The sequence below is a fragment of the Lissotriton helveticus genome, chromosome 9 (assembly GCF_964261635.1).
Source record: "Lissotriton helveticus chromosome 9, aLisHel1.1, whole genome shotgun sequence".
In the NCBI taxonomy this organism is placed as follows: domain Eukaryota; kingdom Metazoa; phylum Chordata; class Amphibia; order Caudata; family Salamandridae; genus Lissotriton; species Lissotriton helveticus.
This window is the reverse complement of record NC_136070.1, coordinates 684,140,862-684,285,040: the sequence shown is the minus strand read 5'-3', so window position 1 is coordinate 684,285,040 and position 144,179 is coordinate 684,140,862. Positions and strand designations below refer to the sequence as shown.

The window sequence follows — 144,179 nt, the reverse complement described above, 5'->3', positions numbered from 1 at the left end:
CAGCAATGTATGCACCAACTTTGTTGAAAAACTCCAGCTAATTTTGAAGTAAGTTTGAACTGTGTACTGCATTTACCAGGATGCAATGGTGCAAACTGTGCTGGGACTGTGAGGCAGTGTGCTCCTAACCCCCTTTCTGTTTAAAAGGCTCACTTGAGCCAGCAAGCTGACGAGTTTTGGAGATGCACCTGTGTGACTGTGAGAGGTACAGTGACCTAAGAGGAACTTGGCAGCATTTCCAGCAACCCCAGACGATTTTTGTTTTGCTCTCTAATACTGCTGCTCTCTACTGAAGACGGGCTCAACACAGAAACACATGTCTAGAGATATACAGCAATGTATGCACCAACGTTGTTGAAAAACTCCAGCTAATTTTGAAGTAAGTTTGAACTGTGTACTGCATTTACCAGGATGGAATGGGGCAAACTGTGCTGGGACTGTGAAGCTGTGTGCTCCCAACCCCCTTTCTGTTTAAAAGGCTCCCTTGAGCCAGCAAGCTGACGAGCTTTGGAGATGCACCTGTGTGCCTGTGAGAGGTACTGTGACCTAAGAGGAACTTGGCAGCATTTCCAGCAACCCCAGATGATTTTTTTTGCTCTCCAATACTGCTGCTCTCTACTGAAGACTGGCTCAACACAGAAACACGTGTCTAGAGATATACAGCAATGTATGCACCAACTTTGTTGAAAAACTCCAGCTAATTTTGAAGTAAGTTTGAACTGTGTACTGCATTTACCAGGATGCAATGGGGCAAACTGTGCTGGGACTGTGAGGCAGTGTGCTCCCAACCCCCTTTCTGTTTAAAAGCCTATCTTGAGCCAGCAAGCTGACGAGCTTAGGAGATGCACCTGTGTGCCTGTGAGTGGTACTGTGACCTAAGAGGAAGTTGGCAGCATTTCCAGCAACCCCAGAGGATTTATTTTGCTCTCTAATACTGCTGCTCTCTACTGAAGACGGGCTCCACCCAGAAACACGTGTCTAGAGATATACTGCAATGTCTACATCAACTATGGTGAAAAACTCCAGCTAATTTTGAAGTAAGTTTGAACTGTGTACTGCATTTACCAGGATGCATTGGGGCAAACTGTGCTGGGACTGTGAGGCAGTGTGCTCCCAACCCCCTTTCTGTTTAAAAGGCTCCCTTGAGCCAGCAAGCTGACGAGCTTTGGAGATGCACCTGTGTGCCTGTGAGAGGTACTGTGACCTAAGAGGAACTTGGCAGCATTTCCAGCAACCCCAGATGATTTTTTTTTGCTCTCCAATACCACTGCTCTCTACTGAGGACGGGCTCCACCCAGAATCACGTGTCTAGAGATATACAGCAATGTCTGCACCAACTTTGGTGAAAAACTCCAGCTAATTTTGAAGTATGTTTGTACTGTGTACTGCATTTACCAGGATGCAATGGGGCAAACTGTGCTGGGACTGTGAGGCAGTGTGCTCCCAACCCCCTTTCTGTTTAAAAGGCTATCTTGAGCCAGCAAGCTGACGACCTTTGGAGATGCACCTGTGTGCCTGTGAGTGGTACTGTGACCTAAGAGGAAGTTGGCAGCATTTCCAGCAACCCCAGAGGATTTTTTTTTGCTCTCTAATACTGCTGCACTCTACTGAAGACGGGCTCCACCCAGAAACACGTTTCTAGAGATATACAGCAATGTCCACATCAACTTTGGTGAAAAACTCCAGCTAATTTTGAAGTAAGTTTGAACTGTGTACTGCATTTACCAGGATGGAATGGGGCAAACTGTGCTGGGACTGTGAGGCAGTGTGCTCCCAACCCCCTTTCTGTTTAAAAGGCTCCATTGAGCCAGCATGCTGACGAGCTTTGGAGATGCACCTGTGTGCCTGTGAGAGGTACTGTGACCTAAGAGGAACTTGGCAGCATTTCCAACAACCCCAGATGATTTTGTTTTGCTCTCCAATACCACTGCTCTCTACTGAGGACGGGCTCCACCCAGAATCACGTGTCTAGAGATATACAGCAATGTCTGCACCAACTTTGGTGAAAAACTCCAGCTAATTTTTTAGTATGTTTGTACTGTGTACTGCATTTACCAGGATGCAATGGGGCAAACTGTGCTGGGACTATGAGGCAGTGTGCTCTCATCCCCCTTTCTGTTTAAAAGGCTCCCTTGCGCCAGCAAGCTGGCGAGCTTTGGAGATGCACCTGTTTGCCTGTGAGAGGTACTGTGACCTAAAGGGAACTTGGCAGCATTTCCAGCAACCCCAGATGATTTTCTTTTGCTCTCTAATACTGCTGCTCTCTACTGAAGATGTGTTCAACCCAGAAGCACGTGTCTAGAGATATACAGTAATGTCTGCACCAACTTTGGTGAAAAACTCCAGCTAATTTTGAAGTAAGTTTGAACTGTGTACTGCATTTACCAGGATGCAATGGGGCAAACTGTGCTGGGACTGTGAGGCAGTGTGCTCCCAACCCCCTTTCTGTTTAAAAGGCTCCCTTGGTACAGCAAGCTGACGAGCTTTGGAGATGCACCTGTGTGCCTGTGAGTGGTACTTGACCTAAGAGGAAGTTGGCAGCATTTCAAGCAACCCCAGATGATTTGTTTTCTCTCTAATACTGCTGCTCTCTACTGAAGACGGGCTCCACGAAGAAAGATGTGTCTGGAGATATACAGCAATGTCTGCACCAACTTTGGTGAAAAACTCCAGCTAATTTTGAAGTAAGTTTGTACTGTGTACTGCATTTACCAGGATGCAATGGGGCAAACTGTGCTGGGACTGTGAGGCAGTGTGCTCCCAACCCCCTTTCTGTTTAAAAGGCTCCCTTGAGCCAGCAAGCTGACGAGTTTTGGAGATGCACCTGTGTGACTGTGAGAGGTACAGTGACCTAAGAGGAACTTGGCAGCATTTCCAGCAACCCCAGACGATTTTTGTTTTGCTCTCTAATACTGCTGCTCTCTACTGAAGACGGGCTAAACACAGAAACACGTGTCTAGAGATATACAGCAATGTATGCACCAACTTTGTTGAAAAACTCCAGCTAATTTTGAAGTAAGTTTGAACTGTGTACTGCATTTACCAGGATGCAATGGGGCAAACTGTGCTGGGACTGTGAGGCAGTGTGCTCCCAACCCCCTTTCTGTTTAAAAGGCTATCTTGAGCCAGCAAGCTGACGAGCTTTGGAGATGCACCTGTGGGCCTGTGAGTGGTACTGTGACCTAAGAGGAAGTTGGCAGCATTTCCAGCAACCCCAGAGGATTTTTTTTGCTCTCTAATACTGCTGCTCTCTACTGAAGACGGGCTCCACCCATAAACACATGTCTAGAGATATACAGCAATGTCTACATCAACTTTGGTGAAAAACTCCAGCTAATTTTTTTTCAGAACAAGATTTTATTGTGCTGCTGAAGAGTTACATAAAACATACAGCGTCCCGAGCCCGGGGAGGCTGCAAGCATGAAGGCAAAAATCACATTGTGAGACAATTCAAACAGCCATTTAAACACAAAAGCTAACCCTAAAGCCCTCCCCCCAGCACCCCCCTAGTCTCCCACCCGAAGTCCCCCTACCCCACCCCCTGCACAGCGTCGAATCAGTCAATACGTAGAATATAACAAAGTAGATGAAGTGTGAATCCCTCCTCACACGGGTTCAATGTCCAAATGTCTTTCCCCCGGTTCATCACGTGCTGGCGGCTCCAGCCAGAGCCCCCTGTACTCAGCCCACCTCTTCCAAATGTTGTAATGTTTCCTGGGGCAACCCCTGGCCTCAAATATCGGGCGTTCCAGGCCCATAGAATAGTCCAGCCCCTTCTTCCACACACCCAACAGGGGGGCTTTGGGGTCTTTCCAGGCACGGGCCACGTCCCTCTTGGCCACCACAAGACCCAACAACAATAAGTGGCGTTTGTAAACATTTCCTCCCACCTGTTCCAGGACATGAAGGAGGCCTAATTTTGGTGTGCGAGGAAGGTCCCAGCCCAGCACCTCTGATAAACAATTCCACACACCCGTCCAAAACTTCCGCAGACCATCACACGCCCAGACAGTATGTAGGAACGTACCTGTCTCTTTAACACCCCTCAAACAGACGGGAGACGCAATCAAGCCCGCCTTCCATAGCCTTTCCCTAGTGTAGTATGCTCTGTGCAAGTATTTAAACTGTATAAATCGTAGCCGTACTGCAATGGCCGCTCCTCTGGGAGCCTCAAGTGCCTCCCTCCAGTCTTCCTCCTCAAATGCCCCCAGATCACATTCCCACTTGGTCCGCAGAGAGTCTAGGGGGGTCGAGCAATGTGTAACTAACGTTTGATATAGAGACGAGATTTTTTTGGACTCCAATTCTCCCATGAAGACCTTCGCCTCCAGGGGGCTGAACTCGGGCAGCGAGTCCAGACCTCGTAAGGTAGGGGCAATAGCGTGACGAAACTGCAGATATTTAAAAAATTGGGTCTGAGGCATGTCATATTCTTCGCGTAGTTCCTGGAATGACTTAAGAGTCGTGCCCCTGACCACATGACCCACGGCCGAGATGCCGATCGCATCCCAGCCCCGGAAGCCCTGCAGGGACAGCAACTCCGGCAACTGCCCGTTCCGCCACAACGGGGTCTCCCTCGTCAACCTGTTCCACCACCCCTTTCTACGGAGCGCGCCGCGCCATATGCGAAATACGGTTTGCGTGGCTGCAGGGAGCCCCCTCCTTTTAACCGCCGAATACAGTATCGTATGCAGCGTGTCGGGATCCATCAGGAAGCGCTCTAGGGCGTAGGTAGGGTCACTCCGCTCCCCATACCACCATTCATTTAGCACCAAGAGGTGGGAAGCCTGATAGTAGGACAGAACATCCGACGTTGCTAGCCCGCCGCAATACGTGGACAAAAAGCATGTGCGGAGCGCCACTCTCGCCGCCCCCCCCCGCCCAGAGGAAAGTACTAAGTGCCGAATTCACCAGCCTGAACCACCACGCTGGTATAGGGTACGGGTGGTTTTGTAACTGATATAGAAGGCGCGGAAGGGCCACCATCTTAAAAATGGCCGAGCGGCCATAGACGTTCAGGGGCATGCGGGACCACGTAGTCATGTCAGATCGGATACGCTCCCATACCGGCACGACATTGCGCGCCCAGGAGACTCCCGGAATGTCCGTCAGAAATATCCCCAGGTACTTAAGTCCGCCCATCGCTTCCTGTAGCGCCCCGGCCCAGGGCCCTAAGTCTCGGCGCTCCCCAAGCACCCACAGCTGTGATTTGCGCAAGTTCAGGTGGAGGCCCGACACCTCTCCGAAGATACGCATGATGTCAAGGACTCGTGGTCCAGAGCTGTTCAGGTCTGTGACAAAAAAGAGGACGTCATCGGCGTACAGTGCAAGTCTGTCGGAGGGTCCCCCGGTCCACTCAATGCCCCGCATCTGTGCGTCTATTCGGACCCACGCCGCCATGGGCTCCATGGCCAGGGCAAATAGATATGGTGAGAGGGGGCAACCCTGTCTGGTGCCTCTACCGATGGGGAATGGAGCCGACACTGCCCCAGCCACTCTCACCGACGCCGTGAGATCTGTGTACAACAGTTGAATATAGGATAGGAAGCGGGGCCCCAGATTCAACCGGGACAGAAGTGCACGGAGGTAAACCCAGCTCACTGAGTCGAAGGCCCTGTCTATGTCGGCCAGTAAAAGGGCCGCTGGTTTCCCCGCTGTTCGGACCGCCTCTAGCACTACCTGCGCACGCCGAATATTGTGGCGCGTCGCCCTGTGAGGCATAAATCCGGCCTGATCCGGGTGCACGAGCGCCGTGATGTATGGGAGGAGGCGATTGGCTAACGCCTTTGCTAGAATTTTTGCTTTGGTGTTTAGTAGCGATATCGGTCGATAGGATTCGGGTCGGTTTGGAGGCCTTCCTGGTTTGCAGAAGACCACTATTTCAGCATGCTGCCAGTCCCTCAGAAGTCGGCCACAATCTCTGGCTTCTTCCAATGCTCTACCATAGTAGGAACCCAGTTGGAGGTGAAATTTCTTTAAAAATTCACAGGGGAATCTGTTGGGCCCAGGGGCCTTGCCCGTGTTCAGTTCTCCGAGGGCCGTACCCAGCTCCTCCGCTGATAAGGGGAGGTCCAGTACATCTCGCTCCTCGTCCGAGAGCGATCGTGGCGGGAGATCAGCCAGGAACTTATCCACGTCACTCGGCGAAAGGAGTTCCCGAGGGGCGTACTGGGTCTCATAATACCGCGCAAACGTGGCCGCCAGGGCCGACGGGGCTGTCATGGGCTCATCCGTCTCGTCTCGCAGACAAGGCAGAGACTGCGCGTGAAAAGTGCTTTGACATAGTCTATAGAGCATCGAGCTGGATTTATCGCCCCACTGGTATATCCGACTCTGAGTCGCCAACCACAACTGTCGAGCCTCGTCTAACTGCAAGGAGGCATAAGACTGTTGCATCAGTAGAAGGCGTCTCACTTCTTCCTCACTCCCGCCAGCACTGCATCTATGTTCTTGGTCCCTAACATGCTCAGCCGCCAGAACCAAGTCTTCCCTACGCTTCCTGCGGTCAGCCGCACACCAAGCAATATCCACACCGTGCAGCGTGGGCTTCAGGGCCTCCCAAAGGGTCACGGCATCCATATCAGGGTGGTCATTATCGCTCCAATAATGAGCAATTGCCTCTCTCATATGAGACTGATAGGGTTCTCGCTGTAGGTGCCACGTGGAAAGACGCCACCTGAATGGCTGCCTTCTCCTGTCTAGGTAGAGGTCCAGTACAACAGGAGAGTGATCCGATAGACCCCGTGGTAAGATTCGTGTGGTATCGACCCTCCCGACCCAGGCCTGGAGAACAAACAGGTAATCGATCCTAGAAAAGGACTTGTGCACTGGTGAGACGTAGGTGTATTCGCGGCGTTGAGCATGTTGATGGCGCCACGTGTCTACCCACCCCATGCCTCTTACCATACCATCTAGTTTAGTAGGTGTGTCCGATACCACCTCCCCCCCTAACCTGTGTCGGTCCACTCGAACATTCATCACATCATTCCAGTCCCCGCCAATGACTGCCATAACATTCGGGATCTCAGCCCATACTCCAAACAACTTTTCTATAAGGGCACATTGCAGCGGGGGTGGAGCATATACACTCCCAAAGACGATTTGTTCCGTTCCTATCTTGCCCTGGATAAACACATATCTTCCCTGCGGGTCAGCCCACTGAGTTTCATGGGTGTAGGACAGCCTGCGATGCACTAGTATAGCCACCCCCCGGGAACCTCTCACAAATCCCGCATGGAATACTTGGTGATAGCCATATCTCTGAAGGCTAAGGGTCTTGGAGCCCAAGAGGTGGGTCTCCTGTAATAGCAACACATTGGCCTTGTCCCTCTTCCCTTGGCGTAGGACTGCCCCTCTTTTGATTCTATCCAGCATCCCCCGCACATTCCAGCTCACAACACGCAGCAAAGCCCTCTGCAGGCTCATTTCGGGAGTTTCAGCCGCCATCTAGGGATAAGAAGTCAGGTAATCCATGCGGTAAAGGCCACACACATCCATCTCGTATTGACAGGATCCAGGAAAGCACTGTGCAGTAAAACACGTCCCCCCTCCCCACCCCCCCTCGGAGCACCCACCCAACTGCCCCGCATACCCACAATCCCCCAACAACATTCCCCCCCCTCCCCCATCTTCTATGCTGCCCACAACTGTCCCCCCACCCCCCCACCCCATACCTCAGTAACATTGAAGTACCTGTCGCAGTATAGATAGTCACTAGCCCCCAACGGGAGGCCAATGTCCCACTATGCCAATGGATCCCAACCAACTGTCCACCCAATCCCAACTAACCCTTAACCCAACTAGCTACTCTACTGTTCAGGGTTGATGTCCGCCCACTCACGGGCATCCCCTAACCTGCGTTGCATTCTCATATTGTTGGCGTGAGTCATGTAGTGTGTCGCCAGGCCACTCGGTCAAGTGGCGCGTTCGGCAGGATCCAGAGAGCGTTGCAGCCGTCCAGGGAGACACACAGTGGAGCTAGGGCAACATGTATCTTCATGGCCCCGGCGCCGGAGCCTCGTCTGCAGTGTTGCCCCCCGACGCCCCTTCTTTGGGCGGGCGGTTCCTCTGTGAGCGTGCCCTCCAGTTACTCCTGCTGCGGGACCTCCTGGGGGTCCTCGGGGGTCCGGTCACGGAGGAGGAGTCAGAGTCTCTTCTCGGGGGGGTATGAACCTTGACTCTCACTGTCTCATCAGTCCATTCAAATACCTCCTCCGGGGTGTTGAAGAACTGTGTCTTAGACTGGAATACCACTCGCAGGCGGGCCGGGTAGAGCAAAGCATATTGAATTTTTAGTTCTCTCAACCGTGCCTTCGCCGCAGTAAAGGATTGGTGCTGTTGCTGCACCAATTTAGTATAATCGGGGAAAATCAATATTTTGTGGTTGTCGTACATTACCGGCTCCTTATCCCTCGCCTGCCTCAATATGGTGTCGCGGTCATGATAATTAAGGAGTTTGGCAATGACCGGACGGGGGCGAGCTCCAGTCGGAGGCTTCGGGAGAAGAGCGCGATGAGCCCGCTCAATAACGAAACACCTCGACAAAGAGTCCGGAGGGAGCCACCCCTCTAGCCACTGAGTGAGGAATGCCTCCATATTGCCCTTCTCACAGTCCTCCGGAAAGCCCACGAATCGCAGATTATTCCTTCGCGCCCGTCCTTCAGCGTCTTCGACCCGGCGCGCCAGTCCCTTCTGTATCCCCTCCATAGCTGCTACTTTCCTCTTTAGGACTACTACATCGTCATCCACATCTGTGATTCTGGCTTCAGTTTCCATTATGCGGGACACTGCGTTGCGTAAATCCTGACGGAGCAGCGTGACATCGGCCCCAACTGCCCCAATTTTTGCGTCTAGTGTATCTCTTGACTGTGTTATGGCCGCTAAGAGAGCCGCGTTGTCCGGGGTAGTCACCGGTCCCGGTGGGCCTCCAGACGCTCCGGCCCCACCACTCGGTCCCGTAAATTTATCTATGGGGCCTTGTTTCGTGGTGCCCCCGCTATTGCCGCCCCGCGTCATCGTGGATAAGAGTCCGTGGCACAATGTCCCAACAACTGTGTGCGTCTGCCCACCTTCGGTGTAGAGCCTCCGGAAGGCGGTGTAGCTCCCAGGCGTGTAGCACCTCCCCAGGTCACCAAGTACAGCGGCGGGGCACAGTGCGCAGCAGTGGCAAGACGCTCCGGGCGAAATGTGTCCCAACAAGGGGCCCCCGCAACGGGGTCAACCAGGCCCACTCACACACACACCCTCCGGTCCTCGGCGTAGACGGACAACTGTCCTCGTCCAATACAGCAAAGGATAGATCTGGGCGCAGGGGGTATATCACGCGAGCCCCACGGGCTCGCCCTCAAGTGTCCCTTGCAGCAGTCAGGCACGTAGTGGCCAGCGATGGAAGGGGGAGGGGGTCTCTCAAGCTGAGCGGCGCCACAGACAGAGGGGGGGGGGGTTGATCTGAGCCCTTCAGGCCCCAAGGCTCCGGGCCCCACCCGCGGTCCGAGCTGACCGCCGAGCGGGAGCCCCTCGTCGTCAAAGGAGACCCCCCCTCTGCACAGCCGCCCTGTTCCCAGCAGCCGCTTACCCCGATACTTTGGCGATCCAACAGGCGGGCCAGCCCCAGGGCCTCTCCGCTGTCCTCGGTGTCCCTATGAGCCGCCGGGGGCCGAGCCAGGATCAGCAGCACCTCCAGTCGGGCCCCCACTGGACTCGGGGACTCGGCGCGTGGCGCAGATCACACTGCGACAGGGTCCGCTCCGCTGCAGCGCACACCCGCAGATCCGCCGCCGGATGACTCCCTCCACTGCCGGGGATTAAATGCAGGGCCGGGGAATCCGCGCCCCAGGGTGCACCCGCCTCAGGCTCGGTCGGGCCACTGCCCGGTCACGGTAGCCGGTCTAGGTCTCGGGGTTGCCCCCAGCACCGCCGTACTTCCGGCTGGACCTCTCAGAACTCGAGGTCCCGGCTCCAGCGCGCGAAGAAGGCCTCACCGCTCCGGGCTGTGTGTCGCCGGTATTGTAGCTCGGTGCTCGCCCAAATTGCGACCGGAGCTCACTCCCATGTAGTGGCCAAGGAGGGTTTGAGCTGGGAGTCCGCAGGTCAGGGCGATGCAGGAGAAAAGTGAAGGATTTTGAGACGGCGGGACGGAGCTCACTCAAGCCACGTCCGCCATGCTAGCCGCCTCGGCCACGCCCCCAACTCCAGCTAATTTTGAAGTAAGTTTGAACTGTGTACTGCATTTACCAGGATGGAATGGGGCAAACTGTGCTGGGACTGTGAGGCAGTGTGCTCCAAACCCCCTTTCTGTTTAAAAGGCTCCCTTGAGCCAGCAAGCTGACGAGCTTTGGAGATGCACCTGTGTGCCTGTGAGAGGTACTGTGACCTAAGAGGAACCTGGCAGCATTTCCAGCAACCCCAGATGATTTTTTTTTGCTCTCCAATACCACTGCTCGTTACTGAGGACGGGCTCCACCCAGAATCACGTGTCTAGAGATATACAGCAATATCTGCACCAACTTTGGTGAAAAACTCCAGCTAATTTTGAAGTATGTTTGTACTGTGTACTGCATTTACCAGGATGCAATGGGGCAAACTGTGCTGGGACTATGAGGCAGTGTGCTCCCATCCCCCTTTCTGTTTAAAAGGCTCCCTTGCGCCAGCAAGCTGGCGAGCTATGGAGATGCACCTGTTTGCTGTTTGCCTGTGAGAGGTACTGTGACCTAAAGGGAACTTGGCAGCATTTCCAGCAACCCCAGATGATTTTATTTTGCTCTCTAATACTGCTGCTCTCTACTGAAGATGTGCTCAACCCAGAAACACGTGTCTAGAGATATACAGCAATGTCTGCACCAACTTTGGTGAAAAACTCCAGCTAATTTTGAAGTAAGTTTGAACTGTGTACTGCATTTACCAGGATGCAATGGGGCAAACTGTGCTGGGACTGTGAGGCAGTGTGCTCCCAACCCCCTTTCTGTTTAAAAGGCTCCCTTGGTACAGCAAGCTGACGAGCTTTGGAGATGCACCTGTGCGCCTGTGAGTGGTACTTGACCTAAGAGGAAGTTGGCAGCATTTCAAGCAACCCCAGATGATTTGTTTTCTCTCTAATACTGCTGCTCTCTACTGAAGACGGGCTCCACGAAGAAAGACGTGTCTGGAGATATACAGCAATGTCTGCACCAACTTTGGTGAAAAACTCCAGCTAATTTTGAAGTAAGTTTGTACTGTGTACTGCATTTACCAGGATGCAATGGGGCAAACTGTGCTGGGACTGTGAGGCAGTGTGCTCCCAACCCCCTTTCTGTTTAAAAGGCTCCCTTGAGCCAGCAAGCTGACGAGTTTTGGAGTTGCACCTGTGTGACTGTGAGAGGTACAGTGACCTAAGAGGAACTTGGCAGCATTTCCAGCAACCCCAGACGATTTTTGTTTTGCTCTCTAATACTGCTGCTCTCTACTGAAGACGGGCTCAACACAGAAGCACGTTCTAGAGATATACAGCAATGTATGCACCTACTTTGTTGAAAAACTCCAGCTAATTTTGAAGTAAGTTTGAACTGTGTACTGCATTAACCAGGATGCAATGGGGCAAACTGTGCTGGGACTGTGAGGCAGTGTGCTCCCAACCCCCTTTCTGTTTGAAAGGCTATATGGAGCCAGCAAGCTGACGAGCGTTTGCGATGCACCTGTGTGACTGTGAGTGGTACTGTGACCTAAGAGGAACTTGGCAGCATTTCCAGCAACCCCAGATGATTTTTTTTGCTCTGTAATACTCCTGCTCTCTACTGAAGACGAGCTCCACCCAGAAACATGTGTCTAGAGATATACAGCAATGTCTGCACCAACTTTGGTGAAAAACTCCAGCTAATTTTGAAGTAAGTTTGAACTGTGTACTGCATTTACCAGGATGGAATGGGGCAAACTGTGCTGGGACTGTGAGGCAGTGTGCTCCCAACCCCCTTTCTGAAGGTGCGTATCTAGCCTGGGGTATTTCGGACCACTCGCCTTTTCTGGTCTGGCTGGGAGGGATGCCGCGACCACAGACAGGGGGCTGAAGACTGACACAATGGGACCTACAAATCCACACGATCTTACAGGGCCGCCGGGCCGATACAAAGGTTTACTTTGCCGAAAATCTAGGCTCCGTGCAGTCAGGGGTGACCTTATGGGAAGCCTACAAAACGGTCCTTCGAGATAAGGCACAGAATAACGTATCCTGGGAGAAACGAAAAGCCCAGGAGGAGTTGTGCGCACTGGACACTAAAAATGTATTCCTTGAACCACAGCAATTGATTTACAGAGAACCGCAGCAACAGTATAGGGACCTGGCCACCAATGAGGCAAAGGCACAGGCACTTGCAACCCTGCACAGGTTATACGACGTCGGGGGCAAATCTGGGAAGCTCCTGGCTTGGCTGAGTCGCAAAGAGAGAGACGCACGATGGGTAGAGGAGTGACTTATAGGCAGGGACGATTGCAGAGGGGAGACCCCCAGATAGCCCAGGAGTTTGCCTCCTATTTCCCGGATTTTTATGCGGCTCGGGACCTGGGAGATACTGGCAACATAGCGGCCTACCTGGCTGAGATCCACACCCCAGTCTTAACTGAGGAAGACAAAGAAACCCTTGAGGCCGATATCACGGCCTTGGAAATAAGGGAAGCGATAACTATGCTCCGGCCAGGGAAGGCTCCTGGCCCAAATGGGCTTCCAGCGGAATTCTTTAAGAAAGGAGCTGACCTTTTAATTCCCCACCTAATGAAGATGTATGGAGACGCAGCCCAAGACGGTGAGCGCCCGCCAGACTTGAGAATGGCCACAATTGTACTGATGTATAAACAGGGCCGGCCTCCAGAAACCTGTGAGTCGTATAGACCGATCTCTCCTCAATGTGGAGGCCAAGCTGCTGGCTACGGTTCTGGCCCTCCTCTTATGCCAGGTGATCTCCGGATTGGTGCACCAGGACCAGACGGGGTTCCTACCGGATAGGGCGACAAGGCAAAACCTCAGACGGACCCATAAGTGGCTTATGGAGGTGCATCACAGGAAAGACCCACATATGTTCCTCTCCCTAGATGCCGAGAAGGCGTTTGATGCGGTCCACTGGCCCTTTTTGAAAGCGACATTGATCAAGTTCGGTGTCGGCCCCAATTTTCGAAGATGGGTAGGTCTATTGTACCCAGATCCTAGGGATCCAGAAAAATAGGAGTCAAGAGGGAAAATACCGGGCTAGGTCGCCCTCCGCTCAATTCAAGTACTACAACAAAGACCTAGTCCTCTGGGCAACATTTCTTCAAGACCATTAAACACACATGGATTGTCGGGAGAATCATTCCAAATACACCTCTAATTATAGAGATTGTTGCTGTGTCACAGTCTGTTGCCATGATAAAAAATAGCCATACTCTGATTAATATATTACACAGCAACACAGGACGTACATTCACTAGAGGGACAACAAAAAATTGTGAAGAAGCTGGAAGTCACCTCACGGGCGCACCACCAATGGGACCCCTGGTTGGTACTCACCAGGATGGCCCTGTTCTCATCATTGGTGACTACCAGCTTAACGTAAACGTGTCCGACACCCAAAGTAACAGTGAATGGTGCAGTGTACATACAACTTATATGTGAACAGGACTAACAACATTCAACATATACCACGAACAATACTGTGCATACAAGATACAAAAAACCCTTTTATTCGCACTTTTCTTGTTGAAAACAGTATACACTTATACGTAAAAAAGAGAGTAGCAAATACTACCTATCGACTCGCACTCTACTTACAGCCGACATGTTTCATTGCCTTGGTTTATATCAGGCAATTTCTTCAGGGCAACCACTATTAAACTGCCACTGCCACTGTGTTTTTTTTGTGCTGTAAATCAAAGAAAGGGAGAAACTGCGTTTCAGAGGCCATTACATATTGCCTACTGTTCACCCCCTGAGTATTATAAGGTGATGGATAATAGTTACCTAATTGGCCGGTTTGTCTTTCATACCTTGGAAGAGAAACCTCTATCCCAAAAACGAACTACAACTCCCAACAGGTGAGTATGTTCGTATCTCCCTTCAAACTTTTGATCTAGGGCAAAGATAAAAACGTCCCAGGAGACAGCAGATTAAAAGCCGGTTAATCTAATCTCACCATAGTCGTCTTGTAACACCCCATCGAGTCCAGGTCATTTGCTGTTTTTTACCCGTGGAGAATACTCGGTCGGCGTCTTCTCAGCACCGGAGCGCCGAGCGAGTGATTCCTCAGTTCATTTATTTCCTGGACGTCAGCGCCCGTCTGCTCTCATTGGTCGATCCGGTCACATGGCCTGTATTAGTTCGGATCGGAGTTTCTTCACAGAACTTTATTCTTTTCTCTTTTATTTTTTACAGAAGCAAACTATTTCTACGTGCTTAACCATATAGCGCCACCTCCACTTTAACAATTGCGAGCCTCGCATGTTTTGTCGGGGACGATAGTTTCGGGTGCCATCTTGAGATGGGCTCGTTACAATGTAAATAAATATCGGTCCACTCAAACCCTGCGTACATTTCGATGTTCATTTTATTAAAGGGGGTTACCTAGTTCCTTTTCTTAAATGTTCACCCATTGCCCCCTATGAATGGTCGAGGGACGCCCTCACGTTTTTTCTTCCCATAACAACACTGCAACAACAATGCACGTCACTCTTAGCGGCCATATTGAGACTGGTACACTCAGTATTGTATGGCTAATGGACCATCTGTTTATTACTATTATTGTGGGTGCACCCTCGATAGCTACTGGGACCGGTAGGTCTGCGACGCCCCCACCTTAGATTTCTATTTAGGCTAGTTTTACATTTAGTTTTATCACTAAGAATTCAGCACCCTCAAGACGGCTTGAATTCACAATTCAACCTCACCAGGAAGTTTAAGAGGCATTCAATCTATGTTCATCTGCTGTTGTCTATTTGGGTGAGATATATTGCTAAAAAGTAGCAGGTCCAGGACAATTGCATATGAGGTATCATTGTCTCAAGTCAAATTACTACACTCCGTTTTTCATTAAGAGGCCGTGTATTGAGTATACTGAGCCAAGGAACATAGGGCATATTTATTCAGCGTAGTTTATTCCATTCCAGGAGTTCATTTAATCCTCTTTGTTCGCTTTGTTCCTGGAAAATCCAGCGTGCTTCTTTATTTGTCAGCCTTCTTTCTATCGATTGCACATCCCCTACCACTCTTTCCAACACCACCCAAGTGAACGCATGTTTATTGCGATGGCAATGTTGTACCAGCTTCGTCGTCAATTTCCCTTGTCGAGTCGTGCTTAGGTGTTCCTGGATGCGGAGTTTGATCTTTTGTGTTGTAAGACCAATGTACACTAGGCCACACTCACATCTGAGTCTATAGACTACATTCGTAGTATTACAATTGCTGAAATGTTTCAGTGTCCATATTTTTCCAGATTGCAACATGACTGTAGTACATTTGGTTGTAAGGTGGCAAACCGAACAGTTTCCACAGGGGAAGTGCCCGTTCGGTACCGTGGTGGTTTCTGCTTCTTTGTTCTCCAACATTCTGGTATGGACCAATTTATCTTTGAGGTTGTTGGCCCTCCGGAAGGCAAAACGGGGTGGGGGCATTTTGTAGTCTGATGTAGATAGTACATTGGTCGATACTATCTACATCAGACTACAAAATGGAGAACAAAGAAGCAGAAACCACCACGGTACCGAACGGGCACTTCCCCTGTGGAAACTATTCGGTTTGCCACCTTACAACCAAATGTACTACAGTCATGTTGCAATCTGGAAAAATATGGACACTGAAACATTTCAGTAATTGTAATACTACGAATGTAGTCTATAGACTCAGATGTGAGTGTGGCCTAGTGTACATTGGTCTTACAACACGAAAGATCAAACTCCGCATCCAGGAACACCTAAGCACGACTCGACAAGGGAAATTGACGACGAAGCTGGTACAACATTGCCATCGCAATAAACATGCGTTCACTTGGGTGGTGTTGGAAAGAGTGGTAGGGGATGTGCAATCGATAGAAAGAAGGCTGACAAATAAAGAAGCACGCTGGATTTTCCAAGAACGAAGCGAACAAAGAGGATTAAATGAACTCCTGGAATGGAATAAACTACGCTGAATAAATATGACCTATGTTCCTTGGCTCAGTATACTCAATACACGGCCTCTTAATGAAAAACGGAGTGTAGTAATTTGACTTGAGACAATGATACCTCATATGCAATTGTCCTGGACCTGCTACTTTTTAGCAATATATCTCACCCAAATAGACAACAGCAGATGAACATAGATTGAATGCCTCTTAAACTTCCTGGTGAGGTTGAATTGTGAATTCAAGCCGTCTTGAGGGTGCTGAATTCTTAGTGATAAGACTAAATGTAAAACTAGCCTAAATAGAAATCTAAGGTGGGGGCGTCGCAGACCTACCGGTCCCAGTAGCTATCGAGGGTGCACCCACAATAATAGTAATAAACAGATGGTCCATTAGCCATACAATACTGAGTGTACCAGTCTCAATATGGCCGCTAAGAGTGACGTGCATTGTTGTTGCAGTGTTGTTATGGGAAGAAAAAACGTGAGGGCGTCCCTCGACCATTCATAGGGGGCAATGGGTGAACATTTAAGAAAAAGAACTAGGTAACCCCCTTTAATAAAATGAACATCGAAATGTACGCAGGGTTTGAGTGGACCGATATTTATTTACATTGTAACGAGCCCATCTCAAGATGGCACCCGAAACTATCGTCCCCTACAAAACATGCGAGGCTCGCAATTGTTAAAGTGGAGGTGGCGCTATGTGGTTAAGCACGTAGAAATAGTTTGCTTCTGTAAAAAATAAAAGAGAAAAGAATAAAGTTCTGTGAAGAAACTCCGATCCGAACTAATACAGGCCATGTGACCGGATCGACCAATGAGAGCAGACGGGCGCTGACGTCCAGGAAATAAATGAACTGAGGAATCACTCGCTCGGCGCTTCGGTGCTGAGAAGACGCCGACCGAGTATTCTCCACAGGTAAAAAACAGCAAATGACCTGGACTCGATGGGGTGTTACAAGACGACTATGGTGAGATTAGATTAACCGGCTTTTAATCTGCTGTCTCCTGGGACGTTTTTATCTTTGCCCTAGATCAAAAGTTTGAAGGGAGATACGAACATACTCACCTGTTGGGAGTTGTAGTTCGTTTTTGGGATAGAGGTTTCTCTTCCAAGGTATGAAAGACAAACCGGCCAATTAGGTAACTATTATCCATCACCTTATAATACTCAGGGGGTGAACAGTAGGCAATATGTAATGGCCTCTGAAACGCAGTTTCTTCCTTTCTTTGATTTACAGCACAAAAAAAAAACACAGTGGCAGTGGCAGTGGCAGTTTAATAGTGGTTGCCCTGAAGAAATTGCCTGATATAAACCAAGGCAATGAAACATGTCGGCTGTAAGTAGAGTGCGAGTCGATAGGTAGTATTCGCTACTCTCTTTTTTACGTATAAGTGTATACTGTTTGCAACAAGAAAAGTGTGAATAAAAGAGTTTTTTGTATCTTGTATGCACAGTATTGTTCGTGGTATATGTTGAATGTTGTTAGTCCTGTTCACATATAAGTTGTATGTACACTGCACCATTCACTGTTACTTTGGGTGTCGGACACGTTTACGTTAAGCTGGTAGTCACCAATGATGAGAACAGGGCCATCCTGGTGAGTACCAACCAGGGGTCCCATTGGTGGTGCGCCCGTGAGGTGACTTCCAGCTTCTTCACAATTTTTTGTTGTCCCTCTAGTGAATGTACGTCCTGTGTTGTTGTGTAATATATTAATCAGAGTATGGCTATTTTTTATCATGGCAACAGACTGTGACACAGCAACAATCTCTATAATTAGAGGTGTATTTGGAAAGATTCTCCCGACAATCCATGTGTGTTTAATGGTCTTGAAGAAATGTTGCACAGAGGACTAGGTCTTTGTTGTAGTACACAGATCCTAGGGCCCGGGTACAAATCAATGGTGTAATGTCGGAAGATGTCCCCGTTCGGAGGGGGATTCCCCAGGGGAGCCCCCTTTCCCCGCTACTGTTCGCCCTCATGGTCGAAATGGTGGCATGTGATACCCGTCAAGCAGAGGGGGTGCACGGCTTCCGAATCACACAGGCGGACCTCCATGAATGATGTTTGAACTTCTAGACAAATATGCCTCCTTCTCAGGTTACAAGATAAACTGGCACAAATTGATTCTATATAGCCCACGCCCGGTAGTAGATTGGCCCCCACTACCCAGAGCCCTACAGGTCACCTAGTCAGGATGAAATAGCTGGGGTTCACCTAGCAACCGACAAACAAGTATCCTATAAAAAAAACATACTTAGGGTAATTAAGAACTTTGCAGAAGGCTCCCTCTGATGGAAGTCCCTACCTCTGACGATCCGAGGCCGAGCGGCAATGTTCAAAATGATTACACTACCATGATTTCTGTATGCCCTACAGAATGAATATTTTCCCCTACCCCGCCAGACATTTCAGATAATTAATGCCGAACTGCGCGCCCTCCTATGGCTAGGGAAGCAACCTAGAATAGCCCTAACTACACTCCAATGAAATTAATACAATGGGGGGATCTCCCTGCCGGATATAGAGGCCTATTACTGGGCGGAGCATCTCGCACCGATAAATGAATGGCTACATGCACCGGCAGACCACCCAACCTATAGGCTAGAGAGTGCCACCATGGCACACCGCACCTGTTTGCACTATTTATACGGGGAAACTGGGAGGTGACTGCTGCTACCGGCCACACAGATTACCGTAGATGTATGGGACAGGGCGACGAAGTTGATGGGATGGACACACAAACTGACCAAGCCAACACCGATCTGGACCTGTACGTGGCTGAAAGAGCTGCACAAACTTACCGGCCTTGGTGGGTGGGACAACATAGGGATTTTAACGCTCGGAGACCTAGTGGTAAAACGAAAGAGCTTAAGACGTATGACTCCCTAAGGAATATGGGCTGACCCCAGCGCAGTTCTTCAAATATGCGCATTTGCGTTATGCCTGGAAGGCTGAGGTAGCGTTAACATCTCTACTAGAGTATGCCCCCCTGGAGGGTCGACTATTACAAGAACAGGTCCCCAATAAACTGGTATCCTTGATTTATAAAACGCTGAACAATAATGCACCGGACGGGTTAGGGAAACTGAGGACAATCTGGGAGCGGGACGTGGGCGACATGGACACCGTAGACTGGGAGGCGGCCCTGATGCATCACATGGAGGTAGCGATCAAAACCCGACTAGGTCTCATCCAATACAAAATACTGCACAGGATCTATTATGACACGATTAGAATGCACCGCATATGCAGGGCCAGTGACCCTTGTTGTTTGAGATGCGCACTCCCCCAGGATACATTTTTCCACACCCTGTGGGAGTTCCTCATCATAACTACTTATTGGACACGTATCTTGGGAGAGCTGAGTAATATTTTGGAGGTGACGTTACTGATGGACCCTAAGTTTGTGTTACTGGGAATAACCACGGAGATAGATCTGACTCGCCCGCACCTGATCTTTGCCTTGCTGGTGCTAGTAGTGGCAAAGAGAGTTTTAGCATGAGCATGGGGAGCGCAAATACCTCCAAAGGTGGGAGATTGGCGGAGGGGAATGGACATGTACGTGGCGGCAGAAAGAGTGACATATAAAGCTAGGGGCTGCCCCCGAAAGTTTCATAAGGTCTGGGGGAAATGGAGGAAGTACCATGGATTTGATGTGGGATTGGGGACTGATTGAAAAGCTTCTGGCACATAGGCTAGAATGTTGCCAGTGGTCCACGGCTTGTGGTGCATGACACTGAGACCTAAGGGACCCCCCCTTGAAGGTTGCCACATGTAGGGACTTGGTGTTTGATGGGCTAGGAATGGACAATGTTGAATTGCTGTATGCAATATCACTGAAATGGATGAGGGGCAGGGAGGTGCTTGAAGGGGTGGAAAATTAACTGTGATGTGCCAATTATGAGTAAGTTGATTCAAAATGCCAATACAAAAAGTAAAAAAAATCAATAATTTTTTTTAATAGACTACGTTCTGCCCCCTTTCACTTGCCCGTACTCCCTGCATCTACTGAAGTAGAGGACGCTACTTCTCACACATCGCAGCAGAGACCTGGAATAGCCTCTCCACATACCTCCAGACAATCACCTCACTTTCAGAATTTGAAATGGCTCTCAAGACCTGGCTGTTCGAATAAGCCTGTGGGGCCTGCAGACCCTTGAATACTCTATCAGGTGATTAGCCATGCTTTATAAATCCTGATTGATTGTTCGATTGACCATTTCCCTGACAAGCTTTGGTCTACTCAACTTCTCTACCCTGAGGGCCTAGTGTTAAAAGGGTATACTAGTTGCTCATTTTTTGGTTCATCTGTAAGCTTAGCCGCAAGACGCCATTGGTAAAAGGCTCTCATTGTTATAAATTAAGATCAGTAACAATTTTCTGTCTTGTGCCGCCTAAAAATGATACAACATGTCTTAAAGGCTACCTAAGCGACATCTCATTTTGCCCTGTAAGTTATAGTTAGTGGATTAATCGGGGTAGGAGTAACAAGTAAAGTGGGCCTGCTGCAGTCTCAGTTCATGTAATACATGTTGTCTCAGCTGTCAGTAAGCTTGTATAATCTCTTGTAGAATGTTTTTGCCGACCACTAATTACTGTTGGTCACTTGGTAAGTGAGAGGTGTATTATACTAATGCTGGGCATTGCTGACAGGTAACATTAATAGACTCGCCCACCCTGGCTCCATGACATGTGGTAACCCTCCTTGATATCACTTGTGATATCTATTTGCTCTGAATATGTTAAGAGAAGCTATTTGCATTGGTAATGATGATTTTGGGCAAGTATAATAGCAAGTAATCTTTTTTCATCATGTGTTATCATCGGCTACAGCTACAGCTACCCATTAATAATAGATTTAACGAGTGAACATGTCCCTAGAATGAATGTGACTCCTTCTTCTGTCAGTAGGAACTCTATTCCCTGCCAAGTAGGCTGTAACCACAGGATGCACTTTCTGGGGAATACTTACTTTATCAGCCACGATTTAGTAACATTGAGGTTTCTTTTGTATCTGTTACACTTAACAAGCCCTGGTGGATTAGGGTGACAAATGCAAAAACAACAGTTGATGGAGAGAATGCAGAACAATGTCATACATTCATCCCAGTACAGAGATCTGGGCCTAAATCCATCGTTTTGCTCACCATGCCATTCCAGTTCAGACATGGCCATATGCAAATCAGTCTTGACCCTGTGCCCCATGGGAGCAGTCCAGCCCAAATTGCCAAGCCAGGTCATCCCTGGACTGGAAAGAAGCATCCTAGGACCGGTTTCGGGCTTTCAGCCCTCATCAGCCAGGATAACTTGATTCCAGTGGCATGGAGAGCACGGGACTCACGTCTGAGCATACCCGTCCCACACGGAGGTGACAAATGCAAAATCAACAGTTTATGGACAGAATGCAGAACAATGTCACACATTCACCCCAGTACAGAGATCTGGGCCTAAATCCATCGTTCTTTTTTCACCATGGCATTCCAGTTTGAACCCAGCCATATGCAAATCAGTCTTGACCCTGTGCCCCATGGGAACAGTTCAGCTCAAACTGCCAAGCCAGGTCCTCCCTGGACTGGAAACAAGCATCCTAGGACCGGTTTCGGACTTTCAGCCATTGGAAAAAAGCTATCCTCCTTAGGCCTTAAAGACTTGTAGCCCAAAAGGCAGTTGGTATGGGACTTTAGTAAGGGACTATCCCCAATAATATGAGTTTTTATACCTCAAGTAAAGATGAAGTAACACGGTGCATCGGAAGGAAAGAAATCCGTTCTAGAGAGTGCTGAATTAAGCCTGCCATAAAAAGCACTAAACCCTCATCCTGCTCATTTGATTCCATCCCTCCCACTTTTACAAAACAACAAGCAAATTCTCTCTCCCAAATGACATTTTGAGACAGACAGCAACTGGGGTGGTTTACTAATTACATTGTCTCTGACCAATGCCAGAGAAGCCATATGACCCTCAGTTACATCTCTGCCTTCTTCTTAGAATGAGTCAAGAGTAGAAAAAGTCATTTGAGGTCACTTTTTTAAAGAATTGTCCCAAAAAAATGTATGTGCCCATTACCCTGCACCAGGATACTGCATAACAATTCAAAGAGTGAGATTATTTTTGTCCCATGAAACACCCCTAATTGCGATGAGGGTTGAAAATATTTGAAGACCATTAATAAATGTGATCAACATTGATTGTGTTTATGATAATTTGTGTAAATGTGGTTTCCTAGGTTCTTCATGGCTTTTTAATTGCTGGCATAAGCGTTTACATAAACAAGGGACAAATTGGTAGGCCTGGGCGGAGTTCACGAAGTCATAAAAAACTCCACTGTACTCCGCCGAGCTCCGCATGCGGCGGAGTGAGTTAAGTCACACTACAGATCTTTCGTACTGGGATTATTACAGCACACATGGCACCACCTGCAGCACAAGAGGGTACAGCTTCCTTCTGCCCCTTGAGCTGATGTTCTGATCGAGTGGCAGCTTTCTCAACGCAAGTGGCAGGCTTCTCAATGTGAGCGGTAATCACCTGCTGTGACCGCCCGTGTTGAGAAATCTCCCCGGAAGATAGTCTAGCGGCGGATTTTCCTAGCTTGCTCTTGCCAAAATAACATTGGCAACCCATCCGAGTGGAGAATCTCAGTTCCATGCTACTACACAGAGTTTTTTCGAAACTCTGCACTCTGTGCGGGGAGCAGAGTGGGGAAAACTCTGCAAACTCCGCGACTTGGACTGACCCAAGTGAATTAATAGACAAAGATCAGTGGGTCCCTGTGTTTCAAACTTTTGAATGTGATTGGAGAAACATGTTTAATCCAGATCTTACATTCTGCATAGAAAAACCTTGCTGAGAGTGATTTTTCATGAGTGATGAATGGTGATGCAATGGGCCCCACACCTACTTAGTTTTGAAACTCGATCTTGAAGGATTACTGTGTAGCCAAGAATATATGAGAGTTCTCAATAAAGGCAAGAGTGATTTATTATCTTTTTAAAAAAAAAATTATTTACTGCAAAGGGCCCTAAAAATAGATTACATACAAAAAATTTACAATGTTTATATTCAGTCGGTCTGGGAAACAGCATTCGCAATACAAATATTTTAAGGAGTCCGATCCTCATTACAAATAGTAGGCAATTTAAAATTCATCATGGCTGTACAATAACTATTTACAACTGCTTAATATTGCTCAGGTTGTGATGAACCAACGTGTCAAGACTGATATCAGTTAATTATTTGATGCAGGAGCCCCAGACCGGAGGAAGCTAAACTTCGTTGTCATTCAAGGTTATCCTCAACCGTACTCCTGAGATAGGGTCATCATCCTTCACCAAATCACAAAAGTCGAATCTTCGTGTTTCTCTATGGCTGGTGAAGCTTTACTGTTCAATGATTTCTAATGGTTCTCTGCATGTCCTCTGGTGGGATACGGTGTTTCAGCTCAGAGTGCTTATCAGAAAGGGAGATGGTGAGGGATCCTCAATAAATGCTATCGGTGATATCAGCCACAGTGTTCCGAATCAAAGGCCAAAGAGATGGCACTTAGGCTGGTACCTGGAAGTTGAAAGGTACATGGTCAGATAGGTCAAGTAGGCAATTGTCCATCCTTACAGTGCAGCAAGCAATTGAGGCACCATGGGCTCTTAAGATATATTTTGCCTTGTTATCAACTTTGGCTTGCAAATAATTTGAATACATTTAACCAAGGTGAAGGGGATTCAGCACTGAAAAGATTGTGCCTCTTCAAATATGACAAGAGGGAAGTTAGTTCATAAAAATGTGCTGCCTTCAAATATTGTACTCCCGCAGCTGCCTCTTGCTCTGTTCATGGTCACACCCTCTACTACACAGGAGCTACTCTATAGAATTGAAGACTCTGTGAAGTCCCTAAACAGGCAGCAGGTGTTTTGTAATCAGATGGATTATTTTTAACAATGTGATCCCGACCTGATAAATGCCAGTCTTAGACTCAAGGAGGCAGATACCCATGCTTACTCATGGCCCCCTCTTGCATCCGAGCTAGATTTTCAGAATTATTATGCTCTTCTATGGAAATCACAAAGCATCCATACTGGGATTACAGCCAAGCTCTTGGTGGCTGTATTTTTAGATGATACATCTATGAATTCATAAAAACAAAAAGGGCCTGATTCACAGAAGTAAAGGTCCACGGTCTTTCTCTTCTAAAAGGTTTTGCACCCAATCTTTCCTAACATAGACGTATGTCTGTGATAACAACTGCTTTGGACAACCTTACCCCAGAATCGCTCCTCCTCCAGCACCAATGGGATGTGATCCCTCAGTCTCTCCATGTCCATTGTTGGTTCCATATTTCTCTACATATTTCTCTAAACTTGAAAACCTATGTATTTCGTTCCTTTTCAACACACCCAATTGTAATGTAATTTAAAACATTAATCAAAGGCCTTCTGTCAGAAGTGCTTCTGGAATTATGAGACTATGAAGGGCCAATTGTACTCTTGAACGTCTTGTACAAGAATATTGTGGCACACTAATGCCATGGACAAAATATCGAGTGACAAAATATTGAATGGTAAATGCAAAGAGGGGCAGATATATTTACCATTCTTAACTCCACATAAATGAAGACATATGTATATATATTTTTGGTACACATATGTGGAATTAGGTACAGAAAATCTGTTCATATTTACCTTTTGATATTTTGGCTCGCTTTTTTGTCAGTTATATTAGTGTCCGACAATATCAATGTTCAGGAGGCACATTTGGAAGGCTATATTATGGGGCACAGTGAAAATTATGCAGCATAATTTATTACATTCTGTGAGAATACTATTCTGCTATTTTATCACACATTAATGCTGTTCTCCCAAAAAGCTTTGCCACTCATATTCCAGTATAGCACGTGGGTGAGGTAATCTGGTGAGTAGTTAATGTTTGCCGTGGCGCAGCACCATGTGTTCTTTTTGATTATTCTAAACTATCAATACATTTATTTGTGGAAATCTGTAATCTATGTAGCATAGGGTGGATTATTTGGTAAGTACAGCAAACCCAAAATTGTATGGAAGAAGCACCTGGCTACCCTCATGGGTGACAAGCAGCACTGTACAAATCCACCTTGCATTTACATTATATTCCAGTGACCCCATCAATTAGTGATGGTTTGTTGTGTGATCCTTTCAATCTGATAGTACTCACACTCTCACTGACATTGACAGAAAACAAAAGCATCAAAATCTTACCTCACCCTACTTAGAAAGTATGTAGTCGCACAACTTGAGAGTGTTTTTCATACTTTTGATCATGTGTGTCCTCGATCTGGTAGATAGAGAGAATGGAAACGAGAAGGCTATTTAGATGTGACAACATGCATAAAAGATGACTTATTTTTCTAAAAAAATAGTAAACTGTGGGCATTGCCAGTAACTAGTTGATCCCAGGGAATAGGAGATTGTTTTCTCTGTTGCTCATTGCCAATGCAGCTGAATCCTTTGCCTGGTTTAGAAGTGAGGATAGAAAAAGCTAAATTTGCTCCTACGGTGAAAGGGGATTTTCGATCCCATAGTTCCTTGCTCGTCCACAAATACGATCAACCCCTGTGTGCTTTCTTCTCTTCTCTCACAGAAGAGGTTAGTCTTGTAGTCAAGAAGGGTGATTGTTTGAATTAATTCCTGTTTCCAGAAAGAGAAAGCTTCCACCTCTATCCATTTACACTGTGCACTAAAACCAGCGTTGAAGTTACGAAATCGGTTCTACATCTCTAAGGGTACCACTGGATGAGAGACTGAGTGAGTTACTACAGCATTCACTCCTTCGTAATATTGTAATTAATTCCTTTTGTTTCTGAGAATGGAGTACAGTTTCCATGGGCAGTTATTCCTCCGGTATCTTGTGTATTTACTTTGTTTTGGGTAGATGGAATGGAAGCGATAGAGTTTGAGAGAGAGGGCACATGAACTTGATGGTATAGAACTTTAAAGAAGACTCACATGTTTCTCAGCTGCAATGGTGGGCATGTTGAAGGCATCCCTGTGTTCCGGTGGTGTTACTTCTTCAAGCAGAATAGAGGGATCCTGAAAATATAATTAAAATATCAGCATTACCAAGACCTTTGTCAACACATCTAGACTCTCATGAGTCTCACAGAGACAGAAGTCACAAAAGGCTGCACACCTCTAGAAACTAAAAAAACTAAGAGAAACATTTGTACAAGAAATCACATACTATGTTCGATTCCTATTGGGCATTTCACGGCATTAGCCCCTTGTGTTCATCCCCTTTAAAAGCAGAACTATTACTTTTGCGAGTAATGGATCAAAGATGCAGAAACAGTGAATAATGGTAAGCTGACAGTCTACAAGTGTGCTGCTACCAGAAGTGGTCACTCTGCTCTTGACCCAAGAAATTGTGTATGTCTCTTTCTAAACAATACAGTATCTACGTTATCTGATGAATACCATCCTTGCTCCCAAAGTTGTTGCCTACTATTGAAAAATTACTCCGACCGACTACATTGTAAAGAGCATCAAGAAAGAAATTCCTGGGAGGTGTTGCCAAGTAGTGTAAGATGGAGGCTACATTTTACGCGAGCCCCGTGCCAGTTCTGAGAATCCTGCTGAATCCGACCCTTAGGCTAACCTTTTTTCAGCCGTAATTACCGGTGCGGTGGCCCATATACTAACCACCTTTGGCCCACCGGAGCCCATCCAGGGAGCCCGGGATGAGAGACAATTTTGGCGATCGACGGTCTGGGTGTTCGTACGACCTGCCTGGAGACGTGTCTGCTAGTGACAAACATCACCTGAAGCTGTGAAATCACAATGGTGAACCTCCCTGTGCATCGACTCCTGGGTCGTGCAAGGGAGAGAAGACAGCCAAGTGGCCGGGGTGTGGCACGAAGCCGCTTTCACTTCCAAGAGGTGGCTGGAAACAGCAGAACAGGTACCTTAGAGTGGAGGAGCCGGACTGGGCGCCACACGTGGCCAGGGCTGCAACTGTTGACTGGGCGAGTCAACTATGGAGCAACCTTTTCTCCGATGCAAACATCCATGTTGTGGCCCCTACTCTTGTACCATTTGTCCTACGCAAGCCCATGCAGGTAGCCGGGGATAAGAGAAAAGCATTAGGCAAACAACGACATGTCGGAAGACTGGACTGCTGCCAACGTACCGATCCTGGAGCTGCAATCCCACAGCGACGATCCATCTTTACCTCCGTATTGACTCTTGGGGCACAAAGGAAAAAGCCACATGTGCCAATTATGAGTAAATTGATTCAAAATGCAAATACAAAAAGTAAAAAAAAAAAAAACATTTAAAAAGACCACGTTCTGCCCCCTTTCACTTGCCCGTACACCCTGCATCTACCGAAGTAGAGGACACTACTTCTCACACATCGCAGCAGAGACCTGGAATAGCCTCTCCATATACCTCCAGACAATCACCTCACTTTCAGAATTTTAAATGGCTTTCAAGACTGGCTGTTCGAATAAGCCTGTGGGGCCTGCAGGCCCATGAATACTCTATCAGGTGATTAGCCATGCTTTATAAATCCTGATTGATTGTTGGATTGACCATTTCCCTGACAAGCTTTGGTCTACTCAACTTCTCTACCCTGAGGGTCTAGTGTTAAAAGGGTATACTAGTTGCTAATTTTTTGGTTCATCTGTAAGCTTAGCCACAAGACGCCATTGGTAAAAGGCTCTCATTGTTATAAATTAAGATCAGTAACAATTTTCTGTCTTGTGCTGCCTAAAAATGATACAACATGTCTTAAAGGCTACCTAAGAGACATCTCATTTTGCCCTGTAAGTTATAGTCAGTGGATTAATCGGTGTAAGAGTAAAAAGTAAAGTGGGCCTTCTGCAATCTCAGTACATGTAATACATATTGTCTCAGCTGTCAGTAAGCTTGTATAATCTCTTGTAGAATGTTTTTGCCGACCACTAATTACTGTTGGTCTCTTGGTAAGTGAGAGGTGTATTCTATTAATGCTGGGCATTGCTGACAGGTAACATTGATAGACTCGCCCACCCTGGCTCCATGTCATGTGGTAACCCTCCTTGATATCACTTGTGATATCTATTTGCTCTGAATATGTTAAGAGAAGCTATTTGCATTGGTAATGATGATTTTGGGCAAGTATAATAGCAAGTAATCTTTTTTCATCTTGTGTTATCATCGGCTACAGCTACAGCTACCCATTAATAATAGATTTAACGAGTGAACATGTCCCTGGAATGAATGTGACTCCTTCTTCTGTCAGTAGGAACTCTATTCCCTGCCAAGTAGGCTGTAACCACAGGATGCAATTTCTGGGGAATATTTACTTTATCAGCCACGATTTAGTAACATTGAGGTTTCTTTTGTATCTGTTACACTTAACAAGCCCTGATGGATAAGGGTGACAAATGCAAAAACAACAGTTGATGGAGAGAATGCAGAACAATGTCATACATTCATCCCAGTACAGAGATCCGGGCCTAAATCCATCGTTTTGCTCACCATGCCATTCCAGTTCAGACATGGCCATATGCAAATCAGTCTTGACCCTGTGCCCCATGGTAACAGTCCAGCCCAAATTGCCAAGCCAGGTCATCCCTGGACTGGAAAGAAGCATCCTAGGACCGGTTTCGGGCTTTCAGCCCTCATCAGCCAGGATAACTTGATTCCAGTGGCATGAAGAGCACGGGACTCACGTCTGAGCATACCTGTCCCACACGGAGGTGACAAATGCAAGATCAACAGTTTATGGACAGAATGCAGAACAATGTCACACATTCACCCCAGTACAGAGATCTGGGCCTAAATACATCGGTTTTTTTTCACCATGCCATTCCAGTTTGAACCCAGCCATATGCAAATCAGTCTTGACCCTGTGCCCCATGGGAACAGTCCAGCTCGAACTGCCAAGCCAGGTCCTCCTTGGACTGGAAACAAGCATCCTAGGACCGGTTTCGGACTTTCAGCCACTGGAATCAAGCTATCCTCCTTAGGCCTTAAAGACTTGTACCCCAAAAGGCAGTTGGTATGGGACTTTAGTAAGGGAAAGTGCTGAATTAAGCCTGCCATAAAAAGCACCAAACCCACACCCTGCTCATTTGATTCCATCCCTCCCACTTTTACAAAACAACAAGTAAATTATCTCTCCCAAAGGACATTTTGAGACAGACAGCAACTGGGGTGGTTTACTAATTACATTGTCTCTGACCAATGCCAGAGAAGCCATATGACCCTCAGTTACATCTCTGCCTTCTTCTTAGAATGAGTCAAGAGTAGAAAAAGTCATTTGAGGTCACTTTTTTAAAGAATTATCCCAAGAAAAATGTATGTGCCCATTACCCTGCTCCAGGATACTGCATACCAATTCAAAGAGTGAGATTATTTTTGTCCCTTGAAACACCCCTAATTGTGATGAGGGTTGAAAATATTTGAAGACCATTAATAAATGTGATCAACATTGATTGTGTTTATGGTAATTTGTGTAAATGTGGTTTCCTAGGTTCTTCATGGCTTTTTAATTGCTGGCATAAGCGTTTACATAACCAAGGGACAAATTGGTAGGCCTGGGCGGAGTTCACGAAGTCATAAAAAAACTCCACTGTGCTCCGCCGAGCTCCGCATGCGGCGGAGTGAGTTAAGTCACACTACAGATCTTTCGTACTGGAATTATTACAGCACACATGGCACCACCTGCAGCACAAGAGGGTACAGCTTCCTTCTGCCCCTTGAGCTGATGTTCTACTCGAGTGGCAGCTTTCTCAACGCAAGTGGCAGGCTTCTCAATGTGAGTGGTAATCACCTGCTGTGACCGCCCGTGTTGAGAAATCTCCCCGGAAGATAGTCTAGCGGTGGATTTTCCGAGCTTGCTCTTGACAAATGGCAACCCATCCGAGTGGAGAATCTCATTTCCATGCTACTACACAGAGTTTTTTTTTAAACTCTGCTCTCTGTGCGGAGAGCAGAGTGGAGAAAACTCTGCAAACTCCGCGACTTGGACTGACCCAAGTGAATTAATAGACAAAGATCAGTGGGTCCCTGTGTTTCAAACTTTTGAATGTGATTGAAGAAACATGTTTAATCCAAATCTTAAATTCTGCATAGAAAAACCTTGCTGAGAGTGATTTTTCATGAGTGACGAATGGTGATGCAATGGGCCCCACACCTACTTAGTTTTGAAACTTGATCTTGAAGGATTACTGTGCAGCCAGGAATATATGAGAGTTCTCAATAAAGACAAGAGTGATTTATTATCGTTTAAAAAAAAAAAACATTTACTGCAAAGGGCCCTAAAAATAGATTACATACAAAAATTGTACAATGTTTATATTCAGTGGGTCTGGGAAACAGCATTCGCGATACAAATATTTTAAAGAGTGCGATCCACATTACAAATAGTAGGCAATTTAAAATTCATCATGGCTGTACAATAACTATTTACAACTGCTTAATATTGCTCAGGTTGTGATGAACCAACGTGTCAAGACTGATATCAGTTAATTATTTGATGTAGGAGCCCCAGACCGGAGGAAGCAAAACTTCGTTGTCATTCAAGGTTATCCTCAACCGTACTCCTGAGATAGGGTCATCAACATTCACCAAATCCCAAAAGTCGAATCTTCGTGTTTCTCTATGGCTGGTGAAGCTTTACTGTTCAATGATTTCTAATGGTTCTCTGCATGTCCTCTGGTGGGATACGGTGTTTCAGCTCTGAGTGCTTATCAGAAAGGGAGAAGGTGAGGGATCCTCAATAAATGCTATCGGTGATATCAGCCACAGTGGTCCGAATCAAAGGCCAAAGAGATGGCACTTAGGCTGGTACCTGGAATTTGAAAGGTACATGGTCAGATAGGTCAAGTAGGCAATTGTCCATCCTTACAGTGCAGCAAGCAATTGAGGCACCATGCGCTCTTAAGATATATTTTGCCTTGTTTCCAACTTTGGCTTGCAAAGAATTTGAATACATTTAACCAAGGTGAAGGGGATTCAGCACTGAAAAGATTGTGCCTCTTCAAATATGACAAGAGATAAGTTAGTTTATAAAAATGTGCTGCCTTCAAATATTGTACTCCCGCAACTGCCTCTTGCTCTGTTCATGGTCACACCCTCTACTACACAGGAGCTACTCTACAGAATTGAAGACTCTGTGAAGTTCCTAAACAGGCAGTAGGTGTTTTGTAATCAGATGGATTATTTTTAACAATGTGATCCCGACCTGATAAATGCCAGTGTTAGACACAAGGGGGCAGATACCCATGTTTACTCATGGCCCCCTCTTGCTTCCGAGCTAGATTTTCAGAATTAATATGCTCTTCTTTTGAAATCACAAAGCATCCATACTGGGATTGCAGCCAAGCTCTTGGTGGCTGTATTTTCAGATGATAAATCTATGAATTCATAAAAACAAAAAGGGCCTCATTCACAAAAGTAAAGGTCCACTGTCTTTCTCTTCTAAAAGGTTTTGCACCCAATCTTTCCCAACGTAGACGTATTTCTGTGATGACAACTGCTTTGGACAACCCTACCCAAGAATCGCTCCTTCTCCAGCACCAATGGGATGTGATCCCTCAGTCTCTCCATGTCCATTGTTGGTTACATATTTCTCTACAGATTTCTCTAGACTTGAAAACCTATGTATTTCGTTCCTTTTCAACACACCCAATTGTAATGTAATTTAAAACATTAATGAAAGGCCTTCTGTCAGAAGTGCTTCTGGAATTATGAGACTATGAAGGGCCAATTGTACTCTTAAACGTCTTGTACAAGAATATTGTGGCACACTAATGCCATGGACAAAATATCGAGTGACAAAATATTGAATGATAAATGCAAATAGGGGCAGATATATTTACCATTCTTAACTCCACATAAATGAAGACATATGTATATATATTTCTGGTACACATATGTGGAATTAGGTATTAGTGTCCGACAATATCAATATTCAGGAGGCACATTTGGAAGGCTATATTATGGGGCACAGTGAAAATTATGCAGCATAATTTATTACATTCTGTGAGAATACTATTCTGCTATTTTATCACACATTAATGCTGTTCTCCCAAAAAGCTTTGCCTCTCATATCCCAGTATAGCACGTGGGTGAGGTAATCTGGTGAGTAGTTAATGTTTGCCGTGGCGCAGCACCATGTGTTCTTTTTGATTATTCTAAACTATCAATACATTTATTTGTGGAAATCTGTAATCTATTTAGCATAGGGACGATTATTTGGTAAGTACAGCAAACCCAAAATTGTATGGAAGAAGCGACTGGCTACCCTCATGGGTGACAAGCAGCACTGTACAAATCCACCTTGCATTTACATTATATTCCAGTGACCCCATCGATTAGTGATGGTTTGTTGTGTGATCCTTTTAATCTGATAGTACTCACACTCTCACTGACATTAACAGAAAACAAAAGCATCAGAATCTTACCTCACCCTACTTAGAAAGTATGTAGTCGCACAACTTGAGAGTGTTTTTCATACTTTTGATCATGTCCTCGATCTGGTAGATAGAGAGAATGGAAACGAGAAGGCTATTTAGATGTGACAACATGCATAACAGATGACTTATTTTTCTAAAAAATAGTAAACTGTGGGCATTGCCAGTAACTAGTTGATCCCAGGGAATAGGAGATTGATTTCTCTGTTGCTCATTGCCAATGCAGCTGAATACTTTGCCTGGTTTAGAGGTGAGGATAGAAAAAGCTAAATTTGCTCCTACGGTAAAAGGGGATTTTCGATCCCATAGTTCCTTGCTCGTCCACAAATACGATCAACCCCTGTGTGCTTTCTTATCTTCTCTCACAGAAGAGGTTAGTCTTGTAGTCAAGAAGGGTGATTGTTTGAATTAATTCCTGTTTCCAGCAAGAGATAGCTTCCACCTCTATCCATTTACACTGTGCACTAAAACCAGCGTTGAAGTTACGAAATCGGTTCTAGATCTCTAAGGGTACCACTGGATGAGAGACTGAGTGAGTTACTACACCATTCACTCCTTGGTAATATTGTAATTAATTCCTTTTGTTTCTGAGAATGGAGTACAGTTTCAAGGGGCAGTTATTCCTCTGGTATCTTGTGTATTTACTTTGTTTTGGGTAGATGGAATGGAAGCGACAGAGTTTGAGAGAGAGGGCACATGAACTTGATGGTATAGAACTTTAAAGAAGACTCACATGTTTCTCAGCTGCAATGGTGGGCATGTCGAAGGCATCCCTGTGTTCCGGTGGTGTTACTTCTTCAAGCAGAATAGAGGGATCCTGAAAATATAATTAAAATATCAGCATTACCAAGACCTTTGTCAACACATCTAGACTCTCATGAGTCTCACAGAGACAGAAGTCACAAAAGGCTGCACACCTCAAGAAACTAAAAAAACGAAGAGAAACATTTGTACAAGAAATCCCATACTATGTTCGATTCCTATTGGGCATTTCACGGCCTTAGCCCGTTGTGTTCATCCCCTTTAAAAGCAGAACTATTACTTTTGCGAGTAATGGATCAAAGATGCAGAAACAGTGAATAATGGTAAGCTGACAGTCTACAAGTGTGCTGCTACCAGAAGTGGTCACTCTGCTCTTGACCCAAGAAATTGTGTATGTCTCTTTCTAAACAATAAAGTATCTACGTTATCTGATGAATACCATCCTTGCTCCCAAAGTTGTTGCCTACTATTGAAAAATTACTCCGACCGACTACATTGTAAAGAGCATCAAGAAAGAAATTCCTGGGAGGTGTTGCCAAGTAGTGTAAGATGGAGGCTACATTTTACGCGAGCCCCGTGCCAGTTCCGAGAATCCTGCTGAATCCGACCCTTAGGCTAACCTTTTTTCAGCCGTAAGTACCGGTGCGGTGGCCCATATACTAACCACCTTTGGCCCACCGGAGCCCATCCAGGGAGCCCGGGATGAGAGACAATTTTGCCGATCGACAGTCTGGGTGTTCGTACGACCTGCCTGGAGACGTGTCTGCTAGTGACAAACATCACCTGAAGCTGTGAAATCACAATGGTGAACCTCCCTGTGCATCGACTCCTGGGTCGTGCAAGGGAGAGAAGACAGCCAAGTGGCCGGGGTGTGGCACGAAGCCGCTTTCACTTCCAAGAGGTGGCTGGAAACAGCAGAACGGGTACCTTAGAGTGGAGGAGCCGAACTGGGCGCCACACGTGGCCAGGGCTGCAACTGTTGACTGGGCCAGGGCTGCAACTGTTGACTGGGCGAGTCAACTATGGAGCAACCTTTTCTCGGATGCAAACATCCATGTTGTGGCCCCTACTCTTGTACCCTTTGTCCTACGCAAGCCCATGCAGGTAGCCAGGGATAAGAGAAAAGTATTAGGCAAACAACGACATGTCGGAAGACTGGACTGCTGCCAACGTACCGATCCTGGAGCTGCAATCCCACAGCGGTGATCCATCTTTACCTCCGTATTGACTGTTGGGGCACAAAGGAAACAGCCACATGGGAGGGGTGTGGTAGGGACCGCTTTTCATGTTTAGGCAGTCACATCGGATTGTGACAGCCAATGGGGGGGCAGTGACGGTCACACAAGCCCAGCCTTACTCCACGCCTGATCCCCGTGGCGTCTGGGCCAGTAAGACATGGCCTCACAGAAACAAGCGCGGGCAGATGTCCCTTGCATTGTGTGTAGGGAGGACCCTCCCAGCTGGTAGACCTGCCAGCTGGCGTGGGGGACCAGCACCCAGAGAAATTCCTCACAGAATAGTTCAGAACCAGGGTCCCGGATTGTGAGCTATCCCCCTACTTCGTTCTGGAAAGGGCACACAGAGCGCTGGCCCCATGCCCTCTGTCGGTGACACAGCCTAGAGCCATTATCATTAGGGTACTGAACTTTTTAGGCAGAGACTGTATCCCACGGCAGGCACGCCAACATCCAGACGTCCTTTGCACCAACTCCAAGTTTATGCTCTTCCCCGATTACACAGTTAAGTGCAGCTCCTTCGTAAATGTTTCTTAGAGGTTAAGTGGAAAGTCAGGGCTATGTACATTGAATGTGCCGATGTACCCTGCCAAACTTAAAGTTATGTATCAGTAGGGAACCATTTTTATTTTAAAGCCCGGAAGAGACCTGGATTTGAGCGTCGGAGATGAAATGACTGCCCATATCAACAAAGGAGCCAATGACATCTCGGGAGACTGAAGGGGGTCAACCATCCCACTCTAGGCTGAAATGCAGCAGACTGATAGGAGGCCAAATCTGGTTATAACAGGAGGATAAACATAGGGCATCCTCCTCATAGAGCTCTGGTGAGTACCAGGGAGAGGAACCTACTAGTGAATGATGAGATATTATTCAGCGGTATAGAGGAGGGGTTTAGTCCCCTTCCAGTTGCGCGCTGGATGATTAAGAACTTCCTGTAATTAAATGGGAAAAAAACCGAAGTACTCATCTTCGGAGGTAAATCGGAGGTCTGGTCAATGGACTGGTGGCCCCGGCCCTTGGAACCTGTCCCTCGCCGTCTCAAACAGCCCGCAATCTGGGCGTAATTCTTGACACCACTCTCTCCTTTGACAAACAAGTCAGCAGGACGGTTTCTACCTGTTGCGGTGTTTTAAGAATTTTGAGAAAGATCACGCACTACCTCTCCTCTGAAGCTCGGAAACAGATCACGGGGGCTCTCATCTCCCCGAGGCTTGATTACTGCAACACACTATATCTAGGCATAAATAAAAGATTAGTTCAACGCCTACAAATAGTGCAGAATGCAGCAGCCAGGTTTGTAGTGGATGCCCCTAGACGGTCATCTGGCTCTTCAATTAGAAAAAATCTGCATTGGCTCCCTGTGCAGGCTAGGATAAACTTTAAGGTCCTATGCCTTACCTACTGTACTTTGCAAGGGTCTGGAGCCGAAGACATTAGGTCTCTTGTGTCCTTTTACGCTCCGGCCATGGCTCTTCGTTCTGCTAACAAGAACCTTCTATCTGTTCCTCGAACTGCCAAGGCAAGATGGGGAGGGAAGGCCTTCTTTTCCCTTGCCCCCAGATTGTGGAACATGCTTCCAGCTGAGCTCAAGGGCCAGGCATCCCTCGTGCTCTTCCGCAAAGCCTTAAAAACCTGGCTCTTTACAGAAGCTTACATGTAGTCGGCACATGTCTTTACATCTCAAACAGCGGTACCATCTTGATGCGCCTTGATGCCTATGGGCTAAGTTGCGCTTTACAAATTTTAACTCACTCATGTACAGCTACAAGTGTTTTCTAATTCACGGAGGGAGAAGAGACACATTGCCTCTGGGGAGAGGGGCTGGCACAAGGCAAACCACTCCCCACTACACAAGATTATTGTGGTTACTTTATTTTGATATAGTATTACATTGTATGGTATGTTGTTTCTATTAGGGTTGCTTTTTTAGAGGTGAAACATGCTTCCACTTAGAGGTGTTGAGTAGAGGGTTGTTGGGGGGAGAGTTGGGTACTTAGGGTTGATTTGGTCACAATACTACGTCTCATGCAAGACAGATTGCGACCCACAGTCAAAAGGGCGCAATGACCTGCCATGACCTCTGGGAACAACACCATCCACTACAAGCAATTGTCTTGGAATTTCAGTGGGTTGATGGATAAAATAAAATGCACAACAATCCTTCAACTGGCCCACAATCTGGTCCTAGTGGTTCCATTGTTGTAAGAGACACATTTTCTTGGGAATAGGGGTGCCTTTTTAAACACTATGGGGCCTATTAGGATGGCGGACGGACCTGCGTCTGTCCGCCACCCCAGAGGAGGAGGGACCGTCCGCATGGGCAGCGGCGGTCTCTCCGTGCCAATTAGGATGTGACCGCCACCCTGGTGGTCACATCCTGTATTCTTAACATTGCGGCGGGTGCTGCTTGAAGCAGCACACACCGCAATGTTAAAAAATGCATGTTTACCTTTGCATGCACGAAGCTGCAGGCACCGCGGGGTGCCTGCCGCTCCGTGCACGCAAAGGCAGGGGGGTACCATAGGTACCCCCCATGTGCACCCCCCCCCCTTCACCCCTGGGGGCCCGCAACGGGCCCCCGAAGACAACACCATATGCCTTTCCACGGCGGAAATGCCGCCGTGGAAAGGCATATGACCGCAGCTATCCTAATATGGCTGGCGGTGTCTGATAGACACCGCCAGCCATGTTAGTGCTTTTCCGCCGAGGTCGGAAGGCGACCGCGGCGGAAAAGCGGCGGACAGAAAATAGATCCCCCAGCCATCCTAATCTGGCGGGGGGTCTTTTTCCAGGCGCAGCGGATAATCCGCATCCTCCGGGTCGGCGGTGGATTCCGCTGGCCCGGAGGATGCGGATTATCCGCATTTATAATCGGCCCCTTAGTCTTTAATCATGCAGGGTTCACTAGGGGTTACTTTTCCCCTGATGGTCATGGACACTATCTGATATGCCATAGATAGATATGTGGTGGTTACGGGCTTCCTGTTTGGCATTCCATTGGCAGTAGTGTCTGTGTATATTCCACCGACCCTGCAGGCGACTACGATGAAAAATCTGATGACAGTTATCACCTTGGGCCTGGATGAGGAGCTTATCGTAGGGGGGATTTCAATGATGTCATGTACCTACAACTTGATTTGAAAAGAGGGGCTAAACCATTGCACCATAGGCGGAGTCCCTGTGGCTTTGTAATCCTTGGAGAGCAAAGAACATGTCGGCATGTGAGTTCACATATTATTCCTACTCTCATAGGTCACATTCAAGACTAGACTACTTCTTCCTCCCAGCTGCTGGACTCTGATAGTCGTCAGGAGCTACAATTCATGCAGGGGTACTGTTGGGCTAATCACCGATTTAATTAACTATGGGGCTGGGGAGGTGTAGGTCTAACATGCACTGGAGCCTTTAGGTTGGGTGGCTGAAGGATGTTAGGTTTTAAGAACACATGAAGAAAAAGATAGAACTCTACTTAAGAGCAAGCTCCACAACAGAAGTCTCCCTAATCACATTGTGGGAGGCAATGAAAGCAGTTCTTTGGGGGTTAATAATGGCAGACTCGCCATTCAGGCAACAGAGACCGAATTGCCACATCGCTGGAACGAGTGGCAAAGGGCTCCCATTGATCTTAAACCACTTCTGCTCAGGAGGCCTTGCGCTCTTTCATTTTTTAATCGGCTAAATTCGCCATTTAGTCACACAGCGCTCACCTTGTCAATCACCCCCTTCCCCCGTCCACCACTGACGTAGTCAGATTGTTGTGGAGGGAAGGCGGGACCGGAAGTGATTACAACTTCCCCTCGCTTGCGGCGCAGGTTAGCAGGCGAGTTGTTCTGCCCACCCTTAGTGCAAGAACTGAGCATTCACACGCGCTGGCAGACTCGCCATTCAGGTAACAGAGACTGAATTGCCACATCGCTGGAACGAGTGGCAAAGGGCTCCCATTGATTTTAAACCACTTCTGCTCAGCAGACCTAGCGCTCTTTCACTTTTTAATCAGCTAAATTCGCCATTTAGTCACACAGCGCTCACCTAGTCAAACACCCCCTTCCCCGGTCCACCACTGACGTAGTCAGATTGTTGTGGAGGGAAGGCGGCACCGTAAGTGATTATAACTTCCCCTCGCTTGCGGCGCAGGTTAGTTGGTCTACCCTGTTTTACCATAAAAGAACGATGCCATTCTGTTCGTGCAGCGGACGTGCGCAGCGGAAGCGCCAAAGGCGCGCCAAAGGCAAGCCCATCTGTGCCCGTCCGCGCCAGAACTGACCCAGGGCCAGGTATCGCTGCCCCCCCTCCCTCAGCCCCTAGAATTTACCCTCGGGAGAAACTACTACAACTCAGACAGGTCACAAATATACCATGCCTCCACTCATTTCCCTGGAGGAACGACAAAGCAACTGCGCTCACTGCTCCTACACTCTATCACTATCTCTAAAGATAATCTCACCCCCCCATCGAGCACTCAATCAGCATGGCCCTGCTGAACTGCAGGCCCCTACCCAAACACTCCTTGGAAATCAATATGCTTCTCCAAGACACAGAACTAGATGTTCTGTTTCTGACAGAAACTTGGCTATCCACAAGCTCAGAGCCAGACATCGTTCAAGCCCTCCCCCCAGGATACCTCACCCAACGCCTCAACAGAATCACTGGGAAAGGCGGTGGAAATGGAATCATTCACAAAAGTCACCTCTCCTGCCGCATTCTCGACAGCCCAATTCTTGATTGTGAAAACGTTCATTTTATCATCCAACTCTCCCCTTTAAAATCACTTTTGGGCATTCTCCTGTACCGCCCACCAGGAGCACATGGACAGTTCTGTAGCTCCCTGAAGGAAGCCATCATCTCACGTGCCTGCTCCTCTTCCAACTTTACAATACTGGGAGATCTAAACCTCCACTTTGATGACCCTTCGGACGAAGTGGCAGGGGTCCTAACACTTGACCTGGTTTCCTACCACCTTCTCTTGAAAAGCCACCAAGCCACACATGTAAAAGGCCATTTACTAGACCCCATCTTCTCAAACATCACCAAATTAAAAATGAGTAAGTCCCTCCCCATCCCCTTGTCAGACCACTTCCTAGTACCATTCCACTGGCAAACCAACACCGAACCCCCTCACGGGCCTCCACCTCGCTTCCCAGAATGCCCATGGTGAAAATTAGTCCCTGAGGACTGGAGACGCGGACTCGAAATCACCACCCCCTCATTCGAACCAGACCCAGTCTTAGCAGACGAGCAATTCTCCACTTGGATAGAAAACTCAATAGATCAAGTACTGCAAGGAAAAATCTTACCTAAAAAAAATGGAACCTTCAAATCCCCTTGGTTCACCCCAGAACTCCGCGTCTTGAAAAAACAATGCAAAAAATTTGAACGCATATTCAGGAAGGACTGGGCCAATAACCAAAAAAATAGAATACAAAGCAGCTATCAGGTCCTACAAAGCTAACCTAAAAACAACCCAGGCGGCCTTCTATAAAGAAAAAATCCAAGCCTCCGCCAACTCCTCTAGGGAAACATTTCGTATCATCAAAAAACTGCTGAAAGTTTCAGATCCACCCCCGTCACCGACCCCTCGGGTCGCAGATGCAACGAACTGGCAGAGTTCTTCTCCACTAAAATTCTAAATATCCTAAAAACACTCCCCGTCCCTGACTACTCACCAGATTACCTCTAACGCCCCCCTCTTGGACTCCTTCTCTCCGCTGATAAGGGAGATGCTCCCCCATATCTTAAACTCAATCAAAAGTGGCTCCCCACTCGACCCGCATCTTTCAACATCCTGAAACTCGTGACACCATCCATCACCCCCCCCCCCCCATCACTAACTTAACACCTCCCTAGAACTGGGCACAGACCCCCAATTGGAAAAGGGCTACAGTTAGAGCACTGTTAAAGAAATCCCATCTGGACCCCCTAGAACTGGGCAACTACCGGCCCTTATCCTTAATGCATGGAATCAGCAAGGTGGCGGAGAAATTCGTTAACCAACAGCTCTCCGCCTTCTTCGAATCCAACAGACTCCTACACCGCTCACAGACAGGCTTCCGGCCTGGCCAGGGCACAGACACCACCCTGATGGCAGTGGTGGAACAGGCACGAATGGTCCTAGACGCAGGTGGATCTGCAGCAGTGATCCTCCTAGACCTAAGCGCTGCCTTCGACATGGTGGACCACTCTATACTTGTCCATCGTCTAAGCAGAATAGGAGTCACAGGTTCAGCAATATCCTGGCTCAAATCTTTTCTAGAACATAGAACCTTTCAGGTCTCCAAAGGCAACATTAGATCCAGAGCTGTGCCACTCCAATTCGGGGTGCCTCAGGGCTCATCCCTAAGCCCTACACTTTTCAACGTGTATATGTCCCCTCTGGAGGAAATTGTAGCCCCTTCCGGCATCAACCTGGCCACGTATGCCGACGACACCCAACTCGTGGTCTCTCTAAATCAGACGGACCACTGCCAGGAAAATCTATGCTCCTGTCTCAAAGAAACCTCCAGATGGATGAGCAATTCTCTCCTCAAACTAAATGGAGACAAATCAGAGATCCTAGTGCTAGGCAATCAATCTAAACTCCCCACAAAACTTTTGTGGCCATCGTGCATGGGACCAGTTCCCGCTCCAAAAAAAGAAATAAAAGCCTGGGTGTCTGGCTCGATCAGGACCTCAATTTTCAAACACAAGCTAGGAAAACCGCGGGAACCTGCTTTGGTCTCATACGCACCACACGTAAAGTCCTTCCCCTTTTACCCCCCCCACTCCAGAAAACTCCTCAGTCAGGGTCTCAACCTGTCCAGACTGGATTACGGAAACGCCCTATATCTTGGCGCCCTGAAATTGGTCATAAACAAACTTCAACTTTTCCAGAACTCTGCAGCTAGGCTGCTAACAGGCACAAAAAACGATGCTCTGCTAAGCCTGCCCTAAGCTCCCTAAACTGGCTCCCAATCCATGAGAGAATCAATTTCAAATCCCTCTGTATTACACATAAAATTCTACAGGACAAGGGCCCCCCAATCTTGAGATCCTTGATCAAACCATACAAAGCCAACAGGAAGCTAAGATCCGACCACCTCTTTCTGGCAAACGTTCCCAGAATCAAGAAAGCACGGTCAGGAGGACGCCTATTCTCATACAATGCCTCCAAGCTCTGGAATTCCCTTCCCCTCAACATTCGCAGGGAAACCAACCTACTAAAATTCCGTAAGCTCCTGAAAACCCGGCTGTTCCCTTAGGTCTCTTCTGTTCCAGAACTAATTCCACGAGTCCAGCACTGGGACGCCCCCGGGTAGCTACCCGCTTTACAAATGCACTTCCAATTCCAATTCCATACACTGTGGGAGGAGAAAGAAAAGTACAGCACTGGAAAGGCAGATTAGGGAATTAGAATATCGCCTGAACCAAATGAGAGATCATGACACATTTTGTAGTTTAGAGGCTACTAAGGAGGCCTTTAAACAGAAACTGACTCATGCCAGGGCACCAGTGTCTGATTTTTAAAAACCGAGAGTACGAATTTGAGGCAAGACAGGAAAATTGCTAAACAGGCTTGCAGCCAACTATGGAAGACAGGTTTGTCCCATAGACATGGGGCCCGACAGTGAGGTGACCTATTACAAATCACACATTTCTATCAGGCACTTTACCAATCAAAGCCTTCGGGCGGGCTGGAGCAACAAAACCTCTTAGCTGCAAACCTGGTCACGCCGAGGCTCTCCAGCAGTGAGAGGGTGAATTTGGATGCTCACCTGTCGAAGGAGGAGTGATATGCAGCCTTGTAGGAGATGCAATCTGAGAAGGTACCTGGTTCAAATGGATTCCATATACAATTCTTGGAAAGGTTTGCATCAACACTACTCTCACTTCCTCACGAAGGTTGAAGCTGCAGAGACAGCTTTGCTACTTCCTTATGATATCTGGAGAGCCTCAGTGGTAGCCCTCCCCAAACCATAGAGCCACCTACAGACTGCGCGTCTTACAGACTGGTCTCCCTAATAAATATTTAAGTCAAAATAGTTGCAAAGGCCTCAGCAACCAGGCTACTGAAACAGGTGAGTCCCCCAGTGCATTGCGATCAAAATGGCTTTATGCCAGTCAGAAGCACAAGGCCTTGTCTTAGGAGGCTAAATATGTACTTGGACCACATACATTCTGTATCTGACCACACAGCCATGATGCAACTTGACTTTGAGAAGGCCTTTGGCCCATTTGAATGGTCTTTCTGTGGAAAAGTAAATTTTGCCATGTTCTGTGTCCCTACGTGTCATCCATCATATGTTATGTGTGCATGATTAAATATGCATATGCATTCCCCATGTTCGATTCAAGACGCAATTATAGTTGTGTCCACCTCTAGTATGCCAGTTTCCAGTTCTCGTGAATACTACGAATATCAGGCCTATGTAAAGCTACGTTGCCACGTTTCTCAGTGTGCACGTTATTCCATTATAAAGTCCCCGTTTCTAGGCCTCAAAAGGGCCTGGACACCAGATTCAGCTCCTGTCTCCTGCAGCCTCGCTGAGGAGCGATACAGCCCCCACCTGTATCCTCGACCCTTCACTTACTTCCTGCCTCACAGTGCCCGGTTCAGCTGGCTCTGCCTCTGAGTCTGCCAAAAGTATGTTATGATTCCAGTTATCAGTTCAGTCCTCCTTCTCTGCATTCCTAAGCTACTGAACTGCATCAATAGTTTCCGTCATTGTCTAGCTTTTCTGCCTCCACGTTAGAGAAATACTATATTTAATGGTCATTCCATATTCTTCATCACGCACTACATGTAGAATAATGCATGGTCCAGTCTTAGTGTCTGTTAGCCTTTTCCCCTCCTGACTTCTAGTTTATATCAACATGTTCTCTAAACATCAGATACTAGATACTGTTTAGGTACATGTCGCCCTGACTCTCCAGACTTCAGTCTCTGCTCCTAGCACAGAGTTCATAGCCCCCAGCTTCTCCTAGTGATACGTCATTGCCAGTTTGCGCGCACCACCAGGTTAGAGGTCCCGGCTCCTTAGGGAGCCCCCTCCAATGTTTCCGCCCTATTCATGACATATTCTGTTACGTTTGCATCACATGTCTATGTATACGCCCTGTTACACCCACTTTTACCCTTATCTTTCGCGACTGCTACGCGTCACGCCTATTGCTCCACCCACTGCTACGCCTACTGCAATGTAATGCTATGTGTTTGCGTTATGTATATATGCTCATGTACTGTTATTAAAAGTTATCCTTCCGCCGATCCTGATTCTGCCCCAGGCAAGCGCTTGCCATCCTATTCCTGTGCAGGTTGTCCTGTTCCTGTCCTTATGCTGTATTAAACCTGCATAACTCCTACTACCTCGAATCTTGACTCTTATTTTATTGAGCTATCTGTTATTCATTTATGTATTCAAAAATAGGGTATTATTTATTTATTTACCACATAATGGCGCCCGAATAGGGACTTGCCCTTTCCCCACGCGTCGGTGAAGCCACGCCGACCCCCTGACCCTCTGCAGCCGTGACGGAACCATACCGTGCACATGCAGATATTTCTGCTTCAAGTATCCCTCAGGCCCACGGAGGAGACGGAGGAGGCGGTCCAGCATCCAAACGAGACGGTGGAGGAACGCGGCGAGTCCCGACCAGAGCCCAAGCCGAGAGTCCAAGGTCCGAGGTATCCGGAGGTCCACCCGTAACTGAAGTCCGAAGTTCGTCGTCCGTCGTCGTAGCAGTTCAGTCCGATCCAAGGCCTTCCGTTCTTACTGCCCGGTGAGTACCATTACTGGGGTAGTATCTAGACAGGGTCAATCTAAATTGACTCTGGTCCGTGGGTTGGTGGTACACAGACTCACAAACGAAGTGTTCACCTAGGTGGATACGGGTCTTGATGCGTCCCTTTATGGGACCGGTATGTTCCGTACTGTTTCAGCAGTGCATCCAGTAACTCTAGTCGGTTCCGTTCTCGAGAAATTCTTGTGTTTCTGTTCTCAGTATTCCAGGTAATATTCTGTCCGAACTGTTATGTTATGATGTTGTTCAATGTATTTCCAATGTCGTGGTATGCCTGAATTGTTCTCCCAATTGTTATTGTTCCTCGTGTATTGTATTGTGTTCCGATTCAAGTTTACAATGTCTCTCTTTTCGAGACTACGTCAGCTAAAAACTAGAAGGGGTTTGTTAGAAGAAGCAGTTCCTGTTCCGCCGAGGGACAGTCCAGGTCACTTTATGTATCAGAAGCATGGCATAAGCGCCATATTGTATCTAGATTTATGGGTAGAGTATATCAAACAGTTAGAGGAAAAGTATAGATGGCCCGTATCGGGTACATGGGATGCCGAGTGCATCATGCGAGTAGAAGAAGCATTATGGAAAAAGAAAGCCAGACAATCACAGAAAGATGCCATCGAGTTATGGCGTAAAGAAGCTCATAAAAGAACCGAAAAAGAAATCAGAAAGTCAGAGTTAAGTAGAGAATCCTTGGAACGAGCCCAAGAAAAAGAACTAATCGAGATAGGTGAACAAGTCAAAGCCGAACAGTCAGACAGACAGAGGCATGCCCTTATTAAGGGTATGTATCCTCTCCTTGCCGAGGGCTTGCCAAAAGCGACCCCAGAGGCATCCAGTAATTTCCCGCCACCATTAGTCCCGACCAAGCTACGTCACAAACCAACCGCAGCTGATATTTTCATCTCGTCCTATTTGGACGACACAGTCCCAGAATATGCAAATCCTGTTCCCGCTCCGCCAGTCCCTGTAAATCAGGCACTTCCCGCTCCTCCAGACACCGGAGTACCTGTTACGGTACCCCCGGTCCAGCCCGCCATACAAGTCCAGCCCGCATTTCAATTTCCCACCTTGCCAGCACGAAAAGCATCAGTTGATGATTCTAGTCTAGGGGCCGCAGGAGGAGGTCCTCCTCGAACCCCGCCGCCACATAAGCGTTTAACGGCAGCCGAATTACATATGCAAGCGTCACAACGTACGCCCAGACTGTCTGTTGCAGAAATAAGAAAATCCCTTGCCGAATGCTGTTATGACCCAGTCCCAGGCGAAGATGATATGGTTTTATATTCATTACGCGTAAGAAATGTGGCCGAGTATCTAGTCACCCTACCAGATATGAAGGAAGATCTAGACCGAATATATCGTTTCATCCGCACAGGGGATGATCCAGAAAGTATCAGTGATGTCATGTCCCAAAGGAAAGCTGAGACCCAGCTCATGATATTAAAGTTTCTGATTAATTGTCTAATAAGAGAACAAGATTACCCGTCCAAAAATCAGGCCGAAATGAAAGCCCTGATGAAGTGGAGTAATAGTATAGCCGAGGGTAAGCACAAGACTATCAGTGCTATGGAGAGTATGTACAAGAAAATCCGCAAAGAAATAATAAAGATACACGAACAACGTAAAGCAGCACAAGTAAACGAGAAAGAAAGTAACTCTGATACTGAAGAGATAGACGACGAGAATGCCAGAATAGCGTATGTAGGAAAATCCAGATTTCCAGATCGCCATTTACGCCTAGAACCCAAGTCTACTTTCCATCATCCAGTACCAAATCAAGGTTCTCTAGAACAAGTATTTCAAGCTACCGATCACATCCTGAAATCACGAATCGGTTACAGTGAGTTAAGCACTATGCATGAACAAGAACTAGCTCGATCAGCAGTCCGATGGATTACTGATTCTACCACTTTTCCAGACGAAATAGTGGCACAAATGTTTCTGAAACTGCCCCCGGCCGAGCAACGACTGGTGGGTATGTATATGATCCAGCACCTCATTACTCTGTATGAGGGTCAACATTCTGATCCAGGTTCGTTACATGATATCCTGAACGAGTTACTCCAGTATAGATGGAGAGGTCTAGGTACCGATTTAATCAGTGTCATTCTAGAACAGCGCCACAAATATGGAACGTTTCTGAACCGGCATTTTGTTCATGTCTCACCCCCAGAAAGTAAACCATTTTACATAGACAGACAGAATCCGTTACGAGAAGTCCACCCAGTTAGAGGAACGGGTGGCGAAATGCAACGAGTGTTTGTATACACTCCAATCACAAAGATGGAACTTCTTGAAATGAAGAAATTAATTCCCTGTCATGATAAAGATCCAGCAGGGTTCCATAGAGAACTAAAAGACATGCTCCGTATGGGAGAATACACGTATCCAGATATAATTAAAATGTTAAAAGTTCTGTTGCCCGCAGGGGTGTATGAGAAGCTCAAGGAAAAAGATTGGGAGGTGGGAGAGAAAAAGATCGATTGGGCAGTTCTAGAAGCTGAAGACAAGATACGAGTACCAGGTACCGGTCTTGGAGATAAATGTAAAGAATTACCAGAATTATTAATACAAGTTTTACCCAGATTATTGACAACTAGAAAAGAAGACTGGGATGCAATCTCAGCCTGTAAACAGAAACAAGACGAAGATATTAGTGATTTTTATTCTAGATTTGAGAAGTGTTTTAGTATCAACAGTGGCCTCAAGACAAGTAGTGAGTCATATCCTCACCTTTTTGTTACTAAATTAGTCGAGAATTCAAGTCCACCGATTAAAAACCGAGTTCTGAAAGTCGAAAGTACCTGGCAAGCTAATACCCCGTCCCAGATGTTGCAAATGCTCCAATACCACCAGAATAGAATCAGAGAAGAACAAGAACACGAGAGAAAGCGTATGAAAGACACGAAAATGAAAGTACTAGTTGCACAATCTGTTCCTCAAGACAGTCAGAAGAGGGGTCCGAATCAAGCCAGTCATCCAGCAGCTCCTGTTAAAGGGAACTGCAATTATTGTAAACAGCCAGGCCATTTTATAAACGAGTGTGCAGTTCTGAAACACAACATAGCTACCGGTAAAACTAAAGAAAGACCACGTCCGCCTAGACAAGAACAAGTTTTACAGACTCCTCAGCCACAGAATGCACAACAGACAGTTACAGCTCCGCAGCCTATTGCTGCAACACAGCATGTTACATCGCAGATGTACCAGTATGCACAGTCTGAGTATCCAGAGTACCAACAGTATTCATGAAACAGCCTAGAGAGGGAGGTAGGCTTGCCTCTCATCGAGATACCTGTAGATCAAGAAGGTCCCTATGTTCACAGTCAAGTATTAGGGAAAGACAGAAAGTTTTTGATTGATACAGGGGCAAGTAGGACCACAATTAGTCACGCCGAAGTTCCAGGGGCTCCGCTCTCAGGCTCAAGAAATGTTTCCCTTGGATTTTCAGGAAAGCCTATCGTAAATGAGATCTCAAAGCCAGTTTCTCTAGAAGTAGGTCCATTGTCCCGAACTACTGATCTGTTACTTACTAAGTCATGTCCAGAAAATCTATTAGGCATTAAAACACTGAAAGAGTTAGGTGCAGTTATATGCTGTTCCCCAGAGGGAATACGATTGTTCCTACGTGACTTTAAGGGTCACTATGTATTACGAGATTTTGATTCAAGACTGTCTAATGTTCCGCAGCACTTATGGGCGCAAGGTCCAACTGATGTAGGTTACATGCAAATCACACCCTATCGTGTGACTCTCAAGCCAGGTGTAGTGTTACCACGAATCAGACAGTACAGATTGCCACCAGAGGCTGTAGCAGCCTTATCCAAAATTATTGACGAGCTCATGGCTCAAGGAGTGGTTGTAGAAACTGACTCCAATGTATGTAATTCTCCGATCATTCCAGTCATGAAACGTACTGATCCAAATGCACCCCCAGTATATCGATTAGTGATTGACCTACGAGAGCTTAATAAATGTATTATTCCTCAGTATCCAGTTGTCCCAGACATCTCTTCCCTATTAACGGCCATTGATTCCGAAGCCACGTTCTTCACTGTCATAGACCTCAAGAACGCATTTTTCAGTGTTCCTATTCATCCAGACAGCCAGTTCCTTTTCGGATTTTGTTTAAATGGAAGGAGCTATATGTTCACACGAGCTCCTCAAGGTTTCACAGAAAGTCCTAGCATTTACAGTCAGGCACTTAAGAGACAACTAGACAACATTCACATGCCAACTGACACTGCCCTGCTCCAGTATGTCGATGATCTCCTGATCACAGCGCGTTCTGAACGTGCTTGCGAGCGAGCATCCCTTACAGTTTTGTATTTTCTGGCCGAGATGGGGCACAAGGTGTCCCCTTCTAAGCTTCAATTCTGTGTCCAGCAAGTGGTCTACTTAGGACACTTACTGTCCAAGAGGGGTAGGCAGTTGACACCAGACCGTATCCAGTTAATAGCGAGTCTTCCTCAGCCCAAGACCCAGAAGGAGGTACGTGCTTTTATTGGCCTTACTTCTTATTGCAGACAATGGATTCCTCAGTATGCATTTCTAGCCAAACCACTGATACAGTTAACGACACAGGAGGCAGCCGTATCGACTGTCCTCCCTTGGACATCTGAACATACATTTAGTTTCAATGAGTTAAAGAAAGCCCTATGCCAAGCTCCAGTTCTAGCTACACCGAACTACAGTAAGCCTTTTACACTTTTCGTTACTGAACGCGAAGGTACAGCATTATCTGTTCTCACACAAGATCAAGCAGGACAATACAAGCCCTGTGCTTATTTTTCGAGCACATTAGATCCTGTAGCCCAGGCTCTGCCTGCGTGCCTCAAGTCAGTTGCAGCCACAGCCCTAGCTATCAGACAAAGTGATTCCATAGTCTTAGGACATACCTTGACAGTACAAGTTCCACACTCCGTGGAAGTTCTTTTAAACCGAACACAAACTCAGCACTTGACAATTGCACGTTTAACAGGTTATGAATTGACACTGTTCCAGCCACACATAGAAATCAGACGCTGCAACATCCTGAATCCTGCTACACTGTTACCATCAGTTAATTCGAATTCTGCCACGCATGATTGCGTGGAAATAGTTAACATTACGACTAAGCCAAGACAAGATCTGACAGATATTCTGTTATTAGATCCCGACCTGACACTTTATGTGGATGGTTCATGTATGAGAACTAGTACAGGAGAACTAGTCGCCGCGTATGCAGTGACTACTGACACTGAAGTAATAGAGACACACCGCATCGACACTCTGTCCGCTCAAGCAGCAGAGCTAGTTGCTCTGACACAAGCCTGTATACATGCCAAGAACCAGAAAGTTAATGTTTACACAGATTCACGCTACGCATTCGGAGTCGTACACGACTTCGGAGTGCTCTGGCAGGAGAGAGGTTTCATGACTTCTCATGGAACCAAGATTCAGCATGGTCTCCTTATCCAAGCTCTGTTAGATGCCATACATTTACCGACATCTATCGCTATCATGAAGTGCAAAGCACATACGAAAGTTACTGACATTATTTCCCAAGGTAACGATCTAGCAGATCGCACAGCCAAGCTTACAGCACAGACTCCAGACATTCCAGTTAATCAGACACATACTCCAGATCCGACTACATGTATGACAGTTAAGGACCCTACACAAGATGTCATAGACATACAGTTACATGCTACTCCTGAAGAAATCAAGAAATGGTCCGAACAAGGAGGGGTCCAGACAGATCAAGGATGGTTAACGAAGGGTAGAGCCACATGGTTTCTCCCCGACTCTATGGTTCAAGTCATTATTAATACCGCACATAGTCCAGCACATCTAGGGGAAAAGGCTATGTTAGATAGTATCCAGAACATTTGGTTCAACAAGCATTTACGAGCTGCAGCCAAGCAGAAAGTCCGTACCTGTATGATATGTTGCCAGTTTAATCCAGGTAAAAGTGTCCCGGTGGAACAAGGTGGATTCCAGCCCCCTGACCACCCTTTTGAAGTCCTCCAGATGGATTATATTCAGATGGAGCGATGTCGAGGTTTCAAGTATGTCCTTGTAGTTGTATGCGCTTTGTCCAGGTGGACAGAAGCATATCCAGTCCCAGATTACACAGCCGCGACCACTGCCAAGCAGTTGGTTCGTGAGTTCTTCCCTCGTTATGGACTCCCTAGAGTCGTATATTCTGACAACGGCCAGCCATTCTCATCTGAACTCATGAAGCACGTTTCCCTGTTATTAGGGTACCAGTGGAAGTTTCATTGTGTACGCCATCCTGAAGCAGCCGGTCTCGTAGAGAGACATAATCAGACTCTAAAAATTCGTATCGCAAAGGTATGCAAAGAGAAAGGTGTGGACTGGCTGGTAGCTCTGCCAGTTGCTTTGTTTTATATGCGCATGGTCGCACATTCCAGATCAGGTCTGTCCCCGTATGAGGTCGTTTTCGGCCGCCCCCCAAATATGTGGGGTACTCCTAGACCCCGAAGTATTACCGATGTTTCAAGTAATATGCTGACAGATTACCTAGCTTCCTTGATGTCTGCCCTCAACTCATGTCGTTCACAGGTTGCCGCCGCATTTCCAGACAATACCGAGGTGGCACCGCACGAAATCGTTCCAGGATCCATGGTGATGGTCAGGAATTTTGACAGATCGAGTCCGCTGGAGCCTCGTTGGAAAGAGCCCCGACAGGTCCTCCTCACCACCCGTACAGCCGTGAAGTTGGAAGGTCGCAAAGGCTGGGTGCACCTTTCTCATGTAAAACAATTTAATGGACTGAAACCCGTCTTAAAGAACATTTCCCAGGATTTGAAGGATTGCCAAAATATTGTTCTCAAGGACTGTCCCGCAAAAGACATTGCTACAACCCCTCCCCTGTTAGAGAAAACTCCGCAACAGGAGTACAAGCTAAAACTCCGGTCTAGTAAAATAAGTCAGTCAGTTTGATTGTCTAAGTCCTCCCCTAGGTGAAACGGTTAGACTGTTTCTGACATGTATAAAATAGACCCCCATAGTGAGAGAGTTAGTCAAAACTCAATTCGATGTATCGTTTTTCTATGTTTCATATTGTTTTTCAGCATTATGATTTCCTGCACCAGTTATGCATTTTACTTATATCTTCCAGTTCCTCATGTAAACAGGTCTGCTAATGCTACAGTAGAGCACACGTTTAGTGATCTGCCTCCTCATGAACTCTCTTACCGCCTCGCTATGCGAAATAACTCATTCATCCGCATGTTACATTACTCACACCAGACCAGCAATGCCACTAATTGTTGGGTGTGTGGTCGACTCCCCCCTTTCCAGACGCCGAAGGGAGTTCTGCCACTTTTTCCTTATCCATTTTCACATAATGGTTCGTGTGGAGCATGGTCCACGTTAACGTCATCCTCAACAGATATGTCTTTTCTTAACAGTACATGTTTCCCAGACAAGCAAGGTCTTCCCCACAGAACCGGGTTAGATCTAGAAAATGAAGTGTATAATTTAGGTAATTATTCTTCGAATTTCATGGTCCTGAATGTCCAGTCTGATACTACTCCAGACTTACCCGCTATTTCAGTATTACCAGTCAAAGGCGAATTATGTGTCCGAAATTATGGTTCTGTACATGTAGGACATAGTGAATGTACTACTATTGTCAAATATAGCGACAGTGGGAAATCTATTTTCAAAGCTTCACGTCATTCTTATTTTATTTGTGGTCAAACCGCATATGTTCGTCTGCCCCTCGATTGGGAGGGAACCTGTTACATTGCCTTCCTACTGCCACCTGTTTTTCTAGCCCCACCTGATTATCATAGAAACACACATCTAGTACACATTAGACATAGAAGGGAGTCCCCAATTGTCGATTATACTGAAACTGCTCTAGAACAGTATACAGATTTCAACAGAGGTTTCTTCTTCTTTATAGGACCTATCCAGAATAGTAAACTGATCCGTAGGTTAACCAGAACCCTTGAAGCTGTAGTAAATGAGACTGCCTCTGCTCTAGGTAATTTAACTGAAGAGCAATCTGCTATGAGATTTGTCGTTTTACAGAATCGTCTCGTCCTTGACGTCATACTGGCCGATAGGGGCGGGGCCTGTAGAGTCATCGGATCTAGTTGCTGCATTTTCATTCCAAATAACGCGCCGTCTGTTTATTCAGCTATAACCAGACTCCATAAGATTGCCCATCTGATACACCAAGACCCAGGCACCTGGACATGGTCCGGTTGGTTCTGGAATATAATTTCCGCATGGGGATGGAAAGTCTTGTCCTTTCTAGGTATTGCAGTAGCGATCATATTTAGCTGCTGCCTCTGTATACAATGTGGCCCTGCGATTTGCGGCATTTGTGCTACCTCTTGTATTCCTAGTCCCAAGCCCCGTTCTAAATCCCGTTCCAAGAAAATTCGAGACGAGCAAATGATACTGTATGAAATGATAGACGGTATCATGAAAATTGATGTTTCCTGATGGAAACGTAGTGACAAGGAGGGAATGTGGAAAAGTAAATTTTGCCATGTTCTGTGTCCCTACGTGTCATCCATCATATGTTATGTGTGCATGATTAAATATGCATATGCATTCCCCATGTTCGATTCAAGACGCAATTATAGTTGTGTCCACCTCTAGTATGCCAGTTTCCAGTTCTCGTGAATACTACGAATATCAGGCCTATGTAAAGCTACGTTGCCACGTTTCTCAGTGTGCACGTTATTCCATTATAAAGTCCCCGTTTCTAGGCCTCAAAAGGGCCTGGACACCAGATTCAGCTCCTGTCTCCTGCAGCCTCGCTGAGGAGCGATACAGCCCCCACCTGTATCCTCGACCCTTCACTTACTTCCTGCCTCACAGTGCCCGGTTCAGCTGGCTCTGCCTCTGAGTCTGCCAAAAGTATGTTATGATTCCAGTTATCAGTTCAGTCCTCCTTCTCTGCATTCCTAAGCTACTGAACTGCATCAATAGTTTCCGTCATTGTCTAGCTTTTCTGCCTCCACGTTAGAGAAATACTATATTTAATGGTCATTCCATATTCTTCATCACGCACTACATGTAGAATAATGCATGGTCCAGTCTTAGTGTCTGTTAGCCTTTTCCCCTCCTGACTTCTAGTTTATATCAACATGTTCTCTAAACATCAGATACTAGATACTGTTTAGGTACATGTCGCCCTGACTCTCCAGACTTCAGTCTCTGCTCCTAGCACAGAGTTCATAGCCCCCAGCTTCTCCTAGTGATACGTCATTGCCAGTTTGCGCGCACCACCAGGTTAGAGGTCCCGGCTCCTTAGGTAGCCCCCTCCAATGTTTCCGCCCTATTCATGACATATTCTGTTACGTTTGCATCACATGTCTATGTATACGCCCTGTTACACCCACTTTTACCCTTATCTTTCGCGACTGCTACGCGTCACGCCTATTGCTCCACCCACTGCTACGCCTACTGCAATGTAATGCTATGTGTTTGCGTTATGTATATATGCTCATGTACTGTTATTAAAAGTTATCCTTCCGCCGATCCTGATTCTGCCCCAGGCAAGCGCTTGCCATCCTATTCCTGTGCAGGTTGTCCTGTTCCTGTCCTTATGCTGTATTAAACCTGCATAACTCCTACTACCTCGAATCTTGACTCTTATTTTATTGAGCTATCTGTTATTCATTTATGTATTCAAAAATAGGGTATTATTTATTTATTTACCACATTTCCTCCAAAATATCTTAAAAAATATTAATTTTGGTCCTAGATTCCTTTAGTATGTGAGGAACAAGTTACTTACCTTCGGTAATGCTTTTTCTGGTAGATATAGTATCTGCCTGTGGATTCCTCACCTTGTGAATATCCCCCTGCGTCAGCAGCTTCCGGAAATTCTTTTTGTAGCTTCGCGCTGACGTGGACCGACATCACAGAGGCACGGATTCGCGCACGACTCCGCTGACGTCACCGACCCCATATTAGACTCACGCCGGCATGATGACATCAGTTCCGCCCCTTTTTTCCGTGCCTTCGAGGCACACAAACGGACCAATGGCAGTAGAACAATACAAAGTATACACCGTACACAATGTCCAGATTACACACATAGGGCCAGATGTAGGTAGGCTTTTACCGGGTGGTAACGGCCGAATTCGGCCGTTACCACCCGGTAAAAGCAATTTGACATGTAGGTCCCTGTAATTTACAGACTCGGTAAATTTACCGGTAGGTAAATTTACCGAGTATGTAAAATACCGAGTCGGTATCATTACTGATTCCGGACAATTGGTATGTAGGTGGGACTCTTCTGAGTCCCACAAGCAGTACCACATCGGTATTTTACCATCAAATACTACTTGATGGTAAAATACCGTTTCTGGTGTGCATGCACATGTGTGCATGCACACCTATGCCATATGACAGGCAGACCTGCCCTTAGGGCAGGTATGCCTGCCACATGGCACCCGAGCCTCTTTTGGGGGTGCCAGAGGGTGTCAAAGTGACACCCCCTGCACCCTTGTGACAGTCGGTATTTTCCGATGTGGTAAATACCGACCGGTATATGCCCAATCAATCCTATGGGCTTCAAAGCCCATAGGAATGCATGGGCATTAACTGGTCGGTATTTACCACATCGGAAATTACCGACTGTTTCCGAATCGGTAATTGCACATCTGCAATTACCTACATCTCGGTATTTTTATTTTCCGACCTCTTAAATACCGAGTCGGTATGACTCGGTATTTAAGAGGTCGGTAAATAAAAATTACCTACATCTGGCCCATAGTGTGAAAACAATAAGGCAAAGCAAAATGCAATAAACATTTCCTTTGACAATAAATATAAATAAATATATACAATAAACATGGTATACAAGAGTGGACAACGGGGAGGCGGGCGGGTCAGTGAGGAATCCACAGGCAGATACTGTATCTACCAGAAAAAGCGTTACCGAAGGTAAGTAACTTGTTCTTTCGATAGATACATCTGCCTTGTGGATTCCTCACCTTGTGAATAGAGTCCCACTGCAGTCCCCACTCCCGGAGGAAGGTGTCCACTCTTCTATACCAAGAAATCCTGGAGGACAGAGCGCGCAAAGTGGCTGTCCCTCCTCACCTCGGTATCCAAGCAGTAATGCTTCGCGAAAGTGTGGAGGGAGGCCCAAGTTGCGGCTCTGCAAATGTCCTCTACAGGCACACCTCTAGAAAGAGCAGATGTTGCAGACTTAGCTCTAGTAGAATGAGCCCTTATACCCTCTGGAGGTTCCTTACCCGCCAGGGAGAAGCAGATCTTGATGCATAAAATTATACATCTTGAAAGCGTGCGCTTGTGCACAGATCTTCCTTTCCTGCATCCAGCAAATCCAACGAACAGCTGGTCATCCAACCTGAACTCTCTTGTCCTGTCCAGGTAGAAGCTCACCGCCCTCTTAGGGTCCTAGCGATGAAGCCGCTCCTCCTCCTTTGAAGGGTGAGGGGGAGGATAGAAGGTAGGAAGGGTAACGGATTGCCCCAGGTGGAAAGGAGTTTATTTATTTTATTTATTTAAAACTTATAAGGCGCGACAGCTACCCGCAGTGGGTTTCCCGGCACCAAGTGATAGACTGGAGAAGAAAGAACTACAAGGCTTCACATGAGTGGAACAACAAGAGAGACTGTTTCTGAAGATTATTGTTGGAAGAGCCACGTTTTTAAACCCTTGCGGAACCTGACAAGATCAGTTTCCAGCTTCAGCCTAACAGGCAGAGCATTCCAGGATTTGGTGCCCAGATGAGAGAATGAGCGGCCGCCCATCTTCACCAGCCTAAATCTAGGCACAACAAAATCTCCTTTGCCGGCAGATCTAAGAGTACGGCTAGGTGTATAAACATGAATGAGATTGTGAAGGTACCTGGGAGCAGAGCCCTGTTTTATCTTGAAGATATAACATAGAGCCTTAAATTTAATTCTATTCTTGATTTCCAACCAGTGCAAATCGCGAAGGGCTAACGATGCGGATGTTTTCCGTGGAACATTGCGTAGCAATCGTGCGGCCGCATTTTGAACAACCTGAAGTTTTTTCACGGTTGTCAAGTCGGCACCAAGATACAGGACATTTCCATAGTCTAGGCGAGATGTTATTAAAGCCTGGACCACCGTCCTTTGTGTGGGGACCGGAAGCATCCACAAGATTTTTTGGAGCCATTTTAAAGTGGCGAAGCAAATGGCAGCCACCTTTACAGCCTGTTGTCGCATAGTGAGCTTCTCATCGATCAAAAATCCGAGATTGCGAACCTGGGTCACGGGCGTCGGGGTAGGGCCCATACTCTCGGGCCAATGTTGGGGGCCCCAGAGATCTTTGTCCTTACCCAGGATCACAATCTCGGTTTGATCTCCATTTAACTTAAGGAAATTTACCCGCATCCATCTTGCCACTTGGGACAAACCCAATTTAAGGTCCGAAGCATTATTACCTTCCCTTTTAGATAGGGAGAAAATAATTTGTGTATCATCGGCGTATGAAAATAAGGTTAGGCCTGCTTCTTCCACAATGGTGGCCAGGGGTCTAATATAGATATTAAAAAGCAGAGGGCTAAGAATAGACCCCTGGGGAACACCATACGCCGATGCACAAATTTTGGAAGATGCTGTTGCTGAAAAAACCTGAAAGGTACGCCCACTCAGAAAAGAGGCTATCCAAATCAAGGCAGAGCCCCCAACTCCCAAAGATTGTAGGGATGTGAGAAGAATGGAATGAGACACGGTATCGAACGCTGCGCTTAGATCCAACAGGATAAGCGCCGATGTCTCCCCGCGATCGATACCGTGCCTTAAATTCTCAGTAACCCCCAAAAGGGTAGTTTCAGTTGAGTGGTGGGCTCTGAATCCAGATTGAGATGGATGCAGATAGCCTGAACTCTCTACCAAATGAGATAATTGGGAATTAATGTGCCTCTCCAAGATTTTTGAGAAGATGGGCAACAGCGAGATGGGCCTGTAATTAGACAGGTTGGAAACATCCGCACCTACTTTTTTCAGCAAGGGAACTACCATCGCGTGTTTCCAGATCTGTGGAACACATGATTCTATCAGTGAAGTATTCAGTAATTTCATCAATACGCGACGGGAGTTTAAATCAAGTTGTTTAAGAATTCTTGCCGGGAGAGGATCACAGGGAGAACCAGATTTAATGCTCCTCAGACAGTTAACAAAGGAAACATCATCAAAAGGCAGCCACTCCGAGAGTTTGGTTGTCATAGGAACGTGGCAGTCTTGGGCTGGCACAGGGGTAGAGGAAGAATCTGCACTCAACGGTCGAAGACCCAACGAATCATAGATCCGTTCTACCTTGGTGATAAAAAACTCCGCAATGGAGTTACACTGTGCCTCAATCAAAGCTGGAGGTGCAGGAATGGAGTCTGCTCCTGTTAGTTTTTTCACCACAGAAAATAATGTGCGCGGGCAATTTTGGGCATGTGAGATGGTATTGGCGATATGAGCAGCTCTTGCAGTCTTGCATTGTTTATGGTAGTCTCTAAGGGCCACCTTATATGCCATCTTACGTGAGGGAGAATACGAACGTCTCCATTGTCTCTCGAGTGCCTTGCATTCGGACTTCACAGTTTTTAAATTCTCCGAAAACCATGCTGCAGGGTGTCGATGGGGCAGGGTGTGCAGAGGTACAAGGGCAACGAGTTTATTCACAGCAGTAGTCAATCAATCGGAGACTGCTGCTTCCGATGCCAAAAGAGACGAATTAACATTTGGCAATGTGTTAGATAAGTGCCTATTGAACTCGATGATGTTAAGTTTACCCCAGCAACGTGATTTTTCACCTGAGATAGCATTAAGTGCTATGTTTGTAATGCACGAGAGAGAGAATTTGACTGCCATATGATCTGACCATTCCAAAGGACGGGCAGCCGATTCACAGTCATACGCAAGATTAGAGCAGATCATCGGCCGCATAAGTTATAATCGTACCTGAAGAGGCTGGGATAGTGTCAGCAGAGGCAGAGTTGGAGGCCCCCTGGCCCATCCTGACGCGGACGGGTGCAGACGGGCAGGACTTAGGCTCGACAGAGGCGCGACAGAGGCGCGCCCGCTGCTTGTGTCCGCTGCGCGGAGAAGCTGCCATCTTGCTTTGTAGTCCCGTGGGCAGCGCAAAGGCGCTGGGACTTGTAGTTGTTAGAAAATGAGTGGGGTTGCCGTGCAACAAAGAAGACAAGGGGCGTTTCCGGCCACAGCTCCCAATTCGGCTGTGTCAACACGGAGTAATGTGTGCAATGTAAAGAGAAGGTTAGTGATAGTATTAAAATTCAAACAGGCGCAAATAAATTCCTAACTCAAAGTAAATTTTAAAATAGCGATGTAACTATCACCCGGCTTTCCGCCTCAGGTGTACAAGTCTAGGCAAAGCGAAACAGTCTTCGGGAGCAACACAAGTAATCTGGGTGCCCCCGGTAGCAAGCCACAAGTTCTCGCGAACCAGCACTCACCCCTCGCTTTGTAGTCCCGTGGGCAGCACAAAGGCGCTGGGACTTGTTGTTGTTAGAAAATGAGTGGGGTTGCCGTGCAACAAAGAAGACAAGGGGCGTTTCCGGCCACAGCTCCCAATTCGGCTGTGTCAACATGGAGTAATGCGTGCAATGTAAAGAGAAGGTTAGTGATAGTATTAAAATTCAAACAGGCGCAAATAAATTCCTAACTCAAAGTAAATTTTAAAATAGCGATGTAACTATCTCCCGGCTTTCCGCCTCAGGTGTACTAGTCTAGGCAAAGCGAAACAGTCTCCGGGAGCAACACAAGTAATCTGGGTGCCCCCGGGAGCAAGCCACAAGGTCGGCAGAAAAGCAGCCCCGGTCCTAAGAACTATTCGATCAGCATGGATGGTCAAGAATGGGGGCTTTGAACTAAGAGCTTGAAGCTCACTTACCCTCCTTGCCAAGGTAATTGCGACCACAACAACACGGTCTTGGCGAATCTTCCTCAGAACCCAAGGAATCAAGGGTATGGGAGGAAACGCATAAAGTAGTTGCGAGTTCCAACTAAACTGAAACGCGACCCCCAAGGCTCCCTGCATCAGAAATTGGAGGCTGCAAAATGACGGGCAATGAGCATTCTCGTGAGTTGCAAACAGGTCCACCTGAGGAGTCCCCCACGTCCGAAAGACGTGACGAACTACCTCTGGATGAAGCCTCCACTCGAGGTTGGCAGAGAACCGCCGACTGAGACTGTCTGCACGAACGTTCAGAACTCCGGCCAGATGATTTGCCATCAGACAAATCTGGTGGTCCCGAATCCAGGGCCAGAGACGCAGAGCCTCTCTGCAGAGACACTGCGACCCCACTCCTCCCTGCTTGTTGACATACCACATCGCGGTCGTGTTGTCCATCAGGACCTGAACTGACCGCCCACGAAGGGAAGGGAGGAAGGACTTGAGCACCAGACGTATCGCCCGTAATTTCAGCAGGTTGATGTGAAGCAACCTTTCCTCTGGAGACCAAAGACCCTTGACCTCCAGGTCCCCCAGATGAGCACCCCACCCAAGAGTGGATGCATCCGTTATCACTGTGGCCACCGATGGAGGAAGTTGAAAAGGCTTTCCTTGCAACAGATTGCCTTCCACGCTCCACCAGGACAGATCCGCTGCATTTTCTCTGGAGATCCTCACTGACTCCCTGAGATCTCCGTTGTGCTGATACCACTGCCTGCGGAGGCACCAATGGAGTGCCCTCATGTGCCAGCGTGCATGGTTGACCAACAGAATGCAAGAAGCCATCAGACCGAGCAGACGTAAGACCTTCAGGACTGGAACAACCGCTCCATTGAAGAATAAAGGAATCATTTCCTGTATGTCGCGAATCCTTTGAGGAGGAGGGAATGCACGACATACAGTAGTATCCAGTACCGCACCTATGAACAGGTTGCGCTGGGTGGGCACCAGGTGAGACTTGGGTACATTTATCGAAAAATCCAACCTGTGTAACAACTGAGTTGTCTCTTGCAGATGAAGGAGCACCTTCTCTGGCGACTCCGCTTTAATCAGCCAGTCGCCCAGATACGGGAATACAGGAATCCCCGACCTCCTGAGATGTGCTGCCACCACTGCCATCACCTTGGTGAAGACTCGAGGCGCAGTAGTAAGACCAAACGGAAGGACCGCAAACTGGTAGTGTTGCGACCCAACCATAAAACGGAGATACTTTCTGTGCGACTTCAAGATGGGAATATGAAAATACGCATCCTGCAAGTCGATCGACACCATCCAGTCCTCTTCCAAGAGCGCTTGAAGAACCTGTGCAAGAGTGAGCATCTTGAACCTTTCCTGTTTCAGGTAAAGGTTCAAGATCCTGAGATCCAGGATTGGCCGAAGCCTGCCATCCTTCTTGGGGATCAGAAAATACCGGGAGTAGCATCCCTGACCCCTCTCCTGCTCCAGAACCACCTCTATCGCACCTTTTCTGAACAGTGCCAGGACTTCTTCCTACAGGAGAAGCAGGTGGTCCTCCGAACAATAACCCTGGCAAGGAGGGTAATTTGGGGGAAACTCCCAAATGGGAAGAGCATACCCATTCTCCACGAGACTGAGAACCCAAAGATCCGATGTTATCAATTCCCAATCTCGTAGGAAATGGGTAAGCCGACCCCCCACCGGTGCCACATGATCCGGAATGGTGGATCTAGGGCTGCTTTGCTGCGTTGGCAGGGGGCTGGGACGGGGAAGAGGAGGAAGAGGAGGAGATTTGACGGCCTCGAGAACGGGCTCTTTGCATGCCCCTATAAGACCTGTACAGCGTGTTTTGCTGCTGCTGCGGCTGCTGCTGCGTTGACTTGTAAGACCGAAAGGAAGATCTGCTAAACCCTCTAGTACGCCTTCCAAAAGTGCCCCTGGTTTGAAGGCCCAATGACTTGGCTCTCGCCCTGCTGTCTTTAAAGCGTTCTAAAGCAGCGTCTGCCTTCTTGCCAAATAAACCAGATCCGTCGAACGGGAGATCCAACAACGTAGATTGGACAGCTGATGAAAATTCACTCGACTTCAGCCACGCAGCTCTCCTCGTAGCTACAGAAGAGCCCATGACCCTTGCCACAGAGTCCGCCGTGTCCAAACCACTCTGAATCACCTGCCTTGCTGCAGCCTGAGTGTCAGAGATAACCTCCTGGAAGTCTTTTCTATCCTCCTCCGGTAACTTGGGCACCAACTGTTTTACAGTGTCCATAAGGGCGTGAATATAATGCCCCATCAGGCAGGTCGCATTTGTGGACTTCAGCGCCATACTGGCGGAGGAGAAAACCTTTTTAGCAGCCTGATCCTGCTTCCTCAACTCTTTTTCAGCTGGAACCTGAGGAAAAGCTCCCGTTGATCATTTGGAACAGGCTGCCTGCACCACCAAACTCTCAGGCAGAGGATGAGTGGATAAAAATTCTGGGTCATCAGGAGCAGCCCTGTACCTTCTGGCAACAGCCCTAGACACAGTAGGAGCTGACAAGGGTTTCTTCCAAACCTCTAAAATTGGATCTTTAAGGGCATCATTAAAGAGCAGTAATGGTTCAGTCACCGATGATGGAGAGTGAAGGACCTCTGTGAGAGCCTTCTTAACCACAATGTGGTAAGGAGCTACATCTTTAGAGGGTTCGTCCGGTACTGAAACCAAATCCCACTCAGGGGACAGTTCAAGGCCACTGGCAACTGAAAGATCCTCAAAAGGGTCCTCAGGATCCTGCAGCTCACCCTCCTCCAAATACTCCTCACGATAGCTCTCTTCCTCCATCAGCCTCTGGGCTTCACGCCTCGACCTGTGCTTCACATTCGAAGCCGCCGGATCCACTGTTAGCTCCGTCGAAGTCGGTGCCGGCGCCAAGCCCGACGCCGGACAAGGAAGAATCCCACGACGTTGCTCAGGGTTCAGCAACAGGGATGATGGAATCGGCGTCGAAGGATTCGGCGTCGTCGACTTCGGCGTCGATGGCTTCGGAGTCGAAGGCCTCGCCGGCGTCGGAAAATGCCAATGCGGTGCCAGAGCCGGCATAAAGGGCATAAAGGGCGCAGGAGCATAGGTTTGGGGAACACCCAGACCAAACGCCATCGGACCCGTGGGACCAACAGGAGCCCCAGAGGGGTACATAGCCCTGGAATAAATACCATACATCGCATTTAGAAAATGCGTCGGATCCTGACCTGGAGCCAGAAAGGCTGGGTACGAACCCCCAGGCTGTTCTTGAGGGCATGGAGTCAATACGACGTCGACCTCCTCTTCAGGCTGGTGCACCGGAGTCGACAGACCTTCGGGCAACGGAGCCTCTCCCTCTCTAACCATCTCCCCCTCACCTTCATCCTCCCGATCCAGAGGATGGGATGGAACCACAGATGGATCCGCTGTCTGCTTCAGCGAACCTGGCGAATCCGGATGCGACGCCTGACCCCCGGCGTCCTGATCGTCTGAAGCCAAAGACACCACCTCTTTCTCAACCAGCTTCACCTGCGACTTCGGCTTAGAACCCGAATCCTTCCGCAAGCGATGTCGGGATTCATGGGACCTCCTCTTATGCTTCTTTTTTGACGATCTCGAAGCATGGGCCGAGGACGAGTCCGATCGCGACCTCGAGCGAGATCTTGACCTCGAGCGTTGAGTCCGTGACCTCGATTTCTTCTTCTTCTCCTTACTTCCTTTAAGCTTCGCCACAAGAAGCTTAGCTTCTCTCTCCCGGGGGGCCTTAGGTGTCATCTTCTTACAAGACCTGCAGTCTTCGACGTCGTGGTCGGAGCTAAGACACCATAAGCAGCATTCATGCGGATCCGTAATGGACATGGTCTTGCCGCATTCTCCACAGGCTTGAAATCCGGTCTTCTTCAAAGACATGTCGAAAGAGAAGACAATGAAACACCAACAACACAAGGTAACAAAGTTACTGCAAAAGCTACGGACGATCCCTAGAAAACCGTTAGCGTCGACGACGCGGAAAAAAGGGAACTGATGTCATCACGCCAGCGTGGCTAATATGGGGTCGGTGACGTCAGCGGAGTCGTGCGCGATGCCGTGCCTCTGTGACATCTGTCCACGTCGGCGCGAAGCTACAAAAAGAATTTCCGGAAGCTGCTGACGCAGGGGGATATTCACAAGGTGAGGAATCCACAAGGCAGATGTATCTATCAGAAACTGTTATACATGATGCAATGGGCTAGGGTCAGAGTGAACTGGATTTACTCACAGCAGTTCCAGATAGGCAGAGGCCTGCTGTCTCCTCTCCTGCTCACTCTTGTAACTGAACCACATGCCAAATAGATTGGCGGGACGTGCATGTGTAGAGCTTGATGTATGGTGGAAAATTAGAGGGCTGCATCTCTTTGTATGCAAACAATGTCCTCCTTTATATCCAGTGCCTAAACCAATCCATCCTAAAGCTAATTTATATTCTAAAAATCTGCAAAGAAGTGTCAGGCCTGAGGGTGAACTGGGGGAATCAGCCATAAACCCTATGGTGGGTTCTCCTCCAGATTTACTTCCAGACTCCCCGGCGAGCTGGAGTTTTTAAATACTTGGCGTTAGACTTGTCAGTCTTATGGTGGTCTTACCTCAATCTTTTTGTCTGCACATTTTGCTGAATCTTTTGTTGGCCTCAGGCCTTTGAGCACCCCTACCACTGCTAATCAGTGCTAAAGGGCATGTGCTTCTTCCCTAAACATGTGTGCAATTGGTGTATACTTAATTGGTAATTTAATTTACTTGTAAGTCCCTTGTAAGGTGGTATACCATATACCCAGCCTCTGTAAATGTACTGCCGCTAGTGTGCTGCAGCCATGATTGTCCCACCAACAGAAGAAGCCTGTCTAACCCATCTCGGCCTGCCACTGCATTGCCTTTGTGGGCAGTTTACTGCCACTTCGACTTGGCATTTAAAACTACTTTCCAAGCCTTAAACTTCAATTTTATTGCATATAAGTCACCCCTAAGGTAGGCCTTAGGTAGTCTTAGGGCAGGGTGGTATGTAAGCAAAAGGTAGGACATTTACTTTATAGTTTGCATGTCCTGGTAGTGACAAACAGCATATTTCATTTTTCACAACTGTGAGGCCTACTCCTCTCATAGATTAGCTTCAGGAATTCCTTAATACACTTTTTAAGCTATAATTCCTGATCAGAGAGGTGTAGCTGTTTCCTGTTTCATATGTTTGGAATGGTAGTGATAAACCCTACTTACTGGTGACGTTGAATTTAACATTACTATTTTAGAAATTCCACTTTTAGAAAGTGGACATTTCTCTGCAATTACTGCTTTGTGTGCCTGATAGCCGATCTCCAATGCATGTCTGGGGTGGTGGACAGCTATACTTTGTGCATTCCCTCTAGACAGCCCCAACACAGGAAGAATAGGTAGGTTTGAGTACCCATCTACATACATCTGCATTCTCATGGCCTTGCCTGGGCTGGTTGGAATGGAGATGTTAACACTTCACTTGAATAGGTAGTATCCTGTCCCCACACAACGGACTGATTACCCCCCACAGGTAGCCTGGCAGACAGATCTGGCCTGTAAGAGGAACATGTGCATTTAAGAGAGCTGCCTTGAAGTCATACCACGCCACAACAAAGGCACTTTTGGGTATAAGTACTGGGTTTCTGACCCCCCCCCCCCAAAATAATTAGGCACTTCTGGATCTTGAACTTGAATCTTTGTTACAAGGACTGTTGTGCTGTTTAAATAACTAATTTCTGGACTGCAGGCTTGGAAGGTTTGCTTTTCTCGTGTGTTTCCCTGCTGTCTGCTGCTCTTTGACTCTGCTGAAGGAGAGCTGGACTCTACCTTCCCTACAAGTGATCTCCAATGGCTTGTTGGCTTGCCTCCTCTTGCTTGAGACTCAGGGATATCAAAGTTTCTACCCCTACCCCTGCACCTGAACACACTGGATGTGGCCAAGATACTTGCTGCATGGAATTTAATGCATCTTCTGTCTGTGTATATCAGAACGGGTGCATAGATCCGGTTGCGCAAGTAAAATGAGCACATTACATTGGAACCAGCACTTTGCCTTCAGAGATCGATGCATCAGACAGAGTACACCGCCACTGCTGCTTGGTGAGATTGATGCATCCCCTCCACTGCGTGGTAGAATCCGATGCAACAAATTGTTCGACACCTCTTGACTCCAGCACCAGACTTCGGGGGTGACGCATCACCTTCACTAGATGGCGCAGATCGACACACCTCACTGTTTGCGATCAGGAAAGGTGCTTTGTTCACTAGGTCCTGCGTGGATTCTTTAGCTGGCCTACGCTTTCATGTGGTCAGCCTGATATTTGACTTTGACCTGGTCCAGCACGACTTAAAGTAACCTTTTTAGCACTACTTGCTTCTAAGCACTTTACTGCATTTATGCCTTTAAAATTCAATATCTCAAACTCTGTACATTGGATTTTTGTCATTTTGGTCTTATTTTCTTTATAATATGATAACATGCTTTTTCTCAACCTGTTTGGAGTCTTTCTATGGTGTATTCATTGTGTTACTGTGTGTGTGTTGCACAAATACTTTACACATTGCCTCTTTAGATAAGCCTCACCAGAGGGTAAGCACATGTTATCTTTAAGTGTGGCTCTAGCTTACCCTGACCAAGATTATGGCTTCTGCTTGGACAGGGTGCATACTTTTGTCAATCAGAAACCAATTGTCTAACATTAGAGCATGCGCATATCAAGAGACCCACAGGAACGCTGGGACAGGATAATCACCCCTTTGACTTGCAAATTTAAGGGATATATGGCAAGATGGAGCTCCCTCACCCGATCATTATGGGGCGTATAGTCCTAGCCCCACAAAATCTGTACCCATTCATTTACAACCCTACTGGCCAAAATCAGTAGCTACAAGTAGGAGGATCGCACTGTGAATCTCCCATAAGAAGTGCATTCAATCCACTTATGATGGCAGACTAGGGGCAGTAGACATCAGACTGTATTACTAGTCTGTCCACCTGCTTGTGATTAATGAGTGGATCTTTGGGGATCGGGGGACCCCAGCTACGAGATTCGAGTGGACTCTCTTAATCGGGCAGGACCCAGGGTTTTGGCTGTATGGGGAGTTGCCCCTGCCCACTCTCCCGGCTATTTCAGCCATTCCTGTGATTAGCTGGCAAGAGGCACTGCAGTAGGTTGGATAGTGGAGGGTGCCCACTAGGAATAAGCCTCTGTGGATTAGTACATGGCTATAGAAAACGGTAGGGGTCCAGGGCACTGAGATAAGTTGGGGATCCCTACATTGGGAGATGTCTGGCAGACACACCATATGATGATCTATGATCCACTCAAAGCTTGATACGATTTACACATATCCCAGTTGTTTCTTTATCTTAGAGCGCTGACATGCACCAGTTAGGCTTCTAGACACACACCAACTAGAATCAGCAAAGAAATACAAATACTTGGGTTTTCTACTAGATAACAAAGGCTCCTTCAACCCTCATATGGAAACACTGAAACAAAAAGGTAATACAATATCCTTCACCAAGAAAACGTTAAAAAAAGTGATTGCCGGGCCCTCTCTGAGCCCTCTATTAGAGACTATCCAAGTCAAACTCCTGCCAACTATAACATACGGGAGTGAGGCCATGAGCGGAAGAGATAACACTACTGTGGAAAAATAATCACCAGCTCAATTAGAGCAATCTTCAGCCTCCCGAAATACACCTCCCATCCCAAATAAGGATAGAGTTTGGGTTACAGAAGCATTTACTGGCCAGAAGGGGTGCATTTATAAAATGCTGGCATAAGATCACAGGGGCAGAGCAAGATACACTGAACTGGCAACTTTGGGTTGAACTATCACTAAGAAAGAACTTACCGGTGGGAATGTATCTTAGAGATTCCCTTGGTCTGGAAAACCTATGGGCAACATCAGTGTCCCACACCAGCTTCAAGGAAGTGGTTAACAAGACCATCAAAGTACTGTCAATGGAAGAAGCTACGCCTGCACTTGCGAAGAGAGTACATGCCTGGTACGTACTAAACAAATATGTAGAAGCCAAACTACCAAAATATTTTAGTTATGAATTCAATATCCATCTGAAAGAGAAATGTTTACAATAGAGGATGGGTATAATGCCGATCTTACCACACCTTCCACCAAGGAAGAGAAACCCAGAGACAACAAATGTCAACTATATAGCCTCGGAACGGAAGATCTCGCGCACATAATTTGCAACTGCAAAAGCCTAGTACAAGAATAACACGTACTCTTGCTACCTCTTTTTACTCTATAAGGGATCGGTTCCTGCAGGCAAGCAGTGCTGATTTGTTTCATATCTGTCAACATGCAATTGACCTGTTGATTTACTAAATTTCTCAATATTGCAAAGAAGAGACTGAAGTTAGACCCATTCTAGCCCGGCACATTGCACAACTCCAGTAAGAATTACAATACAGCCAACACACAACAAAGGACTGCTTAGCGGAAAGACCATCATAGGAGACACTTGGTCCCACGAATCTCATCAGCCTAGTCTGCATAGCGGCACTTCGCACAAGACTTATTTATATGCAAATCTATGCAAGATTCCCTTTCAGGCAAAACAACATCGGCACGGGAAATTACAAATGGAGCACAGATCACCTTTCTTTCGATTTTAACCCAAAGAATCACTAAATGGACAAATCTGGCCAAATAAGGCCCTTTTAACCTTCATTTTAACCTTGCTATTTAATACAGTCAATCCTATTTAATCACTTATGCTATGTGTATGTAACAGTTTTAATTAATGATAATAATCAAAACTACCAATTGGCGGTCAGGCACAATGCACACATATCAGCTCTCACAGAGTACAGCCCATAAGAAATCTGACTCATGATGTCAGCTATTGGTAGGAAGGACAGATCTTGCTTTACAGAACTCTGGCGATAAATGTTCCAGATCTGCTAAACAAATTGCAGGAATCAGACCTGCGGCCCTTGGATTATAACAAATGGATTGAGGCAAACAATGGCAACTGGAGAATTAGAAATATTGCCTTGCTTTAGATTAGACCAGGTTAAATACTATCCGAGAATGGATTACACCCCTTACAGGCTGTGGAGGATGGGGAGCGACAGCAGCCCTGAATGTCTCAATTGCGGACAGGCCAGAGGTTCTCTTATGCATGTGGTATATGAATGCCGGGTCATTCAGGTGTATTTGAACCTGCTTTTCTCCAACCTAGAAATGGTATGTCGATTTCTGATAGAATGCAACCCCATATTGGGAATCATGGAAGTACTCCACGGATAGGATGAGTAAGGGGGCAAAAAATGATGACTGGGATAGGTTGTGTTTTGGCTAAATGTCACATAGCGGGCCATTAGGGATCCATGAGGCCTCCCCAATCTCAAACCGGCTAAGAGGGATGGATTACTGCTCTTTAGTTAAGGAAGCAGTGTATAGGTCCAGAGGATGCTCACAAAAGTATGATAGACTCTGGGGACTGTGTAAAGAGCAGCAAAAAATACCCAGAGTAGACAACCCATAGGAAGTTCTTAGGGGAAAGCACACAGTTGTCTGGAGCACGGATCCCGCAATAGTTTACCGGACTGGTCGCAGTTGACTTAAGTGGGGTCTAGTTCATGGTATTCTGGAACTAAAAGGGTTGTTGTGCAAGGGGAGCATGGGGTGGATGACAATGCAGTGTTACAGTATTGTGATCTTACTTTGTTAAAAATTCAATCAAAAGATTTTTTTAAAGAAATAAATTACTATCCAGCTACAAGACAAATCAACATGAATTGCCTCTTGTGCAATAGCTGCTCTCGAATCAGGGTGAAATGCAGCAATGAGACGCCACTAATCTGTTCACTTCACAGTCAAACCCGGACCTGCAGTTGTGCGAGCTGGATTTTACCACAACTTTTGATGTTATTGATTCCAGTCCTACAAACTAGTATGGAATTTTAGGGCTGGCAGAAATCCCTCAATATGGTGGGCTGTATGTCTGCTAGGTCAGTGGAGTACATGCCTACACTGCCCTGTCCAAATGGAGTACATTATTTGATGGGCTGGCCAATCCATCAACGCTCCAATAGTCAAGTCAAGTCAAGTCAAAAAACTTTATTCGGTTGTACGAATTGACAACCATAAAAGCATTTACACTACATATAAAAATAACACAATTAATACATAAAGATAAAATACAATTGTAAAATAAACAGGTGAAGACAAATATACAACAAGCAATCAGAATATTTAGCGCAGTCCATTGTAAAAGAGAGGTGATAGCAATTCATATGTTATTTTTATCCTTCCATACTATTTCTAAATTTTACTGCCAATTTTAAAAAGCAACATAAATACAGGGAATATTCACAACTTAATAACTGTAGAAAGTGCAATGCAGGACGGTATTGTGTAAAATTTAGTTTTTTCAAGCAGGGTTTTAGATATAAATTCCTCGGTACAGTATAAAAGGGACAAAAGAAAAGAAAGTGTGCCAGGTCTTGCGGAGACATGTCGTCGCAGCCGCAAGCCGGCAACACTTGTCCACGGTGAGAACCCCTAGGTACAGCCAACAAGAAATGAAACAAATTAAACCTGAACCTGATCAGTAAGAAACGGTCATAGCTGGGCAATTGCCAAGATAAATAGGGTTCCATGAGCAAGGTGGTCTTTACTAATACATGATTACGAACACTTTCCTTTTTGAGCTCACGTGATTCCCTATCTTGAATTCTCCGATCAATAAAGGCTTTCTTGATCGTTATAACATCCAGTTTAGTGATCGATTCAGGAGATGAAAAGAGATCAGGGCGGCCTAGATCTGCAAAGCACTTAAAAAGATACTTTAACCAGGGGACCTTCATCCTGTTGTACCATGTGAGTGACTCTCTTAAAATAAGCTGGGTTAGTGGAATGTTATCATTTAACCAACAATTCATCCAGCATAACATGGGATTAACAGCAATCTTGTCTCTTACGTAAGAAACCCCCAGTTCCTCGTGCACGGAAAAATTGGCCGTGCCCCTAGGAACCCTTAATACTGATTTCAAGAAGTTATTCTCAATAGTCTGTAGGGGATCCGGAGGAACATATCCCCAAATTTCACTACCATAGCACGCTGTGGAGATACTCTTGGCTTGATAAAGTTGGAGTAGGGCGGCTACTGGACTATTGCCCACTTTCTTAGAGAAGTCCATTATTGCCGCGTTTACCCTAGTAACTTCTCCCTTCTTTTTTTCAATCACGGGACCCCAGTTTAGTTGACTGTCAAAGAGGACCCCGAGATAAGAAAATGTGCGTGTGGTAGGAATACGTACACCATTTACATTTAAGCAGTTTACTTTTTTATTTCCCTGTCCGACCTTCATTATGTATGATTTAGAGTTATTAATACTTAACTCTCTTGAGGCCATAAAAGAATGGAAGGAATCTAATAGGATTTGGAGTCCATTTGCTGTTCTTGATAGGAGAACTGCGTCGTCCGCATAAAAAAGGACTGGCAGCCCCCTACGTCCTATATACGGAAAATCCGTATTGGTGCTTAAAAGATGCTCTTCCAGATCATTTATATACAAGTTAAAAAGAAATGGGGCCAGGATGCAGCCTTGACGGACACCACGATGCACCTCGAAGTCTTTGGTCACATTCAGGTCTTGAGTGAATCTGACATTTGCGTTGGTGTCCGAGTGCATATCATCTAACAAATCGACCAAGTTTGGGTCCACACCCATTTTTAGCATGGCGTCCCAGAGCTTTCCCCGGCTCACACAATCGAAAGCCGAGGAAAGATCCATGAACGCCATATGGATCGTTCCTCTTCGGGCCTTAGTATACTTCGCAATGATGAGATATAAGTTCAAACATTGTGAGATCGTAGAGTGCCCAGGCCTGAATCCATACTGGATTGGAGATATTATATTATTTTCTTCTGACCATCTGACCAATCTATTCAATATTACTCCTCCCACAACTTTCACCACGGAGTTTATTAAAGATATTGGTCGATAGCAGGCAGGGCTACTGCGATCTCCTTTTTTAAAAATAGGTACGATTGTGGATACCCCCCATGATTTTGGGCATCCACAGAGCACAGCAGCGTTAAGAACAGCTGTAAGGACCGGTGCCCAGAGTGTTTTACAAGATTTAAAAAGATCAGGGGGGAGACCGTCCGGTCCTGGGGCCTTGTTGTTCGATAGGCCTTCTATGCCCTTAATTACCTCATCAACTGTGAAGAACAAGGATTTTTCACTAATTTCTTTTGAACTACAATGTACCTGGAGGCCGTTACCTTTAAAAATGGAGCTAAAGTGGTTAATCCAAACTTCTTCTGGGATATTAGTGCCTATACTTGAAATGCTGGAGTTATCAAATAAGGGCTTATTAATGATCTCCCAGAACTTAGAACTGTTTTTTAGAATCTCTGGATCTAGCAAAGACTCCCAAACGTTTTTCTTGACAGCACGTTTACGAATAGCAAGAGACTTTTTATACTCAACCCGCAACACCCTAATGGTTGAGGGATCTCTCGGTTTTGTTTTTAGTGCTTTCTTAAGCTCACGACCGGCTTTCGAGCAGTTACTGTCAAACCATTTTGGATTATTGGAAAAGTTAGCTATCCTCTTAGTAGGTAACGTTAAAAGTGACTCCACCTTTTTAGTAATCTCATTGAAGGACATCAGAATTTGTGATGGTGCTGAAGCAGTAGATGTACACGTTATCAGATCATGGTGGCATACATTATTAATAGAAGAATAGAATTGCTTACAGTCCACCTTTGACCACTTTAAACGTCGCTTGCCATTAATACATTTAGTGGTACCACAGTCCTTGCGAGTGATATGTTTTTCAAATAAATTCACACCCATAGTTATACATAAAGGATTATGATCGCTAAATATGCTTGGAATAATCAAAAATACCCCAACAAAATTAACAAATTCTGCCGATAAAAGAATATGGTCTATAAACGACCCTGTGGCGTGACCTTTAAAAGTAGGGGTTGAAAATACAGTCTGTTCCTCAACTATTGACATAGCAGTAAAAAGATTAAATTCATTTACTAAGTCATTTAAGCAAGAACCCCTTCGCGAGTGATCAAAGTGTATTCCTTCCAGTTGGTTACAGCCCAAGTGACCGGCAGGACTCAGGTTAGGATTCCCACATACATGAGTGTTAAAATCACCCGCTATTATCTTAAGGCGGGGAAGGGAATCATCTTTGGCCCTCAGGAATTCACGCAATGACTCAATATTGCAATCACCAAACTGACTCACTGCATTGTAAAAGTTGACCAAAGCGAAACTTGTACTGCCCCTCTTAAATTCAACAACCTGGATATTATTATTACCAGAGTGATGTACAGTTTTAAGGCATATTAGTGACAAGTTAACAAAGATTGCCAAACCCCCTTTAGCTCTGCCACTAGATGAAGGAACTGCCGAGATTATAAAGCTCTCATAACCGTCTATGTATATATTTTTGCCCACTACCCAGGTTTCTTGGAGGCAAATAACAGGGTAGTCTTTAACAAAAGATAACCATTCTACATTAGACAGTTTATCCTGCAGACCAGCTATATTCCAGGATAATAGCCCCTCTTTATATTTAATTGGTTCGTGTTGTAATATAGCCATATTTCCACGTGCAGTTTGAAAAATAGGTGTTAGGCCTGTACAGCAGCGAGCCCGGTCTATTCCGGGGTTAGCCGAAGAACAAGCTTGAGGGCAGACTGGGTTTATATCAGTGGATAAACCTAATGTATCTGATTGATTCCTGCCATCCAAGCCCCCGTCTAACCCTTGGGGAATATCTACAAGGTCTATAACTTCTGGCGTTCGGTCAGTGGGGAAGAGGTTAATAGGTGTGTCAGGTAGTCATTCCACCCCATCCAGTCCCCCCTCGTCTGAAAAAATGCCATACCTGTTAGAGGTGGGGATATTAAAGTGATTATTAAAAAGATGAGTAGGGTAATATTGATCTGGGAGGGGTGGCCGTGTTGGACGTTCCCTTCTATCCCGACTATACCCCCAGTTGTTAATTGGGACCTCAAAACCCCAGCCTTTTGGTGTCGCTGGCCATATAGGCCTAGTAAAATTATGGGTAGACTTAGGATAGGACATGCTCCGCTGTTTTTTGCCGAAGAATTCTAGGGTGAGAGGAATGATAGTACCTCTTCTGCGCTGCGGCGGCAAAATATTTGGCAGGATGTTTGGTAAAACTGCAGAATTGGTAAAGTTTATTATAATGCAGTCACCCTGGAATTTTTTAGGGTTTTGACCTATCCAAGGGACTCTTCTGGCTGACTTAATGTCTCCAGCTAGCTGTTGCTTCCCCCACGGGGCCAGCTGCATATTACCTGATAACCAGTGCAGGGCCTTACTTGTTACTGCCGAGGGGGATTCTAATTGATCTGGGGCTAGTGGGGGGACGTTTGCCAGTACCAGTACTAGTGGAGCCGCGTCTTCCAGAAACTGTACCGTGACTTCTTCTGTAATAGGTGTAGGTAATACAGGCGGAATTGGGGATATTGTAACTCCTGGCAGTAGGTGATGTGTCACTGTAGTTGAGGGCTGTTCCTGTAAATTTGCGTGTATAATGTTTGAGGTAGAACCTCCCTCAGATGAAGGAAGAAGAGCCTCTTTTACAGGAAGAGCTAGACTGGTAACTGTGTCTGATATATTAGACACAGCTTCTGCTAACTTTTTTTGATCAGCACCAAGTTTCTTTATATCAGCAGTTAGCTTGTCCAATTTGGACACTACTGGTTTAATTAAGATTTTAAGTTTAGTGTCAATTAGATCAGCTAACCTTGATAATAACTCATCATCCATATTATGCTTCTCAGAATCATCTACTTTCCCCCTGCTTTTATCCCTACTTCTTACAGGTGACACAGCCCTCTTCTTCCCTAGAAGAGGTCCACCACGGTATATTTGAGTTTTTCTACATTTTCTGATGGCCCGTGGCACACGATCTAGAACTGGGGGATCGGCTTCATTATTTGACTGCTCACTCTCCTGCACAATTTGATCTTGGTCTAAATCAATGTCAACTACCTGACAATCCAAATCATTAGCCTGAGCTATATCTTGACCTAGTGTTGTGTGAGTACTCTGGTTTAAAATGCCATGTTCTGGGGTGTCAGAGTCTAAAACTGCGCTTCCCTCAACCTGGGAAGGTATATCAATCCAGGGTGAATCAGGTGAAGAACTTAGGGGAGATAAGTTAGGGGACAGGCTAAGACCTAACGATTCGCGCCTCTCGTTGTTAATCTTAGAAACTACATGTATCATATAATTTTCTGTAGAGTTACCTCCCACCACTAAATTCTTTTTAGACATTCTTCTTAAGAGAGTAATAATAACCAAGTAACAAGAATGTTATAATGGATGATGGTATATCCAGGAAATAAATATAAGTATAAGTATAAATAGTCTTACTGCAGAACCACACTGAACGAAGACAGTACGGGCAGAGTAGCGTGTCCAGTCCAGTCTCAGCCTGTCTCGGACTGTCTAAGACTGTCCGCCCTTTGTCCGGGCTTCGTCCGGCGTCCCGCACGCGTCCCGCTATGCGTCTGGAGCACAATTTAATAGGAGGAGCAGGGGGCGGGAAGAGACTCCAGGTGCGCTGCGTTAGTCCTGCGCGGAACCCTGGGTCTCGCAGTCCCAGCCCCTGTCGAAAGCGCCTCACACTCTCCTCGGCGACGGTGATATTTCCAAAGTTCCACTCAGTCACAGTAGAGGGCAAATGAACAGGGTGTAGAAATGACTGTCACGGACTCTGCACACAGCTGCGAGCGGCACCCGCGAAGCGGGGGCCGCGAGCTGTTTTGAAGGGGCAAGCCAGGCGATGCAAACAGGGAGGAGCAGGGGCGGGAAGAGACTCCAGGTGCGCTGCGTTAGTCCTGCGCGGAACCCTGGGTCTCGCAGTCCCAGCCCCTGTCGAAAGCGCCTCACACTCTCCTCGGCGACGGTGATATTTCCAAAGTTCCACTCAGTCACAGTAGAGGGCAAATGAACAGGGTGTAGAAATGACTGTCACGGACTCTGCACACAGCTGCGAGCGGCTGCTTAGTAGTTTTTCATGCACATCTATGGTGTGATGAGTCTAGCTGCAATGCGGGTCGAGTTATGTCCTGATCTTAAGTGACGAGTGATGTGATCCAGAAGTTGTCTTTGCCAATGGTCTCAAAATCTTTCACGATAATCTCCAAGGATGAGGAATAATCCAAGGGTACCCCTTTTAAATCAAATTCAAGAAGCTCATTCCACACAGGGTTGAGTTCACTGTCGATAGCCTTGGTTTTCTTTTTTTCACATCGAGAAAGAAGCATGTTGGTGATAGGGTGACTCCATGACACTATCTAGTCCACATTGAACAATAGGGATGAAGGCACCTCATCATGATGGCGAAACACCACACTGGAAACCAAGACCCAAGCCAAAAAGGTTCTCTCGTTTCAAAATACACCTTACAAAGGACTGTTTTGAAGCAGCAGCTCGTGGCTTTAGAGTTCACTCAGGTGACCCGCATAACACGAGACCACATTCCTTCCAATATTTCTGATGTTCAGATTATAGAAATATCTCTACATACATACATGCAATACCAGTGCAGTGTGAAAAGGCTACCTAGAAAGAGCTGGGACTGCTGTTGTGGCTGACGTATTCTTAGAGAATCATATGAGATGTTTCTGGATTGACAGCCATTGGTTAAGGTAGGCACCTACTTTTTGGTGCTGGTGCATTTTTCTAAACTATGCATATGGTCTGAGCATTTCATTGCCTTGCTTTTGTTAGCCACTGAGCATCTTCATCACCCCTGTCATACCCCTCAGTCAATAATCAGAGACCTGCGCAGTTATTGGCTTAGATAATTTAACAAACATTTGCAATACAATAGGTCTTCGTTTTGCGAGAGTTGCAAATGTAAATGTAAATGTACAGGAATTTATATAGCGCAAATCACCAAGCGGTTTCTAAGCGCTTGCTTAGGGAACCCGTCCTGGTATTCCCCTGTGAGATAACCTCGGCAGGGTATCCGCAAGGTGAAAGCCAGGCATCCCGCCGCGAGGGGCCATTGTGGAGATTAAGCAAGCTATTGCCCAGAGTCGCAGAGTATGAACCCGTGAATCGAGTAGGCACCGGAGTGAGAATTGTCGAGTCCATGGACATTTTAGGACTCAAGACCCCCAGAGCCGGGAATTGAACCCTGGTCCCAGGCTGACCTCTGCTTCCAGGTCTGCCTCCTCTAACCAGTGAGCCACACTTCTCCACTAGAGAGTTAGAGCTATTGACATTGTAAATGACAAAATCATTTACCTATATGTCTTGTTTTGGTGTGTAGTGGATGTGTGTGGTGTTGAGATGTATTATGTGGGTTGTATTGGAATTGTTAGTCGTGGAATTGTGTGGGATGTAATTGTATGGTGTATTTCTGTGGTGGAATTATGTGGCATGGTGAATAGAAAGGGGTGAGAGCTGCACAGAATAGATAGAAAGGAGGATACACAGGAATAGGTAGTTTGGGCACGAAGTGATGATTGAATTTGAGATTGAGGATCAGAAAGAGAGTGTGAGAAAGAAGGGGAGAGCAAGCCACAGATGCATAAAGAGGGAGCACATGTGTACACAGAATACACCCAAAGAAGAGGAGGAGAGCGTGGGTTTGAGGGATGGAAATTTTTTGAAAAGGCCAGGAAAGAAACTGTGCTGGAAGACATGAATTGAACCATATGAGAGAGGCAAGAACAGAGTGTGAGGGAGCGAGAGAGAAGGGTGAGAGAAAGTAAGAGACAGAGAGAGATGGAGGTACGAGTAAAAGGGGCCCATATGGGGGAGGCAAGAGTTGGACCAGGGCAGAGCGTGAGGTGGTACAGGAAGGTAGCCTGTGTGAGCAGGCAGTATAGAGAGGAGACAGGGAGTATGAGGGAGGGATGAAAGGGGTGGTGGGATTGAGATGAGAGGGAGTACCGGGAGTGTGAGGGAGAGATGAGGGGGCAGTGGGTGTATAGGGGAGAGGTGACAGGGCTGGAGATAGTACAAGTGAGAGATGCTGTAGATTGGAATTCTTTGTTGCAGAAGAACAAGTTACTTACCTTCGGTAACGCTTTTTCTGGTAGATACTATATCTGCCTGTGGATTCCTCACCTTGTGAATATCCCCTTGCGTCAGCAACATTCGGAAATTCTTTTTGTAGCTTCGCGCCGACGTGGATCCGGACGTCACAGAGGCACGGCATCGCTCGCGACTCCGCTGACGTCACCGACACCTATAATAGGCCCACGCCGGCGTGATGACATCAGTTCCGCCCTTTTTTCCGTGCCTTCGAGGCACACGGACGGACCGATGACAGTAGACATATACACAGTATACGCAGTATAGAAATCAAGGTAACACACACAGTGTGAAGCAAATGCAATAAAACATTTGAAATAAACAAATCCTTGACCATAAAATAATACATTATATAAACCTCTGGCATAGAAGAGTGGACAACGGGGAGGCGGGTGGGTCAGTGAGGAATCCACAGGCAGATATAGTATCTACCAGAAAAAGCGTTACCGAAGGTAAGTAACTTGTTCTTCTGATAGATACATCTGCCCTGTGGATTCCTCACCTTGTGAATAGAATCCCACAGCAGTCCCCACTCCCGGAGGAGGGTGTCCACTCTTCTAGACCAGGAAATCCTGAAGGACAGAGCGCGCAAAATGACCGTCCCTCCTCACTTCGGAATCCAAGCAGTAATGCTTCGCGAAAGTGTGGAGGGAAGACCAAGTTGCCGCTCTACAAATATCCTCTACAGGCACACCTCTAGCCAATGCAGAGGTCGAAGACTTAGCTCTAGTAGAATGAGCCCTTATACCCTCTGGTGGGTCCTTACCGGCCAAAGAGTAGCAGATCTTAATGCAGAGGACGATCCATCTCGACAAAGTCCTCTTATGGACCGCTCTTCCTTTCTTGCAGCCAGCAACGCCAATGAAGAGCGGGTCGTCCACTCGACAGTCTTTAGTCCTGTCCAAGTAAAAAGACACCGCCCTCTTGGGCTCAAGACGGTGTAATCTCTCCTCGTCCTTGGAAGGGTGAGAGGGAGGATAAAAAGTAGGAAGGGTAATGGATTGACCAAGGTGGAAAGGAGTCACCACCTTTGGCAGAAAAGCAGCCCTGGTCCTAAGAACCATTCGTTCAGCATGCATGTTCAGGAATGGGGGCTTGGAACTAAGAGCTTGAAGCTCACTTACCCTCCTTGCCGAGGTTATTGCAACGAGGAAAACCGTTTTGAAAGTCAGAAGCCTCATGTGACATTTGTGAAGAGGCTCAAAAGGAGCACCCATTAAAAATGTCAAAACTAGATTCAAATCCCACTGAGGCACAATAAAAGGGGTAGGAGGGAACCTATTAGTGAGGCCCTTCAAAAACCTTAAAACAATAGGAGACTTAAAAAGAGAAGGCTGGTCAGGCAAACAGATAAAAGCCGACAGCGCAGAAAGATAACCCTTCACCGTGGCAACAGCAAGCCCCTGCTGAGCCAGAGAAAGGGCAAACTGGAGCACATCAGATAAATGGGCCCTCAAAGGGTCTATAGACTTCTCCCTGCACCAAGCAATACATTTAGACCACCTATAAGAATAGATGGACTTAGTGGAGTCACGCCTGGCTGACAAAATGACATCCACCACATCGTGAGGGAGAGAAAAAGAAATCAGGTTGCCCTGTTCAATCTCCAGGCATGAAGGTGTAAGGTATGGAGGTGGGGGTGTAGAACCTGCCCCTCCATCTGAGAGAGGAGGTCTGCCCTGTGAGGGAGACGGAGCGGCGGGTGAGAGGAGAGGTGGAGAAGGTCTGAATACCACACCCTTCTTGGCCAATCCGGGGCGATCAATATGACTTGGGCCCGGTCTTGGCGAATTTTCCTCAGAACCCGAGGAATCAATGGTATGGGAGGAAACGCGTAAAGGAGTTGCGAGTTCCAACTCAACTGAAACGCGTCCCCCAAGGCTCCTTGCATCGGATACTGGAGACTGCAGAATGACAGGCAGTGAGCATTCTCGTAAGTGGCGAACAGGTCCACCCGAGGAGTCCCCCACATCTGAAAGATGTCGCGAACTACCTCTGGATGGAGCCTCCACTCGTGATCGGCAGAGAACTGCTGACTGAGACTGTCTGCACGAACGTTCTGAACCCCGGCCAGATGATTTGCCATCAGACAAATCTGATGGTCCTGAACCTAGGACCAGAGACGCAGAGCCTCTCTGTAGAGACACTGCAACCCTACCCCTCCCTGCTTGTTGATGTACCACATCGCGGTCGTGTTGTCCGTCAGGACCTGAACAGACTGACCGCGAAGGGAAGGGAGGAAGGCCTTGAGCGCCAGACGTATCGCCCGCAATTCTAGAAGGTTGATGTGAAGCAACCTTTCCTCTGGAGACCAAAGACCTTTGACCTCCAGGTCCCGCAGATGAGCACCCCACCCGAGAGTGGACGCATCCGATATCACTGTGGCAACCGATGGAGGAATCCGAAAAGGCTTCCCTTGAGACAGATTGCCTTCCACGCTCCACCAAGACAGATCCGCTGCAGTTTCTCTGGAGATCTTCACTGACTCCCTGAGATCCCCGTTGTGCTGATACCACTGCCTGCGGAGACACCACTGGAGCGCCCTCATATGCCAGCGTGCATGGTTGACCAACAGAATGCATGAAGCCATCAGACCGAGCAGGCGAAGGACCTTCAGGACTGGAACGACCGCTCCATTGTAAAACAAAGGAATCATCTCCTGTATGTCGCGAATCCTTTGAGGAGGAGGGAATGCACGACACACAGTAGTGTCCAGTACCGCACCTATGAACAGGTTGCACTGTGAGGGCACCAGGTGAGACTTGGGTACATTTATCGAAAAACCCAACCTGTGCAACAACTGAGTTGTCTCTTGCAGATGATGGAGCACCTTCTCCGGCGACTCCGCTTTGATCAGCCAGTCGTCTAGATACGGAAACACATGTAGCCCCGTTCTCCTGAGATGAGCTGCCACCACTGCCATCACCTTGGTGAAGACTCGAGGCGCAGTAGTAAGACCAAACGGAAGGACCACAAACTGGTAGTGTTGTGACCCAACCGTAAAATGGAGATACTTTCTTTGCGACTTCAAGATGGGAATATGAAATTACGCATCCTGCAAGTCGATCAACACCATCCAGTCCTCGTCTAACAGCGCTTGAAGAACCTGCGCAAGAGTGAGCATCTTGAACTTTTCCTGTTTCATGTAAAGGTTCAAGATCCTGAGGTCCAGGATTGGCCGAAGCCTGCCATCTTTCTTGGGGATCAGGAAATATCGGGAGTAGCACCCCTGACCCCTTTCCTGCTCTGGAACCACCTCTATCGCACCTTTTCGGAACAGAGCCAGGACTTCTTCCTGCAGGAGAAGCAGGTGGTCCTCCGAACAATAACCCTGGCAAGGAGGGTAATTGGGAGGGAATTCCTGGAAAGGAAGTGCATACCCATTCTCTACAAGATTGAGAACCCAAAGATCCGATGTTATTAATTCCCAATCTTGTAGAAAATGTGTAAGCCGACCCCCCACAGGGCCCACATGATCCGGAATGGTGGATCTAGGGCTGCTTTGCTGCGTTGGCAGGGGGTTGGGAAGGAGAGGAGGAGGAGGAGGAGGAAGCTTGACGACCTCTAGGGCGGGATCTTTGTCTGCCCCTGTACGACTTGTACAGTGTATTCTGCTGCTGCTGAGGCTGCTGCTGGGATGGTCTGTAAGAACGAAAGGAAGATCTTCCAAACCCCCTGAAGCGTCTTCCAGTAGTACCCCTGGACTGAAGACCCAAAGATTTTGCAGTGGCCCTACTGTCCTTAAAACGTTCCAAGGCAGTATCAGCCTTCTTGCCAAACAACCCTGATCCATCAAAAGGCAAGTCCATCAAAACAGACTGGACGTCTGCAGAGAACTCTGATGATTTAAGCCAGGCAGCCCTCCTAGTGGCCACGGAGGAGCCCATGACCCTTGCCACTGAATCAGCAGTGTCCAGACCACTCTGAATGACCTGTCTCGCAACTGCTTGAGTGTCCAATACCACTTCCTGAAAATCCTTCCTGTCATCTTCAGGAATCTTCTGAATCAACTGCTTGACAGAATCCATCAAAGCATGGATATACCTTCCCATCAGACACGTAGCGTTGGTTGACTTTAATGCCATACTGGCTGATGAGAAAACCTTCTTGGCACTTTGGTCCTGCTTTCTGGATTCTTTATCTCCAGGAACCTGTGGAAAAGCACCAGCAGATTTCTTTGAGCAGGCAGCCTGCACCACCAAACTCTTAGGTAGAGGATGTGTCGATAAAAATGCAGGGTCCTCAGGTGCAACTCTATATCTCCTCGCCACTGTTCTAGAAACTGCAGGAGCAGATAAAGGTTTCTTCCAAACCTCATAGATGGGCTCAGACAAGGCCTCGTTGAAGGGTAACATAGGTTCAATAATAGATGAGGGTGAATGAAGCACCTCAGTCAAAATATTAGGCTTATAATCAGCAGTGGGTAGAGTAATATTCAATAAGCTCGCTGCTTTTTTAATGACAGTGTGATAAGGCACCACATCCTTTGATGGAACATTTGACACCGAAGCCAATTCCCATTCAGGCGATAGTTCAAGCCCACTGGCCTCACACAAGTCTTCAAAAGGATCCTCAGAATCCTGTAACTCTCCTTCTTCAGTATCTGAATACCAATGTCTTTCTTCTTCCAGAAGTCTCTGGGCCTTTCTCCGAGATCTTTCCTTCATAACCGAAGCCAATGGATTCGGAGTCGACTCCGACGGGGTCGGTGCCGGCGTCGAACCCGAAGTCGGACGAGGTCTTTCAATACGAGGTCGGGCAGAATCCTGCCTCGGAGTCGTAGGCATCGGCGTCGATGAGATCGGCGTCGACGGAACCGGCGTCGTGCGCTTCGGCGTCGACGACACCGGTGGTGTCGGAAAATGCCAATGCGGTGGTACAGCCGGCATAAAAGGCATGAAGGGTGCAGGGGCGTAAGCCTGGGGAACACCTGCTTGTTGATGTACCACATCGCGGTCGTGTTGTCCGTCAGGACCTGAACAGACTGACCGCGAAGGGAAGGGAGGAAGGCCTTGAGCGCCAGACGTATCGCCCGCAATTCTAGAAGGTTGATGTGAAGCAACCTTTCCTCTGGAGACCAAAGACCTTTGACCTCCAGGTCCCCCAGATGAGCACCCCACCCGAGAGTGGACGCATCCGATATCACTGTGGCAACCGATGGAGGAATCCGAAAAGGCTTCCCTTGAGACAGATTGCCTTCCACGCTCCACCAAGACAGATCCGCTGCAGTTTCTCTGGAGATCTTCACTGACTCCCTGAGATCCCCGTTGTGCTGATACCACTGCCTGCGGAGACACCACTGGAGCGCCCTCATATGCCAGCATGCATGGTTGACCAACAGAATGCATGAAGCCATCAGACCGAGCAGGCGAAGGACCTTCAGGACTGGAACGACCGCTCCATTGTAAAACAAAGGCATCATCTCCTGTATGTCGCGAATCCTTTGAGGAGGAGGGAATGCACGACACACAGTAGTGTCCAGTACGCACCTATGAACAGGTTGCGCTGTGAGGGCACCAGGTGAGACTTGGGTACATTTATCGAAAAACCCAACCTGTGCAACAACTGAGTTGTCTCTTGCAGATGATGGAGCACCTTCTCCGGCGACTCCGCTTTGATCAGCCAGTCGTCTAGATACGGAAACACATGTACCCCACGTTCTCCTGAGATGAGCTGCCACCACTTCCATCACCTTGGTGAAGACTCGAGGCGCAGTAGTAAGACCAAACGGAAGGACCACAAACTGGTAGTGTTGTGACCCAACCGTAAAACGGAGATACTTTCTGTGCGACTTCAAGATGGGAATATGAAAATACGCATCCTGCAAGTGGATCGACACCATCCAGTCTTCTTCTAACAGCGCTTGAAGAACCTGCGCAAGAGTGAGCATCTTGAACTTTTCCTGTTTCAGGTAAAGGTTCAAGATACTGAGGTCCAGGATTGGCCGAAGCCTGCCATCTTTCTTGGGGATCAGGAAATACCGGGAGTAGCACCCCTGACCCCTTTCCTGCTCTGGAACCACCTCTATCGCACCTTTTCGGAACAGAGCCAGGACTTCTTCCTGCAGGAGAAGCAGGTGGTCCTCCGAACAATAACCCTGGCAAGGAGGGTAATTGGGAGGGAATTCCTGGAAAGGAAGTGCATACCCATTCTCTACAAGATTGAGAACCCAAAGATCCGATGTTATTAATTCCCAATCTTGTAGAAAATGTGTAAGCCGACCCCCCACTGGGCCCACATGATCCGGAATGGCGGATCTAGGGCTGCTTTGCTGCGTTGGCAGGGGGTTGGGAAGGAGAGGAGGAGGAGGAGGAGGAAGCTTGACGACCTCTAGGGCGGGATCTTTGTCTGCCCCTGTACGACTTGTACAGTGTATTCTGCTGCTGCTGAGGCTGCTGCTGGGATGGTCTGTAAGAACGAAAGGAAGATCTTCCAAACCCCCTGAAGCGTCTTCCAGTAGTACCCCAGGACTGAAGACCCAAAGATTTTGCAGTGGCCCTACTGTCCTTAAAAAGTTCCAAGGCAGTATCAGCGTTCTTGCCAAACAACCCTGATCCATCAAAAGGCAAGTCCATCAAAACAGACTGGACGTCTGCAGAGAACTCTGATGATTTAAGCCAGGCAGCCCTCCTAGTGGCCACGGAGGAGCCCATGACCCTTGCCACTGAATCAGCAGTGTCCAGACCACTCTGAATGACCTGTCTCGCAGCTGCTTGAGTGTCCAATACCACTTCCTGAAAATCCTTCCTGTCATCTTCAGGAATCTTCGGAATCAACTGCTTGACAGAATCCATCAAAGCATGGATATACCTTCCCATCAGACACGTAGCGTTGGTTGACTTTAATGCCATACTGGCTGATGAGAAAACCTTCTTGGCACTTTGGTCCTGCTTTCTGGATTCTTTATCTCCAGGAACCTGTGGAAAAGCACCAGCAGATTTCTTTGAGCAGGCAGCCTGCACCACCAAACTCTCAGGTAGAGGATGTGTCGATAAAAATGCAGGGTCCTCAGGTGCAACTCTATATCTCCTCGCCACTGTTCTAGAAACTGCAGGAGCAGATAAAGGTTTCTTCCAAACCTCATAGATGGGCTCAGACAAGGCCTATTTGAAGGGTAACATAGGTTCAATAATAGATGAGGGTGAATGAAGCACCTCAGTCAAAATATTAGGCTTATAATCAGCAGTGGGTAGAGTAATATTCAATAAGCTCGCTGCTTTTTTAATGACAGTGTGATAAGGCACCACATCCTTTGATGGAACATTTGACACCGAAGCCAATTCCCATTCAGGCGATAGTTCAAGCCCACTGGCCTCACACAAGTCTTCAAAAGGATCCTCAGAATCCTGTAACTCTCCTTCTTCAGTATCTGAATACCGATATCTTTCTTCTTCCAGAAGTCTCTGGGCCTTTCTCCGAGATCTTTCCTTCATAACCGAAGCCAATGGATTCGGAGTCGACTCCGACGGGGTCGGTGCCGGCGTCGAACCCGAAGTCGGACGAGGTCTTTCAATACAAGGTCGGGCAGAATCCTGCCTCGGAGTCGTAGGCATCGGCGTCGATGAGATCGGCGTCGACGGAACCGGCGTCGTGCGCTTCGGCGTCGACGACACCGGTGGTGTCGGAAAATGCCAATGGGTTGGTACAGCCGGCATAAAAGGCATGAAGGGTGCAGGGGCGTAAGCCTGGGGAACACCTAAGTTAAAGGCCATAGGACCCGTGGGACCAACAGGTGCACCAGACGGCAACATTGCCCTGGAATAGACACCAAACATGGCGTTCAGGAACTGAGAAGGATCCTGACCTGGAGTCGGAAATTCAGGATATGGACCTCTTGGTTGTTCCTGAGGAGGCGGAGTCGATACGACGTCGACCTCATCATCGAGTCTAGGAACCGGGGTCGACGAACCCGCAGGTACCGGAACCTCGACTTCACCAGCCCCTTGCTCCTCACCTTCATCCTCCTGACCAGAAGGATTGGATGGAATCGGAGAATGGACCTGCTTCTGAGATTCGGGTGAATCCGGATGTGAAGCCTCATCATGTTCCGACTCCGAAATCTCCAGCTCCTTACTCAGAAGCTTGACCTGGGACTTCGGTCGTGAACTAGAGTCCTTCCCAGAGTGATGACGTGACTCATGGCTCCTCTTCTTGTGTTTCTTCCTCGAAGACTTCAAAGCGTGAGCTGAAGACGACTCCGAGTGTGACCTCGAACGAGACCTCGACCTCGACCGACGAGATCGAGACTTCGAAGATTTCTTAACTTTCTTATTTTTAAGTTTTGCCACAAGGAGTTTCGTCTCTCTCTCTCTTAAAGCCTTCGGAGTCATCTTCTTGCAGCAAGGACAGTCCTCAACATCATGGTCGGAGCTTAAACACCAGACACAGCATTCGTGAGGATCGGTGATAGACATAGTCTTGCCACATTCGCCGCAAGCTTTAAATCCAGTCTTCTTCGACGACATTTCGAAGAGTATAAAGATAGACACAATAGTATGAAAATAGTAACAAAGTTACTGTAAGCTACATTACGATCCCTGAAAACCGTTAGCGTCGACGACGCGGAAAAAAGGGAACTGATGTCATCACGCCGGCGTGGGCCTAATATAGGCGTCGGTGACGTCAGCGGAGTCGCGAGCGATGCCGTGCCTCTGTGACGTCCGGATCCACGTCGGCGCGAAGCTACAAAAAGAATTTCCGAATGTTGCTGACGCAAGGGGATATTCACAAGGTGAGGAATCCACACAGCAGATGTATCTATCAGAATTGTGAGACGTGGTATGAAGTTGTGTAGTGGAGATATATGGCATGGTATGCAGTGGAATTATGTGGACAAAATTGAAGAGCGACGATGGTGGCAGCAAATGGGAACCTTATGGGCAGGCGTAAGCCCATATACTAGATGCAGTACGTCTCAATTTGAGATACTAGAATAGCACTACAATGCTTTGCCTTTGCCAGCGCACATGTGTGCTCTTCCGCGTTCTCAGAGTGAGGCAGAGAGCAAGCCAGAGCGACCAAGCAGATATTGTGGTTTATGAATCGGTGGTAGCAGTATGCCCATTAAAGAAAATGGCTGCCTGTGCTTTGGCCACGATATTGGGGCAGTGGACAAAATTGTAGATGCAGAAATTATAAGTGCTAATACATGTGCAACATGTCATCATGCCCATGGGACAATGCCCACGAAAGCAGCACACGTGTACAAAGGTAATCTTAGGAAAATCACCTGTACATGCAATTACAGTATAATCCCATTTAAGAAAAGAAATATATGTAGAAGGTTTCTTCAGATGAGATAATAATTGTAAAATGACTTCCACTTTTGCCAAAATGTTTATAGTGTGGTACCGTAGGGTTTGCCACTCATTTCCATACACATGCCAACCTTTTCACCCACATTTACTTTCTAAGAAAAATTGCAGATGTTCACATTTTATTGAACAGGCGGCACACGGAGTGAGAGGCTGCTTCAGTGTGCGCCATGTTATGCACTGAAAGGCCCTACCTGCAGATTGGGCGGTGGCCAGGGACAATTAATCGCTGGCACTTTCAGTTCCACTGGAGTGTGGGGGGGTACAAGGCCACAGGAGTTAGAATCAGAGAACAATTAACAAGATTAGCCACAAAATAATTGAAACAAAACCCCTATGCAATTTGCAACAACCCCAGCTGCCAGGGTGTATTATGGAAATATCCAACACGATATCACTATGCTTATCCCAGCTGTGAATAATTCTGAATTACCACATGCATAAACATTTACCACAGTTGCCAGTTCATCATGCTCAGAAAGAAAAAAAATGGAATGTAGCAAGTTACTGTTCGGAGCATGCTTTGTGAAATACACCCTGGCCTGCGACGAAGGGCCTATGTGGGATGAAAACACTGGTGGGTCTCTCAAAGAGGCGAGGCAGATATAAATAAGCACGTGGCTTAAGACACAAAAGCTAAAAATATGTGCTTTTGAATAGTGTGCCGCCCCACTGATATTTTGGTGCTTCTGTCATTGCATCCAGATATACACTACAGCAAGTAACATTGCATATACAACAAGCCAGGGCTGTTGGCTTTGTCAATGGTATGTTTTTCTGTTGGCTATATCTGAGGGTAAACATGCTTGGTCCTTTTCAAATAATTTGTTTCCTTTTAAGTCTTTTCTCTCGCAAAGGGTGGATTTGCAAAGGTTAGTTTAAATAGGCCCTCTCCTGTTTTTTCCTGTGTTTAAAGAGGGATATTCAAGTAAATTCCTTGCCTTTCCCTCATAACTATTTTTTCAGCGAAACTTCTTTTTAGCAACATTGGCGTGTAACAAAATACATGTTCCAATTATTATTATTATTATTTTGAATTTGTAAGGCGAATAGCTACTCCAAGAGGTTTCCTGGTGTGATTACACCCTCAAAGCATTTCTTTCTGCAAAACAGTTGTCACGTAAAAACGTATTGTTTACATGCAAAGTGCTTTAGTGCCCCCGGAAAAAGTTCGCTCTATATAAACTGACAGATTAAAAAACAGAGAACAGCATAATGTGTCCTTGGAGTGCCCTGGCTGGGGAATATGTCCTTTCGTGTAACAACAGCAAGTAAGTATCATTTTTGCCTTGACTGTAAAAGTATATAAGAATATGAAGGGTAGAAACCTTCTCTAGTAGAGGACAATGACATTTAACACCATTTGTGGGGAACACTGTAATGATGTACTCTGCATTATATTAGAAAGTGCCTTGCTGTTCTGCACAGTGTGCTGCACTGGAAAAAGAGCCCCGCTTCCCAGCAGCAATGAACATTAGTTCTTCAAGCAGTGAGATCAGAGCAGACATTCCAGGGAAAACAGGACTCAGAGAAAACTGAGGTTTCTGCCCGGAGAGTGTGGGCAAATAAAGAGCCTGATAAGGAGCCGTCCCCGCACATGCTTTTTAGAACAGCTGGTGCACCAGCAAGACCCAGCCCACTTAAAGCCCTGGGCCTACGTGATATTTATTTGTGCCTGGGTTATTAATTTATTAAAAATAGTATCTTCAAGACGTGGCAACGCTATGAAACGACAACAATACAGCTACAAGACCTATAAATGAAAACGTAATTTATTATTATTACAGTCTTCACGCTGTTAAACATGAACAGGTGTACAAAGTCAAAGGAGGAGACCAGAAAGAAAGTACACAAGTAAACCAAGTGTTTCTGCTGGGTGAGGACAAAACCTGCAGAGAAGAATGCAGCCCTCTGCAGCTTATACCCCAACTTTTCCTGTCTTGCTTGCAGCCCCTCTTAGTCCCATCTAATATCTCATTGCCGGGTCTTATAGGCACACTTGCTTCCAATGAGATCTGACTGAGCGCTCCGATTTGATTTTAATAACTTGGAAGCAGAATTTTAACCAACATAGCATTGGATGCTATCAGAACTATGCTCTCAGCCCCTATAATGCAATCACACTGCAATACACTGCCATTTGTCAGGGTGGGTTGTTCACGTTGACCTTATGAAGGCCCCTCAACCTTGCCAAAAGGGAGGACTGGTAATCCTGTAACAAAACACACCAGGGTCAGTACCAGTTGCCTCCTGGCCAGGACCAGTCACTATTTCAGCAGCAGTTTTGAACACAGTAAGCTGTGTGCTATTGAATATATTCTCATCCCTGTCCCATTCCTCAATGTAGCTGTATTCTGGGGATACAGAGCCCAGCCTTTACCCATGCCTGACGTTTGGTCCTGAGCACCCCACTATCCTTGAGTCCAGGGCCTGGTCTTAGACCCGGTCTTGTATTGAACACCCACATTCCTAAATATGAGTTGTCTTGGAGAGCGGCCTTTAAGTCTGTGCGCTATCACTTCTGAAGTCATGAGTAATCCAAAGGAGGAAGTGAAGGTTGAATTACTTGTCATTAATGGTGAATTTAAGAGGTTGTTGCATTTGGTATCATAAGTGCCTTCAAAATAAAATGTTTATACAAATTTCAATATTTTTTCAACAAATGTTATGTACACATCAGGCACGGGAGGCTGTACTGGCCATCTATTTGATACATTTTTGTTTTCAGTATTGTAGACCGCATAAGTCTTTAGACATATTTTTGTTTTTTTCCTTGTAAACTTTTATCTTATTTTAAAATACACTTTTGCAAATGTGAACCGCTGCTGCTGGGAAAAGTTCAAAATATGACACAGAAAGAGATGCATGGTTCTTACCTGCTCAGTAGCTAAAAGGGAACCCTTGAACTCTTCAAGTACTTGACGGCATTCGAATTCATGAACTCTGGCACATGTTTGGAAGCCAATTACTATATCCTGCAAAGAATGAAAGACAACTCACAGCCTCAGTGAGACATTAACCAAACACAGATATTTAGGACAAGTGATTCCATATTAGAAAGAAAAGCTAAAGATGGGGTTCTTGTTTGGACCTTCAGTGTTTACAACTGGCATTGGCGAATGATTCTCCACTACTAAATCAAATATATTCAGTGCCCAGAAAGCATGATTTAAGGATACTCTTATACAACTATGTTGGAGTGTTCTTACCATGGGACTGAAGAAGCATCTTTGGATAAGAAGATCAGAGTTCAGTCATTATCTGTGCTCCGTCACTAGGTTCTCTCTCTAGTGTTCACATAAAGGCACTGCAAGGAAAGTTCAGTTCACAAGCCTTCTTTGTGACGAAGGAGTGAGATTTCTTTAGCAGGAGGGCTTCTCCTTTCTTCCTCAAGTCTACTGTGCAGGGATTACACCAGATTCGGTTTTGCCCTTCATTCCTTGAGAACCCCCCCTGACAATAGGTAGAAACAGACAGCTTTGTTGTCTTTTTTGTAGGTCTCTCTGAGAGAATCATTTCAAAGCTTTTACATAGCTTTAGACCTTCCTCCGCTTTATCTGCTATATTGATTAAACTTGGCTAATCTTATTCAATCACTTGCATCTATCAGGAGAGATCACCTAAAGAGGCGCCTAACTATCCCTGATGAAATGCATCAGTGGTCACCTGAACAAAGGAACTATTCGTCTAGTTTCTGCTAACATAGCCCTCATCTACTCTGTGGAGGGTTTTCAGTCTGATATGATTTGGCTATCCAGGGAGTAGATATCACACTTTGGGATGAGAGGAAGTGCTGAGTGAGGAAGGTTTCATGGTCATCATTAATTTACCGTCAACTCTTGTAATGAAGTTACAAACCTGAACAATGTACACCCAGATGCTCCTCAGTCCTTCATGACTTCCTTCTCAACATGTGTCTGTTCTGGTCGTACAGGTGGACATTTTATCTCAGGGGAATAGATCTATGATTATTGTAAGAAATACACTTGGTACTTACTGAATGGTTAGGTGTTAAGATGAACCGGGCAGATAAGAACATGCTTCGAAGGAACTGTAAGATCATCGCATTATCATCACAGGCGGCGAGGCACTTGCCGATGCACCGGAAAATAAAACCCTAATATGGGAGTGAATTAAAGACAGTCCGAGTTCAGAATAAGCAGCAACTCCTGCCCACTCTATGGGAGTTTTACTTATAGAGGAGCATTCATCTTTGATTAAACTCTACACATGTTGTCTCCCACTTTGAAATTGCTTTTAATGAGTTGAGAGAAATGTTTATTATGTAATGTTATGTTATATCTTATGGACATTGTAAAGATTCGAATATGGCCATGAATATGACTCAAAACAACAAAAAGGGGGAGGGGGTGGGAGCCAATAAAGGTCCTGTACCTAGGCACAGAAAGTGCTAATGCAAAAAAGCAGTGGAGGTACTTTTCTTCTAGAAAGTGAAGAAGAAAAAAATGCTGGCAAAGAAGCAGGAATCCTAAAAAAAAAAATCTTGGTACCCTCACACAATCATGAGGATGTAATGTATCATCATTGGACTTGCTCCTCGTAAGGCTCCACAAAGAGTCGCTTTAGCAGAGACCTTTTATTTTTTTGCCGTCTGATGAGAAGGGCCAGTGTGAGGGCGTTTTGAATGTATGGGGTGGAGTGAATGTGTATGTTGAAATAAAGGGACACTAAAGCTGTCTAAGACACACTGAACTAACGTGATGGTTCTCCTGGCAGGATAAAAAAAACAAAATTTGGTTGGGGCAACTACAGGGACATGATGTATCCTGTGAGTGTGGTCAGGTTGGCATGTTTAACGACTGATGGCCCAAAATAGATCTCAGCTACTTCTTCAGGACCTAAAAGAAAAGGGGGATACATCTACCCCACACTTAAGACGTAATATGCAGTGTAGGTATTCCCCTGAAAGAAAATACCTTGTTCAAAAAGTTGAAAATTGATCATCCAACCTAGAAAATGTATGAGAAAATAGAGAAAACACACAGTAAACAAATGTTTTGAATGTATGGTGCAATGCGTCACCAGACCAGGATCCCTTTTCCAGCACAGTGTATCACAGTGTCTCCTAAGGTAGATATGCTCATGCTATTGTTGGCGCTGATCAGTTACCACAACGTGAAAGAAGTGAAGCACACGCTGATGGTAAACAGCGTTTACCACAAATCTTTTTTCCAGCAGTGAATCACAATGCGGTCGTTACAACGACAGCGTTATGATTCCGCATACCATTACTCCGGCTTGCGGGGGGGGGGGGAGGTGTTGGATTTAATATCCAACACCTTCCCTATTGTCCGCACAGACTGGAGCTGGAATAGTAAGTTATACTATTCCAACATCCAGCGCCCCCCCTCCGCAAGTCGTCATTCCAACTTGCTGAGTAATGGTATGCAGAATTACAACGCAGTTGTTGTAACAACCGCGTTGTGATTTCCGTGAAAAAGACAGCGGGATAATAACATACATTTCACACTGATACATCAAATATAACAGAACAGGCAAGTAGACATAGGTCTAACAGACAACATAAAACCAATCTGTGTTGGTGTTACACAGTGTATCATAAGTGATTAGTTGTCCTCAGGTGTGAATGGCATGTCTTATCCTTTGGATCAATCTGTAATGCCCCATAGGTCAAAAGCAGAGGGTAGAGCTTAGCTGCTAACTGTGGTAAGAGCAATGATACTCAGCATTAAGAAACAGTAAATCAAGGGGACCCAAATGACCTTAGGGTGAAAAGAAAAGGAAAAGCTGAGAGCGTTCTAGAGAAGCAACCATACTTATGTGATTTCTGCACAGAGAGTGCCAGAGACCTACCTTCCTCCGGTCACCTGGATAGAGACTTAGCAGAGGAGAAGACCTGCCTTTTAAGGTGTGGGTATTGAAGTGATTGATCTCAGGTGGGGTGCTTGCAGCTACAGGAAGGAGGGATGACAAAATGGCCAATGAGGACAGGAGAGGAGGGGCGATATTGATCCAATAGGAGCAAGCCCCTCACATGCTGGTGTAACATAGGTATCATCCCTCAGTGGTGACCATCTCGGAATGTGTAGTGGTCAAATGCAGGCCAGCCCAAAGTCAACAATGGTTTTTGAAAGGCAGCATCTTAGCAGGAAACTGAGACTGTTGAATGTTTTCTTAATGGACAGTGACAGTAGTAGAAAACTATGGGGCACCTAATTGCTCTCAGATATATAGTGACGGAGAGAAAGCCCGGTGCAGATAACCACTAGCCATCCCTCATGGGGAAATCTAGGTATATTGACATCTACGTACATGTTGGATATATCGGCCTATTCTTTAAAAAGTAACATGGGGCGGCCAAGTGGTCTATTCCCAATATATTAGGATGCTTGGATAGCACTATTGGGCCTATGGCTAATGAGGAGAAGAGAAGGGGGAAGCTCAAGCCAATAGGAGCGAACCCTCGCATGCTGGTGTAGTGAAATTATCATTCCTCAGTGGCAGCTATCTTGGAGTGTGTGGCAGTCAAATGCCCAATGGCATCAATGGTATTAGAACAGCAGTGTCTAAAACAGTAGACTAAGACAGTTTAACCCCTTTAGTGCTCCCGTCAGCCAACGGCCATCGCGAGCACTACCTCCGTAGTGCTGTGCACGTCCGTTGGCTGACGCAGCCCCGCCCACTGATTAAAACCGCCGCACTGCAGCGGAATTCGCGCCGCGGTTAAGCAGTTAATGTTTTCATGGGGGGGTACTGCCTCATTGGTATCAACAGAAACATTTGTGTTAATGAAGAAGAGGCCCATTCGCAAAATACTTATCATAAGCAGGTCTTAGTGTGGTGTGTGAGACTCCATTGCAGGGCGTCCCATATGTGACATGGTGTTAGTGGTGATATTTTAAATCAGATGCCATGTATGAAGTGAATATTAATGCTTTCATGGTAAGGGAGTATCTGATGTCGCAGGGGACTGACTGGGGAATTATACCTTGCACCAAAGGAGTTCATCGTTCGCACCTTTGCTGTTGGTGTAGAGGCAGAAAATCTACTGTAGCTCCTTTCTGAAAAGGTTACCAGAGCTCCATGAGCTAGTTGCTTCTAAAATCGACCACTGGAGGTCATCTGGAGAGTGGTTTGAGTCACAAAAGTTATTGCACATTTTTGTAGTGCTGCACCTGCAGCAGATATTGCCCGGATGCTCTAATATTCTTGCTTTGATAGCCCTCATGGTCATTCCCACGTAAAGAAGGCCACACCCGCAGGTGATCAGGTCAAAACTGTTTTTTTTGTATCGCCTGTATCCAGGTGAATTGGGGGCTCAATTAGACCACTTTGGAATGTTTACTGAGAGGGCATACCCAGCAGATCCCACAGGGATCTTGTCTTGAGACAGGTGGTAAGGCCCACAAGGTTTTCTGCATGTGGGACTGTTGAACATGGGGTCTCATGTATACCAGGAGGTCCTTCAGGTTGTTCTGGGTACACTTAAAACTGAATTGTGGCTGTGGAATCTAAGGGGACCCAGTGCATAAAATACCCTAAGTTACATATTGTTGCATTCATCTGATCGGAGTTGGAGGTGAAGGTGGTCACACAAGTAAGGACATCTTCAGTGTACCTTAGAGCCAATATAGCACCCAACGGGTTCTTAGTGACTGCAGCACCACACCTGTTTCTTGATGATATGGTGTTCAGGATGAGAATGGTCACAAATTGCATGAAATACACACATTACTGGCTCATTCTTATCAGCAACATGGCCAAATTCCTGTCTGAGGCACTCATCATCAAAATCAACATTACAGGGATTGCACTGAAAGCTGGGTTCAGTATCTCAGCATTCAATTCACAGCTCTCGAAGATCAATGCCCAGATGAACGAGCACAAGAATTACCTCCTGCAGCATAAGCTCTCTTCAGACGAAGGTTCTATCACATCTCTCAGGACACATCATTCTTCAAACGGCATTTTGAGTAATGACAGTTGGGGCAGCAATGAGAACCGATGGGTTAAGGGTTCCCCACCATCCATGTATGGATATCCAATACCCACATTTTCAGCATACCGACAAATGTGGTACCCTGGATTCCAGATGTCCCCCCCCCCCAACCACTGCAGCCCTTCTTCCAATACCTCTTTGCTCAACCTTTTTTGGGTGGGAGCAGAGGAGAAGAAGAGGAGGCAACACACAAGTGCACTGGAAACTGCAAGAAACCAAGATGCAGACCAGGAGTCAGTCGGCCAAGGAAGACTAGTCATTAATCTCTCAAAGATGACTCTGACCGAAGACAAGATTGCAGTACTACGCAAAGGCCTTGTATTCGTGCACACCTCTTTGGAAGACCAATTCCGTCTCATAAGCAAAAGTCACCAGGTCTTCCACAAGTTCACCTTCAGGATTTTTTTTCAGGACAGGAAAACCCCTGACAGTTGGGACTCAGGACTACGGATTCTATCTGAGTTGACACCTACCTTCAGCCATGACACCCAGTGAGGTTCTCACCTTTGAAAAAGCCATATTGAAGAAGACTGCACAGATAAGAGCTCCTAGGTTCTTCAACAATTTGTCATCCAGAACAACGCAGATTAGTTAAAGCCTTGACTGAGGATCCTTTGATCGTGATCAAATCAGTAGACAAGGGCAGAGCGATTGTTGTGATGGACATCACCGATTACAACCAAGAAGGCCTACACCAGCTAGCGAATGGGAGATACTACCGCTCAATGAGCTCAGATCCAACTGAGACCTTGATAAAACAAATTCAATCCATGGTCATGATGGCGGAGGCACAAGATTGAATCGCTAAACATAAGGCAGTGTTCCTGGTGAATACCTTACCAAGGATCCGCTACTTTTACGTATTGCCCACAATACACAAGGAAAACAGCCCCCCTACAGGAAGGCCAATCGTCTACGGCATTGGATCTCTATTAGAACCTTTGAGTAAGTTCTGCGACCACTACCTTATACCACTGGTCTCTAGGACAAGGGACATGCTGAACCTGATTGCTGACACTAATCATCAACAGGAAATCAACCTCCTTTTGACCTTAGACTTAAAGCCCTTGTACACCAACATCCCTCAAGATGCCACCATAGTGGTCATTGAGGCCTGCCTCAGAGCAAAAACTTGGACAACAGCAGTGCTGATCGACTTTATCATCGAATGTGCCACACTAGCGTAGAATAATACCTTTTTTAAATTCAATACCTGGATCTATCATCAGATACAAGGGACAATATTGGGCAGCACACTTGCCCCAAGCCTGGTCTGTCTATACATGGCCCATTTTGAAGAACAACACATCTTTACTGACATGAATCCCTTCAATGCCAACATTCTAAAGTGGCGATGATACATAGATATTATTCTGGTCTTCTGGAAAGGTGATAACACCACATGCCAGGAATTTGGATGCTGGATCAGTACTCTTAACCCATACCTGCGATTCACCCAGTCTGCCTCAACAAGGCAGATACCATTCCTGGAATTACTAATCTCCATTAAGGTGGGGAATCTATGCACTAAGACATATAAAAATATCACTGATAGCAACAGTCTTCTGTTATTTAATAGTCACCATCCAAAAGCCCTATAGGAGAACTTGCCATATAGGCAGTTTCTCTGTGTCCGGAGAAATTGCAGCTTTTTGAAAGATTATGGCGCTCAAGCCAAAACACTTAGTAGGAATCTGTCCTCCTGGTACTACGCATTCAGAGTTATCAAACGAGCTGAGAAAAGTATACAAAACAATTAATAGGAATCTCTTTTAGAGACCAACACAAGACCCACTGAAAATGTGGACTAGTGTCCTTATCTTCACCCCCAACTCCAATCGGATCAAACGCACCATATTGAAACATTGGGGAATTTTATGCACTGGGTCATTTGAGATTCCACGGCCACAATTTGCTTTTAAGTGTACCCAGATCCTGAAGGACCTCTTGGTGAACACCAGGCCCCGCATTCAACAGTCTTTCATGTAGAACACCTTGTGGGTCTTACTACCTGTCACAAGCTACTATCCCTGTGAGTCCTACGGGGAATGTCCCCTCTTATAAACATTCCAAAGAGGGCAAGTTGGGTCCCCAGTTCACCTGGATACAAAAAAATGACACTAACTGCAATACAAAAAACTGCATCTACCTGATCACTTGCCCGTGTGGCCTTCATTACGTGGGAATGACCCCATGCACCATCAAACCAAGAATAATGGAGCACTGGCGCAACATCCACTGCAAACACAGCACTACAAAAATGTCCAATCACTTTTGCGACTCTAATTACTCTCCAGTTGACCTCCGATGGACAATTTTGAAGCAACTCACTCATGGGGCCTGGTTAACCTTTTCAGAAGAGAGCAACAGTGGATTTTCTGCCTCTCCACCAACAGCAAATGTCTGAAAAATTAAAACCTCTGGCTGGTGCGAGGTGTAATTCCCCAGTCAGTCCCCTGCAAAATCAGATACTCCCTTACCATGGATATACTGACATTCTCTTCATACATGCACTCTGATCTACCATATCACCACTGACACCATGTCACATATGAAAGGCCCTGTTATAGAGTCTCTCACACCACACTAAGCAGTGCTTATGATAAGTATTTTAGGACTTGGCATGGGTCTCTTCTTCATTAACATGAATGTTTCTGTTGATACCAATGAGACAGTACCCTACAATAAGAAAACATTTTACTGTGTGTCAGCTGTTTTAGATTGCCCCTTACTAATACCATTGATGACTTTGGGCCATCCTCCATCTGACCGCTACACACTCCAGGATGGCTGCCACTGAGGGATGATACTTCCGTTACACCAGCACTCGAGGGGCTTGCTCCTATTGGCTCTAGCGTACCAGCGTGCCCCTTCTCTTCTCTCTTATCCTCATTAGCTTTTTGCCCAATAGCGCTCCCAAAGCACTCTAATCCATTGGAAATAGACCACTTGGTCACCCATGTTACTTATTACATGAGGAGGACCATATTTCCAACATGAACACAGACACCAATAGGCCTAGATTCCACCATGAGGGATGGCTAGCAGTTATGCGCACCTGACTTTCTCTCCATCACTATAATGCCAGTGCACCATGCTTTTCTCTCACCAGCAGTCTCCATTAAGAAAACATTCAACTGTCCTATTTTACTGCTTAGATGCCCCATTTATAAAACCATGGTGTCTTTGGGTTGGCCATCATTTGACCACTACACACTCTGAGACGGCCGCCACTGAGGGATGATACTTTGGTTGCACTAGCATGCGAGGGGGCTTGCTCCTATTGGCTCAAGCTCGCCCCTCCTCTCCTCATTGACCATTTGGTCATCCCTCCTTCCCGGGGCCGTACACACCACACCTGAGAACAATCACTCCAATTACACATTACACATATGTCTACTTGCCTGTTTTGTTATATTGTGTGCACTAGCTTGTTTTTTTTACATCTTTCAAGTTGTGGCGACTGATCAGCGCCAACAATAGCATGTACATGTCTACCTTCGGAGACACTATGATACAGTGAGCTGGAAAAGCGATTCTGGTGGCGTATTGGACCATACATACAAAACATTTGTTTACTGCGTGTTTTCTTTACTTTCATAATTTATTGTCTAGGTTGGAAAATCAATTTTAAACATTTTAAAACAGGTATTTTCTTCTGAGGGAATACCTACATTGCATATCACGTCTTAGGTGTAGGGAAGGGTTTCCCCATTTACTTGAGTCCTGAAGAAGTGTTATGGATCTTTTTAGGGGCCAAAGATGTCCACATGGCCACACTCACAGATTAAGGCTACTTGGGTACATCACACCACTGTAGTAGCCCCTATCAAATTATGTTTTTTTAATCCTTCCAAGGGAACCATTACTTTAAAGTCAAGTTTGGTATCTCTGAGACAGTTTTAGTCTCCCTTCACTTCACTGCACACATTCACTCCACACTCACATTCAAACTGCCCATACACAGGCACTTTGTGGGGCCCATGGGGCATTGCAGCGCTGACCCTACCAACAGAACGTGCACTATGATGCATGACATCCTCATGGATGTGTGAGGGCACCAGGAAATAATCCTTTGGATTCCCCCTTCTTTGTTTGCCTGTCATTCTTCTTTGCTTTTTGATAGAAACAATACCTAAACTGCTTTTTGCATGAATATGACCTCAGATCCATTGAATGGAGAGTGGCTCTAGCATGAAGAGTACCTTTTAGCTGAAGGGGATCCATTGGGGCAATGAGTATAACCCTGACATGTGGTGGCTCCTAATGAGCCAGGTGGAGAGTAATTACCTTATGGAGTTCATCTCCATCTGATTCCTAGTAGGTCGGTGTTAGACCCGTCTGCTTCTGAGAGTCCCCTCACCACTATGATTTCTTTTGTTCCCCCGTACCTCCCAAAATTTGTTGTTTTTCTTTGTCTGCCAGGACTTTTTATGTGCTGTTTCATGGGGCTAGATGTTCCTTGACGCCCAGTTGCTCACAAGGTTTTTGGCACCTATTTACAAGGTGCCTGGCGGAACCTGTGGCATTACAAACTGGGGTTGTCAACCTGTATGAGTGGCCCTAAAATGGTGGACACCCTTTTCCCTCATGTGAGTGACTCCCATTGGAGCCTCCCTGAACTCTGGCATTTTGAGGTTTTGGCGCCCTTTGTTTGACGCACATTCCTGATAGGAATCCCTTTGTTTTCCTCAGATACACAAAATGGCTGCTCTAGAGCCACAGTACGGTGGCTGCTAGTGACCTAGATATACCTCAAAAGTGCCAAGGTATTGCCACAGCCAGAGAAGGTTCTAGAACCTTCTGCCTCGTGCCAGCACCCCAGGGCACTGGCTATAAAAGGCCCAGTCCCTGGCGGCCATTTTAGAAAGAAGAAAAGAAGAAGGAGATTCCAGACTTGACACCAGATTGACACCTGCCCTGTTGACCCCCTGAGGTGGCTGGTAGCGTAGGCAGTAGAGTAGCAAAGGTTGCTGGCGTTGTTTCCGACTGGCGTTCCAGTCAGCTGCGTGAGTGGTGACCTTGCACCTACAGCGCCTGCCCAGCAAGTGCCTCTTTGCCCCAAAGGCTGTGGCCATACTTGTAGTGCCTCCCCGCCCCCCCTCGGTGGTGATATCGTGACTGATACTGCGTGTCGCGAGGCGAGAGCAAGTTCGCCGCGACCGCGATCTTCAGAAGTGCCCCCTTCGCGACAGGCGCCTCCAGGGTGGAGCTCGGACGTCTCCGAGCCCCACCTCCGTAGAGCGCTTCCTGTGCGGACTGAAGGTGAGGTGGTGCGCCGGGGCGGGGAAAGGCCGGCCTTCATTGGGAGAGACTAGCGTCTCGGCCCCTTCCCCAGTGAGCCGGAAGCTGTAGCTGTGGGCGGGATCCACCCCATATGAGGAAGTCGGAGGGAGGACCGTGGAGCCCCTGAAAACCCTGTCGCTGGCGTGAGAAGTGCTGTGCCCTGACTGAATCGCTTTCCGATTGCAGCCGATGCGAGGTGGGCCCGTTTCTTCAGGTGGGGTGCAGCGTTGTGAAGGAACTGTGAACCGGCATTCATTTGACTGAGCTCGAAGGTTGTGTGACCCCTCCGGCAGCCCGTTTGTCAATCTAAAGACTTTGAACTGGTGCCGCCTGTGTGCTAGCGGTTTCAAAGCCTGTAGGCGCGCATAGACTCCACCGGAAAGCAGAGATCTCATCCCGGTGGCAGCGGAGTGCAAATGCTGTATTAACTGTGTTTCCTTGCCTTCTAGATACACGCGCATTACTCCCTGAGTGAACCCTAAAGTGTCTAAAGCTTATTTTGTGCCTAGGGAAGCCCGTACTCGTTATCCTTGAAACCAACGTGAACTGTAAGAGTTATCTTTCCAAGCTGAAACGTATTGCAAGTGTAATCTTCCTAAAGCATTTAATTGGTGGCAGCGATACCAGAATGAACATGTGTTTATTGAGTTAAATGAACCAGTATTTATTCTGCTATATAAAAGTGATATTTATTTGTGATATTTATTCCTGATATTTATTCTATTTATCTTGCTATTTATTCCTGAAGATCTATTTACAGTATTTATTTCAGCAACTGAATCCCAGAGGTTTGTGACTAAAGAAATGCGAATGTGCTTTCCCAACTGAACCCTATTTACAACAGAGAACTTTTACATAAAGGAATCGTATTTTTCTACAGCAGTGGTGTGGTGTCCTTCTTTTTGGTGTGACTGCGCAGGGAGTTATTATTGGGTCAGAGCCGGCTTAACACTAAAGCCTTCACTTGCCTTGTCACTTGAGCCAAGCTACCCCCCTTTGTGCTGGGCTTGCCCATCGTAGGTCCAACAGTCGGCTTTTATAGGGAGTGGGAGAACCGTACCTTATTTTTCCCACTGGTCTATTCCAGTCCTGTGTACCCATAGTATAAAAATGAACTTTACCAATCACTGTGCAATTGAATAAACAGTTCTATCCTTCTCTGCCTTTGTGTTAAATTGACTTCCCCAGTGGTTCAATGCTGACCCTTGAGAGCACTAACCTCCTCATTCTCATGATGGACGAAACTGGGAATCTGAAAGCTGAACTCCTCCATTAATGAGACGTGCCATTCTCTGTATGGGACTTGCTTCAGGATAGACCCCAGGAACTGCAAAGAAAACAGAAAGAAACTTTAACGCAGTAATATATATTTAAATGCAGTATCTACAGCTGACATCTGGGTGCATTGACTTTGAGAAGATGAGTGAACAAACTACGGCTAACAACAACCTCAGTAATGAAGAAATATTATGATGGCAGAAGAACCAGAGAACACATACATCAATGCTTAACTAGTATGGTATGAAATCAGTGGTCAGAAGAAACAAGGAGACCTTTGCAGTGTCCATGATTTACAAAGAAACACATGAAACAAAAGCATGCTGCCAACAAATTACTGTGAAAAGAGCAACAGTGCAGCAAATCCAGACAGAAAGCAGATGGAGACTGTGCAACAATATCACATACTTAGGAGCAGAATGCAAACATATAGACTCTTCGATCACCAGCATGGGGGCCAAATGTACATTTAATTTTAACAAGGGTGAAGACTGAACACAAGGAAAAGAAAATTGCATCTCAGAAGTGTGAGAAGTTGGTCTGACATATGCTGTCCACTAGTTATAGTGGGCACCTTGCACCAGTCCAAGCAACTCTTATTGATGATAGGTTAAAACAGCCTTTAGGTTAAGTCTTGAAGGAGTGTAAAGCAGCTCGGTTTACCAGATCATACCCATTTGAATGTCTAAATGACAGGAGAACCACACAAGGTATATATATATATATATATATGAAGCACCTCTCCCATTGCTATTTTCTTGGATTTTCCCATGAACGTCCCTGAGCAGTACTCACCTGGGAGCCACTGGTGCATCCTGGGCAATGGAGTCCGCTGATTTTCTCGGACCCTGCATACTGAGGACTTTTCTGCTGAGGGGCGGAGCGGACACTCGCACCTATCATAGTGCGGTGGGGTGCATTAACAAACTGCAGAACGTCAGGACTTCCGTCATTACCACCGCAGGCGCTGATGAGGCCATACCGGCCGAAATGCATTCGCCATCAATCTGAAATAAAGGGTGTTGCCTTTTTAAATCCCCGTCGAGGCTCCTGCTTTTTTCTTCGAGAGGAGGTGTTTTTTTCACATTGCTGCGCGCTTTCCAGAGGCGCGGTTCAGAAGCCCCCCCATCACAAGTGGCCTGAGAATCTGGAGCCTGCTTCGGCATCAGCGTGTTTCTTCAAGTTATTGAATATCTACAGGCTCGCCGGCAGTCCGAGTATCTGAAGCGATACAGCGAGGCATTTTCTCAGCCAGGGCAGGGTGTATTTTCTTCCTGCTCACGCTACACTGTGCTTGGACTTACGGTTGATGAGGTACAGGGGACTTAAGGCGAGACCACCAGTTCCATTTTGCGGTTTTCATGAACGCTTTGCAGAAGCACCTCTCCCATTGCTATTTTCTTGGATTTTCCCATGAACGTCCCTGAGCAGTACTCACCTGGGAGCCACTGGTGCATCCTGGGCAATGGAGTCCGCTGATTTTCTCGGACCCTGCATACTGAGGACTTTTCTGCTGAGGGGCGGAGCGGACACTCGCACCAATCATAGTGCGGTGGGGTGCATTAACAAACTGCAGAACGTCAGGACTTCCGTCATTACCACCGCAGTCGCTGATGAGGCCATACCGGCCGAAATGCATTCGCCATCAATCTGAAATAAAGGGTGTTGCCTTTTTAAATCCCCGTCGAGGCTCCTGCTTCTTTCTTCGAGAGGAGGTGTTTTTTTCACATTGCTGCGCGCTTTCCAGAGGCGCGGTTCAGAAGCCCCCCCATCACAAGTGGCCTGAGAATCTGGAGCCTGCTTCGGCATCAGCGTGTTTCTTCAAGTTATTGAATATCTACAGGCTCGCCGGCAGTCCGAGTATCTGAAGCGATACAGCGAGGCATTTTCTCAGCCAGGACAGGGTGTATTTTCTTCCTGCTCACGCTACACTGTGCTTGGACTTACGGTTGATGAGGTACAGGGGACTTAAGGCGAGACCACCAGTTTCATTTTGCGGTTTTCATGAACGCTTTGCAGAAGCACCTCTCCCATTGCTATTTTCTTGGATTTTCCCATGAACGTCCCTGAGCAGTACTCACCTGGGAGCCACTGGAGAAGTGTGGCTCACTGGTTAGAGGAGGCAGACCTGGAAGCAGAGGTCAGCCCGGGACCAGGGTTCAATTCCCGGCTCGGCGGGGTCTTGAGTCCTAAAATGTCCATAGACTCGACAATTCTCGCTCCGGTGCCTACTCGATTCATGGGTTCACACTCTGCGACTCTGGGCAATAGCTTGCTTAATCTCCACAACGGCCCCTCGCAGCGGGATGCCTGGCTTTCACCTTGCGGATACCCTGCCGGGTTTATCTCACAGGGGAATACCAGGACGGGTTCCCTAAGCAAGCGCTTAGAAACCGCTTGGTGATTTGCGCTATATAAATTCCTGTACTGGTGCATCCTGGGCAATGGAGTCCACTGATTTTCTCGGACCCTGCATACTGAGGACTTTTCTTCTGAGGGGCGGAGCGGACACTCGCACCTATCATAGTGCGGTGGGGTGCATTAACGAACGTCAGGACTTCCGTCATTACCACCGCAGGCGCTGATGAGGCCATACCGGCCGAAATGCATTCGCCATCAATTTGAAATAAAGGGTGTTGCCTTTTTAAATCCCCGTCGAGGCTCCTGCTTCTTTCTTCGAGAGGAGGTGTTTTTTTCATATATATATATATATATATATATGGTATGCAGCATTTAGAACGCAAGCATTACCACGGAATACCTTTACAACGCGGGCGTAACAACGAAAGTTGTTACCACGCATTGCGCTGGGGGGCGCTCAAGGATAGTAAATGATTTAATTTACTATCCCAACACCTTCCCTACTATCCACGGGGACTGGTGTTGGAATAGTAAATTAAATTAATCAATTTTGCGCCCCCCCCAGCGCAATGCGTGGTAACAACTTTCGTTGTTACGAACGCGTTGTAAAGGTACGCGTTGTCAATGTATGCGTTCTAACGTCATACATCCTATATATATATATATATATATATATATATATATATATGTATATATATATATTGTATTGATTACTAAACACTCTCTAGCCAGGTACACAACATAAACACGATAGAACTTAAGTAAATAGCACAATACACAATGGGCCCCACGGGGAGACCAAACCATATATTAAGAAAGTGGTATAAGAACCACGACTTGACTAGACACAAGGCCTAGAGCCTGTAGAATCGCCGGGACCCCAAGGAACCACCCAAGGTAGTGACTCAGGGGACCCATGGGCGACGTGTGCAGTGAGAGAACACAGCTGCGAGCTCCGTTAGCTTCTATATGGAAAGTCACGTTGAAATTTTAAAGTTTAAGGACACTTAGGAGAGGACTTTGAGCAGACCCCTTTAGGCTTAAGGGGTTCTAGGGCTATCACCTACAGGTGCACCGTAGAACTCAAGTTACCTCACCCAGAGAAGCCGGGTGCATAGGTGTCAAATGGTGTTGAGAATTGTTGCTGTTTTCAATGGCGACCTGCTGCAAAGTGCTGCTGCCATGAAGAAGGAAAGTGTCCGGTGTGATCCAAGCCTGGATTGAAAATGTGAAGAACCTGAAAGCAGAGGGGACAGAGTCTGGGTCACTTGCCAGTGAACAGGGGCATGATAGACGAGGCCGACCGATGTCAGGTGATTCAGGTGCGAAGAGGTGAAGCTTGACTCTGCAGCAACGAGGACCCGGAGGCATAGACGATGACCAGGAGCTGGATTTGAGCTGTCCCACAAAGCATGTCGAGTGCTGCGGCATCGATGCTCGATTGAACACAAGCCTTAGCAACAGCAACCCATGCAGAAGGAGAAAATATGCTTCGTTGTGGATCAGCAGGGTCCAGGGGACTCACCAAGTGATTTAGAGTCAGGGCACATCTGGAGCAACCAGGGAAGCCCAAGTAAAGTTAAAGTTGCCTTCTCAGGGACCCACAGGTCGACGAACCAGGGATCGCAAAGGTACCTCGAGAGAAAACCCAAAGGGTTGGCTCACTGAACACTCGTGGAGTGAAGGCCAACAATCTTTGGTGGAAATGCTGCTCGGGGTCTGGGCTACAAGTAACCCAAAGCACAGACTCAAGGATCGCCAAAAAGCATATGCACTTGCTAATGTGCATGGTGTCCAGGGGTTCCGGTTCCACTGTCCCCATGAGGGCTACGGGTCTCAGCCTTTCTGAGAGCTCGAGTTAGCCTCTGGGAAGTCTGGAAACCCACCCCCTGTGTTGCAAATTCTTTGGAGTCTGGAGGGAGCTTCGGAGATGCAAACCGGTCAAATGCGTCTTTGGTGCCTGCCACTCAGGGGAGTAACTCCTTTACTTAAAGGGAGATTCTTCAGTCATCTAGTGTCATGTAGATCGTCGAAGTTCCAGGATTTAGTATCAGAGTTTCGTCCAGGTAAATCTAAAGTCCTGTAGTCAGGGGTTCCTACTTTATACCCAAGGAAGGGGTGAGACAAACTCTGGGAACCCACCTATGGGAGTGTTTAGGAATAGGGGTGGCAACACCCATTTTCTTTGTCCAGTTTCGCGCCAGAGCAGGGGCTGGTAGCCCCTGCAACTGGTATGAACTGGGCTATGCACGGGGACACCGAATGTGCCCCGAGTGCAGACTTCAAAGCACTCTTGGAGTGCACCTGCACAGACCCAAATACACTAAAGCCTATTTGGGAGGTTGTTACACCTCCCTGTGACAGGAAACTTTTAGTCCAGGCCTCCCCTGCCAGAGTGTTGTCCTGCAGCAGAAGGCCTGACTCCTGTCTGTGGCTGCAGCATCCATTTTGTGATGCCAGGGTTAAGGAAAGCTAGTGCCGGGTAGCCCGGTGCCCCACACTAGTGGTTCTACCATGGAGAAATCATACCTCCCACACCAGTTACTGGTGTGGAGGTATGATTCCAAGGTGTTTTTTACCCCAAAAACCACATGGTCCTGTGAAGCCACAAGGTTATACCGCACTTAAGAGTATATGGTCTAGGCTGCATCACTAGCAACCCCGGAAGATAGATTCCGAAGGCTGCAGAGGGGCTCTGCTCATGCATGGGCACCCTCTCACACCAATCCCAGCACCCTGCCTTCAGGATTGATAAGGCCTGCCATAGGGGTGACTGATAGGTACATATGTGTAGTGATAAGATAGATACAGGAAACCTATATATGAGTAAGGGGTGCCTATACCACCTTACACAGGCTGGTGTAGCAGGCCATTATGTCATTTTGGAAGGCTTCCCAGGGGTGGTATAATACATGCTGCAGCCCCTGGGAGGCCTCTGGGGTACCTATGCCCTGGGTACATAGTATACCATATACTAGGGATTTATGAGGGTACCCTAGAATCCAATCTGGAATGTATCTAAAGTACATGGAATCAATTCATAAGAGAAAGCAGACAGGCTGGGGACCTGGTTAGCAGGTTCCCAGCCAAACTAGGTCAAAAACCATCAAAACACAAGGAAAAAAGTGGGGGCAACCATGTAGTCAGATTCCACCTTCCTACAAGGAACACAATAATAGCACAGTGGAGTGTGATGACCTCGTCAAAATACAGTTAATGTGACTGTCTGGGAATTAAAAAGAAACCAAGTAGTAGTGGGCTGACCAAGGGATGAATAGAGAAAGCTATTATATGGCCATCACAAGGTTGAACTGGAACAGTGACAGAGTGGTAATTCAGACGAAGATAGGGAGCACTGCTCATGTGCCAAGCCGACTGCATAATATGAACATACTGATACTTTAAAAAGCAGTGGGTAGAGCAGGAAGAGAAATATTGTGACAATCCATGGAAAAAAAGAACTTTGTGCTACTCTGACTATTCTGGGAACAAAAATAGGGGAAACATCCTTAACCACGATGTTTAAACAACTACTTACCGGAACAACGAAGAGTGAACAACGAAGAAGGCTGAACCACGAAGGTAACATCCACGAACGACGGAACATCGAAGGATGGAACCACAACTTTTAGAACACCGGAGCATGCTAGGAAAACAATTGAAAGGGTAGAAGGGGGGTGTCGGGGGACTCCCCCCACAAAAAAAAAAATATATATATAGTAAAAAATATACGTGGAAGATTAAAATCGTAATAGATTAAAATCAAATACAGCAAAGGTTGTTGAAGAAATTAGTTTACAAAAAAATTACCGGTTTATGTCAGGAGATGGCAGTGTTGCTTTCATTTTAAAAATTGTAAAAGCATAAGATTCACGAACAGAATATGGAATTAAAACTAAAAATGTCGTTGTTTAGGGAGAAGTGGTTTAAAATGTAGTGGTTAAGAAAAAGTTGTGGTTTAGCCTTCGTTGTAAAAGAAGTCGTGGTTTAGGCAGTAGTTGTTAAGTTATACAATCCAAAAATAGACATAGTTCCCGATTACCAATTTGTGGCTACATTTTTAGCCCTGTGCAACAGCAGTCAAATATATGAGTAATGGATTAATCACAGCAGAGCCTGTAATTTTCCTGAGTAAAACATGGGGATACACTCTGATACATACAAGGACTAGGTGCAGTAAGTACGTAATTTTAAATTTTCTGAGTGTCAACTTGGGCCAAAGAGGTTATTAATGCTGCTGATAGATATTACATCCTAAGAAAATGTTGTGTACCCAGTACGGCGTCTCCCCCTCTGTGCCCAATCATAATCAAGGTCATAGAAAGGATCATAATCCAGAGAAACAATAGAAATATGGTGAAAATATTGCAACCACGTAGCAGAACAGCACTATGAAGGGGTGAATTAAATATCTGCATATATTCACTCTGAATGACTGGTTATGGAAGAAAACAATGAGTCAAGAGTCATGTGCGACATTCATTAGCAAATAATCCTTACTGAAACAAGGATGCATTTCCACTGTGCCAAGTCAAAGGTTCTTTCCGTTGAAGCTGAAATAGCAGTTGGAAAAAAAGATATATAGGTAAGTAAAGGTAAACGTCAAGACGCATTTTAAAGGCCATGGGCTTACATACCAAGCACTGGCAGAAGTAGAATCACACAATTCAAAGTGTGAAAAATGTGTCTGTTGGTTCAGCCTCACCTAGTAATTGATTGCAAGGCCCTCACTTATTCATGTGCACTTGATGTTACTCTTAACTCCTTAAATCAGTGTATTACAGAGCTTCTGCCCTTAAACATTTCGGCTGTCAGGTGCAACCGTGATCACAAAGGGGATCACCATCATAGTTCAGAGTTAAAAAGTGAATACTTGCTCTAAAATTACATACACATAGACAAATACTCTTTTGCTATATCCAAGACCAAAATGATTTTAACACTTCATAATTCAACTTCATAATTCACTTAAATGAAATTATAATAAGTAATATCTACCTAAAACACATTAAAAACACTTCGGCATGATAACTGGTATACACAGGCTGAAATATGTCTTGTGTTTCAGAAAACAAGGGTGTGCAACCTAACAGTAATACATATCAATTCATTACTACCAACGTAATATAACCAACTCTTCTTAATGTCCCTCACTTTGAAATTTTCACATAGTAGAATTCAGTTATGCAACATTTAAAACATTTCTTTTAACTGCAAATAATGGTTGAACCAGTGTCCTAACATTTTCCTACATATTACTTGCGGTGAAATACCCTGTTCAGCCTTACTCTTCATGCAAACAATGTTATGTCTAAGTAGACTAATCTACCCTCCCATGTACCCTGACTAATACCTGCTTCTAATATAAAAGTAGAGACAACGTTTGGTGTTAATAAATGTGTTTTGTATTGAAGCCACCTGTGGTCTTTTTTCAAGCTCAATAATTTCAAAGAAGTGGTGATATTACATTGTTAAAATAAGTCACAAATGAAATATAAGACCTGTTGCGTATCTGAGAAGTGTAATAATCATGATGGCCTTGGATATATTGAAGAATTATTTTTTCTATGTTCATGGAATCTTTGAGCAAATGTGCACTTTAAAACATGGATTCAAGATACCGCTTCATTATGTGATCAAGCTTGCGTCTGACAGCTGAAGCACTTCATTGCAGAAGCTTTGTCACTAACTGATTTTCAGCAAACGAATGCTGTCAACATGAGGAAGGAACACAGAACTTGCATGAAGCTTCTGTCTATGCGGTTTGGAGTATGGCAGCAGCTGGCTACAAAAAATGACTGTGTGTATTTCTTTCTTTTTTTTTTGTTGCTTACTTATACAGACCTCCTCATTTACGGATCTATTGTGTCATATCAAACACATTCTCTTCTGTGCTCCACAGCATTCACAATGGGCCAATCAGCCCTAGGCTAACTTCACTGAGTGATGACATTCTACTTTTACACAAAGAGTATATTCACACCCAAAGTATTTTTCTTTAGTTCCTGGGACTACTATGGGAATGTGGACTTTTCAAGACCAAAACAATATTTTATGCTTTAGACAATATGTTTTTTATCTTGGTTAGTACAAAAACCGTTAAAAAATACAAGCGTGACAAAGCCTAAAAGCTAGCAGCAAACACCAGAATTATTAGCTTTGTCAATGCTTGTTTAAATGCCATTAGTGCTTGTTTAATTTGTGTGCTCACTGGCTCATGCTTTGGTGTCTTACCTTCTAAATATGCTATCATGGGCGGAATCTTCATTTTTGCGAGTCCCACTAGAAATGGGTAGTTTGCAGGAATCAGGTGCTCGAGAAGAGCCAACACCGAGGTTCCCCTTTCGACATCCCAGTGGGGATTAGAGGAAATTACCTGAAAATCCATAAAAAAAGTATTCAAAACGTGATCATTTCATCAGGTCTTATTCTCTAGGCTTTAGAGTATCTGTAAATGCTATCTTGTTTTATATACAATTCACATTTTGGCTGTTTCGGTACAATGTAAGCAGTATGTTGTACTGATAAGCAATTGACTGGAAATAAAACCATCAAATTCATATGGATAAAAGCTGAGTTGAATTCAAGATCTTAATGGGCAAATTGTATAGAAATGCCAGCAAATAACTTGGGAAAAGGGATCTGGTGGAATATGGTGGGGGTGGTATGTGATACTCACTAGTAATCTGATGAACAGGCTGCGCATTGGAAGGCCTTTAGCTGTTTAGATACAAAAGAAAGAAGCTGTGTCATACTCCTGTCATATAATACTGAGTAACACTTGCTAAAGAAAGATATATGGCTGATACACACACTTATGACACATAGTTGTACCTACAAAGAAGAGGGTGGGGTGATGGGTGACATTTCATTGATGCTCTAGAGGTCATGAGGATACTTTGAGATCACTGCAGATACTGGCAAAGGTCCCCTACCACTAAGGTTGCTGCTAGAGTTGTAAGGTACCTCTGTGTCCTCTGTTACAATGCTCCCCCTCCCACCCCCAGCAGTTGCTGTCAAGGAATGACCTAAGCTGTCATGCACAGATCCCCCCTGCAGCTGTCATTGCGGGGCAAAAGTCTTCATTGGGATAAGAGAGGATGCCGCAGTAGCTGTGGACCTGCTTTGCATCCTGAATGGACCATGTCATTCTGTGACAGCGGATACCCGTAAGAAAATAGGACTCCAGAACATGTTCTTGCATATCCATTTTCTAATAATGTTAATGACCTGTGAGGCAGGCAATATAGGGGCACATATTGCCTGTTCTCTACTGCTTACGACCCCGTAACACAGGTGACAAAGAAATAGACTATGATATCATCTGTCCAGGTCACTTGCACTTTAGCAACACAGCCAATAGAAAACTGAGTGAGGAGAGCTAATTGGAACCCTGGAAATGCAGCATGCAATTACAGGTACTCACCCACAGATGCAAATCTTCCTCCTAACCTTGGAGTCAGTCTAAATAATTTTTTTCACTTACCCTCATTGAGCAGGCATCCTTGTGTACCAGGTCCATAAGTCAAGTGGGGGCCAATTACTTGTATTCTAGTCTGGATCTGAGGTCCAAAATGTTGAACCAGAAACATTGCAGAGAAAAATATAATAACTAAAAGTAACTCCAGGGAGGAATAAAATACACCCCTGTTGCTGTCAACAAAATTAAACGCGTATAAATAGGTAGCATACCCAGAAGGGTCTGATCAGCATACCAGACAGAAGTAATTCCAAAGAGAGCAAAAACACTCCAAGGTATGCAGAGGAGCATGACAGGGGTTGAGAGCATTAACCAGATGAAGAGATGAAACCAACAGGAAAGTAGCTTTATGGCTGGCTAACTGCAAAAAGTATGTAGAGAGCAGCAACATTGGCACAGATACGTATAACTCTAAAAGGAGAGCAAAAACTGTTATTTGAAAGAAGGACACCCACATGCTATAATAAATCAACCACAACTACTGAGCTAATGGACTGATTTTTTACCTCATGCCATATCATGACTATGTAAGAGGTGATCTGGGGAGCTGAGGAGGAAGCATTAACCACCTTCAATGATCAATCCCACAGTATCAATGAGTGGGATGCATAAGACTCACCACATTTCTGAAAGTTGATGCTTGCTCGTTTATCCACAACAAGTATCATCTGGCACAGAGCTGGCACAGATGAAATATAGTCCTCTTCCAGCATGTAGCTCACAATCTCTTTCCAAAATTCCTGCAAGAAAGACCGGCAAATGCGTTATTTGTATCATTAGCATTTAATAAGGCTTTATTTCCACAGATAAAAAGTCATTCCCGGTGGGAGGGTTTTTGGCACCTAAGGTCATGTGTCATTTTCTAGATCCACCTCTCCTGGAGATGGGGTTACATTTAATTCTTACCCTTCCTTATACCATTCCTTGCTGATGGTGTCCAAGGCAGATTCCTAGTATTACACTCATGTAGCACCAACCCTGTTTAATGCTACAATCTGTGGCTCTGCATCCAAGGAGAATGAAGACATTATTTGCAGAAAATGTGTGCAACATTTACTCTCCAAAAACCCTGCAAGTGAGCTGAACTTTGCAAATGATCTCATTATCTGCTGTTATCTTCATATAATTATCTTTATCAATGTGCCAGAGTATGCAAAGCCATTGTTGGGAATGCAAGACCCTGTTGATGTGAAATATTGGTGACTGATGGAGCAGATAACAAATATTAGATGCAAATTGAGTAGCAATGTTTTGCAATATCACTCATGTACCATTCAGTCTCATTTCAAACTGGTTATTTAGAAGAATGCAAAACCTCCTGCCTCATTAAAATGAATGAGGTAGTATTTGATTAGCAATCTTCCCCGAATGCTGCAAACACTGGGAATGAGGACCGCATGGGACAGCAGACCTCCATCCCAACAGCAGAGGAAACAGCCTTTAAATCGCGTCTCGAACCACGCCATGCTTAAAAACGTGGTCCAAACCACAAATGCATCTTTACAATGCTTCCTTTTAAAAATGCAAGTCATTACAACAAGTGTTGGACTTTAAATCTAACACTTTCCCTACTTTTGCACAGACTGGAGTTGGAATAGTAAATTGTACTATTCCAAAGTCCAGCGCTTTCCCTAAGGCAAGTCATCGTAACAACTTGTGTGGCAAAGGAATGCATTTTAAACATGCATTTGTGGTTCAGACCACGTTGTTAAGGCAGGCGTGATGAATGCCTGCATGGTTCCCACATACAACCCTGTAGCAGAGGGAGCTTTACTAAAACATGCTTGTATGTGAGGTGGAGGATAATTAAGATCACCTGGGAAATCAGGACTCTCTGGATATTCTGCAATTTATATTTTCTACACTCCTAGTTAAATGTCCCACCTTGTTTCACATCCTTCTCACTTACCTCATCAGTATTTCTATGGCGTAATGCAATTTTATTGAGGAACTGAGAGATTTGAATGCAGATGGTCTCTTCCTCAACATCAGACTCATGATCCATGTGACTAGTACACTGTGAAAATATGGAAAGCAAAAGAAGTAAAGTAACATGTATTTTCACATGATTTTCACTATGTTTTCTCTCCTTACGGAGGGACAAGAGATGTGAGAGTCAAAACATTACAATTTACTAATCCAAGTTGCAAGCCAAAGAGAATCTCTTGGCTTAAATTCAAATGTGAAAACAAAAACAATCACCTCAAACATGTAAATAAAAATGTATAAATGAGGTTATGCTCTCATGCTCTGCTCTGTATTATTATTCAGTAATTTGGCAGGGAATGGTATAGCATTCATATACAGCAGATATATTGGTGGACTCACTTATAATATGTAAGTGTCTGATACATGGGACACTACACCTGAGACATTGCACCTCAGGCACCTCAAGGTAGTCTCTCATCCTTACCACAGAGATTGGGCTGCTAATGCACCCTCCCCCCACCGCTTGATGGGGAAGTATGTGCTATATTATGGGACTTTTTACTCTTAATAAGGACAAAAGAATACCAGGAACTACATTTTTGGGAGACATTGTTGATATGAAACATTGATTTGAAGTATATTTGTGCTACTTTGCGCAGGATTTGGTAGTTTGCCCTGTCAGGCATTTGAACAGTAAAGAAGGGTATGTAACAGGATAATACACTGTCAGTGACATCATTTAATGCAGTAGCGGAATGCCCTTGTGCCTTGCCCAATCACCCTAGAAGCTCTGGTAAAGTCTAATGGTCAGTTGCCTTTCATAGGCTGGATTGTGTGGTAGGCCTCTGCACTGCCTGTGAGCACTGCTGTGGATCCTCTGCCATTCCCACGGTGTCTGAGCATTTTTATTTCAGGTGCAAATGTAAGCAGATATATGGAGCAAGGGAGACCTTTAAAGCGAGGGAGGGTGAAAGACATACTGGGGTGGTAGTGGGGAAACATTAGGCTCAAATGGAGTACATGGAATGTCAAGGCGGGCCTATGGGAACTAAGTAGAGGGACACAAGGTCTATATTCCACCACCCGGGGCAAATATGGAACACTGCAGATCTATATTATATGACATAGGAGCTTCATCGGGGCACAAGGGGGCTAAAAGGTTCCCTTATTTATTTTTGACTGACTACGATTGCTGTTCCCTAACACATTCACTTAAACAAATATGTACATCTACCACTTACTTTCTCTTTGGTGAGGAGGTTGTACTTTTTGAGCACATATTCAATCACAGCTCTTCCGTTCACATCATAATAACCTTTGGATGTTAAACTGGATATTAAACCTAAAGTAGCAAGAATAACCTATAATAAAAAAAAATGGTAAGCATGTTTAGTGAGAAACCCTTTTGGCATATAAATAGGATCAAATCCCACATTCTGGTGAGGGAGCAGCAAGGGAGTGTGAGGAAACCATACAATCTCTCCTTCCCTTTTGTTCACAGAGGATAGAAAATATTGGGAAAGGGTTATTAAGACACTCTGAGAATAAAACTGGAGTCAATTTAATTTAACTGTTTTTACAGAGTGTCTGACCGAAGTGCAATTGAGGAAATATTCAAACATGCCAGGTAGACTACACCTTCAATAGGTGCCTGGGACTTGGTGAAATATTGCAAAATATGTCCAGGTAGGTTACAATCAACAAAGAACCTCTCAGGACCTGGTATTGATTACAAAAAATGAGACTGAAAAATAGGCTGTGGATTTCACTACTGTGGGAATTAAAACAACCAATAGTAGTCTGTGGGAAGAATGATGGCCTCTTTCTAACTCCACCCGCAGGATATAGCAAACCTACACCATCCCCACTCTGACATCAGTTAACAAATGGGTTAAAGTACTGAAAGTCCATTATCCCACACCTTGATGTTTGGTTGGTCCATATCACTTTCAAGAAGTCATTTGGTCCCAAGACCGTAAATAGTCATGGTCTCCTATATCCACGTATCAGGGTTAAAATTCACGTCCCTAATATGGCTCTGTATGGTGCATATTTGCACAAGCTGGCCCCGATGGCTTCAACCACCAAAGAATACATCCATGTTTGATTTCTGTGATAGACTGTCAAGTATCTAAAGTCAACTGGATTTATATCATGAGGTTAAAAATGACAAACCCATTACACCCCCCAAAGAGAATACATTAGAGACCCAGTAATGGAAATACAGGTTTTGTTGATTATCAAAAAAAAATTACTTTTGCGATTTTCTCTTATGCCTATGTCCTGTACTTTCTTACATGCTGACCATGGTGATGCTGTTATTGAAGTTACCTGCTTTCTCAATGTCACTGAAGTTGGGCACATTGTGGACATATATGGCGTCAAGAAAGTTACATATATTCCAATCTCTGCAGACAATACATCTTTTATATCACAATTTGACTTTTCACATGTGCACACTGAATATTATTCTGCACTATTGATCTACGTTTCGTGGGATTTTGCTGAGACATAGCCCAAATAACATTCTTGGAAGAGACCTTTGACTCATCAACAAAATATCTTACTCCCCGGTTGTTAAAGGTTTGAGCAGATATTATTATTCTAAACTTCAAATCCCCTGATTTGATTATCAACACTCTCCTCTTCAGTGAAGGGTGTCACAGACCAACTGAATGTGAAATACAGACCAAACACGTGGACAGCACAAAAGAATTGTTTCTTAACACACATTTATTTAACAATTAGGGACCAGTGCGTAGGACAGGAAAACTGGGATATGTCCACTTGGACAGGGAAACAATGGAACACAGGATGCACTGAACAGACACACATAAATGGAGGTTCCATGACCCAACCACTCCAGGAAGAGTTGCCTTGGAGAAAATCAACAGACTGTGGTATGCATACCACTGCTATGGGTCCTTGTAAGTAGAGAATACTGCACTATCCAAAAAGTGCAAAACTGTAATTAGATTAAGGTGTTGGGTATGAAACTGCTTTAACACAGATTGGTTCACACATAATAGCTTGATGGTACCTTGCGATTGTCATCCTCAAGCACGTGACAGACAGCATCCAGATAAGAGGCACCTTCTGAATCTACGAAATAAAGCCATACACCAAATGTTCATAACACATAGATATTGTCTTTGTCTAGTAAGATCAAGATTAATAGATAAGTAGATGAAGTTTCCACTATCAACTGTGCTGACCACCCTGAGGGTCCTGTATTTTAGTATTGGTTTGCGAGTCTGTGACAGTGAGTCCCATGGGCCTATCAATGCTTTCCTGTTCCACTGTACATGTCTTTATCATCATGTCCATCTGAGCGTGTCTTTGTCTTCCTGCTCCACATTTTATGTCCCTTTTTATTCCTGTCCAGTATCTATGTCAGGATCTCTGTTCACAGTGTCCATGTCCCATTAATGGCTCACAATGGGAACAATTAACGGAAAAGACAGAGGTGGCATTGTTTGACCACTACTTTATTTTTTCACCACAATTCATGTTATTGAAGATGATGGAAGGGAGGCTTGATCTTAAATTACAGTGCTCTACCAGAAACTATTCGCAGTTAATATAGCTGAGGAATATGAAATTGAACTGATTTGCTCAGAGCTGCACCATATTGGTTAAGTAAGGGAGTACGTTGGGACTACAATTTAGGGCTCCAGATTCCATGACACACATTTTAGTCCTTTAACTATTCTCCATGTCTACCTAAATCACACACTGACACCTACTCACTGACAGTCTTACCAGTTTCAGCAAGAAGCTTGCAGAGCAGCTGTATTGTTACTGCACGAGACTCTGCACCCATCTGGATCAAGCTACTTTCAAAATATTGAAGGACCTCACTAGAGTGAGAATGGGCTGCAAGATTAAAGTGAAGAGAAAAATAGACATAATGAAAAAAACACAACATAAAATCATGCAAGGAGAAACTCAATGCAGGGGAGCAGGTCATCAAGGCCAAATATACGGATAATCTTCAACTCATATCCAGGAGGTACGATATCAATGGTCTACAACATTTAATGATGATCTTAGGAGCACATAGTACTCATGTGATTACTATAGCTGTATATAGTAAAGTGGACTCCATTTTCCAGTAAAAGTCAACAAATGCACTGGGAAGGGAGATAAAAACTCAAGCAATATTAGGTTTTAGGAAGATCAAGTTATATGCAGGGCAGGGAACAGAAACTAATGTTTCTGAGGACCTGATCCCTAGTAAAGATCATAATATACTTGCAGTATCACAAATAAAAACATACATGCAATTTTTGACCAACTTACCCAGTGACAGGATAATGGCTGTGGACACCTTGAGTGGCTCTTCCCTTTCATCGGAAACTCCCCTTGAGGGTGTGCAGATCTGTCAATAACAAACCAATAATAAACAATAATTGAAGCTAGGCTATCTGAAAGCCAATCCCGTACATCTAGACAGCAAATAACTTTCAGTCGGAGAATGACAGCATAAGAATTTGTGAGGCCTTGTGGGGCCATGATCCATACAGCGCTACAGCAAATTCAATTGCGTGGAAAACAGCATTATCTGGGAGTCCAATATTGGTGGAATGAGTAATGAATTTCCTTCAATTGATGTTATTAATCAGATGTATATGATATATACTGTTTATTATTAAACCTAGCGATTTATGACATGTGATGTTTTTAAACCTCTTTGTATCAACCGTTTAAGCATTGGGTTTCCTGTTGTTGGGAATGTCACAGAGAGTCCAGTAAATGTTATATAGAAAAGTCTGGATGGACAATTGATCCTCCGAGATAAGCTTTATTAGCGATTATGTCTCTGTTGTAAACCATTGTTATTTGGTAAGACGTTTCTCTTTCAGGTCGGTATCCTTCTCTGTTACCTATTGTGAGAGTCATAGTTGCAGAGAGGTGGATTTATGGGTGGCTCCTGCCTAGTACCTCACTACGCTGACAGTTCTGACATGGTTTTTGCAATAATCTTCTTTCTTTGCATTCTTGATGATAATTGGTTCATATTGATGAGACTCTGTGTGTTGGTCTGGCATGAATCACACTGAAATGTGTCATGTGTCGGGAAAATGTTTAAAAATGATATAGTGGGAAGGAAAAGTACAAGGCCATTAGAACTTTCACCATCTCTGACTACAGGATGACCCAAAGCAATATAATATGGAAGCTCACATCTGGGATGCACGCATGAGCAGATTTTCATGTTTTGTTTTGTACATTTGCTACCATTTGGTGATCCTGGGTCTACATGCGGGGATCTAGTTCACAGTAGGGAATACCTGGGGGTGAATAAGTGAAGATCCCACACTACAAAGTAGCGGTGTGAATAAATACCTGCTCTGATTGCTTTCGAGAGGCATGACCCCTGGTTACATCGAAAAATGCAAATGGCATATGCTCTTTTTTCAGTTGCTGAGATTGCACAAGGCTTTTTATGGATTATAATTTAATATTTTTTCCCAAATGTTCTCCTTTAAAAACACTCTTGCTATAAATGGGAACAATGTGGTTCTTTTATTTGTTACAATATGTTACATAGGAAATGACTGTTGTTTCCCACTGCGATACTTTGTATATCCTCATGTATATACTTACCAGGTGATGCAGGGCTGCAAGAACATTTGGCACAGTTCCATTCAGGCCTCTGCAATTCTTAGTAAAAGCTGCGTGCATGCATAACTCAAGGGTCTGTAAGGAGATAAGAAAACTGGGGTGAGGCCAAAGGGCAATTTTAGGAAATGGTGATGGTCAGTGGTGAGTTACAAACTTTAAAGTGTAAATTCTGAATGAATGCCAGAGTGAGTTTGTGTCTGAATGAGCTCTCATGTGTTCTAATTCTTAATAGACATTACCACGAGTACATGTTGACAGATGACCATTCATAGGTTTAATTATTTCTTCTCTGGTTTGTCTGTTTTCTTGACTTGCTGTGCTTCACATAGTAGTGTTCTCTGTTGGCATCAGATGTTGGATTGTGGTCTGTCAAGGAACCACAACCAAACGAACAAGTTACTTACCTTCGGTAACGCTTTTTCTGGTAGATACAATACCTGCCTGTGGATTCCTCACCTTGTGAATATCCCCCTTGCGTTAGCAACGTTCGGAAATTTTCTTCGTAGTACGCCGACGTGGGCGACGTCACAGGAGCACGCATCGCGCGTGACTCCGTCTGACGTCACTGACCCCATATCAGGCCCACGCCGGCGTGATGACGTCAGTTCCGCCCTTTTTTCCATGCCTTCGAGGCACACGGACGGACCAACGATAGCAAATATGCAAATATACAATGTACACAGTACATATAGAACAAAATCAATACAATAGTATAAACCATATATACAAAAAGACCAGGTATAGCAGAGTGGACAACGGGGAGGCGGGTGGGCATGTGAGGAATCCACAGGCAGATATTGTATCTACCAGAAAAAGCGTTACCGAAGGTAAGTAACTTGTTCTTCTGATAGATACATCTGCCGTGTGGATTCCTCACCTTGTGAATAGATTCCCACAGCAGTCCCCACTCCCGGAGGAGGGTGTCCACCCTGCTACTCCAGGAAATCTTGGAGGACAGAGCGCGCGAAGTGACCATCCCTCCTCACCTCGGTATCCAAGCAGTAATGCTTCGCGAAAGTGTGGAGGGAGGCCCAAGTCGCGGCCCTGCAAATATCCTCAACAGGTACACCCCTAGACAAAGCAGATGTTGCAGACTTTGCTCTAGTTGAATGTGCTCTAATACCCTCAGGAGGGTTCTTACCCGCAAGGGAGTAGCAGATTTTGATGCACAGGATTATCCACCTGGAAAGAGTGCGCTTGTGCACCGCTCTGCCCTTCTTGCAGCCAGCAAAGCCAACAAACAGCTGGTCGTCCATCCGGAAGTCCTTAGTCCTGTCCAGATAGAAAGACACCGCCCTCTTAGGATCCAGGCGATGCAGTCTCTCTTCCTCCTTAGACGGGTGAGGGGGAGGATAGAAGGTAGGAAGGGTAATGGACTGCCCAAGATGGAAAGGAGTCACCACCTTAGGCAGAAAAGCAGCCCTGGTCCTGAGAACCATCCTTTCAGCATGAATGGTCAGGAATGGGGGTTTCGAACTTAGAGCTTGAAGCTCACTAACCCTCCTTGCCGAGGTGATTGCAACGAGGAAGATCGTTTTAAAAGAGAGAAGCCTCAATGGACACTTGTGCAAGGGTTCGAAGGGAGAACCCATTAAGAAGGTCAGCACAAGATTCAAATCCCAATGAGGAACAACAAAAGGGGTAGGAGGGAACATATTTATGAGACCCCTCAAGAATCTTAAAACCACCGGAGATTTAAAGAGAGAGGGCTGATCCGGCAAACAGAGAAACGCCGATAAGGCTGAAAGATATCCCTTGACCGTGGCCACCGCCAAACCTTGCTGTGCCAGATAAAGAGCAAATTGTAAAATATTAGATAAATGAGCCTTCAAATGGTCAACATCCCTCTCCCTGCACCAAGAAACGAATTTCGACCACCTATAGGAGTAAATGGACTTAGTGGTGTCGCGCCTGGCAAGGAGAATGACATCCACCACATCGTGAGGGAGAGAAAAAGAACTCAAGTTGCCCCGTTCAATCTCCAGGCATGAAGGTGTAATGTCTGGAGGTGGGGGTGTAGAACCTGCCCCTCCATCTGAGAGAGAAGGTCTGCCCTGTGAGGGAGACGGAGCGGCGGGTGAGAGGAGAGGTGGAGAAGGTCCGAATACCACACCCTTCTCGGCCAATCCGGGGCGACCAATATGACTTGGGCCCGGTCTTGACGAATCTTCCTCAGAACCCGAGGAATCAAGGGTATGGGAGGAAACGCGTAAAGGAGTTGATTTCCCCAACTCAACTGAAACGCGTCCCCCAAAGCTCCTTGCAACGGATACTGGAGACTGCAGAATGACGGGCAGTGAGCATTCTCGCGAGTGGCGAATAGATCCACCCGAGGAGTCCGCCACATCTGAAAGATGTCGTGAACAACCTCCGGGTGAAGCCTCCACTCGTGGTCGGCAGAGAGTTGCCGACTGATCCTGTCTGCATGAACGTTCAGAACTCCGGCCAGATGATTTGCCACCAGACAAATCTGATGGTCCTGAACCCAAGACCAGAGCCGCAGAGCCTCTCTGCAGAGACACTGCGACCCTACTCCTCCCTGCTTGTTGATGTACCACATCGCGGTCGTGTTGTCCGTCAGGACTTGAACCGACCGACCGCGAAGGGAAGGGAGGAAGGCCTTGAGCGCCAAACGTATCGCCCTCAATTCCAGAAGGTTGATGTGAAACAACCTTTCTTCTGGAGACCAAAAACCCTTGACCTCCAGGTCTCCCAGATGAGCACCCCACCCGAGAGTGGATGCATCCGTTATCACTGTGGCCATTGATGGAGGCAGTTGAAAAGGCTTTCCTTGCGACAGATTGCCCTCTACGCCCCACCAAGACAGATCCGCTGCAGCTTCTCTGGAGATCTTCACTGACTCCCTGAGATCTCCGTTGTGCTGATACCACTGCCTGCGGAGGCACCACTGGAGTGCCCTCATGTGCCAGCGTGCATGACTGACCAACAGAATGCAAGAAGCCATCAGACCGAGCAGACGAAGGACCTTCAGGACTGGAACAACTGCTCCACTGTAGAATAAAGGAATCATTTCCTGTATGTCGCGAATCCTTTGAGGTGGAGGGAATGCACGACATACAGTAGTGTCCAGTACCGCACCTATGAACAGGTTGCGCTGGGAGGGCACCAGGTGAGACTTGGGTACGTTTATCGAAAAACCCAACCTGTGCAACAACTGAGTTGTCTCTTGCAGATGATGGAGCACCTTCTCCGGTGATTCCGCTTTGATCAGCCAATCGTCCAGATAAGGGAACACAGGCACCCCCGATCTTCTGAGATGCGCAGCCACCACTGCCATCACCTTGGTGAAAACTCGAGGCGCAGTAGTAAGTCCAAACGGCAGGACCGCAAATTGGTAGTGCTGCGATCCCACCGTAAAACGGAGATACTTCCTGTGCGACTTCAGGATTGGGATGTGAAAATACGCATCCTGCAAGTCGATCGACACCATCCAGTCTTCTTCCATCAGCGCCAGAAGAACCTGAGCAAGGGTGAGCATCTTGAACTTCTCCTGTTTGAGATAGAAGTTCAAAATCCTGAGATCCAGGATCGGCAGAAGCCTGCCATCCTTCTTGGGAATCAAGAAATACCGGGAGTAGCACCCTTGACCCCTCTCCTGCTCTGGAACCACCTCTATTGCACCCTTTCGGAACAGAGCCAGGACTTCTTCCTGCAGGAGAAGCAGGTGGTCCTCTGAACAATAACCTTGGCAAGGAGGGTAATTGGGAGGGAACTCCTGAAAAGGAAGTGCATACCCATTCTCTACGAGATTGAGAACCCAAAGATCTGATGTAACCGATTCCCAATCTCGTAGAAAATGAGTAAGCCGACCCCCTACTGGCCCTACATGATCCAGAATAGTGGATCTAGGGCTGCTTTGCTGATGCGGGTGGGGGTTGGGCATTATTGGAGGAAGTGGAGGAAGAGGAGACTTGACGCCCACGTCCACGACCCTTCTGTCTACCTCTATAGGACTTATATAGAGGGTTCTGCTGCTGTTGTTGTTGACCTTGTTTAAAGGGACGAAAAGAAGATCTACCAAATCCTCTGAACTTTCTAGTCATCGACCCTCTCATCTGGAGACCCAGAGATCTTGCAGTGGCACGGCTATCCTTAAACCTTTCCAAGGCTACATCAGCCTTTTTACCAAAAAGGCCAGTCCCTTCAAAAGGTAAGTCCAGCAACGTAGACTGCACATCCGCAGAGAAATCAGAGGACTTTAACCACGCGGCCCTACTGGTCGCAATAGAAGAACCCATAATTCTGGCAACAGAATCAACTGTGTCCATGCCACTCTGAATGACCATGCGTGCAGCAGCTTGAGTATCAGAGATCACCTCATTAAAGTTTTTCCTATCTTCCTCAGGAAGTTTAGGTGATAATTGCTTCACTGAGTCCATTAGTGCATGCACATACCTTCCTAAAACGCAAGTAGCATTTGTTGATTTAAGAGCCATGCTCCCAGAAGAGAAAGTCTTCTTCGCAGACTGATCTAATTTTTTTGATTCTTTGTCAGCTGGCACTTGAGGGAAAGAGCCTGCAGCCCTGTTAGAGCAAGCCGCCTGCACCACAAGACTTTCTGGAGAGGGATGGGAAGAAAGGAATGCAGGGTCATCAGGAGCCACCCTATAGCGCCTTGCAATAGCTCTTCCAAATCTCCTTTATTGGATCCGTCAAGGCATCAGTGAATGGCAGTGTAGGTTCAACAATGGAAGAAGGAGAGTGCAAAACTTCAGTGAGGATGTTGGGCTTGTACTCAACTGTGGGCAGCTTCAAGTTGAGAAGATCAGCAGCCTTCCTAATGACAACGTGGTAGGGTGCTACATCCCTAGACGGAGCATCAGAAGTCGAAGGTAGACCCCACTCAGGAGAGAGCTCCAGACCACTAGCATCACGGAGGTCCTCGAAATCCTCATCATGATCAGGAAGTTCGCCTTCTTCCACAGCTGAATCTTCATCTTCCCTTTGTTCGAGAAGACGTTGAGCCCTTCGTCTCGACCACTCCAATCGAATCGAGGTCGACGGATCCGGTAACGACCCCGACGGAGCCGGTTCCGATGTCGATCGAGGAGCCGGGGCAGCAGGACGAGACTCATGGACAGGTGTGGTACCTCGATCCCGTCTACGAGGTCGATCCGGAGTCGGCGAAGCCGCATGCGGAGTCGAAGACCTCGGCGGAGCCGTACCGAGCCAAGGTGCAAGAGGCGCCGGCATAAAAGGCATAAATGGAGCCGGGGCGTACGACTGAGGAATGCCCAAATTGTACGATAATAGACCCATGGGACCAACAGGTGCTCCAGCGGGGTACATCACCCTGGAATATACTCCAAACATCGCATTGAGAAAATGCGAGGGATCCTGACCAGGACCAGGAAAGGGAGGGTACGAACCTACCGGATGTTCCAACGGAGGTCGTTCCGACACATGCTCACCCTGACCCTCTGGGTCCACAGGAGTTTCCATCGGAGTCGGAGTCTGAGGAATCACTTCATCTTCCTCTTCATGTTCCGAAGGATGTAAGGATACTGGATCCGGTTCTGGTTCCGGAGTCGGAGAACCTTCGATTGATAAAGCAGGAGAAGGAGAGACAAAGTCCTTATGGTGTTTGCGAGACTTTTTCTTCGAGTCAGAGGATTCCTTCCCTGAATGATGTTTTGAACTGTGCTTCCTCCTCTTATGTTTTCTCCTCGAAGAGCTCGAAGCGTGACCTGAAGCCGACTTAGATCCAGACCTAGATCTCTCCCTGGATCTCGACTTCGCTCTAGATCTCGACTCCTCTCTAGATCTCGAACCCGCCCTGGATCTCGACGCCGATCTCAACTTCGATCGAGACCTTTGCTTCGACTTCGAGCGTCTCGACGTCGACCTCGAATACCTTCCAGTATCTTGTTTTACTTTCGCGAGAAGTAGTTTAGCTTCACGCTCACGAAGCGCCTTCGGGTTCATTTTAAAACAGGAATTACAGTTCTTAATGTCGTGATCCGAACCAAGACACCACAAACAATCCTTATGTGGGTCATTGATAGACATCTTGCTGGCACACGACCTACATTGTTTAAAACCTGTCTTCCTTGACGACAGCTTCGATGAAGAATTAAATCGTAAAAGAGAAACAGTGACAATTAAACGAAAGTCAGATACCAAGTATCAGAGAAGATCCCGAAAACCGTTAGCGTCGAAGACGCGGAAAAAAGGGAACTGACGTCATCACGCCGGCGTGGGCCTGATATGGGGTCGGTGACGTCAGACGGAGTCGCGCGCGATGCCGTGCTCCTGTGACGTCGCCCACGTCGGCGTACTACGAAGAAAATTTCCGAACGTTGCTGACGCAAGGGGGATATTCAGAAGGTGAGGAATCCACACGGCAGATGTATCTATCAGAAATATGCAGCATTTAACTGGGGCATGCCCTAACACATAGCTCAGAATCACTACTTGTCATTGTAGGCCCGGTATTCCTAGCCACTCTTGCTGATGGCCCTTGTCTCGGTTGTCCTAATTCTCTTGGTGGTTCGAATTCTCTGGGTTGTCTGCTGCTCCTGCTTCTTATGGTACTGTTGTCTAGATCCACTTAACCATCTTAGTCCATTCCTCCCTGGTCTTGGTCTTCCTGTTCCTGGTCCTCATGCTGGTATTGCTCTTGATGGCACTAATCAGTTTTGTTGCTCTCCCTTTCCTTTTTTCAAATCCTCATTCTGCCTTTGCTACTCCTGTACCTAGTCCAAATGATGTTTCTTCTTGTGAATCTCTTGATGGTTGTGTCCTGATCCTCCTGGTCATGGTCCACCAATTCTCTTGGTGAACCTGGTAATCCTAGTGCTCCTGGTATTCTTAGTTGCCTTTGTCCCTCTACTCCTGGTCATTCTCCTCTTCCTGGTCTCCCACCTGTAGACTTTCATCTTCATGCTCCTGGTTTACCAAGTCTTCATTTTTCTAGTTCCCCTAATCTTTGTGTTGATTTTCATGCTCTTCTTTTTTCTAGATCTCTTACTCCGGAACTTCCTCTTACTCTTCTTTCCCCTCTGCCACCTCGTAGTTTTCCTCAAACTCATCCTCCTGGTCTTCATCTACATATTCTTGGTCCTAGCCTCCTGGGTATTGTTCATTGTTCATAAGTGGCCCTCATCCTCCTGAGACCATCCGTCTGTTGGTAAACATTATCTTCACCATGGTGCTTCTTGCTTGTTCTTCCTTTTGGTCTGAGTTCTATTGGTCCTCATGATCTTCCTTGTCCTTATGTTGGTGGTCCTGCTAGTCCTGGTCATCCTCATCCTGGTACTCTGAATCTTCTGGTGCTATTCCTCCTAGCGGTCTTGGTGTTGGCCTTCAGGATGGTCATGGTGGTGACTGTTGTTCTGGACCTCCTGACCTCCTATTTCTCTTCTTGGCCCTCCTCCTCTTTCTGGTCTTCCTCCTCCTGGTTTTCTTCTTTTTTCTCCTACCTCTTCGAAGTCCTTTTCTTTGTCCTCCTGGTCTTGATCATTTTGGTTTTCTTAGTTCTGGGGCATGGTATTGGTCCCCTGTTGGTTCTAGTGTTCCAAATCCTTCTGGTGGCCTTGAAGTCCCAAAACTTCATGGGCATCTTTGTAAAGAAAATGTATGGAGTTTTATACAGCATGAACTTGACCCGGTATCGGGTGTCAGAGCGCTTTACATAGCACCAGTTGCATTACATGAGGACACATTCCTTTTTTTAGGCATGGGAGATTAAGTTATTTGCCCAGAATCACAGGATGTTCAGCGTCATTGCCGAAACTCGAACCCGGTTCCCCAGATTCAAGGTTAACTGCCCTAGTCATTGGGCCAACTCCTCTCCCCACTTGACCCCCCCCTACTAGTCATCCTCATGGTCATCTTCCTTCTCCTCATCCTGTGTGCGGTATTTGTAGTGGTCTAGGTTCTCCTTGTGGGTATGGTCATCTTTTTCTTCTTCTGGTGGTCTTCGTCCTCCTGATAGTCTTCTTTTTCTACTTGGCCATCCTTCTCCCCTTTTTTCGCCTTCTGGTTCTGGTCCTTCTGGGCTTCCTCATTCTACTTCTCATCCTAGTTTTACTGAGCCTCCTCTTTTTCTTGGGCTCACTGATCCTCATGTCCTGGTGGTCCCAGTCATCCTGGTCTTTGGCTGTGTGATCCTCCAGGTCTTTCTCATGGTCCTCCTGCTATAGCTTTCTCTTTATTTTCCTGGACATCCAGTTCCTTGTGTTCTTAATCCTGCTGGTGGACCTGGTCCTCCTCCTCCATTAATTCCTCCTCATCTCTGTGACCTCCTATTCATTCCCCTGGTTCTCCCTCTTCATCCCGGAGGACCTTTTAGGGATCTGCCTGCTTCTCCAAGTGCTCCACCTCCCCAATATATCCTCATACAAAGTCAACCAGATAAACCTCCAGCTAGAGGGCACACTGAGATGTAGCACGGGTAGATGGGCACGACTGAAAGGAAATCAGCTCCTTGTTTTCTGTTAGATAGTACAATACAGTATTAATTTGGGTGCTCTTCTAAGCTCTGGATCCCAGTGCCACTGCACCTGTTTCACTTTTAACATTTGTGGACCAACGTTCCTCAATGTCCCCCTTGCAGCCATGCAGACTGTGTCCCAAGGGAGTACAGAGGTGCCTCATTGTGGGAGCATTTGCTTATGAGAATCTCAGGTAACTTTGAGGCATGAGCTTCAGGACAAAAGATGTGTGCCTAAAAACTGTTTTAGGAACACATTTAGATTCACCAATGCTAATGAGGAGAATTCTCACCTACAGGGAAGACTCAGAAGAATCATCGGAAAAATGGCTCAAATTAAGTGCATGGTCAGTATGTCTTACACAAAATTTTGTGATTTGTTTTTGTTTTTTAGCTGGCTTTCAAATGTTTATTCCAAGTGGAGTCTGTCAAAAGAAGGCCTGGTAAGGAAATTTGAACATTTTGTCCTTTGAACTGTAAGTGATCAGACCCTGAAGAAACTGGCCCACTTAGAGCCTCGGCACTAATCTTTTATTCTAAAGCCTCTCCAAACAATATTTCTGTGGAAATGAAAATTGGAAGATTCAAGAAGTAATGATCCTAATAATATTTTTACCAAGCTCTACGTCTCTCTTGCTTTTTTAGCAAATACAGTATGAACCCCAGTATATGTGGACTATTTCCTTTGCTAATGTTTTTTTTACATTTCACATAGCAACCAAAATTAGTATTCAATAATGCCAACAAATTATTGATTACCAACATGATACAATTCTAGGGCCCCTCTAAAAAATTCACTTGTTTTACCTGTATGTTTGGTCACCAGGAGTGTAATGCAAAGTCGTTGTGCTCTTTAGTGAAAGTCCTTTAAACATTTACTTGTGGTATCCAACTTGTATTTCAAAGGGTGTAAGCAGCCCCTCAGACTAGAGAAGATACAATGTCCCTCTGTATGTTCTAAGCGGTCACTGAGGCTTCAGGATGCCTCATAGCTGCTCAGGACGTATCGCTGGGTTCTAGTGACTGAAGATTTGCTGTTCTGTTGTGATTAATGCACCAATATGGGACGTCAGTATGCTTGATTTCACTTAAATAACCAAATTTGACTTACCCAGTATCACAACAAGTGGAAAAATTGCAGCAAGGTTGATGTTCTTTTTTAATTCTAGCACAATTGTTTGGGTTCACATATTTCCTTTATTTATCCCGATTTCATATGTAACAAATAAAAATACAAGTTTTGCTTCTCAAGCTGTCTTCACAAATTGTGTACAAATCAGAATTTAGCTGGTTCAGTATTTAGAATGATTGCTTGAAAAACGATATTCACCGTAATCCCTTCATCTCTCCACTCAATACACCAGCTCAAAGCCGAAGAAATTATCAGAGGTGAGTGTGTCAAATAGTGGGGAATTACAGTCTGAATTGATGTGGTATTTCCATTTCTCATGGTTACCTTAGGGGCAAACTTGGAATCATACATTTTTCCTGTAACTCAAAATTACTGATACTCAGAACATTGGTAGTGTCAGGTGTGGAATACCAATATGTTGGCCCAAAGTGCACATGATGGAGGCCTGAACCATTGCACAACTCCACCTGGGGTGTAAGTGACTCACCAATGGAATTCTTTAGTTCTGTATTTGGTCCTCATTTCTCAATAATGTATTATTTCATTGAAGCTAATTTCTAACTATGGGATAGGGTGTTCATTATGAGTGGATCACTTGGGAATGGTTGCAGTAGCAGGCATGGACAGCAAATCGAGGTCACACTCACCTTGAGCAAACGAAATGCCATATCAGCAGGCAGCTGGGGTTGGAGGCTTTCAACCTCTTTAACCAACCATGGAAGCTCTTTATCTAGTTGCTCCTCTGGCAGGACGAAGGCCAAATGTCCCAGAGTGGTGATAACCTGTCCCCAGACCTGTTAAGATAAATGTATTTATGTATTTATTTAGAAAGGTTTAGTATTTCGCTGGCTATATCCATGGGTATCAGAGCGCTTTACATAAGTATGAAGATAATACAGTCGGAAAGTATCCGAAGAAATACACATCATAAAGTAAAAAATACAGTAATAAAGTGCGATGTTAAGTTAAAATCAGTATAGGGAACAAAGTAAACATAACATTTTGCGTTGGTAAATAAGCGACAGAGGGAACTGCTTGAAGGAAAAGATATAGTGCGTACAAACAATTATTTACAGCAACAAGAGGATTAACTACTTAGTTAGTGTATATAGGAAGCAGGTTTGATGTGCGCGGAGGGGTGAAGGAGTGGAAGGAAGGGGTCACGGAGATGGGGAGGGGGCGAAAGGGTAGGGGAGAGGGGGAAGATAAGTCAGGGGGGAGGACGAGGGGTGGATAGTTGGAAGAGAGGGAGGAGTAGGCGAGAAGCAGGTAGAGTTTGAGGTCTTTTTTGAAGCTGAAGTAAGAGGGGTTCCTGCATAAATCAATAGGGAGGGTGTTCGATATGTTGGGAGCCTTACCTGAGAAGGAACGAGATTGAGAGTCTTTCTTTTTTTGAAGAGGGGGACGAGGAGGAGTGTGTTGGTGCTTCTCAACTGATGGGAGCAGCCTGCTATTTTGAGTTTGCTTGAGAGGTAGATCGGGGACTTAAGGTGAAGGGCTTTGAGTGTAATGCAGGCAGTTTTGTAGGCAGATCTGCCTTCGAGAGGAAGCCATTTAAGGACTTTAAGGGAAGGAGAGATGTGGTTGAAATGTCTAGTGTCCGTTATAAGTCTGGCCACCAGGTTGATTATGGTTTTGAGGGGGGCAAGGTGGACTTTGGGGGTTCGGGAAAGGATATTGTTGCAGTAGTCAATTTTCGAGAGGACTAGGGATTGGAGTATGGATTTGAAATCTTCATCTGGGATGAATGGTTTAATTTGTTTGAGCTGGCGGAGAGTGCAGTGTGCTCCTTTAGCCTAGTTTTTTTATATGGGTATTGAGAGTAAGCTTATTGTCAAAGGTAATGCCCTGAGTTTTAACTGTTTTGGATAAGGAGAGTGGGCAGTTGAGGGCATTGAGATCGAAGATCCATGATTGGATAGGGAGTGAGTTGTTTTCAGGGGGGAAAAGAATAATTTCAGTTTTATTAGGGTTGAGTTTGAGATGATTGGAGTGGAACCAGGATTGGATCGAAATCAAGGTGTTATTTAGATGCAGGACATCAGAATGGGATTTAATTTTACAGTATAGTTGAGTGTCATCGGCGAATAGGTGGTAGTTAATTCTGGCTTGTTTTAGTATGGCAGTGAGTGGTTCCATAAAGAGGTTGAAAAGTGCTGGAGAGAGAATAGAACCTTGGGGAACACCACGAGAGACTTGAGAAGGGTTTCAGAGACAATTTTTGATTTTGTCTTGTTGAGTTCTATGTTGAAAATAGGAAGTGAACCAGTTAAGGACAGGGCCATTAAGGCCAAACCGACATTTGAGTGTGTAAAATAGGGTTGTGTGGTTGACAGTGTCAAATGCAGCAGAGAGGTCGAGGAGAATGAGTAGGGAGGACACACCCGTATCCAGTGCGTGATGGATATCACCAACGATTTTTAGCAATGCGGTTTCAGTGCTACAGCCTTTATGAAAGCCGGATTGTAGAGGGTCAAGAAGGTTGAAAGTGTCAATGTGTTTGTCCAGTTGGAGTAGGGCATATTTATCAAGGGCTTTGGAGAAGAGGGGGAGGTTGGAGATAGGGCCGAGGGTGTTAGGATCATCAGGATCAGCTTTAGGGTTTTTGAGAATGGGGTTGATTTGACCAAGTTGGGGGGAGACTACGGCACACCCCGAGGTAAGGGAGGAGTTGATGATATTGGTCTAGTATGGGACAATGACATGTTTAAGATCTTGGAGAAGGTCAGAAGGGAAAGGGTCTTTTGTGTGAGAAGACAGTTTTAGTTTAGACAAGATATTAGAGGCTTCAAGAGAGAGGGAAGAAATTATGCCACGAGGCTTTGTTTTTAAGTTGCTGGTGGGCGGGGTTGTTTCATGTATTATTGCAGCAGGAAGGAGTGGGGATGAAACAGGGGGCAGTGTGGCTAAGGCGGCGAGTACAGGGGCGGCTTCCGGGGTACTCTGTCAGTTGGGAGGGGTCTGAATTTGTGCAAAGATTGATCAATCTTGCCAATTTTTTCAGAGAAGTAGTTGGCAATTTCTTCACATTTGGTAGTGGAGGCTGTAAGCTTAAGGGGGGTAGCGAAGGTGTGTTTTCTAACAATGTTGAACAGTTCTCTGGGTCTATATTTGGCACTTGAGAGTTGCGAACAGAAAAAAGATGCCTTTTCATTAAAGATGTGTTTCTTGTAGGAGGATTGGGCAGCTCTGAGGAGGGCAAGATGGGAGGGAGAAGGGTCTAGTTTCCAGGTTCTGTCAGTCATTCTGAGAGCACGTCTTTCTATGTTGAGGTCTGAGTTAAACCAAGATTTAGAGAGGATTTTTTTAGTTTTAAGTTTAGATGGAGCTATTTGGTCTAGAACCTCAGAGACCGATTTATTGAAATGCTCGGTGAGCTCATTGGTGTTAAGAAAAAGAGGGGTGAGGCGAAGTTGAGCTTGGAGTTTAGACTCTAATACTCCTGGTGGGATGAGATCAAAGTTTCAAATTAATTTCACAGTTATGGTGTTTTTCGGTGGGGGGAGCGGGGCCGCGGGAAATTGTGAAACGAATGAAGTGGTGGTCTAACCAGTCAATAGGGATGATGTTGGAAAGGGAGGCCAGGTCATTGTTAGAGATGATGACATCAAGAATGGCACCTTTAGAGTGAGTTGGGGAGAGGCAGAGTTGTTTGAGGTTGTTAATCCCTAGGAGATCGGAAAGAAGTGCAACTGAGGGGTTATCTTGTTCGTTTCAGTGGAGATTGAGATCTCCAAGGAAGAGATTTTTGGAGTTAGAGAGAGAGGATTGAGTAAGAAGGTTGGATAATTTGTCTACAAAGTGAGGAGTGTCACCAAGAGGTTGGTAGATATTGTGTAGGTGAATCGGGGGAGCACCTTGGACTTTGAGTTCAGCACCTAGATATTCGAAAGTTGAGTAGTCAGTATTCTTGGCAAGAGAGAGTTGGAGTTGGTTTTTAAAGATTATAGCTATTCCCCTTCCTTTCCCCACTGGTCTGTCCTTTCTGATGATAGAGTAGCCAGGGGGGCAGAGTAGGTCAAGGATGGGTGATGAGTGATCATTCAGCCATGTTTCAGTGAGGAAGGCGATATCAATAGCTTCACTCAAGATATTTTCAGAGATTTCGGATGCATGGCAACCGGCCGAGCGGCAGTTGACAAGCATAGGGGTTAGGGGATAAGGGTTAGTTTTGAGGGGGTGGGAGTAGATGGTGGTATGTTGCCGGGGAGTCTGGGGGAGCTAGGAGAGAGGGGGATTTCTCTAGCCCCCAGGATAACTAGAATGAGAGAGTGAGGGGGCAGAGATCTTTAGGTGGTGTTGAAGGAAGGTGAGAGATCTCAGCTGTATGGCAAATGGTCGAGTGGCCATTAGCAGGCATACAGGTGAGGGGGTGTATGGTGGTACGTTGAGGGGGGAGTCTGGGGGAGCAGGGAGAGGGGGGATTCCACTAGTCCCCAGGATAACTGGGATGAGAGAGTGAAGGGGTAGAGATCCTTAGGCGGTGTTGAAGGGAGGTAAGATTTGCAAAGGGCAGAGAGGTCGGAGTTCGAGAGACCGTTCAATGTGCGATGAGGCCTATGAGTACGGCAGCGGAGGGGAGTAGTTCTCCAGTGTTTGGGAATAGTGACCTTTTGAAAGCCAGAGTAGGGAGAAGTAGAAGTAAAGTAGGGGGCTTTGGGGTTGAGGGATATAAGTTGTTTATAATCCTCTTCAAGCAGAGAGAGTTTGGTCACTAAGGTAGTAATATTTCGGTCAATTTTGATGAGTGTTTGGGTAAGGAGGGTGAGCGGGGGAACAGAAGGGGTAGGGGTGGGGAAGGGTGTATTTTCAGTATTGGTTGGTAGGAGGGAGTTAATGTTCTGGGAGGGAAGGGTGTCGGTAGTAGGTGAGGGACGAAAAATCATGTCGAGGGATGGAGAGGGGTGTGGAGGAGGGCGGGGCACTGAGAGAGGAAGGAGAAAGTTTTGAGTAAGAGGTTGAGATGAGTGTGGGGAGAAATAACATCAATGTTGGGAGAAGGAGTGTGGTTAAGAAAAGGGAGGGTCGGAGAAGGGTGTGTAATAGAGTGAGGGGCAATGAGGGATATTTTAGTAGTATAGCTGGGGCAGGAGGTGGGGTTGGGAGTTGGAGAGGTGAGAATGGGAGTTGGTGGGAGTGTTATTAGAGGTCGTGGGATTTGGTTTGTTCGTGAGCAGGAGATTTGGGGAGATGCAGAGTGAGTTTGGGATGTCAAGGGGGGATTCAGGAGAGAGCGATTGATTAGAAGTAGAGGCTTGAGAAGGGGAAGAGAATGAGAGGATAGGACGAGAGGGGTGGGAGGAGGGGTACCATCAGAGTTTGGGGGAGAAGTGTGTTAAGAGGATGAAGAGTAGGGGAAAATGGGCAAATAGAGGAAAGAGCAATATGGAGGACACAGGTGGTTTGGGTGTTAGAAATGGGGTTATGAGTTTGGGGGCATTGGTTATTAGCATAAGTGAGGGTAGAATTATTGGCAAGCGTTACACCTAAATTACACCTGGTTTTCAGTACCCCACACTAGACATTAACTACTAAAAAACATGAGCCACATGTGGAAGTAGGTGGTTCCCTGTAAAAGCAGCTGCACCTGACACCTGTTCTCCAGGAAGTGGTGTTGCCATACAAAGGCAGAGGCTTGTTTTTACTGGCAGTATAAAAAACTAGACAAGACTGATTCTGGAAAACAGAAATCTTATCCATGAATGTGTTTCCACAAGTACTTCAAATATATTATAATCCCAAGTTGATCAATGAATTTAATATCGGAGTAATTACCTCCAATTCCATTTTTAAAATTGCATAGACCCTTGGGTTCACCGCCATACCCTTCCTATTCCGTATTCCTCACAACCCTCTCTTGCGTTATTTGGATGAGAGTTCTACATCCACTCTCTCTGTTTACTCCCCCCTCCACTTTTGTATTGTATATGTTTTCCCTGCCACCCACCACGTCTCTCACCTGTTTTCAACAATTCCTACTCCCCTACTTAAGTCATCTCTTCCCTGAAGCCCCTCACTACCACTCCTGCCATTAATCCTCAATACCATTTTGAATCTGTACCATCATTTTATCCCAATACCCATTGTTCTCCTTGCCTCCTCTACCTGTTAAGATTGTGGTAGACGTAAAACAGAGACTCCTGCAACTCCGATTTTATTAAATTACCCTAGAATCTCACCCTGTCCCTTTCTTTTTCAAAAATACTTATTACACTTACTGTTCCTTAGTACTTTAGTATTATAACATGGTTTAGCTTTAATTTTGTTTCATATAGCTGCCTGATATGCATTGGATACTTGGTATGGTACAATACAGGTTTTTACACATTTTAGTAATCTACAAGAATAGAGATTGCAAGTCTGGATCAAGAGAAGGAATTACATTTTGTTTGTATTTCATCAAATGAAGTGCATATGCAAAGGCAGAGGGAGTCTTGTGTATGAATCAGTCTTCTCACAAAACGGTACAGCTCTAATAAATCATCCTCTGCGCTCTGTTATTTACCCACTTTTCCAACTCACCTCCTGCAGACTGGGGATGGTTTCAAGGAGAAAGACCTTGCAGGCTGAGTAGGCTTCAAAGAAAAGTGTGACTAGGGGAGCATCTACAGAGGCAGCAAACTGGCCTGCTAACATCTCAATGACTGCAGAAACATTAAAGAAAATCACAGTTAAAGATCAAAGGCTTAAGTGTTGTATTTTTCTGCACATTCACCACCTTGCCTGGTAGGACATACTGAACAAAAAACAGTGCAATGTGTTTGCTGACAGCAAATGATTTTTTGCATGAATTAGACTCAATAGGTTTTCTCTGACTCTCATGGGTCATGTAATGGTATCCATTTCAATCCTACATCCTATAGTACTTTTGTAGCATTCTAGATTCTAGACATTAGATGGTAATAATTCCACATTACTGCAACTCACTGTATTGAACTCAAAAGAATGAAAGGACGAATATGTATCACCAGGGTGCTTTCTACTTAACATTTTATGTGGTTAACAAAAAAGTGTTGGTTCGGGTATCAACAGAGTAAAAAAAGTGGTGTAATGATTTTGCACTTGCTCCTCAGGAAGGAAGAAACTGAACCAATTTAATCTCATGCATCTGAATAAACACTAATTCACTCAATTTTCTGTTTTAAACATAACAAAAAGTGTGGACTCAAATTTCCCCTTTTCCTGTCCTGTTATTGTAAATGTTTAGTTGGGAGCAAAACTTGCTTCCTGCATTCTCTAATTTGTAAGTGGTAAAAAGGGTTAAAATATATTAACTCCATGATTTGCATCATTCAACACTTTTACTTAATATGGTGCTTAGTTTGCAATTGTGTGAGCTGTAGGTTGCAGCGAGATGCCTGTGCCAATGAAATGAACAATTACCTCTTGAAAATGATGCAGTTTGCAATGGAGCAATTTGTCCACCAAACTCTAAATCAGGCCCTTATATTTTTGTTACTAAAAATAATAGGTTTTTCCTGGAGGTGTGCTCTTCAGACATGAGATGTGTTCCCCTTCTGACATGGCAAACTTGACACAGCAGCTCAGCATGCAAGTTCAATTGGCAGATGTACTAGAAAGTAGTGGAGTTACACTTTATGCAGACCAATGTTGCAGTTGAATTCTGATTTGGGCCACAAATGTGACTTCAATGCAGATAAGTTATCAGTTGTTGAAAACTATGGGATGAATATGCACTATTATTCTCAGACATAAGAAATTGCATCTCTTTGCATGAAGGGTGCTCTCTGAAAATGTTACAAAAGGGAACTCAATAAAGGTGTCCTTTCCCCACACTCCCCCAACCATCATACAGAACCCCACCCTTCCACCAGCACAGGTACACACCAATGCTAAACCAATATTTCTGGTTGACTGTAGAAGCAGTCTTCATTACAGGATAGAAGGTTCTGAGAACCAGACCCAGGTGTGATTCAATTTCTGGTCCTGCAAGAGAAAATAAAAAAAAACATTATTAATGAAAAGAAAGACGAATACCAACTTAAAATGATGAGTGTGCTACAAAGCTCATGTGTTTGTTATGATACATATTGAAAAATAACTTGATGCATGGCTTTCTAAATTTTGCACTCAGCAGCAAATGAAACTTCAAACCTCCGAGGTAAAGGGGAACCAAATTTCACCAGATTTGATATAGGAAAATTGGCGCCTTTCTTTTTTGACAAATTGACTGCAACTCCTTTTTTACATGGCTCCCACAAGTAAGACCTAACTACAATTTTTACATCTTGGTGCAGTTGATGAATTTCTGCATCTACAGCAAAGTTTATACTAACTTTACAGGAGAAAGCAAGTAGGGCGTTTAGCCAAAACATGCTCCAGGCAAAGCAACTTTTTACAGCTCATAGAAGGCAATCAGCCTCCATCAGTAAGCAGAAAAGAAAGTTTCACAATGTCTTTACCCTGGATTCCCTGGATTCACTTGCACCTTTTTATAATGGTGATGAAGGAGAGCGGAATTATTGCAGGGTTGCTGCATTTTTACAGAAATCCAAAATCCTTGTACGAAGAAAGGCTTCATAGTTAAATAGTTAGTTGGTGTAGAGCTGTTTAGTTTTTAACTGTTTTTTAGCAAGAGACATAATGAAACAACACCTGTAAGGAACATCTGGTGCTGGTATATGGTGCTAAAATGTGAAACTGCAAAGTGAAAGGACTACGAACGACAACAAATCTAAAACAATATGTATCATTTTAACATAATAACCAAAATAGCAGCAATACATGTTTGTCCTACAAGAATTGCTGTCGGTGGACCCCTATTTAAGATGCAACCATTCACTTCAAAGGCCTATTGCTGGAGCTCCATATTTGAAGCCTCCTGGTAGAATTAGCGCTGAGATGTTTGTTTCTTTAATGAGCACTGTCTGTAAAGTAATCATCTTAGAGTTGATTTGATTAGCCATTATGACATGGGGTCGCAACATATAGTGTTGCTGTTATATTTCTTTCCTGTTCATTGTCAATTTCCTCACAAATTAAGTGTTTCAACTATGTGGGTTGAAAAGACAAAGTCATGGGCTTCTATTCTCAAAGCTACTATTTGTTTGAAACATATGTAGAAAATAACTTAAATATACCCTGCGCGGCTTCTTCCCACTTTCAATTTGCATAGAAATGCAATGCTAGTGATTGACCCACTTTCAAACACCACTGTAAAATGTATTAATCCACCATGGGCTAATACAAAATGTGAAACAATTTGGGACTAGAAAGAAGAAGCCAACATCTGTCAGGGCATGCTTCAAAGCCAACTATCTGTGTATTTGAGTGGTGTGATGACATGAGCCAAAGTCAGATAATACTATCTGCATCCAGACCTAAAAGCAATGTAGAATCTGTTAGATTGCCACAGATCACAGTGTTCCACAACAACATAGCATTTTTGAAATTACCGTATTGAATTGTCATTTGATGGATGGCCCAAAACACAATCTCTTCTTGAATAGATGGCACCATAAATAGATTCACAATCCTAGAAGATATTGACATTGGTATCCCCTTGGTAAGAGCAATTTGGCACATTAAAGCCATCCTTTCAAGTTCAGCAGAATTCTCCTAAATATGTAGAAATATAAAATATTGGTCATTTAAATGATTTATGACAAACAAGACGAGATAAACAAATCCAAAACAAGAATTAAGTACAAAGTATCAGGTATGCAGACAATATTGTGAAACAGGAGATGCCTAAACACATCATTAAGGGCCTGATTATGAGTTTGGCGGATGGGATACTCCGTCATAAATGTGATGGATATACCGTCCACCATATTACAAGTTCCATAGGATATAATGGAATTGTAATATGGAAGACAAGATGTCCCTCACGTTTGTAACAGAATATCGCTGACTACCAAACACTTAGGGCTCGATTCACAGAACTAACTTAAGACAAAATCCTAAACTTACTACCATTTTGGTCCTCACAGAAGGCACTTACTCATTTTGGTTCGCCAGGATGTCAGTGGACGTTACATGAGTTGTTACATTTATTTTGGTACCTAGAGTTTCCTTCTAGGTACAAAATGGTTGGTTGATGGCCATCCTCGGTTTGACAGCCGTTTACCAAATTTTGTGAGACATATGATTTGGAGGGTGGTGAGAATGACTGTGGTGGTGCAACGGTTGTTAGTCAGTATGTGGGGTATAGGTAATATTGTGAGTTTGAAATGTTGGTGGCATTGGTTGATAAGGAGAAAATAGTGTAAGATTTATAGGATATCTGGTGTAGGTGTTAGTGTAAGGCATAAAAGGAGAAGAATTGTAGGTAATGGAATGTGGGCTATTTAAAAGTTTACAAAGGCATGTTTCTTATTAGTTGATTAAAAACAGGGGTCTCCAACGGGTTAGTCGCAAGTTACTAGTAGCTCGCAGGCTGCTACTGAGTAGCTCACATATGATAATTGCCTGTCAACAAGCTTGAGGATATGCAGGTGCCATACAGATGACAAAACTATTTAAAACACTGTACCCGTTTCTATGATTTACTCAAAAGCTGAGAGGGCTGGATGATGCAGAATACCCTTTTCTGAAAAATAATTTCTACTTTTTCTACTTTCTTTCTAGCCTTTCTTTCCTTTTCATTCTTTTTTCCTTGCTTTCATGTCTCTTGTTCCTGTCTTAATGTATTTTATTCCCTCTTTCTTGCTTCTCTTAATTTCTCCTTCTTTCTCACTTTCTTACTATTTGTTTACATTATTTCTTCCTTTCCCTCTTTTGTTGTGCATTATTTTTCAGTTCTCTTTCTTTTTGGCAAAAGTTTCAGATTGCCATATTTCTTTCTTTTTTTTTATTTCTACCTCTAGTTTCTCCTTTTCTTCCATTTCCCCATTCTTTGTTTCATTCATATTTGTTCTTTCTTCTCCTATTTCAATCTCTTAATAGTTTCCCTATTTTTCTCTGCTTATTTCTTTTCCAGGCTAATTCTTTCTTCTTCAACTTTCTTTCTCTCCTTGTTTCTCTTAGTAATTATTTTCTTTATTCTTTCATTCTTCCTTTTTTCTCCCATGTCTGTTTTTCTCTGTTTATTTTTCTATCTTCCACTCTTACTTGCTTTTGCTCCTTCTTTTCATTTGTCCTAACTCTGTCTTTTTCAATGTGTTTCTTTCTCCTCTTTTTTCTCTTATTGTTTCTTTTTCTCCCTCCTTTCGTTCAATCTTATCTTTTTTCTCTGCCTTCATCTTTCCTCGTCTGTTATTCTTTTTCTGTCTTTTTCCTTTCGTTGTATTTACTTATTGTTCTTTTTTCTTTCCTATCTTCTTTTCTTTTATTCGTCAACTACTGGCCTTTTCTTCATCTACTACTGACCTTATCTCTTTCTTTGTGTTTTCTTCTAATTTCTTTCTCTATTTTTTTCTTTTAATTCCTTTCCATAGTTTTCTTGTTGTCTTTTTTCTCTTACCTTCTTGGTTTTTGCTTTCTCTATTGTGCTCTTCATTCTTTCTACTTCTGCTTCCTCCTTTGCCATACCTTCTTTCTTCCCTTCTTTTCAATCATTTCTTTCAAGGTTGGTTTCTTTATCTTTCATTTATTTTCTTCCTTAATTTCCTGTCTTGTGCTCTTTTCTCTGATTATTTTGTCCTCATTAGTTTTCTCCTTAATTTTGTTCCTTTTTCATTTCTTATATTTCGGTGCCTCTTTCTTTCTTTCTTTCTTTCTTTCTTTCTTTCTTTCTTTCTTTCTTTCTTTCTTTCTTTCTTTCCTTCTTTCTTTCTTTCTTTCTTTCTTTCTTCTTTCCTTTCTTTTCCCCTCATTCTATCATTCTTTACTTTTGTTTTTTTTTCTTTTCTCTTCCCTGTAATGTTATGGTATGTTAATGAATTTGTACAGCACTTTGCTGCCCCAGCAATAGGGCATCCCAGCGTTAGTTCCAGGTCATATCATGGTAGGAGAGAAGGGGTTGAGAAATAGGCCAGAAATTCCCAAGTCTTCACTGCCTTCATGAAAGCCCAATGATTCTGGATACTCCTGATGGTCACCGGGAGCATGTTTGAGAAGGCCGGTGCCTTATCTCGGAACGAGCGCCCTCCTGCTGTTGCTCTTCTGACTCGGGGGAACAGATGCCAAGTTTAGCTCTGCAGAACACAGCTCACAACTTGGGGCTTACGGAAATAATACATTGATAGGATAGGGGAAGTAAGGATTCTGTGTGCAAAGCACAGTGTCTTGAAGTGGATTCTCTTATCCACTGGGAGCCAGTGCAATATGGGAATAAATGTAGCAACTGAGCAGAATCTAGGGAGTGCGAATAGAGTTCGCACTACGGCATTTTGAGCCCTCTGAAGTTGTTTGATACCTGTTTTATTAGAGCCCAGATAGAGAGAGTTGCAATAGTCCAGTCTAGAGAGTAAAGTAGACTAGATAATGATCTGGCATGTCTGTGAGTCAAAGAACCCAAGCAAAGGCTTAAGTCCTCTTAAAAGTCCAAAGCAGACAGCTGCCACTGATTTCATCTTTGCTTCGAAGGACAATGCACCATCTACCCAGACACTCAGATTGTTTTACAGCCTCCTTGGGCAAAGGGGAACCCTAGCGAGGTGCACCACCAATGATCGCCCCCATATGTGGGTATCTCTTCCTAAAAGAAGAATCTCTGATTCGTTAGCATTTAGCTGCAGAGAGTTGGCTGACATCCAATCCGCAACGACCAGCATATCATCATGGAATTTGATCAGACTCTAATTAGAGTTGTTGGAGAAGGAGATCACGAGCTGAGTAACATCAGCATAGGATACTAATGAGAGCCCCCTGTCTTTTGCTACCACCACATGAGGCTGTTTATAAATGTTAAATAGCCTGGGGCTCAGAGCTGTCCCGGGGGGATACTCCATGACATACAGTGTGCACCTGAAAGCAATAAGGGGAAGAAACAACCTGAAATGCTCTCTCTGAATGAAATGACGTAAGCAAGGTTAGGGTCGTACCTCCAAAACCTATCTCTTGTAAGCACCGCAAAAGGATCTCAAGTAATACTGTGTCAAACGTGGCACTTAGATCAAGAAGGAACAGAGTAGAAGTGTTGCCTTCATCTAGGGAGTCCCGCAGATTTTCAGTACCCCCCAACAGGGCATATTCGGTATTGTGATGGGATCTAAAACCATTGGGAGTCCAAGATTTTGATGGACTCCACAAATTTGGTTAAAATAGAATCGATGTAAAATTCCATAGTTTTAGCCAGGAAGGGAAGAAGGGACATGGGATGAATGTTTTCTGGTTTAGATACATCCAGAGTAGTTCTTCTCTTTTTTCCCTCTCCATTTCACACTTTTGGCGTTTCAAGAGCAAAGGGACACAACTTACCCACAGGGACCCCAAATATAAACCTTTGTGATACATCTCCTATTCTATTAACACTTTAGGGTCCCTGTATCTGGAATGAGTTACTCTAGGGTATCTAGGTGCAGTGTTTACGTTATTTGGCCTCTGTGTGCCTTTATCACTCCTATATTAGACAGAAGCTCAGAAAAGGGTGAAGTCACCTGAATTAACGAGTGTTGATGGCAGTGTAGACTGCATGTGGTGGTGAAGGAACTACATGCTAGCTAGTCGTACCTGATGTAGTTTGTGTTGCAGGTGTGTAGAACAGCAAACATTGGGATGTAGGTTTCATGTATGTTGTAGGTATTGAAGGTGCGGTATGTAAGTGTAGTATTGGTGCAGGTTAGAGTTTACCTGGTGGTGCCAAATGTCCCTAAAATGTATCAGAGTGGCATGCTTACACTAATTTGCATTGCATCATGGTGGTCAGTACACTCATTTTATAGAGGCAGACCATTCTCCATGGTTCCTTCTTTAATATCAATAAAATAATTCATCCCTTTGAACTCTAAAATGCCACTACACCAAACTAAATGGCCCGGAATGATAAAACAAATACAGCAAAAAAAACAAGATGATGGACAGGGTCAAGACTGATTTGCATATGGCCATGTCTGAACTGGGGTGGCTTGGTGAGCAAAATAACGATGGATTAAACCCAGATCTGTTACTGGGGGTGAATGTTTTGCCATTGTGCAACATTCCGTCCATCATCTTGTGTGTTTTGCTGTTCACCCTATGTGAGAAGTGTATGCCCAGACGTGGGTCCCGTGCTCACTAAGCCACTGGAGTCAAGCTATCCTGGCTGAAGACCGCTGATAGCCTGAAACCAGTCCTAGGATGCTTGATGCCGGTCCAGGGAAGACATGGCTTGGCAGTTCGGGCTGGACTGTTCCCATGAGGCACAGGGTCAAGACTGATTTGCATATGGCCATGTCTGAACTGGGGTGGCTTGGTGAGCAAAATAACGATGGATTAAACTCAGATCTGTGACTGGGGTGAATGTTTTGCCATTGTGCAACATTCCGTCCATCATCTTGTGTGTTTTGCTGTTCACCCTATGTGGGAAGGATATGCCCAGACGTGGGTCCCGTGCTCACTAAGCCACTGGAGTCAAGCTATACTGGCTGAAGACGGCTGATAGCCAGAAACCGGTCCTGGGATGCTTGATTCCGGTCCAGGGAAGACATGGCTTGGCAGTTCGGGCTAGACTGTTCCCATGAGGCACAGGGTTCAAGACTGATTTGCATATGGCCATGTCTGAACTGTGGTGGCTTGGTGAGCAAAATAACGATCGATTAAACCCAGATCTGTGACTGGGGGTGAATGTTTTGCCATTGTGCAACATTCCGTCCACCTTCTTGTTTGTTTTACTAGAATATCTTTGTCAGTATATTGTCTGGCATACATATTCTGTACTAAACATTGTTGATAGAAGTTATCACCACATTTCGGTCAGGATATTGATGTCAAATGATATTCTATATGTAATATTCCAATATATAATCCTATTAATTATTACATTCCCACCCACTGTAAAACTCAGTTGGTTCTCTCTTTTCAAGAGCTGTTTCTTGCAGCTCCCACGATATTACCAATCCTGTGGTACATCCTACAAAATCCCTTCTATTGCCACTGGGTAATTAATTAAACTTTTTCATGTCAGGAATATCTTGCTATTTGTTAGTGCCCCATTGGATCTCCCATGCATTTCTTCAGCTGGGCTCTCTACTCACATCCATTGTGGCATCAAGATAATCATCCTGTGTAAATTATTTCAGAATCTCTGGGAGAGCCATCTGTATAATCCTGTTAGCAATACAATGGCACATCTGCTGGTTTCCATACTGACTACAGATAACAACAGAACTATTTGGTATACTAAAGGTCTGACTGGATGATCAGTAGTAATTCTGCTTTGCCACACCAGTAAAGATGCAGTGTTTTGGAGCTCCTGCCCTGAAGCTCCTGAGGTTTCCCAAGATTGAGTGAATAATTACCATCTGTCGGTGAGAACCTGTTGCTTACCGAGTACTTCAGGATGCTGTCCAGAGTGTCAGAAGTCACCAACATGTTGCTCTCTGTCAAATCCCTTTGAGTGATGGTAGTGTACATACAATGTACAATAGCTAGTTCCTGCAGGGGTGTTAACTGGGTAAAAAGCACATTTTATGCATCTGAACAACAGGGTCAATCAGGAACTTATTCACAAACTGTAACATACTATAAAATGCTTTCCACAAAACCTATATCTGAAGACTTCTGCCTCAAACTCTTTTACCTATTCTACAAGGAGATCTATGCCCCTCATGTATACCTACCATTTTTTTCTATCTGTAGGAAGGATAGGGGTGATTGGCTGGAAAATGGGGAACATTTATTATAAAATGGGAGCGATTTTTGAAAAGGTAAGTGGGTAAAGGAAGGATTAAAGAGGTGTTTAGGGAGGGACAAACACCTACCCACAAAAAGGTAAGCTTGTTGATATTCACAAACTGTACTTACTTTATTACTTAAGCCATAAAGGTCATAAAACAGATACAAATGTTTTTCAGCCCAGATCTGGAATAAGTGCAGAATCACACATGGCAAACCACTGAAATTGCAACACCATTCCATAACAAATAATGGAGATAAGGACGTAAAATAAAACCCAATAGAAATAAATGTTAGAAA

The 144,179-nt window shown here is 45.7% G+C and overlaps 1 protein-coding gene across 1 annotated transcript; it reads right to left on the bottom strand.

The window, feature by feature from the left end:
- Positions 1-32,517: 32,517 nt before the first annotated feature.
- On the bottom strand, positions 32,518-143,576 carry LOC144783245 (maestro heat-like repeat-containing protein family member 1). The gene is made up of 20 exons (XM_078662326.1): positions 143,532-143,576; positions 137,579-137,741; positions 136,011-136,109; positions 134,685-134,806; positions 128,810-128,956; positions 118,558-118,650; positions 117,250-117,328; positions 116,710-116,823; positions 115,988-116,049; positions 114,189-114,308; positions 112,928-113,035; positions 111,638-111,758; positions 110,218-110,258; positions 109,773-109,914; positions 108,039-108,091; positions 101,119-101,226; positions 90,630-90,749; positions 89,509-89,607; positions 33,263-33,346; positions 32,518-32,592 (listed from the first exon to the last, which is right to left on the bottom strand). Exons 1-20 carry the CDS (start codon positions 143,574-143,576, stop codon positions 32,527-32,529), a joined length of 1,986 nt encoding a protein of 661 aa, XP_078518452.1. The 3' UTR covers positions 32,518-32,526.
- Positions 143,577-144,179: the final 603 nt, after the last annotated feature.

Coding starts and splice junctions, on each gene's coding strand:
- LOC144783245 (XM_078662326.1), bottom strand. CDS start 143,576: ATGTTGGTGACTTCTGACACTCTGGACAGCATCCTGAAGTACTCG. Junction 134,807..136,010: donor GAAATATTGGTTTAGCATTG/GTGTGTACCTGT, acceptor ATGTTTCTGCAG/TCATTGAGATGTTAGCAGGC. Junction 108,092..109,772: donor CATGATAGCATATTTAGAAG/GTAAGACACCAA, acceptor CTGCTATTTCAG/CTTCAACGGAAAGAACCTTT.